At 36.0% G+C, this 121,896-nt stretch overlaps 10 protein-coding genes across 14 annotated transcripts; 4 read left to right on the top strand and 6 right to left on the bottom strand.

Moving 5' to 3' along the window:
• Window positions 1–1,152: 1,152 nt before the first annotated feature.
• Window positions 1,153–14,919, bottom strand: LOC128213517 (histone-arginine methyltransferase CARMER-like). Of its 2 annotated transcripts, XM_052919287.1 has the most exons (13): window positions 14,762–14,919; window positions 12,557–12,682; window positions 11,840–11,940; window positions 11,421–11,525; window positions 10,351–10,461; window positions 8,210–8,390; window positions 7,539–7,711; window positions 6,254–6,429; window positions 5,170–5,307; window positions 4,477–4,649; window positions 3,380–3,496; window positions 2,323–2,447; window positions 1,153–1,921 (listed from the first exon to the last, which is right to left on the bottom strand). In XM_052919287.1, exons 1-13 carry the CDS (start codon window positions 14,892–14,894, stop codon window positions 1,811–1,813), a joined length of 1,770 nt encoding a protein of 589 aa, XP_052775247.1. In that variant the 5' UTR covers window positions 14,895–14,919; the 3' UTR covers window positions 1,153–1,810. The 2 variants fall into 2 exon arrangements, with proteins under 2 accessions (XP_052775247.1, XP_052775248.1); XM_052919288.1 differs by lacking the exon at window positions 2,323–2,447.
• A 246-nt stretch (window positions 14,920–15,165) lies between these two features.
• LOC128213189 (exosome complex component RRP40-like) lies at window positions 15,166–23,908 on the top strand. The gene is made up of 4 exons (XM_052918740.1): window positions 15,166–15,357; window positions 18,770–18,919; window positions 21,162–21,316; window positions 22,590–23,908. The coding sequence occupies exons 1-4, from the start codon at window positions 15,166–15,168 to the stop codon at window positions 22,804–22,806; spliced, it is 714 nt and encodes a 237-aa protein (XP_052774700.1). The 3' UTR covers window positions 22,807–23,908.
• Window positions 23,909–29,946: 6,038 nt separating this feature from the next.
• LOC128212790 (replication protein A 32 kDa subunit-B-like) lies at window positions 29,947–41,949 on the bottom strand. The gene is made up of 8 exons (XM_052918099.1): window positions 41,827–41,949; window positions 36,187–36,254; window positions 35,783–35,887; window positions 34,346–34,459; window positions 32,348–32,548; window positions 31,966–32,070; window positions 31,129–31,223; window positions 29,947–30,411 (listed from the first exon to the last, which is right to left on the bottom strand). Exons 1-8 carry the CDS (start codon window positions 41,843–41,845, stop codon window positions 30,330–30,332), a joined length of 789 nt encoding a protein of 262 aa, XP_052774059.1. The 5' UTR covers window positions 41,846–41,949; the 3' UTR covers window positions 29,947–30,329.
• Window positions 41,950–46,548: 4,599 nt separating this feature from the next.
• On the bottom strand, window positions 46,549–53,892 carry LOC128214236 (exosome complex component RRP4-like). Its single transcript, XM_052920598.1, has 8 exons — window positions 53,768–53,892; window positions 51,408–51,509; window positions 50,963–51,098; window positions 50,430–50,495; window positions 50,163–50,231; window positions 49,770–49,946; window positions 49,262–49,390; window positions 46,549–47,561 (listed from the first exon to the last, which is right to left on the bottom strand). The coding sequence occupies exons 1-8, from the start codon at window positions 53,884–53,886 to the stop codon at window positions 47,478–47,480; spliced, it is 882 nt and encodes a 293-aa protein (XP_052776558.1). The 5' UTR covers window positions 53,887–53,892; the 3' UTR covers window positions 46,549–47,477.
• A 2,353-nt stretch (window positions 53,893–56,245) lies between these two features.
• LOC128214274 (importin-13-like) lies at window positions 56,246–82,368 on the top strand. The gene is made up of 28 exons (XM_052920660.1): window positions 56,246–56,331; window positions 56,514–56,602; window positions 58,710–58,829; window positions 59,531–59,589; window positions 60,164–60,272; window positions 60,750–60,845; window positions 61,165–61,218; window positions 61,909–61,981; window positions 62,288–62,504; window positions 64,576–64,660; window positions 65,059–65,190; window positions 65,593–65,673; window positions 65,983–66,121; window positions 66,683–66,732; window positions 67,058–67,159; window positions 67,355–67,502; window positions 67,808–68,016; window positions 68,489–68,623; window positions 73,295–73,417; window positions 73,901–73,981; window positions 74,413–74,550; window positions 75,318–75,414; window positions 75,731–75,792; window positions 76,042–76,108; window positions 76,375–76,433; window positions 76,765–76,851; window positions 77,301–77,482; window positions 78,351–82,368. Exons 2-28 carry the CDS (start codon window positions 56,561–56,563, stop codon window positions 78,460–78,462), a joined length of 2,859 nt encoding a protein of 952 aa, XP_052776620.1. The 5' UTR covers window positions 56,246–56,331; window positions 56,514–56,560; the 3' UTR covers window positions 78,463–82,368.
• A 1,672-nt stretch (window positions 82,369–84,040) lies between these two features.
• On the bottom strand, window positions 84,041–90,521 carry LOC128213212 (F-box/LRR-repeat protein 12-like). Its single transcript, XM_052918771.1, has 3 exons — window positions 90,344–90,521; window positions 88,282–88,445; window positions 84,041–85,265 (listed from the first exon to the last, which is right to left on the bottom strand). Exons 1-3 carry the CDS (start codon window positions 90,424–90,426, stop codon window positions 84,517–84,519), a joined length of 996 nt encoding a protein of 331 aa, XP_052774731.1. The 5' UTR covers window positions 90,427–90,521; the 3' UTR covers window positions 84,041–84,516.
• A 226-nt stretch (window positions 90,522–90,747) lies between these two features.
• LOC128214453 (cilia- and flagella-associated protein 95-like) lies at window positions 90,748–96,874 on the top strand. Its single transcript, XM_052920930.1, has 5 exons — window positions 90,748–90,873; window positions 91,542–91,647; window positions 94,342–94,466; window positions 95,330–95,462; window positions 95,744–96,874. Exons 1-5 carry the CDS (start codon window positions 90,764–90,766, stop codon window positions 95,930–95,932), a joined length of 663 nt encoding a protein of 220 aa, XP_052776890.1. The 5' UTR covers window positions 90,748–90,763; the 3' UTR covers window positions 95,933–96,874.
• A 4,460-nt stretch (window positions 96,875–101,334) lies between these two features.
• LOC128212875 (uncharacterized) lies at window positions 101,335–107,474 on the bottom strand. 2 transcript variants are annotated; one of them, XM_052918261.1, is made up of 3 exons: window positions 107,296–107,474; window positions 106,605–107,162; window positions 101,335–102,625 (listed from the first exon to the last, which is right to left on the bottom strand). In XM_052918261.1, the coding sequence occupies exons 2-3, from the start codon at window positions 106,915–106,917 to the stop codon at window positions 101,787–101,789; spliced, it is 1,152 nt and encodes a 383-aa protein (XP_052774221.1). In that variant the 5' UTR covers window positions 106,918–107,162; window positions 107,296–107,474; the 3' UTR covers window positions 101,335–101,786. The 2 variants fall into 2 exon arrangements, with proteins under 2 accessions (XP_052774221.1, XP_052774220.1); XM_052918260.1 differs by having other exon boundaries at window positions 106,605–106,926; window positions 107,296–107,473.
• A 1,430-nt stretch (window positions 107,475–108,904) lies between these two features.
• On the top strand, window positions 108,905–110,844 carry LOC128215100 (proteoglycan 4-like). The gene is made up of 4 exons (XM_052921823.1): window positions 108,905–108,910; window positions 109,070–109,519; window positions 109,844–110,417; window positions 110,543–110,844. Exons 1-4 carry the CDS (start codon window positions 108,905–108,907, stop codon window positions 110,842–110,844), a joined length of 1,332 nt encoding a protein of 443 aa, XP_052777783.1.
• A 943-nt stretch (window positions 110,845–111,787) lies between these two features.
• LOC128212948 (uncharacterized) lies at window positions 111,788–120,676 on the bottom strand. Of its 3 annotated transcripts, none has more exons than XM_052918359.1 (4): window positions 119,831–120,676; window positions 116,489–116,659; window positions 115,465–115,609; window positions 111,788–114,495 (listed from the first exon to the last, which is right to left on the bottom strand). In XM_052918359.1, exons 2-4 carry the CDS (start codon window positions 116,651–116,653, stop codon window positions 111,989–111,991), a joined length of 2,817 nt encoding a protein of 938 aa, XP_052774319.1. In that variant the 5' UTR covers window positions 116,654–116,659; window positions 119,831–120,676; the 3' UTR covers window positions 111,788–111,988. The 3 variants fall into 3 exon arrangements, with proteins under 3 accessions (XP_052774319.1, XP_052774320.1, XP_052774318.1); XM_052918360.1 differs by lacking the exon at window positions 119,831–120,676 and adding an exon at window positions 117,556–117,574; XM_052918358.1 differs by lacking the exon at window positions 119,831–120,676 and adding an exon at window positions 117,434–117,544.
• Between the last annotated feature and the right edge of the window lie 1,220 nt (window positions 120,677–121,896).

Below are 121,896 nucleotides of genomic sequence, written 5' to 3'. Positions count from 1 at the left end.
CCTTAACCAGAATTTCTAAGTCAAATAATAAAGGCCTATTATTTGCATTATATTGAAAAAATTGTTATCTAACTTCATTAATTTAGTATGCAAGATAGTTGGGAATACATATCCAAAGTTTCAATGCAATAACTGATGTATTTACTGAGATAATGACTTAAAGGTGCTTATATGCAAAACCTTTACCAAGGTGTGATGCCAACGCCGCTGCCGACGCCAGGGTGAGTAGTATAGCTCTCCTTATTCTTCGAATAGTCGAGCTAATAATCAAATGTTCTAGCTAAGATCTCCACACAGTTTTAAGACATCTGGTTAGGTAGGTTTGAAGACATCTTAACTTTTCATTTTAACTAAACAAATAGCTGGTGCCTTTCCTTTGAAAATAGACTGTCACATAAATTTCAAAATGTTTGCCAGAATCAAAACTATAAAATGTTTTTTATCATGCAACAGGCTAAACACAATAATGCTGTTTTCAGTGTAATCCAGAATCTTTCAATCTATTTTGTTTCCCTTTCCAGTATCAAACAGACAAAGACTAAAGAGCCAAAGAACATGCTATTACAATATAGCAGCTGACGATTGTCCACCCTCAAATATAGCCGTGGCCTGAAAGACTTGTGGGATTCATGCCCAAAGCAGGGTAAAAGGGCTAAGAAGGCTACACAATTCTTTTCAAAGTCATTTATATTAATTCAAGGTTCTTCCATTTTTATGTCCAAACAAAAAACAATCTTGACAACTGTGCAATAGTCTAAAGTTGAATGGTCTCAATCCTGATTCAGGGTTTATTCTGAACTTGAGAAGCCCTGAATATAGATCTTCACATCACCGATATTAAATGATAAGTTATTGAAATTAGACGTTTTAATAAACAAGCTTGAATTTCAACAACTGTGTCTTTTTATCAGTTTTCAACAAGCCGTGCTCTATAAAACTAGAATTTGAGCAAGCTCTGAAAGCAGCAAGTGCAGGGCTTGCGGGCACGTGCTAATTTCGACTACTGCAATATAAGCGCCCAAGACAGGCATATGAGAAAAATGATGGTTTGAACCCACTATTACCAAGTTATTTTAGCTGATAATATTTCATGATTTGGTCAGTAAGAGAAGAAAACTTTAATTATTAAATAAAAACAGTGAAAACTAAGAATAAATTCATACATGTATATTGTATTGAAATAATCCAAGCCTTTTCCTTAAAATAGGGTCAAAACAATAACCCCAAAACAAGTATGTTACAGTTCATTATGAATATATTGACAATTACAGCTCGAAAGTACATAACAAAATGAGCAATCTACAACAAAGCATTACTTTTTTATGTCGTCTACATTTCTACTAGCAACTGTACCATCATCAATGCACATAGTGCACATAAGATTTATATGAGGTTTGGCTGCCAACACATCCAAGCACCTTGAAACAGCACTTCAGGGCGTAAGATGTTTTTTTGTGACTGTCAAATATCAGTCCATCAACGCAATGCAGGCATACGGCACATTGGTTCTGTGTATTCATGTCATCAGCTTTGCCTTGCCATTCCCAACAAGTCTTGATATGCCGCATTCACATGTTACAGCATTAGGCCAAGGAACAACTTAATTATCAAGTCTATAACTAATGATGATCAACTTGGAACAAGGACTATAATCAGGTTTAAATCAGCACCTGGCCTGAGGAGACCGTTTCAAGTTCTTCACATTTGGATTACACGAGAATTACACAGATGTTCTGCAGAGGATTGGCAGTCTAGAAAGCACAACACTTAACAATATGATATAATGGTTTGGAGAAGTCATGTTTAGTTTTCAGCTCTTGTCTGATTGGGTTATCGGTACCAGGTTGCCAGGGGTAACGTAGTCGCCAATCATAAACTGGCTGCTGATTGGATACTGTGTAGCGCTTCCAGTAATGACGTTCTGAAAGTATAAGCAACGTTTTCTCAAAAATAGGCTCAAGTCCATGGCTTTTTTGTAGAAAATCATGTTTCAGAAATTATTTGTCATTAAAAACAACCATCAGATTCTTTATTATAACTCCTAAAAATTATGAAATTGGCATTATGTAACTCTAATAGTAACTCAAATCGGTGGATTACAAGAAAGCAAGTCAACCACTGATACAGTCATCGAAATTAGAGTTGTGAAAGATCAAGCCCTAATTCTCACACAACTGCTTGATATAAAAGAAATCAACAAGCCACCTACATAAAAATTAGAATTTGAGCAAGCCCTGAAAGCATTTTACCAGAATAGGGCTTGCGGGGTTGTGCTAATTTCGACCACTGTTGATAGATACAACACATGATATCTGTACACACCTGTGGCTGTGAGTTTACAAAGTTAATAGGACTGATGCCGCCACCAACTGATGTTCGGTTTGCCGAGCTGATCATGGACAGGTTAAGAACACTTGGAATGCTCCCGGGGTTAATTGGGGCACCGGCTAGAAGTAAAATTACCATGGTTACTAGTTAACCTTAATATTGTATTTTAATGATTGTCAAGTCATTAATTACACAACATGACTGACATCACAGACAGAAATACTAAATTTTGAATATATCCTTTTTTCCAGTGAACTAGATTACACACCGAATTGCCAATAAAGCCAAATAGGTTTGAGAAAGTAAAACATCCACAGGTGTCAACCATGTTGTATTTATCATCATGTACAATAGGCACAAGTCAACAAGAATTCGAGCATAATATGCATAACAACAGCCACACTGCCTAGCAACACTTAAAGCAAAATACACATTGTCAACACTTTTCACAACCAGGATTCTTATCTTTTACCGTACAAGGGTATATAAACAAAAAAAGTACTCTTATAATATACAAAAAATGGATACATGGATAGATTTTTATACAACTATATATCGCTTTATTGAACAGTTTGTATTTTAACGTTGTAAAGTCAATCAATTTGGTATTATAAATATTCACATCATCTTAAAGATTTTAATAAATTTATATAATTTTACTTTGTTTTTTCCTGTTTCAGGAATATTTATAGATCTTCAAAGTGCTGTGTGAAATGCTGAATGGGTTGCCATAGTTACAATGATCTCACTAACTAGGCATCTAATAGATTTAGATATCAGCAAAACAAGTCATGATTTATGTTTCAAAATCACAGTAAACAGAAAATTGTCAGGCCTAAATTTCATGAAACTTAAAGTCCATTATAAAAGAAGCTCACTTTTTTGGTTCATAATTAGTGTTGAATAAATTTTCTTTATGATAATTAAGCTTAACTTATTTTAAATTAGTAACATCCGGATAATGTGTGACATGTGGACTAGTATTTTATCAGCAGACTTTCATTACTGTGAAGCAGAAACTTGTACGGACAGGGGTTGCTAATGTACATACAAATCTGAATGTAGTTTCCAGGAAGCTGCGTCTGTCCAGCGAGCTGGTGCAGGGTGTTGGAATCGCCAAGACCTCCGTTGATCAGGGCGCCGTTCATGCCAGTTGTGTAATTCTGACCTACAGTGACATGAGAAATATGTTCATCCATATAATCAGTGATAAATTTTTTAAAGTATTGAGATTGATATAGAGCAAGGCTTGTTTGTTACATTGGTATTTCATGTAAAAAGATAGAAATGAAGGCTAGAGTTTATCTGAATAATTTCTTACACAGGAATATTACTGACATCAACAGAAGGTTTGTATATTGACTTTTGGTAGTTAACAGTTTGAATGCATTCATATGCAAAGACATGACAATAGCAGGGTTTTCATTTTCATGTGAAAGTAGCTGGACAATTGATAGATGTAGGCAGGGATTTGGGCGATATCTGACTTGAGGTTTCAAAAGGGCAGCAATAAAGTAAACCAGGTGGGCTGACAATAGTTGTTGTATTTTTTTACCCAGCAACTGGGTCATTTTAAGACCTCTGCAATAGACCTTCAATAGGTACTGATTGGTTGTATAAAAACAATAATAGATTATGGCAGAATTATGGGAGTTATGAAGAGTAATAGGAAGTGGTAGAAATCTTTAGAGGCGGAATAAACTTGAGGTGAGTTCAACTAACTAGGAATTTGAAGGTTTCGTTTTTTGCATTACATGTACATTGAGATAGATGATGATTGTAGAACTATAATCCTTTCAAATACCACCTGTCTTCAGAGTACAACTTTCACAAACATATATAAATTATACCCAATTCAACTGAAGATCATGTGCATATATTCAGGGAAGATAACAGCCCAAAAGTCCCATTCCTAATTACGTTGTTTAAGTATAAGGGATTGAGATCATAATCATGGTTATGGGTTAAGACCCCTGATGAAATTGTTTTCAAAGCCATATAATATAATTATATCCATTTCAAGGTATTTTTTAACATTTTTAATGCTAATGTCCAGCCAAAACTAACTTAACAACTCGCCGCTAGTCTGAAATTAAAAAATATTGCAAATGAATTTAATTATCCATGATAGTTCACTATAGTGCTTACCTGTCATGAGTGTGTTCCAGTATGCATCACTGGGCGACTGTGTCTGTGTTCCCGGTTGGATTGCGGGCGTCTGGCCTGAGTAGCGGAAAAATGGGTTCTTGAGATCAAGCGTGTTCTTTGATACAGTACTGGTCCCGGGAATGTTCAGCTCTATATCAACATCGTAACTCTGTCTGCAAGAGTGAAAGAATTTCATTATACATTGTGTGTAATGATTACGCCCACACAAATTTTGATAAAGATGTTTCATTTTATAAAAAAACATTTTAATTACATTCTATAATTTCAAATACATTTTTTTCCAGTAAAATGATAAACTGGTAATCAGATAAACTGGAGTTATCAAATGAAATATCAATTAGCAAAAAGACACAAACATCGTGAGAAATTGAACATTGTCTTACAGAGGGCCTGGGAAAGGTACCCAAGGGCCAGATTTATTTTGGCTGCTACCAGGGTACAATTTCAGTACCTGGTTCTGAATCAATACAGAGGTCATTCATTCTTTCATTTGATGAAAAACAGCAAAATCTTCCAAGCTGTGTTGTGCTTAATCTGCAGCATGCAATGTATATGTTAACAGTACCCTAGTGTAACAGACAATCGGGTTTACGAGTAAAACATTTCTACCCTTCCATGCCCTAGTATTTGATGGCAAGTATTTTTAAACTGACAATGGTTGGATTGGCCTACCTTTTGTTACACCTGAGAAGACACTTGCCGGTGAGGTTTTGTCCCTGTTTTACAAGGACTGGGGTCTGAAGGAGACATCTGACCTGATACCAGTGGGTCAAAGTCTCTGTAGGGCTTGTAGACAGCCACACTGGCGTCCTGAAATAGTCAAGTTGCATTAACAACAAGAGCACTGCTGAATAAATGCCAATGTCTGGTCTTTTCTTCTACTTTTTTCATTCAAATTAGGGCGTAACTCAATTGCAATTATACAAGTCAGTTATTGGCCTTGCTTCACATGTTTATAGACCCTGGCAACAAGAGTTTCATTGGAATATTTTGAACATTTTTGTCAGTTATGGCCAAGATTTAAGATTTTTTGCATGATGACGCTGCTGAGAATTTCAAGGCTATGACCATACCTTACTTTTTAGGCAGTAATTATGTTAAAGAATAGAAAAAAAATTGAGGTTTTATAGCAGGCAATGGACCTGGTATGATTAGTTAGGAACATTGACAATCTGAACCACAATTGAATGGCCAAGTTAGATCATTTGCTTATTGTTTAAAGATACACTCTTACTCCCAAATAAGATTTACCACAATTAAAACAATTCTTTAAATATGCCGAAAGGGATAAATAAATGTCAATAACTATGGTTCTTAAGAAGGATACCGAGTTTAGTTTGAAAGAAAGGTGCAGAAAACACAGGAATTTCTACCCTAAGCGATGATAGTAAATCACTGTAAATCTTTTAGCATTTACCAATCATTTAATATTTTTTGCGTTTTTAGCTATGAAATACATAGTTTCAAAATTAATATTTTCCATAAATGCATTATTGAGTAAGTACCGGTAGTTTAAGGTTTATTACTAAAAATTTAATGTTTGTTATACATGTATACATTGTGTACCGGGTATGTATTAATTTTGAATAAGAGTGTCACTTTAAGTTGAGTAAAATGATCTTGCTCTGACTATCATAGTATATGACTTTACATGTATAGGACATGCGTGTACACGGTAAAACTAATTATATTATTATGGTTTTGGATGTATGTTTCAAGTGTCAGAACTAAGTACTACTTCGCCAACTGTACTCACACTGTGCCCAGAAATGCTACATCAAACCAGAAGGCTAGGCCGTGGACAAGGCCAGTCTGGTGTATATTGAAGGACAGAGGTATAGCTATCTCATGGAGGTCCGTCTCATCAGCCGTGAGGAAATCCACCTGGTGCTTCACAGACTTTGATAAACACATCCGGATATCAAATGTGTCCTGAAAGATTAAGTGTACACATAATTATTATTCACAGAGGCAAAACAATGTGTTTTGTTGGCTTTTAATCTGATCCAAAATGCACACCCTCGTCCTAAGTCTTGCATGAGTCATGCATGACACACTGGCACACGTGATAGAAAAAGTTAGGACCTATCTCCCAGTCAACTTTTCAAAGTAGTTGTAAACAGATATCAAAAGCCTAAGTAAATACCTAAAAGGGACTGTCTTATGTTTTTTTGTAAAACACACTTTTTTATTGCATGACAAACTTAAGTTTTACAAATCATAAGGAGTGTTAAAGTTAGAATACTGAAGTCTGGAACCCTTCAACATAAGCTCAAATAAAGAGAGGATTTGATGTCAAGTTTTTCAAAATTTTCCTTGACTATTTCTAAATTTTCCTTGACTGTACTGGTGTGGGTTCGTATCCCACAAAAAAAATAAAAAAATATTTTTTATTATACTGTTAATAAAGAGTTGTTTTTTTTGCAATTTTGGTACCAAATAGTAAAATAGTTACTAAGTGTTTTCAGATGCATAGCCAGGGAGAAAAAAATTGGTGCCAATACATGAGCAATTTCTTATGATCATGAAAAACAGAACAAATATTAAAAATAGTTTGAGAACTTGTTATTTTTTTAACTGCACTGGAAACTATTAAGTAATCAATTTGGGCGCGCCACTAGTGTTGGTCCATTATCAATAGACTATAATCAATAATCAATCAAAAAGGTATAAACACCTATTAATAGTGATATTGTAGCACTGATATTGCCATAACCGCTAATTGAAACTTTATATTCTACTTAAATGCTGTTGCTGCACCATCCTGGTCCCATTCTCCTCTTTTAAAACAGATACTCCTAATAAATCCAAATTCTCACCAAACTTAACTCCCTTTAAGAAACTTCAATTTGTCAAGTTTGAAAATGCATAACATATTAATTAACAAAGCTTATATGGTAAGTGTACAGTATCTACTGTACATGTATGAATTTATTTTTTTATTACTAATCGTTCATTGCTTGATTTTCAATGCCTGATAATCAACAGAAAAAGTTTGTCCTCACTCCCATTACTATGCCACTATTATAATTGAAACATACCACAATGGGTTGTTTGAAGTACTCCTTGACAGCTTCCTCCCGTAGACATGTAAGGTTTACACCATGGAACGATTCCTGGTACCAGAAGTTTGCTTTTGTGAACTGTTCCATGTACAAGGCCTCGTCTGTGAATGGGGCCACATGGAGGTCTCCCTGAGATGGGTACATTTTACCTGAAATCAGAAAGTATTTCTTACCTATTTTTTCTTACAGACAACTGAAGGCCTTTATAATTCGTGCTCAAGCCCTTACCTGGGACAGTAACTGGTACTAGTATCCTTTTTGAGAGCCTCTGATGGGGCTGGAACCCTTGTGGGTGACAGACATTTATACCATTTTCACCCCTCCATGCGTTTAACTAGCTCTTCAAAACCAATAAACATTTCAGAAGGCACTTGGCACCTTTTCAGCAGTTAAATTCACTTAAGGCCACAATTTAGTCTGTTTGATGTTGTTTTATGCTACTACGCAGTTTGCAGACATGCAGGAGCAAAATATGGTGATACCTTGATTGCATGTTAATACTTCCTTTATTTGCAATAACCCAAGTTCATTTACTGTACCACCATCATTTAAAAACTCATTATTAAATACTCTGCAACAGTAAAACAATGCATATATAAGTGCTAAATATCTACTTGTAAGTGCTAAATATCTAATAAGGCCCAGACCTGTTTTTGGTTTCAGCCATTTTTTTGCGTGTAGGAAGCTCTCCAACATTCTCTCATTGAAGAGCATGTATCCCATAGGCTCAGATATGATTGTGTCAACTTTTTCTGGTATGCTCACTTCCTCCACCTTCCCTGGAATTACGATGATCTTGTCCTGAAGTCGATTATGCCGAACCAGTTGCTGAAATATTCAGAGATGCAAGATAAAGTGTTTGTTATTGATAGACATCACTCAAAAGTAAGGCCAAAAAAAAAAATAGGTCTGTTTCCGGTCGCCCGACCGACCCTCTTATTTCCGCGCCGACCCTATACTTTTTATTGGTGTAAAAGTTAACTGCGCGCATATTTAGTACTTTTCGGTACTTTCTTTCCGTTAATTTTCTTATCTTTGGTCTCATTTCGAATTCGGTAATTTGATAAGCAGTCTATTAAAATGGCGGCACCCATGTCGAGTTCGTCAGTGTTGGGACTGAAATTGAAACGTTGCTCCCACAATAAAACCGATAAAAATATTTTAGTAAGCCTGCCAAACAATAAAAATATTGAAGATGTTTGGCATATCTACCATGATACGAACGTTGGTAAATCGAGCGTGACGATAAAATGCTCTACGGAAATGTCTGGTGCAACAAACTTTGATGTTGAAGGTATAGTGTTTGTATTTTGGCAAACCATATATTTTTCGTTCAAATTTCAAAATAATGGCCATGTTTTTAAGATATCACCTGCAATGAATTACTGTGTCTTATCAACTAAACTTGTATTTGTCTTTTTGTCACTGTCATATTCTGCTATTAATGTTAATTCTGCAAAGCTTGTGAAAATAAGTTTGTTCTGGTACTTCGTTGGAATGAGCTTCGGTAGGAAATTATTCGGCCTGAAAACACTTGTAGAAGGACTTTTATTCAATATATGTCTCTGGTCTCTTTTTTACTTAAATTTGCAAAATGTTGTTAAATATATTAAATTCCATTGATTTGTTATGAATTTCATGTTTTGAATTATAAATATAAAAACACCATTTTCACTTTGTAGTCTTCTGTGAGAACTTGAAGTGATATAGTATTACTATATTCTGTCATATCACAGCAGGTCATACCATTCCATGAACATTTTTTGAGAAAAATGTTGATTTTTCTCAGCATAAAGTGAAGTAGCCAGCTTGTGGATGTGTAATTAGAACTGGCATGTGTTCACAAAACATTTATGGATCTCAATTGAGTTTGAGTATGAAATTTTGATATCAGTGTTACCAAACCTCAGGTTTAAACTCCAAATAAGTCAGATAACCAGTACCTAATTATCACTTTCAAATAGTTAGTGTCTTAAATTTAGTACTAAACATATTTTTGAGATTTAAATAAGAAATTAAGTTTCATACTCTTAATTCAGTTGAGAATGGAAACGCTTTGTGAACACGGGTCAGGTGTACTTCGGAGATCATTGAAGTGACAAAAATAGTTTCTGACAATGTTTGGAATTTTAATATTCTATCAAATATAAGAATAGCATTATAGCACAAATGTGAAATTGGTAAATATGAAAAATTGACAAATCTGAGGCACTCTTTTTCGACATCTGTCATACAGACAAACATGTTCAACAATACATGCATTTATATTCTAGAAAATGTATATCTATACATTATAATTAATACACATTATACAGTTCTTAATAAATGAATGGACTTGTATTTACATTTTATGCTTTAGTACCTTTTAAAATTGTCTCATACGCAGTTAATATGGTTGTTTTTGAATAAAAGTCAGCCGCCTTCTATTCTAGATCACTCCCCCCCCCCCCCAAAAAATATAAAAAAAAATGCCTACCTACCTACCCTCTTTTTTTTGGGAAGGAGACCGGAAACGAACCTATTTTTTTTTTTGGCCTAAGAATAAAGATATGCACTAAAACTGAAGTAACAGTAAATATTTAACATCAGATGTAGGATGATACAGGATGTAATGAATACAGGCAAATATTGTTTACAGTTTCATTTTAAGACAAAGCTACATACATTACAATCATAACAAGGTTAGGCCACTTTAATAATTAATACAGGTTATCGAGTGCCTTAAGTCAACTTTATATACAAGTTTGAATATAATGCATAAAGGCATAACGATATGTCTGCTGCTCACCTCACAGTACTCTGCCATATTACTGGCTTCTATGGCGTAAACTTTCCGCGCTCCGGCCTGTACAGCAAAAAACGACAAGATCCCGGAGCCTGCTCCAACATCTAATACAACCTGCAAAGTAATCACATTATTTAAATTCACTAAATCACAATTTACTGACCAGTATATTATCATTAAAAGGTGGCAAATCAGTAAGAGATAGAAAAAAATCTGAACTTCTACTGAAAAACTATAATAAATGATATAAAATGTTGAACTGTAGAAAAACATTTATAAATATATTTATGATCTAAGATCTTGAAGGAAAATATATCTTTGTTAAAACTTGGCTCAGGTTTATTGGGCAATGAGTGAAACTGGTCTAGGATACCTTATTATTTTGGTATATATAAAAATGATATCAATGTTTTCCTCCATCTTTGACTGATATGGTCATGTATAGTTTCATGCTTTCCAAAGCATAAAATCATCTTGCCAATCAAACAAAAAGATTTGATGATTTCTACTTTTGAGGTAATTCAGTCTTCAGTAAACCCAGTCTGTATACTTTCCTGCAAATGTGGCTTTAAATAAGCAAAGGAAAAGATGGTATAATATTTTGAAAGACAACTACATTTTATGGTATGTGAAAACTGATATGAATAATGAAATCAGTACAGGGATTCATTTCCACTGGTCACCAAGGAGTCTCTTGTCAGTATTATACCTAACACAAACCAGAAGGTAGACACCCAGGCAACTTAACCACCTCACTCTCCAATCCATGTTAATCCGGTATATTTACACTATCATCTATATCTTACACTATTATCACAAGAGCACTGCAAGTGGAATGAAACCCTTGTCTGTTGTTGTTTTTTAGTTTATAACTAAAAGTAATAATGCAGGTAGGGTATTATATAGGCCTTGCAAAACATGTGCTGATTGTCCATGGCAACATGTGTGGTTTCATTTGAATTTTTGAGTAACTGACAATGTTGAAGTGTTAGCACAACATTGCAAACAATAAAGCTATCACAAAACATTTACTTTTTTTCTTTGAACCTGCAAGCTAGAATAGTTGTGTATACCTTGTCGAGGAAATCGTTGACATTTGAGAGCATGGCACGTTGGTATGTTGAGGTGCGGATGTAATCTTGCATCATATTCTGTTGCTGTGACAGGTAACCATAAAACTGAAATAACAACAATTGGAATTGAACCCATGATATTATTTAGAGTATGTCATGTCATGTATTTATCAGTACCTAAAAAGGAGTTAATGGACTCTATGCACGGTCTTTATAATGACTCCTAGTCATTTGAGAAATGCTTATTTCAAACATGTTGTTTTCGAATGAAAAGGAACAACGATTGAATCAGTGAGTTTTTAAATCAATAAATTACAACATCTGCTGACAATTTCAGTATGAACAAAGAATACCATCATAACATAAAGTTAGTCATTATACTTGTTAGGTTAAAATATTAGCAATTGTCCTGGACAAACCTGGAAATATTGTACAGCTGATGCCTCGTCTGTCCTCTCAGTGAAAATGGAGGACAGGCCTTCCTGTAACTCTTTCAGCTTAAACTGGAATGACTTCACATCTGTAATTTAATATTTTGGACATACATTACAAACAAATACCTGCATTTGAAGTGATACACAGAATGTTTTATACTAAAACTGTTGTATATCTGTATATCATTTTGCTGCACATACCGAGACCAAACCCATTGTTTATCATGACAGTGTATATTCCTGATGAAATTTGGGCCAAAATTCAGCTCCCTTCCCAATTCTAAAATGTATCCTTTTTTCCCCAAATGTCAAAATAAAATTCCAAATTATTTCCACATATTTTAATAAAATAATTGGACATCCAAACTGTTCTGAATAGAAAAACTTGAGTTCACAATTCTAAACGACAAATTCTTCCAATTCTGAAAGGTCCTGGCACCTTTCCCAAAATGGTGGAAATAACACTGTGCCCCACTGAGAGGACCCATTACTCTTACACATGTATGTGCCTCAGCTGGATGCAAATTTCTAAAGTAATGATTGCACTTAAAAATGCATTCCCTCAGGACACATGGTTTTAAAATATGCAAATCCAAAAGATACCTTTAAAAAGATTTTAAAATGAATCATTTTAATACATAAGTATCATCAATAATTCATTTCATAACACTATGGAGTCATCAAACAACATATTTTACTCACTGTGAATACTATCAAATTTTAGTATTGTGCTTTCTTGAGAGTCTGTTGTCACAACCAGGTTCTGTTTCCCAAGTCTGCAGTACTCCCCTTCTTTGGTGAGTATCACTGATTTGATTTTTTTCCCATCTTTTGAAAGAATAATATTATTCACTTTATAGTATAACAATGACAGTTTCATAAGTAATGGTAATGGTAAGAATGGTAACAGTACCTCTTTAAAATAGGGAAAATTATACAAAAAAACAAGTTCTGTCTGATTTCTGTAAGGAAGTTATCATTGTATCAATCTCTGTGCTAGTTTACTATGCTTTTTAATATCGGGAATGGCCATAAAAAATCATGACTTATTCCATAAACATACACAATTATTTACAGAAAGTCATGCAAATACTGGATGTGTAGAGAGCTCCAGATAAGAAGTGTATTTGCTTGACTACAGAATTAATCACAAAAAAAATATTTTTTTAATTTACTTTCAAGTGTACAAAAACAAACACAAAATGATAGTTTATACAAGAAAATGCAATTCCTTTTTTCAGGAAGACAATAACACATATAAAATAATGGTTTACACAATTAATTTGATTGCAGAGCGTAGAAATATTATACATTTTTTCATCTTCAGATTTGTTTTGATTCATTAAGGCGCTTGATTATAATTCTATACAGTATTTATCATTGCATAATCAAGCGTCTGTTAATGGTGCGTGATGACCATCAATATCACTTATTTAGAACAGAATCGAGCATCCATGTATTGATCCATTCATATGGCTTTCAAGCAGCAGACACAAAGTATCAACAACTCTGCAAGCTAACCTCATTATTTTCCAGTTTATCAAGTTTATTATAAACTGTTGTGTATACTTATCAAAAGGAGTATATAATTATATGTACTATATAAACTAAGTACGACACTCTTCTGAAAAGACATTAACTGGGATTGTTTTTTTAACAATTTATATGTCCATGTTAATCCATCAAAATTTGACAATGTTTAGTCCCAGAGTTTAAACACTTTAGACTTACATTTAATAAGACTTTCCACCTTGTCTCCAGTTCATGTACATGTAACCCATACTATAATTGGTCGTTCAGGAAAATTCATCATTTTTTCAGAATGCAGACATAAATTCGAACATTTTCATGTTTCAACTCTTGCAGCATAATATTAATTTCTAGCGCTATAGTCCCGGACCTTTCGGGCCGTGTTACAATTGACTGGTGCATAATATATTCCCAAGTGGGAGGCGGGTGGGGGTAGTCCAAATAATTGTACGTTGACGGATTTTTTTTAGATTTTTGATATGGCAAATCCTTCACGTACAAATTGTTTAGTATCAAAAGTGGGTAGTTGTTCCGATCAGGATTCCGGGTTAAAGCATATAGCGTCTATAAAATATCATAAAAACAAAAAATATTACCAGATAATGTTATTTTATATTAGTTCAGTACACAAAAAAATAAATATCCAACTTATAATTATGAGTTTGACGGCTTTTCTTCATTTCATTCTGTCAAAACATAACGATATATACATGAAGGGCACCTCCAAGGCTTTAGGGCACAGTTTTAAATCGCTCGGAACATTTCGGCCATGGCCGAGTTGTTACGATTGTATAAACGAGGTCTATCTCGAAGCTTTGTCGGAGGAGGCCGAGCTATTACGATTGTATCGAGTTGTTCCCCTTCGCATAATTGTTGTCTGTGTCAGTCAACTTTCGTTTTATTGGAAAGGTAAACAACTTGTTTTAATGCATTAAATGCGTGTTTAGTGCAAAATAACATTTCACTTACATGGTAAAATATGAATATAACTCTTTATGATCAATTTCAACCATAAAATACTTCACTTAAAACAATTTCAATATTTTTAAAACACCCCCGTTTTTCGCACATTCCCGTTTAGACGTTAGGGATTGGAAGAATCCCGTATAACACGTTTATTATTTTAGATTAGAGGTGGGGGGTGCACAAGCGCAAACACACCCAAAAACTAAAGGGGCAACCTGACAATGAGAACAAAAATAAATAAATTAAAAAAATTTAATGGATTATGTTATATAAATCTGTGATCCGACGTCAATAATATATGATTTCGTGTATCGCGCGCTTTGGACTTTGCCTTTGTTTTCATTCATTTTAGAATTTTAATAATCACAAAATACCGGTTATCAAAAAAATGACAACATGGAGAAAAATTACCTTTATAAATACACAGAACAACACTTTCTCCTTGTCGTGACATCTCAATCTTGGCCTCAACGCCTGATTCCGCGTTGTAATGTCCATTTTCATCTATATCGGCCACGATCACGTTGTTAAAAGTCGTCGCCATTTTCCCGAATTTATAATTTTTGAAACGAGGCTGTAAATTGTTACGTGTTAAAGGTGAAGGGTTAGACAACTCGTGAAAAAAACATTTTTTAAAAAAGAACTCGTTATTTCATCGAAATGCCGAAAGTGATTATTTCAAACATTACCAACCTTAATTAGTTTAGATATATTCAAACAATTTCTTTATTTTATTGAATAACACAATCGGCTCATCAACTTCAAAACGAAAGAAGATTTCTAAACCGAAAGTAAATTCGGAATACTTCGGAAAGATGACTGACCATGTGGGAAAGGTTTTTCTGCCAGGTGATAAATTAGAAAATTTAAATGTTTCAGAGAAAACTTCGAAAGCCATTCTAGGTCCCGGTTTGAGACAAGAAGCAGAAGAAATAGTTGTGTCGAAACCCGGCGTGCTTCGACACAAAGAACCGAATATATACTGGATTGACAGCCATCAAAAAAGGGTAAACATAAATAAAGTGGCATAAATGCTAAATGGTATTATAGAACAACGTGAAATTGAATAACATCTGTCATCAAATATGAAACATGTGACTGCTCAGCAGGTCCGGGGAATAGCGGATGTTGCAGATTCTAGAAACAGACTATACTGTACTTTATATCTTATCTCTTTGCATGCTGAGTATTCATGGTCAGTCTGTAGTCTAAAATATTAGATGTGTTATACGGGATTCTTCCAATCCCTAACGTCTAAACGGGAATGTGCAAAAAACGGGGTGTTTTAAAAATATTGAAATTGTTTTAAGTGAAGTATTTTATGGTTGAAATTGATCATAAAGAGTTATATTCATATTTTACCATGTAAGCGAAATGCTATTTTGCACTAAACAAGCATTTAATGCATTAAAACAAGTTGTTTACCTTTCCAATAAAACGAAAGTTGACTGACACAGAAAACAATTATGCGAAAGGGAACAACTGGATACAATCGTAATAACTCGGCCTCCTCCGACAAAGCTTCGAGATAGACCTCGTTATACAATTGTAACAGCTCGGCCATGGCCGAAATGTTCCGAGCGATTTAAAACTGTGCCCTGAAGCCTTGCAGGTGCCCTTCATGTACATATCGTTATGTTTTGACAGAATGAAATGAAGAAAAGCCGTCAAACTCATAATTATAAGTTGGATATTTATTTTTTGTGTACGGAACTAATATAAAATAACATTATCTGGTAATATTTCTTGTTTTTATGATATTTTATAGACGCTATATGCTTTAACCCTGAATCCTGATCGGAACAACAACCCACTTTTGATACTAAACAATTTGTACGTGAAGGATTTGCCATATCAAAAATCTAAAAAAAATCCGTCAACCTACAATTATTTGGACTAGGTCAGTCTGTTGGTGTACATTGCGTAATTCATAATAAAAAGTTAAGCACACTTGTGTTTCTTATTTATTAAATCACATTAGTGAACATAGAACATACGCACACACAACGAAGAAAAACAAAACAGCAGGGACTTTGACTTTCTGTTCAGCCAAGCCCGGGTAAAATTCCTGCCCTGTGGGGAAGAACTGATGAAAAAATCCCCACCAAATGCCCCTAACCCCAGGGACCCTAGGTAAGGCCCATTCCCCGCTATATTTGGCGCGAAGACAAAACCACCACATTAATCCAGCACTGCAAAGCCACCAGGAAGGTGGCGGCGGGAATATTTAACATATTCTATTGTCAATTCACAAGCCAGTGTGATTGTTCTCACTACAGATGAAAAACATGGCTTTGACATGTACATTCATTTATTGTACAGTACACTTCTTGTGCTACCGGTGGTATATCTAAAGAAACAGAAACCTAAATAACGTTAATTTTCTTTTGAATATGCTGTTTATATTTGTTAATGTGAAATCATTTTAAAGTGTCATACCATAAATATTCAAGTTTGAATGTACTTTTGTAAATATATTAATTGCCTTTATTCTGTTTTAATGTATATACTCAGCAAAACTTCAAACTTAAGTTTACAAAATCTCGTCTAACTTGGTTTTCTTTATTCCCACAACAATTTCCAACTATGAATGGACACATTTAACTTGTGTGGTATATCAAGACGTGCACATAGACTATGATGTTGAGACAACATGAGATGCCGATGTTGAAGGTTTTCTTGGAAATAGTGGAAGTTTTTGTACTTCCAGGTACTCAACTGTAGAAGTTTTGGCACATTTTTGGGAGTAATATACTTCCAAATTTCCTTCAACGGAAGCCTTGCATAGTTTAAAGGGATTGTGTCACAGATTGGCACCAAAAAAAGTTTTTTTCTGTAACGAATCTCAGAACAATTACCTTATAGAATGTGTTACCCATTGATATCATAATTGTTAAAAAAAATACCAAAATGTAAAAAAAAATTGTGTCGGAGACCGGGTTCGAATCCGCGTTGCCAAAATTGAAGTCCAGCGTCATACTCACTGAGCTACAAGGGCATATTCTAATTGGGTGACATAATATAACTATACACCTACCTCGGTAATATCACGTTATAACACCAACTAGCCAATCACGCATAAGGAATTTATTCTACCTGGTAGACATACCCAGTAATCTTTTTTAATGGAAAAATACTGCTAAACTTAAATAAATTGTAAACTATGTCGTACTTCAGTTAGTAAGTTTCAATGCATTGTACACATCGATGCCAAGTTTATGTCAGTTTTCGACAATTTTCTCTTTTTTTCGCTATTTTATCATTCGTTAGACAGCCCCTTTAATGCCATCATTTGAAAGTTATTAGTTTCCCGATTTTTACAATTTGACAAATGGCATTTTATTGTTTTATCATGATTGGTTTTTTTATTGTTCAATCATCCATATTTTGTCTTTGTACACCTGAATATTAAGCTATTAATCTATTTAATTCAAAACAACTACATGTATACTAAAAAAGTATATATATACCAAATATTTTTCATAACAAACTAGTTCTAGTTATGTTAGAATACATTAACCACAATGTGAAATAAATAGAACAGAATAGTGTATAAAAAAAAACTTCTACAGGAAGTCCTGAAGTAAAAATTTACGGTATAAAATCACAATTAAAATTACATCTGATGAAACTGTCCAAACGGTTGTCTGATACTGAATGTTAAGTAAGACAACAATGAGGTGTACTATTCAAGTCCACCACGGTAGCATTGCACATCTTCGCAAACCTGTACGTAGTAGTTCTTCCGTTCATTTTAAACTTCTTTTTATTTATTTCTTAGTTTTTTTGTTTAACTTGCTGTTAGTGTCATTACAGTCATGTATTCTTTTGTCTTTTTTATTTATCTTGGTATAAACAAACTTAAACAATTGTCCATAAATCCTAAAGAAAATTAAACTTTTATGTATTTTTGATATTCAAACCATTCCAGTTTTTTGTCTTTTTGAGGAAGCATATTTTTTTATGGATATTGTAGGTTTCCTGAAAAAAAGAGAAAATGATAAATAATAAAAAAAAAATGATGTAACTATAAAATTTTAGTGTCACATACTTGAATAACATAATTACTGTTCAGTCTCATACCCCACCAACACTTCCATGCATAAATGGTTTGTGGGTCAAATTTTTTGTGAAATAAATTTATTAAATTAAATTTTATTTATATCAAATTGATTCATTAACTTAGTTAGGTATATATATATGTTATAGCATTAAGAATTGGGCCAAATTTCAGCCCAAAATTGGTAAAAACAACAACAACACACCTTCTTATATGGCCTACAAAGAACATTTGTTGAGTGTAGGGTATAGGTGCAGATGGATCACACAATTACATTCCCATATAAACCCTGAATGGAAAATTAAATTTGTCTCTTTTTTTTGTAAAATTCCATTTATTGGTTGAATTCTTATTTTCAGTATGTGCCAGTCAGAAGTGACTCTGTGATCGGGGTAGTGAGCGCCAAGGCAGGTGATGTGTTCAGGGTGGACATTGGGGGCAGTGAGATGGCTTCACTCTCCTATCTCTCATTTGAGGGGGCCACTAAAAGAAACAGACCTGACGTTAAGGTATCATTGTTTAACTTGAATCACTTGGAGTTTATCTGGACCTGTATACATGGATATCATTGTAAAAAGTGGTTTGCTTTCTTAAAGATACACTCATATTCCCAAAAAAGATTTACCACAATCAATAATATTGTTTTGATATTCCAAAAAGGATGAATAAATGTCCAAAACAGTGGTTCTTATGAAGGATACTGAGTTTAATTTGAAGAAACGAGCATAAAACACAGAATTTCTAATAGACCACAGAAAATCTTTAAGCATTCACCAATCATTTAATATTTTTGCGTTCTGCTATAAAATACACGGTTACAATTTTGTTATCAGTAATTAAGCCCCCCTTCGAAGAAGAAGGGTATATTGCTTTGCACATGTTGGTCAGTCGGTCCGTGGGAAGACCAGTTTGTCCGACTGATAACTCAACAATTCCTGAATGTATGGTGATCAATCTTGACATGAAGGTTGGGCCTGACCAGTAGTTGACCCTTATTGATTTTAGGGCTCATTGGGTCAAAGGTCAAGGTCACAGTGACCTTTAATGGTAAAATAATTTTAAAGCTTGTCTGAGTGATAACTCAACAATGCCTACATCTATGGTCATCAAACTTGACATGGAAGTTGGGCCTGACCAGTAGATGACCTATGTTGTTTTTGGGGGTCATTGGGCCAAAGGTCAAGGTCACCGTGATATTGAATGGTAAAAGGTTGTCCGAGTCAAAACTCGACAATGCCTGCACCCATGGCCCTCATACTGGGTTGGGCCTGACCAGTAGATGACCCCTATTGATTCTAGGAGGTCAAAGGTCAAGGTCACAGTGACCTTGAAAGCAAACTTGATAATTCCTGGACCTATGGTCATCAAACTTGACATGAAGGTTGGTCCTGACCAGTAGATGACCCCTCTTGACTTTGGGGGTCATCGGGCCAAGGTCAAGGTCACAGTAACCTTTAACGCAAAAAGTTAACAAATCTTCTCCCAGTGATATCTCAACAATGCCTGAACCTATGATCATCAAACTTAACATTGAAGATGACCCATATTGAATTTAGGAGTCATTGGGTCAAAGGTCATGTTCACAGTGACGTTGAATGCGAAGATGTTTAGAGTGATAACTCGAAAATGCCTGCACCCATGGCCCTCAAACTTGACTTGGAGTTGTGTCTGACCTCTAGATGACCCCTTATGATTTTAGGGTCAAAGGTCAAGGTCACAGTGACCTTCAGCGAAAAAAGCTTTGTCTGTGTGATAACTTGTCAATGCCTGCACCCATGGCCCTCAAACTTGACATTTAGATTTTTGGTGATTAGCTGATGACTCCTATGAATTTTGAGGTCATAGAGTCAAAGGTCATGGTCATAACACACACTATTCTCACACTTTGAATGGTCATATTCTTAAAACTGCCTCAACAGCATCCAATGTCAGTGACAAATCAGCATCATTTGAGTCCATGCATATTTCATTCAATTGTCCATATAATCCTGACAACATGGCGCTCGGGGGGGGGGGGGGGGGGGGGGGGGGCATAATGTTTGACAAACATCTCTTGTTAATATTTTCTATGAATGCATTATTTAGTAAGTAGTTAAAGGTTTATTAGTCAAAATTGATGTTTGTTATACATGTGTATGTATTGATTTTGAATAAGGGTGTCACTTAAACACTCAATGCATGTGAGGGCTAAAACACATTTAGTAGTTATGTTTCCGGGTACTGTCCGACACTCATCTGTAGTCTTACAGTTGTGTCAGTTTACTTTGAAGTATAAAAATTGAGCTCATATCTCTCCAATAATGGTCAAATGCCTAAACAACAGTGTTGATAAGCCCCACAAATAAGATACTTTTTCATGATGGATTAATTGTCAGTTAATAAATATTAAAATGCTTTCAAATCTTAGGTGTGAGTAAAATGTGGAATAAAAAAACTATGATGTAAAGGTTTTGTCAAATATGATATAATTATTCTATTTGGTCTCTTAAATTTATTATAGTTAACAAAGCAATACTTGTACGATACATTCTAAACAAAATCACACACAGAAAAATCGGAGGAAAATGATTAAATAAGGATCAAATCCATTTTCTCATGCTGTCATTCAGTATGAATGCTCAGGTGGAATCTTGCTGATATGCAAGATCATGCCTAGCAATATTACTGTATGAACACACAATATTAATGACGCATTTCTTCAATGTGTTAACATGAAGAATAATTAAGCATCCTATTAATGTTTAACTTAAGGTAGGTGACCTCGTGTACGCAAAACTGTTGGTGGCCAACAAGGACATGGAGCCAGAGCTTGTGTGTATCGACAGTGCCGGGCGAAGTTCAGGCCTCGGGGTGATTGGAAGAGATGGGGGATTTCTCCACTCCTGTTCACTCAACCTGACAAGGAAGTAGGTTTTTTATGTCTATTGGAATTTCCAATGCATAATCCATATTTGTGATGAATGATTTTCTGTAAGGCTTTTTAGCACCAAAAAAATGTGATGAAAATCGTAAAGGCATTTTGTAAAAATGTTGTTTTTTATGCCCCCAAAGCTGGGCATATAAAAATCACACTGTCTGTCCGGACACTCTGTCCGTCCATGTGTCCGGCTCAATAACTTGTGTCTGGGCTGTAACTTTCCCTTGTATGGACAGATTTTAAAATAACTTGCCACATGTGTTCTACATACCAAGACGACGTGTTGCGTGCAAGACCCGTTTTCCTACCTCTAAGGATAAGGTCACACTTAGGTGTTTATTCACAATGAAATGCTGCATATAAGGACATAGAGTATAGGTTGTCGTGTCAGTGCTGTAACTTTTTCTTGTATGGACAGATTTTAAAATAACTTGCCACATGTGTTTGACATACCAAGACCACGCGGCGCATGCATGACCCGTGTCCTTACCTCTAAGGTCAAGGTCACACTTAGGTGTTTATTCACGATGGAATGCTGCATATAAGGACATAGAGTATAGGTTGTCATGTCCGTGCTGTAACTTTTTCTTGTATGGACAGATTTTAAAATAACTTGCCACATGTGTTTGACATACCAAGACCACGCGGCGCATGCATGACCCGTGTCCTTACCTCTAAGGTCAAGGTCACACTTAGGTGTTTATTCACAATGGAATGCTGCATATAAGGACATAGAGTATAGGTTGTCGTGTCCGTGCTGTAACTTTTTCTTGTATGGACAGATTTTAAAATAACTTGCCACATGTGTTTGACATACCAAGACGACGTGTCACGTTCAAGACCCATGTCCCAACCTCTAAGGTGTAAGATACACTTAGGTGTTTATTCACAATGGAATGCTGAATAAAAGCCTTAAAGGTCATAAGAGTGTAGGTTGTCAAATATGGGTGGTATTTTTTATGTTCAGAGGCAATTTAAAATAACTTGCCATATGTATTTGACACGTAAAGGCAAGATCAATTTTTCATGTACTGACCTTGTTCATAGGTCAATGTCACATTCGGGGGCATTCGTCACATACTGTGACAGCTTTTGTTTAGACCAGAAATGGTTTTAACATTGATAATCATGTAAAATTTAAGTTTGTTTAATATTTAGACATCAAAGCAATAAACCTTTTAATACCATGGTATTTACATTTGATGTGAAATCTATTGCTTGAAGTCAAAATTCCTTTACAACTCTAAATCCTTTATTTTCAGAATCCTGTCTTCCGACTGTCCACTCCTAAAACAGCTGGGGAAGAGCACACACTATGAGATTACAACTGGGATGAATGGGCGCCTATGGGTGCGGGCACGAACTGTGCTACTGACCATCACCATCATTAATGCCATAGAAGCCTCCGAGTTCATGTCCAACCAACAGATTATGGCCATGTGCAAGAGACTGGCTGATGCATTCACTGAGAAAGACTGAATAGTTTTGTTTAAGGATATTATCTAAAAGTCAGTGCTGGTGATATGCTGAACATGGCAGCTATGTGACTAATCTTGAAAAGGCAGCATCCTGTGTCATGACCATATCATCATGATCATAAATTGTGGCAGGGGTGTAGGAAAATAGAACTATTTATATTATCCTTATACAGACAACACCATCCATAAATGCTATATCCACCAGAATAAGGTCATCTCTGGGCACAGATGATGGTTGTATGCATTCAGTGTCGCATCAAACTTACCTGATTTTATAAAACAGTTTATAATAATTTGTGCAAAATAATGAGGTATAAAAAATGCCATTACTGGGACACCAAAAAGCAGACATTTGAAAAAAACTTTGGAGAGCTTTCTTAACGAAGCACTCCCAACACTCTCGTAATTTCTTACCTCATGATGTGGAAAGGAGTAAATTTGTGCTTGCTTTTATTGACACACTTTCATTTTGAACTGTGTTTAAAAACTGAAAAGCACATTTACGTTTTCTGATTATGGTCTCATACCACAGAGAAAGTATGAAATATCATAACAACTTTCTTAATTGGCCAGGTTTTATTTTTCAAATTTAGGAGTAAAATCAAGGCTTTCAATTTCTTGCACAGCCAGAATGGGTCTGTTTCAAGTTAAGCGCATTAATAGCGTAAAGCATTGTAGAAAGATCACAAACTGCATCCATATACAGTTCGTTGCCTGCCAATTTTTATGTTTACAATAAGTCATAAATGTCAAGTTTTGTTATGTGATCTAAAACATATTGAGCCCAGACTATCACCTGCCCAAAAACATTCTAGGTCACAGTTTTGTTCGTTCACAAAATGAGTTTACAAAATGCACAATGGGATTATTTTATTACTGCTGTAACCTCGACATATCTGCTATTGAATGGATTTCACTATCGGTGGGTTTTCCTGTCATTAAGACAAGAACCGTTGTAAACGCAGTTTAAGCTCTGAAGCAAGTCAGATAGGGGTTACTGATTTTATTTTAATACCAAACCAACAAAATACTTATCAGATAAAAGAAGATTGTATGCAAAATAGTGGTGTAACTTATAAATAAATATATAAAACAAAATGTGTTGTAAATTAATGCTGTACTGAATCGGCATAAACACCGTGTTCAAGGGCAGCAGTTCAATAATGTCTTGAAGGCAAACAATATAAACACCGTGTTCAAGGGCAGCAGTTCAATAATGTCTTGAAGGCGAACAATATAAACACCGTGTTCAAGGGCAGCGGTTCAATAATGTCTTGAAGGCGAACCATATAAACACCGTGTTCAAGGGCAGCAGTTCAATAATGTCTTGAAGGCAAACAATATAAACACTGTAGTCAAGGGCAGCGGTTCAATAATGTCTTGAAGGCAAACAATATAAACACCGTGTTCAAGGGCAGCAGTTCAATAATGTCTTGAAGGCGAACAATATAAACACCGTGTTCAAGGGCAGCGGTTCAATAATGTCTTGAAGGCAAACAATATAAACACCATAGTCAAGGGCAGCAGTTCAATAATGTCTTGAAGGCGAACAATATAAACACCGTGGTCAAGGGCAGCAGTTCAATAATGTCTTGAAGGCAAACAATATAGGTTAATGCAAAAAAACAAACTGTTTGACAACATTAACGTGTCTAACCCATTTACAACATTAACGTGTCTAACCCATTTACAACATTAACGTGTCTAATCTATTTACAACATTAATGTGTCTAACCCATTTACAACATTAACGTGTCTAACCCATTTACAACATTTACGTGTCTAACCCATTTACAACATTAACGTGTCTAACCCGTTTACAACATTAATGTGTCTAACCCGTTTACAACATTAACATGTCTAACCCGTTTACAACATTAACGTGTCTAACCCGTTTACAACATTAACGTGTCTAACCCGTTTACAACATTAACGTGTCTAACCCATTTGACTACTGATCAAAACTACAAATTGACTAAGGTAAAGATTAACAGATGTATGCGGTGTTCGGGCGCTTTTTTGACTGGGGAATTTGTGGCTTCGTAGCTGTTGTAAAAGTAAAAACAAATATTCATAAAGGCTGATATGGTTTTATCAGTACCTAAAATAAATCACATGGATATGTATATTCAATAACAATTTTCACTGATAAAACCTGCCAACTACCTCAATCAAGGTTATGGTGCCCGCCTTTCACTCTAGAGGTCAGTTTGATCCCCGACAGTGGCCTCTTAAAATTAACATCAGTACTGGTATGGATTCGAGTCTGATCAATTTACTTGTGTTTAAGTGTAAGTAGACAGTTTTGTATTAACAGAATTTAAATATTTGTTTTTCTATCTTGAAGCATATAACTATAATATTAAACAAAAGAAACCTTGAATTGGAAAAACAAAACAAAAAAGAAAACTAAAACTCCAAAATCAGACTGTAAACAAGCATTTCTTTCACAAAGCCATGTTAAATAAACATAAAAAACATTTTAACCTTGGTGATTGTCTTGTTCCATTTTGTTAAATACATTACTGACAACCTATTTCCTGTGTATTTTAGCGCAAAAAGACAGATTTAAAATAAAATTTCAATTGCTAATATCCATGCCAACAAATAGTGCCATTCATACGGAATGTTTTGATGTAATTTTGTAGGAGAAGACCTTTGTAGTTGAAACAGATTGGTTTGTTCTTTACACATATTCAATGTCACTTGAGCATATCATTAAATGGTTTAATGAACATTATTAAAAGGAGCTGTCTCGCGTATGATAAAATAGCGAAAAAAATAGAAAATTGTCGAAAACTGACAAACTTGGCATTGATGTGTACAATGCATTGAAACTTACTAACTGAAGTACCACATAGTTTACAATTTATTTAAGTTTAGCAGTTATTTTGTATTTTTCCTTTAAAAAAGATTACTGGGTATGTCTTCCAGGTAGAATTCATTCCTTATGCGTGATTGGCTAGTCGGTGTTATCACGTGATATTACCGAGGTAGGTGTATAGCTTAATTATGTCATCCAATTAGAATAAGCCTATGTAGCTCAGTGAGTTAGACGCTGGAATGCAATTTTGGTGACGCGGGTTCGAACCCGGTCTCCGACACAATTTTTTTTTTACATTTTGGTTCTTTTTTAGCCCACCTGAGCATGAAGTGCTCAAGGAGAGCTATTGTGATCGCCCTATGTCCGTCATCAACAATTTGACTATTAACACTCTAGAGGTCACAATTTTGGCACAATCTTAATGAAACTTGGTCAGAATGTTACCCTCAATAAAATCTAGGACGAGTTCGATATTGGGTCATCTGGGGTTAAAAACAAGGTCATCAGGTCAAATTAAAGGAAAATGTTGTTAACACACTAGAGGTCTCATTTAGGAAACTTGGTCAGAATGTTTATATTAAAAATCTTTATGTCAAGTTTGAATCCAGGTCATGTGCGATCAAAAACTAGGTCACCAGGTCAAATCATAGGAAAAGCTTGTTAGCACTCTAGAGGTCACATTTATGACTCTATCTTCATGAAAGTTGGTCAGATTGTTTATATTAATAATCTCTATGTCAAGTTCGAATCTGAGTCATGTGCGGTCAAAAACTAGGTCACCAGGTCAAATTGAAGGAAAAGCTTGTTAACACTCTAAGAGGTCACATTTATGACTGTTTCTTCATGAAAAGTATTCAGAATGTTAATATTAATGGTCACAAGGCCATGTTCGAATCTGGGTCATGTGCGGTCAAAAACTAGGTCACCAGGTCAGATTGAAGGAAAAGCTTGTTAACACTCTAGAGGTCACATTTTTGTCTGTATCTTCATAATAGTTGGTCAGAATGTTTACATTAATAATCTTTAAGTCAAGTTTAAATCTGGGTCATGTGCGGTCAAAAACTAGGACCTAAGGTCACCAGGTCAAATCATAGGAAAAGCTTGTTAGCCCTCTAGAGGTCACATTTATGACTGTATGTTTATGAAACTTAAGTCAGAATGTATATATTGATTAGATCTAGGCCAAGTTTGAATCTTAGGTCATGTGCGGTCAAAAACTAGGTAATCAGGTCAAGTTTAAGGAAAAGCTTGTTACCAATCTAGAGGTCACATTTATAAATGTTTCTTCATAAAAGTTGGTCAGAATGTTGATATTAATAATCTTTAAGTTACGTTTAAATCTGGGTCATGTGCGGTCAAACACTAGTTCATTAGGTCAAATCATAGGAAAAGCTTGTTAGCACTCTAGAGGTCACATTTATGACTGTATGTTCATTCATCATCTTACTTTAACTTATATGATCTAAAGTAGCTGAAATGAAGATGATCCTTTAAAATTGTGGTCTAAGGCTGATAGGGAAGAGTTTTGTCACAATTGCCCTCGCCATGATAACACTTATTTCACACTTGAATTGTGAGCGATACAGGGCCTTCAGGGCCCTCTTGTTACAATTATGATATCAAAGCATAACACATTCTATTAGATAATTGTCCTGAGATTCGTTACAGAAAAAAACTTTTTTTGGTGCCAATCTGTGACACAGTCCCTTTAATACAAAGTCAAGTTTGGCCCAATGTTGAAATGACTACAAAGTAAGTGGCATAACTCAACACAATGAGAATTTTGGACAGAAATGTCACTGTCACCTGTATTTACCATTGAGTTTCATGTCAATACACACACATTTTTAAATATATTTTGAAATACTACATATTAAAAGCCAACATCAAAGATTGCACCGTTGAAGAGACCAATCTAATCTGACCCGATTCATATATGAATTGGGAAAGGGCTGTAACTGATGTTGAAAAAACTGGTGGCCCAATCCCTTTGCATGTACTTTTTACATGAACGCAAGCTTTGTTACATTGCACTGTTTCTGTTTCTTTGTTGTTATCATCATCATAAAATGTGCAAATGTATCATCATGCAATAATATATGTTTAAATTAAATATTTGAATCGGAGTACAATATTGCGTCGTTCTTGGACAAAAGTATGTGTTTTTTGATTCAAGACATTTTCTGGACTTACCATCTATTTACGCTGATAATCCAATTTTAGACTCATGTCAATTGCTCTGATGATTTTTTCCTTAAGCACATTTTATTTCAGGCAATGTAACGAGCAATATGTAAAGAGCAAATAAAGTTCAGTCTAATATAAACTATGAAATGATACTAATCATATTGCATTATTAAGGCAATCCTTGGTATTTCTGGGTTGATCTAAGGGTTTGGTGGGGGCGTACATTTATATCAAAAGCTATTGTTTTAGCAGCCACATTTAGCCATATGACTTGGGCTAGCATTATAAAGTCTTCATAGCACTGGCCCCACTTTATCGAAACATCTCAGTTCCTAATAATGGGATTCAGCTAAGCTCACCATTTTTGCTTCGATTATATTTTGTGTAATATTTACATTCTGAAGAGATCTGGACTTACAGTATTTTGTTTGCACATGAAACTAGTTGATCAACTCGTTGACCTTTACTTGCAACTTTGTTCTCTCAATGTGGTAAACATTAGTTATTTCATAGCCCCTACAGACATCATTGAGCATATTGAATGAGGTATTACGGTCATTTTTCTTTAAACATGATCATTTCAGCATAAAACAAGCAAATATTCGTTGAATTGATATCCCCCGCCTGATTGGGCTAAGTCAAGGAATGGAAATCAATTGTTGATGAAATATATATTAGTTTGAGTTTGATTGCAATTGTTTGAAATAAAAGAAAATATTGTATATAATGTAACATTTAGAATTGACTAAGAAACCTAGTTAATGAATTCCGTGTTACCCAGTTCCAAACCAATCTAAGATTTCATCAAAGCAAACATTCTGATCAAGTTTCATGAAGATTGGTCCAGATATATGCAAAAAAAATATAGCTAGTGTCCACAAGTTTTTTTTTTAAGATTTGACTCAGTGACCTCATTTTTGACCCCACATGACCTGCTAGTTTCATCGAGAGATTCTGATTAAGTTTCATGGAAATTAGAGCAGATGTATTACTTCTAGAGTGTTCCCAAAATTTCTGTAAGATATGACCTAGTTTTTTACCCATATAAACCACAGTCGAAATTTAACCTAAGAGAACATTCTGACCATGTTTGAACTTAATCAGACCAATCACCATCATAAAATAGTTTCGGACAAGTTTTTTGAAAGATTTGACCTAGTGACCTAATATCTTATCACACGTGACCCAGTTTAAAACATGTCCAAGAGTTCATCAAGAAAAACATTCTGATCAAGTTTCATGAATATACGACCATACATATTGCCTCTAATGTGTTTCGAAGACTTTGACCCCATATGCCCAACTTTTACAAGCGGTCCATATTTCATCAAGGGGTACATCATGACCAATGTTGAACATAATCTGACCAATCATTTCCATTCCGGATAAAAAAAATCTAAGATTTGACCTTGTGACCTATTTTTGATCATATGTGACCCAGGTTTAAATAAGTCCAAGATTTCATCAAGGAAAACATTCTGATAAAGTTTTATGAATATTTGACCATGTGTAATGCCTCTAGTATGTTCCAAAGATTTTTCTAAGATTTGACCTAGTTTTTTACCCCATGTGACCTACCTTTTAAAGTGGTCCATATTTCTTCTAAGGGTACATCATGACTAATTTTGAACATAACTTGACCAATCATTACCATGATATGGTTCTGGACAAGATTTGACCTAGTGACCTAATTTTCGATCATATGTGACCCAGTTTTATTTACGACCAAGAGTTTATCAAGGAAAACATTCTGATAAAGTTTTTATGAATATTTAACCATGTATAATGCCTCTAGTATGTTCCAAAGATTTGTCTAAGATTTGACCTAGTGACCTAGTTTTTGACCCCATGTGACCCACTTCTAAAAGTGGTGGAGATATGATCAAGGGGAACATTCTGACCAAGTTTGAACATTTTCTGATCAATGCCTACCAAGATATGGTACCGGACAGACGGACGGATGCCAAAACAATATCACCTTCCTGATATCTTCGATTCGGCGGGGGATAATTAAAATGTTTAAATTCAGACATCAAAGTGTTACGGTTGTTGCATTTAATTTCACATGAAAAAATCTGAACACAAGTATTTTTTCCTGCCTTTTTTAAACAAAGAAATGAGTCTTGCAAAACCGATATCTCTCAAATTTATTCATCACATATTTACAAAGAATTCTTATGAAAGCACTTTAAATGTATTCTTGAACAAATGCTATATCATAATAATTTATGAAGCAAAGTATTGGACCAAATGACATGAATGTAAAAAACAATGATACAATGTTTGCATTAAGTCACTCATCGATAAAGACATTATTTTGTTATCCAATTAAGCCCTGTCAATTAAAATACATGTACTGGCACAAAGGCAAACTGTACATGTGAGTGCGAGACTATACTACAATGTATGTATTTCACCATGTCCTACTGATGCACAATTCAGGCATCCATATTAAACCTTAACAATAGGATTCTAAGTGTTGGAGCAACTATGGAATGAGGTGGCCATGTTTTTCAACTGTCTGTAGCCTTGTAGTGATCGTCATCTATAGTGGAGTAGATGTGACCTTCACTGCTCAAGAACTCGATGGCATCCCTGTAGAGGAATTGGAATTTATTATGACTGGTAATTATCATTGATATTTTATTCCAAAGTTAAATGTCAGATTTAAGTATCAAAGCGTGGTATTAGAAATATACTTCTATCAAATTTATTGCTTACATTCATTTCATTTAATTTGATACTTTTAATATATGCAATGCACTGCCCCATTTACTACTTTCGCCATGAATTGTTTGGTTTTTTTACAAATGAACTTGTACATATGTATGTTCTACTTATTCCAAAAAAAAAATAATGTATTCTGTCATGTACATACCAACATTTTGAAAGAAATTAAGGGACACAACGCAAAGTTTACAAACTGCTACATCTAAAACCTCTGATCTAATTCATCAGCTAAAGTAAGTAACTGAATTATTTTCTTATAAACCAATCATGGGGAACGAGAGCACTGTGTTCTCTTTAATGTTGATTAAGGATTATAATATTACAGTAATTTACTGTACTATCGTCAGGATTATGGGCCTTGATACATCTGTACATATTGTCACTGGTAACATGCGTACAAGTTTTATGTAAAAAGGATTTATTTTTTTTAGTTATGACCAAGTAAAAAACAATTGCACAACAATGACACAAAGGCTATAAACAGTACTTCGACTTTACGCTTCAATTTCCCACCACCAAAACAACAAACAAGCTGAAAATCACAAATTCTAAACCTGGTTAACCCTCAACTAGGGAAATTACCTAATGGCTTTCTCAGGCAACCCTTTCATCTGTCTAGAAACCATATCCACACTAGCACCCTCTGCTGACCCATCACTCTTGATGGCCATTCGAACCTGACAAAAAACAACAACATACCTTATCGAACCTGACCAAGTTACACATCCTTGACATGTATGCATGCCCATTGTACAAAAATACAGTTACCTTGAAAAGTTACATTAAAAAGTGTATTAAGCTTAATGGTAACTGTCAATGTAAGCAATACCGACCCATGAGCTTGCATTTTGACACTTGATAGGAGAGAGTAGTAAGTTCCAAAAAGGACCATTTACATTTGTTTACATTTTGGAGACCTGGATTTTCACCTGTCAAGCCTGCAACCTTTGAGCGGGTCTGGTTAACAATATGCCAAATTGACTATAAACAATGAATTACAATTATGGACTATCAGTTTAACGTATAATAAAGGTTGAAAGTCTTTCATTATGTATAGATTTGATTAATTACCATTCACAAGTATTTGACAATAAAGACCCATGTTTATGAACTATCTCCAGTCTGAGTCCAGATTCAGAAAAACAAAAGGCTTCAAATAAATAAATTAAAACGTATAAATCTTTTTTCTTGCAAACCACTTGCATTTTGAAACACCCTAGTGTTAAAACTTTCACCATCACTACTCTAAAAAAATATTTTTTATACAAAAATTAAGATATCAATTTTGAATTTTGAGTCTAAACTCAAACTTGTGACTGTTTGTAATCACGGCTCCATGTTTCAAGTGTCAGAGAGTCCTGATATGGCAATGTAGTATATAATTATGATTGAAAACTGGAGTGATGCTGGATCACTTACCTGGTTTTGAATGGACGTGAGCCCACTAACCATATCATCACTGAAACCGGCACCACCTTGGTCCATAGAGGTCATCCCTTGAACAGCCCCACCCATGTCTCCTCCCTGTATACACAGCATAACAAACATATGCGTTAGTCAATTAAATAGGGGGTGAACAATTAAAATAACACATTTTCTTTTCACCTTAATAAACAAACCAAGAGTCTGTTAATAGAGGTAAATGCATGGAATTAGTTTTCTTTGTCATTCCATAGGGTAAAAGAACCCTTTTTTTTTTTACAAAACATTCTTGGCAAATTGATTGCACAATTAATGAATAGGATTCTTATCAATTATGGCTAAGAAGTGAGTTAGAACAGAAATCTAAAATCTATGTTACCCCAGTTTGTCCAGCATTTGCTGTGATATGACTGTGTACGACCTCCAGAATGTGGTATGTGAGTTCGTTCATGTCCGTGACAGGGGTGATTTTGGATGCTGTTATGCTCTTTTTACCCCCGAATGACCTGACAGTACCTCGCACACGTACGTAAGTATTCTCGCGCATGGATTGAATCCTCTCCTCATCAGGCACTGACTCCTGTAAGAATAACAAGAGCCGTCGTAAGACAGCGCGCTCGACTATGCCGCTTTAACTTAATATACAATAACATTGTAATAATACCAAGTTTGGTCTCTTTATGTCAAACCCAACTAAAATTATTCGATACATAAGGTGACGTTGATGCTGCCCTCCCACCAGCCCGCCCAAACAATGACGCAAGTCATTCAAATAACTTGATTTCCCATTATGAAATGTGGTTAAGAATATACAAATATGCCATTCAAAGGAAATAAAAAAAAATAAAAAATAAAAAAAATTCAAGGGCCATAATTTGTATTTAGGCTTAAAACGGATTTATGTTTCTTGTTGTAAGATGGTTGTAAATAATTTTGAATTTTATTAAGTGCATTTAATGAAAGGTATAAAAGTTTTTTTTTATTAAAATCCCAACTTGCTCTTAACTTTTACTTGCCTAAACCTTTTACCTAAGTCAATCAGGGGCCATAACTTGTATTAAGGATATGGAGTTATGTAACCTCATTGGGTGATGGTCCTGAACAATTGTGTGAAGTATTAAGTCAATAGAATGAAGGGTATAGAAGTTATTAAACAATATCCCAACCTGCCCTAAAACTTAAACCTAAGTTCCATAGTCAATCAGGGGCCATAATTTGTAAAAAAAATAATATGGAGTTATCTAACCTCATTATGTGATGGCTCTGAACATCTGTGTGAAGTATTAAGTCAATTGAATGAATGGTATTGGAGTTTTAAGTGAAAATCCCAACTTGCCCTAAAACTTTAACCTGCCCTAAAACTTTAACCTAAGTCAATCAGGGGCCATAACTTGTATTTAGGATAATATGGAGTTATGTAACCTCATTGTGTGATGGTCCTGAACAACTGTGTGAAGTATTTAGTCAATTGAAGAAAGGATATAGAAGTTATTAAACAATATTCCAACTTGCACTAAAACTTTAACCTAAGTTCCATAGTCAATCAGGGGCCATAATCTGTGTAAAGAATAATATGGAGTTATCTAACCTCATAATGTGATGGCCCTGAACAACTGGGTGAAGTATTAAGTCAATTGAATGTAGGGTATTGGACTTATAAGTGAAAATCCCAACTTGCCCTAAAACTTTAACCAGACGCTGACGCCTAGGCGAGTAGTATAGCCCACCTATTCTTCGAATAGTCGAGCTAAAAATGATGGTATTTATTTTGTATACTTACATGTATGTGCAACGTCATTCAAATGTACATATTGTTCTGAATTTTAAAATGAACTCTGGGTAATGGGTATCTAACACCATATTTAAAGAAATCCAGGACTTTCCAAGGTGGCAGATCTGTGGTCTAGTGGTAACACACTTGACTGTCAATCCAGGCGTTACTGGTTCGATTCTGCGCCGCACCACTTATCGGCCTCTTAGAGGGAGGTTAAATGGGGGTCCCGTGTGACAGTGCTATACAATGGTGCACATTAAAGAACCAAGGTAGCTCAAACTAGCGTTATATTCTGTCTGTGCACTATGCTCTTAAAACTTTAAATGACTAAAATCTTCTAAGAGCACATGCCGAATGGTCCTTGCCAGAGTCAAAGTATAAAAAAGATTCCATCCACTTCATGGTTTAGTTATAGATTCAAGTGACAACCTTGAATTTCATGGCAAGTACAATATATATATATAAAGAAGAAAAAAATGTTTAAGATGTTAAAATAATTTTCAATCCATTCCAAAATGTATGTTACTAAATAATTTGTCCCAGTTTAATTACCAGTCGTATACATGTATATGATATCTAAAGTAAAGCGATATGGATACTAACATCATTATCAACAAACTGTTTGACTTCTAGGGGTGGTCCGGTCAGGTCGTCTATCTCATAGTCAATTCTAGTTGCTGACTCCTTCACTGCCCGCACCAACCCAATCATAGATACCTGAAAATTTATGAATTATTGGACCTGCTGATCATAAATGTCTCAAATTATCAATTGTGTTAACTTGACACAACATAAAGAAACATTTCAAGATGGCATCTTCAGTTCGATATTTTATCAGCAGGAAAAGGCGTATTTTGGTAATTAACAATTTAAATCACAGTAAATGTGATTAAATTAATATCAAGGCATATAAAGAACGCACACCAAATGAGGGTCTAAACTTTACCTGAATATGTATCACATTTTATATGTCTGGCATTGTTTTTAGCTCACCTGAGCACAAAGTGCTCAAGATGAGCTATTGTGATCGCCCTGTGTCCGTCGTCAACAATTTGACTGTTAACACTCGAGAGGTCACAATTTGGGCACTATCTTTATGAAACTTGGTCAGAATGTTACTCTCAATAAAATATTGGATGATTTCGATATTGGGTCATCTGGGGTTAAAAACTAGGTCACCAGGTCAAATTAAAGAAAAAGCTTGTTAACACTATAGAGGTCACATTTATGACTGTATCTTCAGGAAACTTGGTCAGAATGTTAATATTAATACTCTCTAGGTCAAGTTCAATTCTGGGTCATGTCCGGTCAAAAACTAGGTCACCAGGTCAAATTGAAGGCAAATCGTGTTAACACTCTAGAGGTATCATTTATGACTATCTTCATGAAAGTTGGTCAGAATGTTTATATTAATAATCTTTAAGTCAAGTTAAAATCTGGGTCATGTGCGGTCAAAAACTAGGTCACCAGGTCAAATTTAAGAAAAAGCTTGTTAACACTCTAGAGGTCACATTTATAACTGTATCTTAACGACAGTTGGTCAGAGTGTTTATATTGATAATCTCTAAGTCAAGTTTAAATCTAGGTCAATTGTGGTCAAAATCTAGGTCATTAGGTCAAATCATAGGAAAAGCTTGTGAGCACTCTAGAGGTCACATTGATGACTGTATGTCTATGAAACTTAGTCAGAATGTTTATATTGATTAGCTCTAGGCAAAGTTTGAATCTGGGTCATGAGCGGTCAAAAACTAGGTCACCAGGTCAAATAATAGGAAGTCTTTTAACACTCTAGAGGCCACATTTATGACCATATGTTCATGGAACTTGATCAGAATGTTATTGTTGATGATCTTTATTGGATCAGGTGAGCGATTCAGGGCCTTCAGGGCCCTCTTGTTTAAAACTAGTTCTACAGATCATTATGTCATGAGCAAACTTCATGCAGTGACTTTCAGCAATTTATATATTAATGAATAAAGTACCAAAGTAAATGAATTTCAAGTCAAGATCTTTTGCCACATTTTATTGTCAAGAACTTACTTGATAAATTTCTATTTCTCCTGAGTAGAACTTGTCATCCTGCTGTGTGGAGTTTATGATCTCTGCTGCTGTGACTGGAACTATAGTCTGTGCTCTTTGACGAGACTAAAAGACAATTTAAATATTACTTTATTATGAACAAGTTACAAAGTTTTTGTAACATATTAAACTAAACAAAACCTCAAAAGTTATTCATTTGCATGTGCAACCCAAATACCATACCCTTTGTTTTTTCTAAGGACCCATTATTCTTTGACATATGCATATTCTGGGGATGCAGTTTTTAAACAAAAAATAAATGCACAATTTAATGCTTTTGACTCTCAGAGTTTTGCTCAGGACCCAAGGAATGCACTGAAGAAGATATGAAAATGAATCTCTGTCCTATTGAAGAGAGAACTTACTCGTTTTTCATCTGCCTGTGGTGTTCCAAATCCGCCTGGCGAGGAAAATCCACCCTGTGCCTGGAAACCTAGAATATGATAAATCTGAATGAATAAATGAATGTCTTTCTACAATTGGGGAATGGGGCTGGGCCTAGGAAGGGGGAATTTTGTGACATTTTTGCTAAAAACAGGGATTTTGCAAGTTGACAAAATCAAAACAAAAACACATTTTAATGCATATTTAAGTAATATATCAAAATACATTTCATAATGTACTGAATTAATCTTAAATCAAGACCACTCTAATTCTTTTGTCTTTGAAGTGTTGAATAGTTTATTTTCATAGTCTTTAGATATTTACTGGTACTGACACCCCTTCTTTATTTTTAATTAGACTTTCAATTGTTTTTTTTTCAGGTTCAAATAAAAAATTTGATACCTGTTGAAATTTTACTTACTTTTAAAATTGCATACATCATGCCATTAACACTGGACTATGTAATACATCATTGAATAGATAAGTTAATAAATGAATTTTGACAATAAGTAGTTTTGTCAAATTAATTTATTTCTAAATCTATGACTGAATCTAAATCTACAGATTACGTAGCAACAACAGCCTCGGATTTTTGACAGATGAATATGGCAGATATTCCTGGTCCTCAACTGTAAACAATTAACTAAAAAGAATATCTATTCTCTGCAATTTGAACTAATGCTTGCATTTCTTTTAAATAATTGCAATCATTGCATGATTTCTTCAATGATCATGGATTCAAATCTCAGTTTAAAAAAAAAAAATTCAGTCGGTATGACAAAACAGAGAAAAAAACCATTAGCTATGACTAGCTATTGACCGACTAAGTTTAGGACACTCTTAATTTTCTTCCTTTAGTGTAAAACATGGCACCTGGTGTCTAATTTACCAAGCAGAAAAAGTTTGAAGGGAAGATCAATCAAGGAGACATGAATACATATTTCAACAGAATAAAATAAATTAATGGGATGAAAAGTATATTCCTCAGCTTGGGAAATGTGGCGCAATATCTGCCCAAAAAATCTTTGAAAGGCAGCCCTGTGAAACGTTATAATAAACGAGCATTAACCCAACTTATGTAAAGATTTTCACCAGCTTATCAATAAACAACTGTTCTGAGTGAACACTTGAGTCCTTGCCACAATTTTGGGCATTCAAGGAATTATTTCGCGACATTTTAATGTGTCCTAGGACATTGGTTAGCTACAATAATGTGCGATCAGGGATATTTTTTTTATTATTTTGACATTTTTTATGTATCCCTGTAACGCTACAACTCTCTACCATTTAACAACGGGCGAAATGATATACTGTAATAATATGCATTGATGTTGAATAATAATGACAAAGTTGTTCAATTTTTATCCGACAGTGATTTGAACTGGATTTAATTTGTCATTAGAGTTGTTATTTTCACATTAATATATTATGGGTCATAAATACTGTTATACATGTACACAACCAGTCATATTTGTCCCAGATTTACCGATATCGGGATACTTGATAAATAATCGACACTTGTGTTTTATGATAACTTAAAATGTTCGTTGGGCATATCGACATAACTTAATATGTGTTTAATAGTAGGCAATAATATTTTCGTAGAAATTTGAATTTATAACGGAGATAATTTCAAAATTGTGGCCGCGAGGATTCTCTGCGCAAGGACCGCTTGCTACTTTTTGCTGGGATGGTGGACGTCACGAGTCTGCCATATTAAAAATAAACGTCAAAAGACTCGACGGCCATTTAGGTGGACTTAGCTAAAGAACTTCAACGAACACGTTATATATTACCTTTTTGGACGTGTTCGCTGAAGAGAACGCCGTATCCAAACCCTACCAGAATTCGTGACATTTTTATGTCACGCTGTTATTTCACTTGTATGCATTGTACAGACAAAATAGCTGTATCCTTAGGTAAATGAAGTAAAATGTAGTTCACAAACTTATTTTCAAAACCAAAAAACGCTTTAAAGATAGTTGATTTAGCATTTTAATAAATCCTATTACAAGCATTTCTTATCTAGGTCATAGTTGTGTTCAAATTTAATCACGTGACACCAAGATTTTCAGAAAATACCCATGTGACCTAGTGTTTATTTTGCTGTTATTTTTTTCTATTTCGAATAATTAATAAATAACTAATAACAAATTTGGAATAAATAAATAGTTTTTACTTATCAAAAGGTATTTACAGCCTTACTGCAATTGGATTCAACTAAATGAACAGTGAGAATCCGATGCTATAAATAGAATCCATCGACGTCATCATGGTCATGTGATTGCATTGCATCATCACACTCAGTTGATTCTGGTTGACTTTACTATGGGGGTTACGCCATAACTTTAATGTGTTGTAAACATCAAAAAAATAAATATCAACATTAAAGTTATGGAAGCCAGAACTAAGGTGGACTATGACATTGGTATGTGGTAGGTGGTGGTAGGTGGTGGAAGGCATGCACATCTCGAAGCCGCCCTGAACTACATCAAACCTGATATAGTATGCGGAACAGAGTCATGGCTCAAGGGAGTCAAACCAGGTAAACCTCCTTCCCCTGACGCAACCAAATCCAGCGAAGTTTTTCCAACCCACTACCGTGCTTACCGTAATGACAGAGGTTCCCTTGGCGGAGGCGTGTTTGTATTGATACACGAAGACCTTGTAGCTGAGGAGAAACCAGAGCTAGTGACTGAATGCGAGCTTGAATGGGTCAAAGTGAAACTTAAAGGTCGGAAGGACCTTCTCGTAGCCTCATTCTACATGCCACACAGGAGAATGGAGGATGTGAATGAACTGAGGAAGTCGCTTGAGCTGCTAGACAAACAGAAGGATAAAGTTACCTTCCTGGCCGGAGACTTCAACTGCCCTGACATCAACTGGCAGAACCTCACAGTGGAGGACGGTGCCTCCGACAAGGCAGTTCAACAGGCGGTACTAGACCTCTCCGTCGACTTCAACCTCACTCAGACCCATGATGAGCCCACCCGAGAAAACAGAATGTTGGACCTGACCTTTACTAACAACCCGTCTCTGATAAAATCAAGTACCACTGCTCCAGGGATAAGCGACCATGATATTGTCGTCGTGGATTCCAATACAAGACCCTACTACAGCAAACAGAAGCCAAGGCGATGCTTTATCTTCTCTAAAGCTAACTGGGATGACCTGAAGACGAACGTTGCCGCCATCTCAAGTAAAGTTGTACAACTTTATAAAGACGAAACATCAGTTCATCAACTATGGAACACATTTAAAGAAGACCTCCCATCAGCAATTTCCAAACATATCCCGTCAAAGATGAAAACACGAAAGAACTCAACACCCTGGATAACCAGATCCGTCAAACGCCATCTACGACGCAAAGCCAAACTTTACAAGAAGGCCAAGAAAACCAACAACTGGACCAAATATAGACAGTGCCAAAAGGACTGCAAGCGCCACCTACGGCAAGCCGAATGGACCCACATCAACAAAGCTATTGATGAAGGCCTGAAAGAAAACAACACCAAACCCTTTTGGCAGTACGTCAAATCCAAGAATGAAGACAACATAGGCATCGCACCTCTACGCAGTCAAGGTCATCTTGTCACTGACCCAAAAGGTAGGGCCGAGATCCTCGTCGAACAATTCCAATCCGTCTTCACCAAGGATGACGCAAACCAGAAGACTCCACCCTTGCCAAAACGAGTTGACAGCGAAACTCCACCACTCACAATTGGGGCTGAAGGAGTACTAAAACTCCTAAGAAACATCAAGGTCAACAAGGCGGCAGGACCAGATGAGCTACCAAACCGCGTTCTCCAGTCTTGTGCTGCGGAAGCCACACCTGCCATCACTGCCATATTCCAGCGCTCAGTTGACACCGGTGAGCTGCCATATGACTGGAGGAATGCCAACGTAGCGCCTGTCTACAAAAAGGGGGATCGTCACACTGCTGAGAACTACCGTCCTGTGTCTCTCACCTGCGTTGTCTCCAAACTACTGGAACACATCATTTGCCACCACATCCTCAACCACCTAGACAACAACAACGTTCTTACATCTCTGAACCACGGTTTCAGGTCGGGTTACTCGTGCGAATCCCAGCTCGTCGTCACTGCACATGATCTCCTTGGGCATTTCGATCGCAACAAGCAGGTGGACACCATCATACTGGACTTCAGCAAGGCGTTCGACACAGTGCCTCATCAACGACTGCTCCTCAAGCTAGAGAATTATGGAATTCGAGGACCACTACTGAAATGGATCTCCCACTTCCTGACTCTGCGAGAAATGTGTGTCGTCGTTGAAGGTGAGAAGTCCCGGCAAGTCCCCGTTGGATCCGGCGTCCCCCAAGGCACTGTGCTCGGACCCTTGCTGTTCCTCTGCCATATCAACGACTTGCCCGAGAGAGTGAAGTCCACCATCCGACTTTTTGCTGACGACTGCCTGCTATACCGGGCGATTAACTCGTTCCGAGACCACAAACAGCTGCAACAAGACCTAGACGCTCTACAACAATGGGCCAATGACTGGGGGATGAAGTTTAACGCGAAGAAGTGCTACCTTCTGAGCTCAAAGCACAAATCCAGCTTCTTCTACCAGATCAACAACTCCATACTACAACGTGTAGAAACCAACCCCTACCTCGGCATAACATTCTCCGAAGATATGAAGTGGAATAACCACATAACCAACATAGCAAAGAAGGCCAATTCAACCCTTGGATTTCTACGTCGCAACCTCCGGTACTGTCCAAAAGAATGCAGGAGGAACGCATACCTGGCTCTAGTTCGGTCCAAGCTCGAGTATGGCTGCGTCATTTGGGACCCCTACTCAACCAGTGACATCAACCGACTAGAGAAAATCCAGCGATCGGCAGCACGCTTCATCACTAGGGATTACCGCTCTCGACATGATGGTGCGGTCACAGAGATGCTGTCCCAACTAGACCTCCTCCCACTTCAAGAGAGACGTCGCCACCAGCGGTTGACCTTTCTGTACAAGATGGTGAAAGGGCACGTACCGGCCATCAATATTGAACACTATCTCACACCTTTGAGACCGAAACGAACAATTAGGGCTAAACGTTTTGAAAACTTTATCACCAAAAACATTGTGGAAAACTCAGTGAATAATAACAAACAGTGCTTTTCAAATATAGATAGTAGATCAGCCAATTTCAAGAACTCATTCTTCGTGAGAACTGTTCCAGAGTGGAATCAATTAAGTGACAGTGTGGTAGATTCATCAATCATAGATTGCTTCAAATCAGCTCTACTTACAGACAAATAAAAACTAATTTTATGCGCACACCCCCGTCAAGTGAAAGCCAGTATTGGTAGCTTTGACGTACCCATACAGATACAGACAGAGACAGAGGTATGCAAATAGCAAAACCCATAAAAAGATTCATGGACATCTGCTTATATGAACAAGTCAATATAATTTAATAAAATAAGGTTTTTTTTCGGTGAAATTTACTTATAGAAAAAACATATAATCTCACAAGATTCACAAACTGTTGAGCTACGTTTTAACTACGTTTGAGAAACTCTTGGTTTTTTTTGGCTATTAAATAGTGTTTGCCATGTTCGGTTAACAAAATATAAAGTCATAACAGTAAAACAAAATACCCTCTTGATTGTTCCACATTGTTTTCCTTTATTAATTACGTTTAATTGAGCAGGAAAAGTAAAATGTTTTGTTGATGTAGGTCTGGCGGGAGATCTTGATTTGATTGATTAACTCGAACCATCACGGAAAACCGGTTTGACACACGATCCGTGAATCGATTATTATGTGAAAAAGTGCAGGACGTGTTATGCAGATACGTTTGTGATCACTCACTTTTTAAAATAGCTATGTTTGTATTTGAATGTTACCAGTTATGAACTTGGATTTTAATCACTGCCACACTGTCCTGTTGTTTTTGATACAATAGTACTTCACAATGTGACAAATATCAGTTTACTGAAGAAGATGCAAGGGTATCTATTTAGCCTTCGGGGCTATAAAATTGCCCTTACAGACCAAGTAAGTAAGTAAGTAAGTAAGACAATCAGTACTGCTCAGCCTCTGTGATCACATATTACATATTAAGTAGTCAATATACACCGCCGCTTTAGAGTCTTTTTTAAACTTTTTTTGTTTTGGCGACTCTACATTAAGGGGAACATAATGAATGTCCAAACGTTTAAAAGTTCACTGTAAGGCCTAGTTTAAAACAACAACAACAACAACAACAACAACAACAACAACAAAAAAACAAAAACAAAAAACAACAACGTGTATTGTACACAACCTCTGTGTATTGATCTTAATCTATTTGTGCATAATTGTCTTATCAGATTTTTGATCTGAATATCTTGCTGTGCAGTTTTGGAGGTTTTATTATAGAAATGGAGTCTAAATGGCCCCCAGCCAATAAACAAATAAATAAGAAATTGGTCCCTACTGTGACATCAGTGCAATTAGCAGGGGATGCACAGCAGGGGATTGTCATGCAAAACTTTCCTTAAACTAGGCCTTTAACGCGCATTAATGTAGTGTGGCAAGGAATCATAGGTGTTCCTCACGTAGCTTTGTCACTGAAGTATGGCCCTTCAGTTATAGGACCCAAAGCAGTCCTTTGGTAACTGTGCCTATAACAATTGACCCGGATTAATATAGTGGTATTGTTAAAAGTATTATTTTTATATTTATTGACCAGAATTTCAAGTCAAATGATAAAGGTCCATTATTTGAATTATGAATTAGAGTTATCCAGCTGCATTAATTACGCAGGTTGGAACTGTTGGATACGGTTAATTGGGAACACGTGCCTAAAGTTTCAATGCAATACATGATGTGTTTTTTTCTGAGGGTTTGGCTTAAATGAGGTTACATGCAAAACCAGAAAGTGATACATCGAGAATGTTGGAAGGTTGAGTATCGTTGTTAAAAGCCTCAATGCATTTACATCTAGGATATACTATATACCAGTTGCTGAAATATAAACTTATGTGTGCTTACATGCAAAATCTAAGTTCAATGATAAAGGTAAATAAAGGGTTTTGCCACTTAATTAATTAAGTAGGTTTGATGATTGGGAACATTTGTATTAAGTTCCAATGCAATACATTAAGTGTTTGCCAAGATATTGACTTAATTGTGCTTACATGCAAGGTGTCTTGGAAATGTCTAACAAAATCACTTTATTTTATGAGACATATAAAGATATTATAATATGTTATTTAAACGTCAAAATATACATATTGTCATCTTTAACACAACTAGAAATATATATTTTTTTAAAAGTACTTGTCTCCCCCATTTTGTGGTCGTATATGAGAAATGATCAATGATGGACATGGAATTTGTACTTGTGGACGGGAGCCGAACAAACATAGGGATAATATACTGGTCATAACCAGCCTGTATACTAAGTATATTTACACCTCAACTCCCATTCCTTAAATGAACTGCTTTTCGGCAATTGCGGTTATGATCCAATGAAAGCAACATTTTCGGATATCATTCGGATCGCAATTTATCGCATAACAATATACATGTAAATTGTTCATCTTGTTATCTTTTGTAGTCTCAGCAAGTCCCGTAAAATATATATCAACATTTTAGAAAGTGTTAATTTATGATATTTTATTTATTTATTATTTATAAAAAGTTTAAATTTGACGTTTAAAAGTGATTTAAAGTGGTTGATCTTTTCCCGCGTTATTGTGACGTCATTTGATAAAATGTTTCCGTTCCATTTACATGTAAGAAAGGATTACTGAAAGGTTTTCTTAAATGAAATGAAGTATTTTTAACAATTTCTAAATGAAATAATGCACTATTGGTGTAAATATAAGTAATGAATCGAGGGATTGATGTCATTATCGGGGATATGAACGCCTTCGGATTCCACACACTTTGACCAGCCCAATTGCGTTCATACCCCGATAATAACATCAACCTCGCAATTCATTCCTTAAATGAAGTTCCTGGATCCAAGTATGAAGTTCCCGGGTCCAAGCGTTCTTTAGTTATTGAGAGGAAAGAATTGTGACAGACGGACAGGTGACCAACAAATTGTCATTCACCTGAAGGCCCCTGAGAACTTGACCTACTGACCTCAAAATCAATAGGGAACATCTACTAATGAATACCAAGTGACCAAGTAGTCATGACCAACTTGAATACTAAGTATGAAGTTTCTGTGTGCAAGTGTTCTTTAATTATTGAGCACAAACCTTTTTTTTACATCACGGTCAATGCAAACTATACCGCGACCTTAACCTTTGGCATACTGAGCCCAGAGTCAATAAGGTTCATTGACAATCGACATATATTCAGTAGGAAGCTCCTTGAAGCAAGCATTATTTAGTTATGCAGCGGAAATGGGGTTTCACGTCAAGGGCACCGCGACCTTGACCTTTGACCTTCTGATCCCAAAATCAATAGGAGTAATCTGCTAGTCATGAACAACTGGCATACCAATATGAAGTTCCTGGGTGCAAGTTTTCATAAGTTATTATTAGAAAATGTGTTTCCCCTCAAGGTCACTGCGACTTTGACCTACCAATCCACAAATCAAAAGGTGTCATCTGCTAGTCATGATCAATTTGCATATCAAGTATGAAGTTCCTTGATGCAAGTGCTCCTGAGTAAGTGAGTGGAAACCGTTTTTTTACCTCAAGGTCACTGCCACCTTGACCTTTGGCCTTCTAATCCAAAAATCATTAGGGTTTCATGACCAACTGGGTTCCCTAGGATAAAGTCCCTTGTTGCAAGCATTCTTTAGTTATTTAACAGGAAACCCATTTTTCACCTCACCTTTTGATCTACTGGTCCCAATATCAAAGGGGTCATCAACTAGTCATGACCAACTGGCACACCAAGTATAAAGATCCTGAGTGCAAGTGTTCTGAAGTTATTTGAGCGGAAAGCGTTTTTCTCCTCAAGGTCATGGCGACCTTGACCTTTGATCTACTGTATTCACAATCAACAGGGGTCATCTACTAGTCATGACCAACTGGCATACAAAGTATGAAGTTCCAGGGTGCTAGCGTTTTTTAGAAATTTGACAGAAACCATTTTTCAGCTTGAGGTCACCGCCAACATATTATTTTTTTCACCTTAAAGTCACAGTGACCTTGACCTTTAACCTACTGATCTCAAAAACAATAGTGGTCTTGTACTGGTCACGACCAGTTTGCATACCAAGTATGAAATTTCTGGACCCAAAGGATCTTCAGGTATTGAGTGGAAACCGTTTTTTCACCTCAATATTACCGAGACCTTGACCTTTAACCTTCTGATCTCGAAATTTAATAGGGGCCAAATACTTGTCATGGTCAACCTGCGTTCCAAATATATAGTTCCAGGGCCTTCTCAAGTAATTGAGCAGAAAAGAAGTGTGACGTACGGACTGACGGACCTACTTTTTGATGGACGGCAAAAAATATTGGGAGAAATAAATACAAAGCAGTGCACGAACTATGGATGAAAGTTTATACGTAGATTTATTCTTTATTATTTAGTTATTCAGCGGAACTGGTTTTTCCAAGTCTCAGATCTCCAATCTGAGTATCCTGCTGTGCAGTTTTGTAGGTTTTATGATAATATTGGACCCTTAATGGTCCTAAGCCAATAAACCAATATACAGGAAATTGGCCCCTACTTGTGACACCAGTGCAATCAGCAGTAGATACACAGCAGGGGATTATCATGCAAAACATTCTTTAAACTAGGCTTTTATATTATTCAACAGGAAACCATTTTCTCACATCAAGGTCACCTTGACCTTTTGACCTACTAACCCAAAAATCAATACGGGTCATCAGCTAATCATAACTAACTGGCCTACCAAGTATAAACATTTTGGGTGCAAGTGTTTAAAAGTGATTGCAGGGAAAGTGTTTTTCATCTCAAGGCCATGACGACCTTGACCTTTGACCTACTGCTCTCAAAATCAATAGGGATCATCTATTAGTCATGACCAACTGGCACACCAAGTACAGAGGTATGAAATTCCAGGGTGAAACCATTCTTTAATTGGGTGGAAATAATTTTTTCAGCTTTTAGTCATCGCCAGCGTATTTTTTTTCACCTTAAGGTCACCTCGAACTTGACCATTGACCTACTGATCTTAAAATCAAAAGGGGTCATGTACTGGTCATGACAAACTTGCATATCAAGTATGAAATTCCTGGACCCAAAGGAAGTTCCTTGGTCTTAGCGGTCTCAAGTTATTGAGCAGAAACGAAGTGTGACATACAGACTGATATGATGGACTGACTGACTGATGAAAAGGGCAAAACAATATGGGGAGAAAAAAATTCAAAGCAGAGCAATAACAAAGAAATATGTTTACTTAGTAGATTTATCATGATGCATCTTGATACATGTATATTGCAAATTTGACATCCTTTTTACACATACAGTATTTACCATGAAATAATACAAACGTGTATGGAAAGCAAAACTACCTGTAACCTTAAAAGAAGAAATAAAACTTATTATAACAAGAGCTGTCACAGATACAAGACAACGCCCTAGATTTGGTCAGGTTAGAGTGATAGCCATTTGAACAATATGAAAGAAATTGAATAGATGGTTACAGCTGAGACACAAATAATTACCGGTAGTATGAAATATTGTATAACATTATCTTCCAGGTGTGACGTAGGCCTAGGAGATAAGAGCATAAGTATCATGCGAGACACATCTTCCCATGGTGCTCTTTTACTGTGAGGAAATTGAATTTTGATACGTGTAATTAGTTAAAATATTATGGGACCGAGACCTTAACCTCCAAGTCTGACCTTGGCCTTTGAGATAACAGCACAAAATTTATGTGCAACACACCTGCCCATGTTATCCCATGAATAATCAAGTTATTGCTTAGACAAGGTTGTAACAGAACAAAAGGAACAGTGCGATGAATACAGGCCCACCTTTTGTAACATAAAATTTATATCTAGGTAAAAATTTAAACCTGATTATACATGTATAAGAACCAATCTTGTTCATAAGAATTCAACCGATTTTACTTTTAAGCACATGTCAAATGCATTTCATATTTCAAATACGCAATAAACAGCTGAAATAACTATGATTCTGCAGCTGATAGCATGTTTATAATTATTTTGTATAATATCAAGCATACACTTGATTTCAGAGCACACAACGAGTCCATCTATGGCTGAGGCCCTTGCTAAAGACCATATGGTCATTATTGCCAAATGTTTCTCTCATAGCCTCGAAATGTACACAGGACCAGTGAACCAGCATGTAGACGTTCTCAGGTAGCTCCCTCCCTCTCAAGCCTCTGTCGAGCCAGATCTATGATGTCTGTCATCAGCTCTGGCTTCATGATGTCCTTCACCTTGAAAACACAAGGTCAAGATCAGACAAGGAACCATCAGACTGCATGAATTACAGGCAAATAACAAACAGGAATACATTACAAAATGAGGCTTCAGAAAGTATGACCAACACTAACTTATCACAGTAATTACTGCCATTTGTCTGGATATATCATAGAAATATGCTGTCATCTTAAGTCACCCAACAATGCACATGTACCATTTATTGTGAGCACATGGGACAAAACAAACTATTTCTTATGTTTTCCTATACTAAATCATACAATATATTAAATAAGAAGTGGCGCGTTGTTGCGCGTGACTCATCTTACATGGGGTATGTAAGACGGGTTTTTCCAGCACCGGTCACATGACCGGAAACACACGTCCGGTATGCAAGAAACTCATATCTGGTATAAGGGAAACATCAGCTATCTACAGCACATTTAATTTTCAAAAAAGATTCCTGTCTTGTATATAGTATTTATAGGCTAGGAAAACATAGAAAACAGTTTGCTTCTGTCACCTGTGATACTGAGTAATGAAGTTAGCACTAAACAAGAGCTGTCACAGTATGTGACGATTGCCTCCGAATGTGACATTGACCTATGAACAAGGTCAGTACATGAAAAGTTGATCTTGCCTTTACGTGTCAAATACATAAAAAGTTTTTTAAATTGCCTCTTAACATAAAAAATACCACCCATACTTGTTACACAGTTATGTCCTTATAAGCAGCATTCCATTGTGAATAAACACTAAGTGTGACCTTGACCTTAGAGGTAGGGACACGGGTCTTGCACACGGCACGTCGTCTTGGTATGTGGAATGCATGTGGCAAGTTATTTTAAAATCTGTCCATACAAGGGAAAGTTACAGCCCAGACCCGACAACCTATACTCTATGTCCTATATGCAGCACACCATTGTGAATAAACACTAAGTGTGACCTTGACCTTAGAGGTAGGGACACGGGTCTTGCACACGACACGTCGTCTTGGTATGTGGAATGCATGTGGCAAGTTATTTTAAAATCTGTCCATACAAGGGAAAGTTACAGTCCGGACACGACAACCTATACTCTATGTCCTTATATGCAGCACTTCATTGTGAATAAACACTAAGTGTGACCTTGACCTTAGAGGTAGGGACACGGGTCTTGCACACGACACGTCGTCTTGGTATGTGGAATGCATGTGGCAAGTTATTTTAAAATCTGTCCATACAAGGGAAAGTTACAGCCCGGACACGACAACCTATACTCTATGTCCTCATATGCAGCACTCCATTGTGAATAAACACTAAGTGTGACCTTGACCTTAGAGGTAGGGACATGGGTCTTGCACGCGACACGTCGTCTTGGTATGTGGAACACATGTGGCAAGTTATTTTAAAATCTGTTCATACAAGGGAAAGTTACAGCCCGGACACGACAACCTATACTCTATGTCCTATATGCAGCACACCATTGTGAATAAACACTAAGTGTGACCTTGACCTTAGAGGTAGGGACACGGGTCTTGCACACGACACGTCGTCTTGGTATTTGGAACACATGTGGCAAGTTATTTTAAAATCTGTCCATACAAGGGAAAGTTACAGCCCGGACACGAGTTATTGAGCCGAACACACGGACAGACGGTGCGATTTTAATATGCCCACCTTCGGGGGGCATAAAAACAAAAACAACATAGTTCATTATTTATCCATGGTGAACATACTGGATACTTGAGTGAAGCCTCGTAAGTGTAGAGAATGCTTGTGTCAAACAACATCATCTTGTGTTCAGCAAGAGCTAGCACACAGTTTCCGAGCCGAGCTATTACTTCACGGTCCGCACGGGAAACAGGCTGTAATGCAAAAGCATGAGAGAGGAGAATCTAATCATATGATTGTGATACATGTGAGATTCTGTTGATTTTTTTAATGGTTCCTAAATGACATTGTATGAGTTAGTTTCCTACAAATATAACTATCCAAAATTTCCAATTAACCTCAGCCTGTGTCTTTTGCTATTTCTTAGATTGAAAATGACATGAAAGAACAACGAAACAATGAAATTAATTTATAGACAATTTCATAAACGAGTTTTGATGTATTTTCAAATACTCAGTGCTCTGATATAGTTGTTCTTCGACTTGAGAACACGATTATTTTCTTGTTAAAAGAAAGGCAAATGTTACATGCAAGTTCATAAGTATTCAATGCAGCATAATGACGCCCACCAACCTCCATATGTTGTTCATATCCACCGGTCTGTTCGCTGACCTCGCCCTCTGTAGGGGAGAGCCAAACATATCCGTTGTTACCCAGGATTACTGTGGCCCCACATGGCAGGTTGTGGAAATGGGTCTTACGTCGCTTGATCAGAGATGGCGACACCTGGTACAGGCATCCCTGGCCCAGCTGTGAGTAGAGGGAGATATAATATAAATGATGGGCAAAATTGTAAAGACATTGAGATTAAGATTACAATATAAATGATCATTCATGAGAGCTCAAAACACTTCTTTACGTAAAAATAAAATGTTGCCACTAGAATTGTCATGGCAAAAAAAAACAAAGTCCTAAAGACTAAAATGATAATAATGATTCAACATAACATAACACTGTCACATTTACCTTTCCATACTTGAGAGATCGCGTGTGGAGGGACAAGGAGCCATCGGAGAACACAGACTGTACCTCAGCCTTAACACCAGTCAAGGTCAATATGAACATCTAAAACTGCATCTTACATTATATATAATGTCTTATGTGACATCATGAAATAAGTTTAAATTTGTACTATAAAGAATATTTTTATTTAAGTAATGAATGTAATGTTAGACTTAATCAATACATTAATTGATAGACTAAATTTCAGTGTTGCCAATTCAAGTAGGATACACTGATGAGGTCACCCTCCTTTAGGTAATGTCTCATGAGTTTCTCGTCCTCCTCAGATCTCCGCCGCTGTTGAGAGAGATAGATAGTATGTACCCAAGAATCAACAGATAATTAAAACCTGTACTGGAACCTATAAAGTGCAACATACAGAAGTGTTACTTACGGTATGTATGTCACTTAGTTATACTGTTTCAGATCGTTTAGTACAGCGCCTTTTCATTCAAATTTCTGAATGTAAACTCATCAAGAATGGCAAAATAAAACACCTCCCTCTTGAGCCTTTGTAAAAATTGTAATACAAAACAATATCGACACAGACAGATGCAACAGCATGTTCATATTTCTCATTTAACCAAGAGCCAGAAGCAAGAGTTATTGACCTTGCACTAAATATGTATTTTACCCTGATACTATAATATCTTAAATATAATTATATAAATATTTATCACTCAATTTAAAAACATTGATCTTAAATCAATGCAGACAATTATTCAGAATGCTCTTGAACAATAAACTTCAACAAAAATCTGTACCAGTTCTCCGCCAGGCAGATTGACAGAGGACAGCATGAGGAGGGAGTCTAGCTTTGAGTGAGTGTCCACCTTCCATCGCTTCATCCCGACCTCCAGGATCCGGCCCACAATGATGTCACCTACCTCACCATTGTATCTGGAGAATAGTCATGTGACCAAGTTTATACTGAACTATTTCTTTGACAAGTACATGTACACTTTGATTGGTTATTGTAATTTCATGTAGAAAATCAAAGAGTCACATTGACAGATTACAGTCTTACGGTAAGCTAGAATATGCACACTGATTTTTGCTTTCTTCTTTTTAATTACAACATCTTTTTCTGAAGCATATAAGCATGTATGACCAAATTAAATCTGTGATGATCAAGCTTACTCACTTGCATTACATAAAGCAATTTCAAATTTTAACTGTATGAAGTGCATATTGCAATATTATATCTACCTGGTCTTTATAGGGGTGACACAGATGAGTTTGTTGACTCGCTGCACAATTCCAGCAACCGAGGCATGGTGTTTGCCTTCCTCCATAAATGTGCCATGTCCTCTAAAAAAAATATTATTGTATGTCTCTGTACGTTGAAAAGTGTTCACATGGACTGTAAACACTAAAATATTTGTATAAAATCAGATGCAAAAGTGAGGGGTAACTATAACATAAGATGTTAATAAACATACAATATCATTAATAGGAAAACATCCCATCACTGTTACATCCCAGACATTACTCAGATTGAACAATAATACAGCCAAGAATTAGGTTCCATAAGGCAAAGATCAAAGCATCTTATATGTCGCTATTCCCCGGACCTTGGGGGGGGGGGGGGGGGGGGTCCATTGACTGGTGCATTAGCAACGCAGGTGTTGTGATATGACAGGGCATATGTTAATATGCATGACATCAGAAGCTTATGTAGGTGCACTATGAACAAATGTGCCAATGCAATGCTTTTCAGGGGAAAAACTGCCTTTTTCACAAGTAGAGTCATTGTTGATGCGCAGAATCAGAAAAAAAGACTAACAAAAAGCTCCCCCGCACGTGTATTCCTGCACGTGTATTACTATGAGGGCATGCACATATACTAGGCTATTTTTTATAGACCTGTGGCACTGTAAAGGTATGAGCTGTGCAAGAACTTAAACTCTTGGACATATTGTTGCAAAGTAATCACCACCTTAGTAGTTAATCAACGTTTCTCCAATGCATTTCTTGCAAAATATGTGAAGGCATTTTATAAAACTTTGACATTGATAGATAATATTGCGAAACTGCGCACAGCCTACAACTGATAACTTGTATGCGCATCATTGTAAAGTTATCTCTCTTGGTCCTCCGATTTTATTCAAATGATTGTCTGAAGCATAACTTTAGAATTGAATAAACTTGGAATCGTGATAAAAGGCAATGTTAAGTTGTGCTTTATGTGAGCAAACAATATCTTTTGAACCAGTACCCTTGCCACAAAAATGCGCGTTAAGGGAACGCTTCCTAGTCAAATAGCCCCCCCAAGTCAAAACGCCCCCATTTTGGTCAAATAGCCCCCACTCACATTTCAGAGTTGGTCAAAAAGCCCCCCAAAAACGCCCCCACTTTAAAAAAAAAAAAATTATGTATGTATGCATACTTATGTTATTCCAAAACACTTTTAAACCTTTATTTTTACAAAATGAAGTGCAATTAACATTATTTGTATATTAATAAATCTGAAAAATTTACCAAGTAAGAATAACAACCGTTTTAAAATATATCTTATAAATAATATATTATTACATCAAATCTGCATTTTAAATGTTAAACTTTCTAAGTCATAAGTTTTTTGGTTTATGGTGTTTTGGTGTATTGATTCAAACTGCATCAATCTCACAGATTTACCGTTTTGAAAACTTTTTTATTTTTTGTCTTGGAAAGAGTAAATTTTTGCGTAAAATATCTGCAAACCAGTGCTAAAAGATTGCTGACAAAAGATCAGATTGCCGATTTTCATATTTCCGTTCAAAAATTAACATTTTATGGCTAAAACCGAAATGCTTAAAACATCAATTTTTCAACTTGAATATAAAAATCTGCTATTTATTTTTGGTCAGCATTCTTATATAACTGGTGTCCATGCATTTTCGCAAAAATCGGCTCGTTCCAAAAAGGAACAACAAGAATATATAATTAAACTTTTTTTTAAATTTTGAAATAATTTTCACATTATTCACATCTTTTAAATGCACATTCGCAATGTATGGTAAAATGTATTATGCATTCTCATTGTACAATACACATTAATATAGATGGAGAATGTATATCATATGTTAATACGTAGTAATAAGGTCCTTATGCAGCTGTCACTACTCTTCTGTTTCATTTGTTTTTGGGGACGGTGTGCACATATGTAGAGGAAATCTTTTTAGCAGGCCGGTGTCGGTCAGATCGCCAGATCTGTACATGTCCCATGCAGCGAACACACGTCCCTGCATGGACCTGTACGCTGCCTTCTGGTTACACTGCAAGCGTTGTTCTGAGACCAGGTAGATATATATATACACATATCTTAAAAATATTAAAAAAAAAAGTGTGGGGGCTATTTAACTTGAGGGCTATTTGACTTGGGGGCTATTTGACCAGGTTACAAGGGAACTTAACATTTAATTACTGTATGCGTAGAGTCGCCAAAACAAAAATCTTTATTGACTCTGAAGCGGCTGTTAATATAGACTACAAACAACATATCCGAAAAAAAACTGTCACTGTTGTCACGAAAATATGTTGCAAAGTAAGATTAACCAAAACGGTTTTTACTACAGCAACTAAATTACCTCATAAACCCTTGATCTGACGTTATAACATCACCAGGCGTAACAAGATTAGCAATACTTTCGGAATGGTCTGGTTTTGCATAATTTCTAGCGGTAGAAATTCGGATATCAACAGCCATGATTACGGTTAGATTCTATCAATTACCTTTTAGTCTCCTACGCAATGATCTCCGCTTTAAAGTACTCGAGATCTCTCCCATCACAAACTTTTCGATAGATTTTATTATTGCTTTCTTCATTTTAAAAAATATAAAGTAAACAATAACTAGATTCAATTAAATTCATCCCGTACTACAGCAAAGTCAATGCTATTCTACATTAACGTTTTTCTATATTGGCTAACTATTGCTATTTCGTATGCCATAACACCGCATTACTATTTCACAAATTCGCCAAGCTATGCGCATTTCCCCCTCGAAAACACGAACAATCAGCCACAACATCTTTTCCTAAGACTTGTGTGTGCGCGCGCGCGTGTGTGTGTTGCCTACATACTTTATTAACGCAAATCTAAATAAGGTTTGGCCAAATATTCTTTTTGACCTGACATGTTAAAATAATTAATGCCCCGGGGCTACAAAATGGGACGTTTGGTGTTATGCGATTTAAATGGCCACCTTATTTAATTACGTTCGCAAGATTGCAACGTAAATGTCATATTTTAAAGCAAGGCGAAAAATCTGAAATAATTCGTGGTGAGGATCCTATGGGAATAGTTTATTAAAGTTAATTACGCAGAAAATGGAAATGTGTTGACTATAGACTTTGTCTTATTTTATCAACTTCAAATAGTCAAAACGTTCGCAGCCAGTATCGAGTTTCATTTTATTACTGTAACTTTGCACTAGCAATGAACTTGCGAGATGAAAGCAAGGTTAATTTATCCTATTCAAAAGGTGTAATTGTGACTGTTATGGAACTAGCTAATTGTATTACCAGATTCCGGTTAAGATTGACCATGTTGACGAGAGGAAATACTTCAAACATTTATACAATTAAATGATATCAGATATACAAAACACGGTATTGGTCACTTCAATTGGGCATACTAAGTTAAACTTATGCTACACTCAATGGAGGTCAACAACGTTTCGCTAAATCAAGGCGTTGAAAAGATTTAATATTTTGAATATATTTTTTACGCAAATATGAAATGAAGAGTTGAGAGATTCTTCCAGAGCTTCCTGTGTATTATTTAAAAAAATCCAGTTGTACAATATCCAGAGTAAACATTACATGAACGCTCTATCTAGGCTAAGGGTGTTTTCCCATAGACTAGAAATAAAACTGGTACAATGGGATAAACCACAAACGAACATTTGTATAATTAAAAAAAAATGACAGAACATACAAACTTTCGACCAAATTGGAGGACTAATTTCATTTTCTCTAAGAATGTCCTTTATATAAAAAATTACGGAAATCATACATAAACCGGTATTATCATCCGAGGAGGAGTATTATAGGCGTAGCCCAAATATTATGAAATTCATTGAACTTCTTTCAACTAATAACATAGATACCATTCGCAAATTATCGTGTTATATTTCTAAATTTTAAATATATACGGCAAAATACATACTAAACTTAACATTTTTTCTCCAAATCTGTTATGTTAAGTTATTGTATAGATGTTGTGATATGCAATCCCTTATTTTAATTATTATTCAATCGAATAAACATGTTCACTTGTCATTTAATTGTTGAAAATGGTATGATCCATTGATACTTGTATTAGATTACATCGCCTCTCATTAAAATGTTAATCGTTTAAAAATATATATTTGTCTGGTATATGAAAGATGTATAAGATAAGTATTATATTATTATTCAATGTACATTGCATGTATTACTCATTGGTTAAAAGATTTCCTTATTTTGAAAGAAATACTTTGAAACCCTTCACCCATTTAATTGTTTGTCCATATTTATTAGTTATACCATATTGTGCCTGCTTTCATATGAACTCAACCTGCACATCAATATGCATTATATATCACTTTATACATTCGATTATTTAGAGGGGCATTTTTCATTCGGAGCTCCTCGGCCATGGCCGAGGAGTTCCGAATGGGGCATTTTTCGGCATTCGGAACTCCTCGGCCATTTTTTCAAAAACAACCTCGGATGTATATGGACGGTTTACATACTTAAAAAGTGGTACGTTTAAGTCCGCTGCAAATAGATCGCGTAGTAATCTTATTTAGTAGTTAAAACTTATGACTTAACTCTTGGGAATCGTAATTATGTTTGCAATAATACACTTCACTGGCAATCAATTTAAACTGAGAGCAATGAATACAACTCTTAAACACTACATTTAATTAATGCTTTTATTAAACAAAATACGGACTACTTCAACAGATGTACCGGCATACATCCGAGGTTGTTTTTGAAAAAATGGCCGAGGAGTTCCGAATGATTTTTCGGTTTTGTAATTTAATAGAGGCTTTCCCTAAGCTGGGCTATTTTTCCTGGGTAATTTTCAACTAACCACCGTAAGAACCGGGATCAGCTGGGTCAAATATTTTCCATCTTTTTAACGTCTACCATCAACAGATCAGGTAAACTAAGCTGAAGTTCGTTAAAATTATTGTTTATCTTCAACAAAAACCAACATTTCAATCGATCATTGCTTGCATGCATTTAAAACTTGGAAGACATTTTTTTGCACAATAATTCATTGTTTCGGACATTTTGTGTCGGATATTATCATTGAATTGACAGATATATGTCCTACTTTCAGTTGAGTTCTAGTGACCCCGGAGGAATGAAATAGCTGATTGGACAAATATGGCGGAGTTGACTGAATTCACTGCAGAGAATGTTGAAAAAGTAAATGTTATTCATTCCTTGACACCTGTAATATACTGTTCTGGGCAGTTGCCTAATTCCGGATTTGCCTAAATATTCAGAAATCGTTTAAAAAGCGTTTCGGCGACCGTGATCAATATAGAATGATCACAGTCTACACAACTGACCTCCATAGCAACAGAAACAACACAAAAGTGCAGCTATTCGAGTTTAACCCCAAAATAAATACCTCTAAACTTTTGCTTTCCTAAATGTCAATATTGAGTCATTGGGGGATGCATAACAGTGCAAGCTTTTATATTGAGGTTCGACAGGGTTATCTTTAAACACTAGACCTACTATACAATGTTTATGACTTATCGTCAATCACGAAATACAATGCCAATTACATATAAAGTAAATAAATTGACGATATCATTGTTTTGTGTTGTGCAGCATTTGATATGAAAATGAAGCAATAATGAAGCAGATTCGTACTTTCAAAATTATGCAAATTCGGACAAATTAGTAGTTCGGATACGCCGAAAATACACATACAAATACTTCAGAGAAGTATAAAATTTATATACAGGTCAAACATTTAATACATGATGTTCATTTAAGTAGCATTTAATTATTTGTATTGACTTGATAATGTTTACTTTGTTCTTTGAAAAAATCCGAATATTTAGGCACTGAATGCAGGTTTTTGGACGTCGTTTATGCCCTTATTTCGTACTGAATATTATATTATAATTAATTGTTTTTTTTCTTTTATTCTTTTTCCATTTTGGTTGATATAGTACCCAACATTTTTCTATTAAAATTTCATGCACTTATGTTCAGTAATTATGACAATATTTTAAGAAAACTTCAAAATTGATCCGGAATTAGGCAACTGCCCAGTATAACCTTTTGAGACTTAGATGTTTGGCAGTAGGGAGTTGGATTGGGGTAACACTATGTTAGAGTACCGTTTATTATTATGTGTTAGCCCTTCCTCACCTAAGTTATGATCTGCATCAAAATAGATGCAAAGACCTGTGTGACACTCACCATTGCATGTGAATTGGTTATTTATCCTTCAGTGATCGATAGTCAACAGTTAATGAAATACACTCCAGACGAAATACACTCCAGGCTAGAGTCATGCATTATTTTCCATTGCAAATCTACTTGGAAATAATATACCTGTTTAAAACTATTTATAATAACATTGCTGTTAAGAAAATAAACATAATTTGAGGATGGTATTGTAAAATACCTTACAGACACATAATTTGACAATGGTATTATAAAATACCTAGCAGACAACAGTTTCAGAAGAACAGCATGCTTAACAACACTGGCGATACAAAACATGCTGACAATACAAAAAAGAAATTCATATATAAAGGATCATGTACAACATATCCTTTGTAAAACTATTATATAAAAAGAGAGAGATATCAACATTATGGCAACATTTTTACCATTTTTTTTCTTTCTGTAAAACAGTTTTTTTAACAGATTTAATTTTACTGTTGCATTATTTCATAAATAAAATACAACATTAGTAACACGGTAAATGGAAATCTATGACAGAGTCCCTTTGAGGTATTGATGATGATCAGACACAAAATAAAATTCAGACATTTCAGGCTGTTGAGTTAACAATGGAAAAGTCAACTCCATTAGATCATTATAAGTGAAGGACAGTCTAAGAAGCTTGAATGAGATAAAACTATGACTTTAGGTTTTCCAGCTATGGTCTATAAAGACACAAAATCATTAGTTGCCGCTGCAAGATGCTGTTTTTAGACAATGATAAATAGGTTATATACATACAAAAGAATGACACATCTACATCATGAATATTGGTAAAACAAAATTATGATCAGTAATAAATGTGATTTTCATGTTTTTATTGTATTATTATTATTTTTTTATGATCATGAATAAAATGTTTTCGTTGATGGTAATAATTAGCTTTGGTAGTCACAATTTCAAGTTCAAAAGCTATCACATACATTAAGACTGTGTAAAGTATCAGTCTTTATACTTTTATTACTCAATACAAGCCACAAAAATAATGAAAAGCAATTTTCAGGCATAGTTTAATGTTTTGCTACAAATCTTGTGGAATGTATTACCAATATTTGTCTTCCAGGCAGTGAACAACTTTTACTGCAATGCCTCGATGCAGCAGGAGGTCCATCGTTGGCTGACGGCGGCCCAGGTCTCGCCCCAGGCATGGTCGTTCTGCTGGAATCTCCTCTCTCCGGAAAAAGTGAGCAGCAATGATTTTGTCAGATTAAGAAAATCAAAGAATATGCTATTTTATTACATTTTTTTGCGTCAGATGAGTGACTCATAGTAGCCTACTGAAATAGATTAAGCATGGATAGGTGTGTAGCGCATAGCATTGATCTCACCAAGGTCATTCTAGGTCGCACTTAGTGGTCAATAGAGCCAGATGAGTATTATATAAGTATGATTATTGTCTCAGCTGTAACTTTGTCAGTTTAAAACATTTTCGATCAACTTGTGTTAATGTAAGAGCAGGATGAGAAGGTTTCACATTTTCTAATTATCACAAAAAGGCATCGTCACACATAGTACTCAACAGGGCATGACAGGATTTCATTGGAATAATTTGTGTCTCAGCTGTAATTATAAATCAGATTTTTTGTCAAACTACATAGAAGATTGTAATAAAGGTTGTTTTCTTGATCTATTGTACAACCATCTATTTCAATTACCTATATCTTATACAAATGGATAACACTCGGACAAGGCCAATTTAGGCACATTTGTCATGTTCCTGTGACAGCTCTTGTTATTAAAGTCGAACCATTTTTCTTGAGTTAGACTAATGTACTCGTGATACTTTACATGTAAATAATTAAACGTCAATAAGGATAACATGTAGAATAATGCTTGTCCTCTGTTTTAGTTGAAATTTAATGTGAATATTGTGATTCTTTTCAGGGACTCCAAGTGCAGTATTTTGGTGCAAGCTGTCTGCACACAAAGATCAGCAGATACTGGTATACTGAAATGATATAACACTTATTACAATTACAATTTCGAGAGCACTCTTTCAAGAGCACTCTTAATTTTAATGAATATCTTTAATGAAAGCCAATAGACAAATTAACTTCCTGACAAATCCAGTGATTGAAAGTAACATTTGATGGCAATTCTGAAACTAATGAAGTGTTTGTTCCACGTGTTCTAATGAAATCTTGTAACAAATCTTAGTACATACATGATTTAACATCTTTCAATGACTGCAAACCTGATTCATTGCTCTATCCCCACTGTATAAAAAATGCTTGCAAGGGTTTATATAAAGTGGTCATCTTAGCAAAAAGCATACAACAAAATATCGTATAACGTCAAGAATTTAAGTTCAATTTGTGTTAGTGTCACAAACTAAATTGAATTTTTCATGTGTAAAATCATATAAACTTTGCCTAACTGACCACTTGAGCTATTATTTCGAAATAAATGATATCACTGGTCTTTGGAAAGCCTGATGTATGATAAGTGCATTGAAAAGATGGCCCCATAGTCTTTGTTTTTTGTAATTACTGTCCATGACTATTGCTCCATTTGCAGGCAAGAAGTTCCGGCTGACCAGATCGGAACTCTGAGGTCTCAACTCCTTGAACAGGTAGCTGTCAGCGCTACCGGACCTAAACTGATCCTTACACGCCTCTGTGTGGCTGTGAGTATTATGCATTTGAAATGTGCCATTTTAGGGACCAGATAAATTGCTAGTTTGTCTATCTTTTGTGTGTCTAATTTTTTTTAATAAGTCTGTACAAATTATAATACTGTAGAGTGTAGATACTGTATTGTTATGCAAGGAGCTACTTGATACTGAGAGTCTCATACAGTTGAAATGCGCTATGTCAAACTGTTATCCCAATGTTCCAGTTATGTCAATCTTTTTTTAATATTTTGGGTTTAGTTGGACATGTTTTGTAGTTCAGTTATATCGAATGTACGTTATCTCAAAGTGTTTCCCCAGGTCCCTACGACCTCGACATGACAAGTTTTGACTGTATGTTTTTAATAATACTGTGTTACTAAAATGGGTTATAACCTTGATGAGAGGCCAAATATCACTAAAATAACAGTGTTAAGTTCTTATCTTTAAAATTGATAAAACTACATGGATGTTTATTATTTCTGTCTATAGCTGTCTTCACTGGCCATTCAACTGATGCCGGATGCCTGGCCCAACTGTATTGATGAACTGATTGTTATCCTCCAGAATGACTCTTCCCCACTCAGTGTAAGTACTGGGGTAGGGTTAAAGTAAACCTTTAATTGAAGTTCCTTGAGCAGTTTCACTCTTTTTATTGTACTCAAGTAACATAGAGATATTTGTTGTAAACATTTAACAATTACTGCTCAAGCATTACAACAAAACTGCCTTGAGAAAGGAAAGTCCTTTTGAATGTTGGATGTCTGTTTTAAAATGTTAGTTTATCATTACATGTATGTATCAAAATATTTCTTTCTGTATTGTGGCCATAAAATGTCTGTATTTTATTCATAAAATATGATTTATTCTCACATTGTACACAGTTTGTTGTTGCATACCATTGCAGTCTACCCAGCGATGTACCGTGCTGCTGGAAATATTCACTGTTCTCCCTGAGGAGGTAAGAACCATAACACTACAAGCATATAAAAGCACCAGGCTGCATTGATATTGTCAAGCTGTGTTGCTAAGAAACATATAAATTTAGGGTTTTAGCTAAAGAGGTTTTAGAGGTGTATTGCACCCTGCCCAATTTATGGTAGCACACTTCTGCCTTCAAGGAGACCAGCTTGTGCTCCCTAATGCCTTCCTAGAATGATTGCTAAAGATAATCGACCTTATTAATCGATTCCTAAAGTTTTGTGTAAAAGCTTATTACTTGATGATAAATATACACAAACTAAAACAATGTATCTTTAGAGGCAGATATAATGTGCTCTTTTCATCCTAGCACCCTGTCCCTTTTCTGCAGCACACTGTCTTTGTTAAAACCTAGCTAAAACTCTACATTAATGTACATGTGTATGTTGCAGAACAACATAGCCTAGGTTACCTATACATGCATCAATTTAAAATAGTTGTAGACTTTGTGTTTTCAGAAATCTTCACTTCATGTATCACTATAACAAGCTCTACAGAGCTTATGTTACATGTTCATCACTGCAACATAGAATATATCTTACTTTTTCCTGTATTTGCGGGTAAATCATGTACAAGTTATTTTAATGAGCTGAAACAAAGACAATCTGTTCTGTATGCCTCATCATACTGATTGTTGTTTTAATAATGTTAAAAAATATTTAAATATCAGTTCTTCAGCATGAGCTTAACAAATGCCAAGAGGTCTTCTGTACGCTATGAGCTGAGTCAGAACATGGTGAAAAGTAAGTAGAAAACAATTTTAGTTGTTAAACTGTACGTTTCAGTTGTTCCTTGAATGGTGTTTTAATACATGTATGTAAAGAAATTATGCGAAGAAATGTGACTTGTGATTTTATGCTACGAGAGAAAAGTTTTTCACATTTCTAATTAGATTAATCTTTGGCTTGCTCAGTACCTAGAATGTATTGATAAAAGTATTTTTGCTGTACAGTCAACTATTCGTAGATCAATACAAAGAAACACCACAGTTAGATGTAGCTAGTATTCTACTCAACATCTTAATCTCACATAAACTTAAATTCTTTCAGTACTGGCCCTATTAACAAACCTTATGAGCCCGAACTCACCCAAGGAAGTATACGAGCATGCCCTTAAGTGTTTCGCTAGCTGGGTGGAATTTGGGGTCCCGATGAATGAGGCTGAGGGCATTATTGTCCAAGTCTTTCAGTCTTTGAATAGCGAACACCTGTTTGACACGGCAGTGGATACCATCGTCAAAGTTTTCTCACATGGTGACTCTCACAAGTAAGTCGTGACATTTTTAGCTGAACTATTTGAATAATAAGGAGAGCTATACCACACTTGCTTCGGCGTCACACCTTGGTTAAGGTTTTGCATATAAGCACATTGAGTCAATATCTCAGCAACAACTTGATGTATTGCATTTAAACTTTGTACAAGGGTTCTCAACCTTACAATTTAATGAACTTATCAAGTCAAATAATTGTCTTGCATGAAATGCAATTGATGTCCATTTATTTTTAGCTCAACTATTCGAAGAATAAGGAGGGCTATACTATTCGCCCCAGTGTTGGCGTCGGCGTCTGGTTAAAGTTTTAGGGCAAGTTGGGATTTTCACTTACCCTTCATTCAATTGACTTAATACTGCACACAGTTGTTCAGGGCCATCACATGATGAGGTTAGATAACTCCATATTATCCTTTATACAAGTTATGGCCCCTGATTGACTATGGAACTTAGGTTAAAGTTTTAGGGCAGGTTGGGATATTTATTAATAACTTCTATAACCTTCGCTCAATTAACTTAATACTTCACACAGTTGTTCAGAACCATCACCCAATGAGGTTACATAATTCCATATCCTTAATACAAGTTATGGCCCCTGATTGACTTAGGTTAAAGTTTAGGTTAAAGTTTTAGGCAAGTTAAAGTTAAGGGCAAGTTGGGATTTTAATAAAAAAACTTCTATACTTTTCATTCAATGCACTTAATAAAATGCTCAATTATTGACGACCATCTTACAACAAGAAACAAAACTCTAATTTAAACCTAAACACAAATTATGGCCCATTATTTTTTTTATTTTTTTTGAAAGGCACATTTTTATATTTTCTTAACCACATTTTCATAAAGGGAAAACAAGTGATTTGAATGCTTTGCTCATTGTTCGGGCAGGCTGGTGGGAGGGCAGCATCAAAGTCACCTTATGTATAGAATAATTTTAGCTAGGTTTGACAAGAAGAGACCAAACTTGGTATAAACGAAGAGTTTATGGAGAAATTTTATGGGAATGCTTTTGAGGCCCAAGGTCAAGGTCACTATTAATAGAAAAAGGGTTGGTATTGAATAACTTAAGTAAGGGTCTACATATTGTGACCAAACTTGGTATAAAGGAAAAGTTTATAGAGACCTTTCCTGAGATTGTGTTTTGGGCCCCGAGAGCTATGGTCTAGGTCAAGGTCACTGTTACTAAAAAAAGAAATATGGTTAGTACTGAATAACTCAAGTAAGTGTTGACATAGTGTGACCAAACTTGGTATATAGGACAAGTTTATGCAGAGCTTTCTTCGATTGCCTTTTGGCCCCCTAGGGTCAAGGTCACTGTTACTAAAAATATATTACTGTTTCAGTTATGGTTGACATACTGTGACCAAACTTGATATGTAGGAAGAGTTTATGGAGATCTTCCATGGGATTGTGTTTGGGGCCCTTAGGATCAAGGTCAATGTTACAAAAAATAGGAGAAAGCAGTTGACACTGAATCTCTTCTGCCAATCATTAAAAACCTGGTTTTGTCACATAGCGATTCTTGTTCACTTTTTACTTTGATTGTTTTATTGCTTTTGACAGGCACATATTACATCGTTATTGTATTTACTTTTAAGTCAAAGCGGCGTAGTCGAGCGTGCGACAGCTCTTGTTTACTTATGAACTCTGTCAAATATAAAGCAAGGAACTAGTTGAGCATCTTGTCACTCTGACAGCTATTGTTTAGGTTTTCTTTTATACCGTACATTTTTCTAGCATTTAAACTTCTATTTCTCGTAAGCACCAAAAAAAATCAATGACAGAGAAGTTTGAATACTTTTCTTAAGATATTTCACTGACAGTATTCTTTTGAAGTCATTTTCATGAATTATTATTAAAAAAAATATACAACAACACATTATTAAGGTTCACTGGTAATAAATTGTATCTAAATCTTCTACTGTGTTATTTTAACAATTGAATAAATGTCTGCACTTGTATATTTGATTACTTGAGTATTTGATTATCTAGGACATTTAATGCAGTGATGCCACTGACTTTCATAGAAACTACTGGTATATGTACCAGCATTTGTTATACTTTCAGGTTCTCTCTGACAATCCAGAAGCTGATGCCCTTGGTTCTACAGCTGAAGGAAATGCTCAACAATGCTATTATGAAACATGACATAGTAAGCTAACGGTGTTTTCTGTGTGAATAGTTGGTATTAAAAACATACTGAATCATTTTTGTTTCTCTTGTTCATGTTATACAAGAATTACTTCTAATGGGAACACAACAGCGAGTGCTGTATTGAAGCTTTAAACAAACTTCTTAATAGAGTGATTCAGACAGAGGAATCTGGCTTAAAGGTAGGAAAAAAGCTTTGAGACTATTGGATGGATTAAAAAAAGTGACAACATTTTTTTTTTAATGTATCATGTATGTTTGCAAATATCAATTGGTCGTCAGATTGTTGGTCAGTAGAACATGTCCTGTCCACACAATAACATGAGAACAGTTTGACCAAGTATCATGAACTTCAGTATAAGGTTGCCAGAGAACAGTAAAATAAGTCCTCTCTTTCAGGATGTGTGTCAAGGTGTCGCCCAGATTGTTGTGGCTCTGGCTGAAAACCACACGAAAATACTCCTGGAGAGCGCCTGCGGTGATGACGATAACAAGAAGTCAGATGCCCTCAAACTTGTCAGCCTTGTATTGGTGAGTAGGCTTCGAGGTTGGCTTATGTTTAGATGCATTCTGAAATTATACTTGTAGTATGCACATGTCTGCCTGTCTGCTTTATTTTTAACATTAATGTCTATTCACAACTTAAAAGGCACACGTACAGAATTTTCACAGAAAATTGGTGCGAGTGCACTTGTTAATTTGGATTTGAAATGCAAAATAAGGTCAAAGAAAGATATGATCGTATTGAATATGGAAACACAAAATAAGGTCAAAGTAAGATATTGTCATATTGAATTGTTGAGATTAACAAGAAAATATTCTTTCATAACTATAATGTTTATGTAACAAATATTTTCCTGCTATGTGAGCAAACAGTTCATGTGATTTGTTGAAATGAGCCTGGTTATACCTTTATTAATTAATACATTCCAGGAGTGTTCGAGTGTGCCAGGCCATTACCCGATTGACGAGCAATGCAGCAGTTTGACCTTCACCTTCTGGTACATACTCCAGGTAACTGGAACACTTTAAGTCATCAGTCTTTGTTTTGGTCTCTTTTGTCCAAAACATCAGCCAATTTATAAAATTGTTCAATTCTTTAGAATGGTTTGGTCAAAGTTAGCCAAAATGTTTATAAATCGGTTAATTTTTATTCAATAATTACTATTAATTAATCAAATCATTTAAGATACAAACTAGCCTTAAGATTTGAAATCAGAGGTATCTTAAACTATTTGCTGATCCTAACAAAGATAAGTATGAGATACTTTTTAACAATTTGACATTCAGTTCTTTAATGATATCATCCATGTACAAACACAGGACAACCTGCAGGACTTGCCAGTAGAGAAATACCACCAGCTGTTGCCCATGTTCCAGCCTGTCTACCTGAGCCTGATAGAGAACCTGCTCATCAAAGTCCAGTACCCTCCAGACGACCTGTACAGCTCATGGTCTGCAGGTAGGGATTCTGCTTCAGTAGATTGTGGATATTGGCAACATATCAGCAACATGTCAAATAATCAAATTTTTAATTAATGAACAAGTCAACTTTGAAAAATAAAATAATAATTTTGGTACCAAAATCAAATAAACTTAGTCTAAACTGACCTATCAGTCTAGTATTTCCGAAACAGTTATTATTGCTACTGAGAAATATTGTTTTAAGAAAGGGATCATACAATTGCTTTATTGATAAGATGTTGCAAATGTGTTTTGTTTCCCAGCCTTCATACTACATGATGTGCATGTATGTGGCATGTAGTTGCTATGGACAGTTTGACTTTGAATTATTGTCATAGCAAGTTTATTGTGCATGGCTTTAGCATTTATCTAGGGTTACCCCCTAGTTGCTTTATTGTAAATGAGTTTGAAAAATGAGTCCCACCTACCAGTCCAATCTGGTAGAATTTGAATGGGATTTTTAAAAGGTTCTGCAATTTTGTAATTATGTTATATGTATTTTAATGATGTTAAAACAGAATGTTCCTAGACTATGACATTCATTATTCTTTGCTTTCAGAGGAAAAAGAGCAGTTTCGCTGTTATAGACAGGACATTGGAGACACAATGGTATGTTTCATGGGAATGAATAGAGGGGAGGGGGTAACACAGCACTCACACAATAATAAACCTTTGCTTTGTTATCTTTAACTTACTAAGCATCATTTTGAGTGTGTCTGTTTTTCAAATGAAACAGTTTGAGGTATTGTGTTATCAGTAGCAGTGTACAAAAAACCCCTAACTTTTGGCCATTACTCAAATTCATTGGAAGATATTCACATAAAACTTTGTAGAAATGGTACTAAACTCTGGCTTGATGCTTGTTTGGCCAACTGAGAAAGTGTTGGCAACCACTTATGGTGTTCTTCTTAAATGTTACTGTCCTTCCCTTCAGATGTATGCCTACTGTATCTTGAGGGAGCCGCTGCTTGGATACCTGTGTAACGCCCTGGCATCCCTGGTTAGGATGGAAAAGGAACTGGACATTCGCTGGGAGGTAGGCTTTAGAAATGACATATTAATGGAATAATGAAATGGAGTTGCTCCAAGCTAAGAATGTAAAGCAAGATTTTAAGTATGGCAGCTTGAAAATGGAGAAAATTAAAAAAAAAAAAAATAAACAAAATCATCAATTATAATGCATAGAATTATAACACATAGAATTGTAAATATGTCTTGTTTCTCCCCACAGTTGATGGAGGCCATATTCTTCCTGTTTGGCTCGGTGGCAGAGAGTGTGGACTTAGAAGAGGCTCTGTATTTACCTGCTGTACTTGATCTGCTGCCAAAGATCCCTTTCAACAACATTAAATTTATCTCTACAGCTCTCTCCATGCTTGGTAAGGTTTAAACCTATTTCTTACATGAAATAGATTATTGATTTTCCTTATTGTTGATATTTTTTGTGTGCAAAACTGTTGACATACTTTTCTGTGCAATATTGTGTTTAAAGAGTTATTTCCGCAAATACGAACGTTAATCTCTTATATTCACACACAATTAAAACTATGATATGTATTTTCTAATTTTATTGTTAAGTTGGAAATAAAATATATGTAGGTTTTTTGAAAATATTTTTTTATTTATTGGAATATTAATATAACAGAACATGAGTTATCAAGAGATTTTTTTTCCCCTCCTCCAGGCTCATTCGGTGAGTGGATGAGTTATCACCCACAATCCCTGACCACGGCCATCCCACTGCTGCTACAGGGACTCGAGAGCCCAGAGGCAGCCCAGGCTGCGTCAATGGCCCTCAAGGACATCACCCGGGAAAACCTGGACCACATACGACCCTACGTTCATCAGATACTGCAGGCGTGTCAGGCTGCCCTTGCCAGGGGACACTTGAAGGTAAACAACCAGTTGAATGTTCATATTCATGCTCATGTACATGTGTCTTACCTTATCATATACTTAATATTTCAGACATTATTACGGTTTTGCGCAACAATTTCTTGGTTCATCTACGATCAAATTTGAATAGGTAACAGTTAAAAATTCAAGAGCTTTAATCACATAGATCAACTCATCATAGGATTGGATCAGTTGCTTACATGACCATTGGTGTACAGTGCTTCTTTTCTTGAGTTAGTTTTAGTATAAACATTTTATGCATATATTTGCAAATGGATGATGTTATTCTGAAATGACATTGTCATGAAGGGTGTTCTTGTGGTTGAATCTTTATATGTGAAAGTGAAATGTATTTAACTAGTGTAATATCATATTGGGTTAGCTCAGTGTGTGAGTATAACTCCAGGTTAGATTGTTTACTCTCATAACCCAATGCATGACACTTGACAGGTATTCTGTTAATTTTCAGTCCCGTGAGAATGTGCGGCTCATGTCGTGTATCGGTCAGGTTCTGTCAGTTTTACCGTACAGTGACATCATAGAACAGCTGAACCCCATCCTTATCCCACACATTGCTGAGCTGGAACAACTTGCCAAACAACAGGTAACAACTTGCCAAACAACAGGTAGCAACTTGCCAATCAGCAGATACCATGCTGCAAAACAGTGGTAATTGCTTGCCAAATTACAGGTGTCAACTTGTCAATCAGCAGATATCAACCTCCAGTTCTATAGTTTATTGCATAAAACAATACAATGTTTATAGCATGAAAAAAATGATACAATCAAATGGGTAGAATAGAACAGTATCAAGACATTTTCAAGAGCATACAATGTTAACGATGTTATACAAAAGTGTTTCTAGGTTTAGTTATTGAAAAGAAGTTTTTATGATATTCTAATTTTATTTGCAAAGAATAGGAATTTTGAAATATTATAAATAGTTTTCTTTGATTTTGAGCTCATTAGAATGTTAAATTTGTTTATAGTTGGCCAATGGCAAAAATATTTTTTAAACAATTTATTCCTTAGTTCTTTGTATTTTGGGCACACTAGAAGAAAGTGATATTTCGATTCGATTAAGTTCATGTTGCAGGATTTACAAAATCTTTCATTTTGAGGGGTGTTTGTATATCTTCCAGTTTCAATTGCCAATTGGTGTGATGATGTTCGAAATTTCGCTAAAGTATACTTTAAATGTTTTTCAGTTATTAAGTCAAGATAAATTTCTTTTTCGAATGTATGTTTGTATAGAGCATAACTGGTTAATTTTGAGGTGTTGTTAACTTCGGAGTACCATTTTTGGTAATAATTATCAAAAATTCTTTTTGGGATCAACTCAATACGATGGTTGTCAATTTCTTCCTCTAGCCATACGTAACTAAAGCCATGTTCATTTAGGATGAATTTTACTTGAGAGACCCAATTTTTATTATTATAAGTTTTATTGTTGATGTCATCGTTTTTAAGTGTATTGTACATCTTTTTTACTATCGAAGATTCTTTTAAAGATAAAACTTTTTTCCAGTATTTTTATCATGTTAAATTTTTGATATACATATAATGGGGCTCTGCCCAATTCTCCGTAAAGGGCAATTAAATTAGTAGACTTCTAACACGCTTCGTAGAAATCTAGTGTGTATTAATTCGCAATCCGTGGCTGGATGTAATCCCCATATCTCAGAGCAAAAATTTAATATCGATCCCACTAATATATCAAATAATTTAATTTTTTGGGATATAGGTAATTCAGTTGTGTCAAAAATTTGGAACAGTTTATGTAACGAGAAAGAGGCATGTTGTGCGATTAGTTTTTGAGATCTTAGGAAATTTCCATTTTTGAATAGATGTATACCAAGATATTTAAATGATTGAACAACTTCAATTGGTGCATTATAAATTGATAAATCTACGTGCGTTGATCTTCCGTTTTCAAATTATATCAGTGCTTAGTTTTGCCTACGTTTAGCTTCAATCCCCATGTGTTACAGTATGTTTCAACATTTTCCAACATTACTTCTAAACTTTCATACAATTTTGCGAATAGTACCATGTTGTCAGTATAAAATAAAAGAAAAAGTTTGATATCTTCCAAGGAAATAATACCAGGCAGGTCAGAGTTTATATTTTCTATAAGATCGTTTATAAAAAACATTGCTAATAATGGAGAACTAGGATCGCCCTGTTTGACGCCAGATGAATAATTGAAAAGGGGAGAAAACTCGGACTTGAACTTTACGCACGATTTCACAGAGTTATACATTGCTTTCAATGCTAAAACAAAATGAGTACTGATGTTTTCATTTAGCAGTTTTTGCCAAAGAAGAGAGTGATCAATGCGGTCAAAAAATTGCTGATAATCTATAAAAACACAATAAAGTTTTTCTTTTTCACTGAGCGTTTTCGATATAACAGAGTGTAAGATAAATATACAATCTGATATTGATTTCCCTCTATGGAATCCAAACTGGTTTTCTGTTAATTTGTCGTGCTCCTTTGACCATAACATTAATCTATTTAAAAGTATTTGAGAGTATATTTTTGCTAGGATGTTTGTCAGTGTGATTCCCCTATAATTTTTAGCATCATTTACATCACCTTTTTTAAATACGGGGGTAATGATTCCCTTTCCCCATGACTGGGGTATTCATGAGTATGAAATATATGATTGTACATGGCTTTTAAGAAAGGAAGTATTATATCAACCGAACATTTAAAAATTTCAGCTGGAAGTTTATTGATACCCGGGGCTTTATTATTTTTTTGAGACAATATGGCTTTTTTTATTTCAATTTTAGAGATTTCGGCATCTAAGATATGATCACAAGTATTATTAGAATTATTATTTAGGTCGAAATTTTCTTCGGCATCAATTTCATCTAAATCAAACATGTCTTTAAAATGATTAAATAAGTCCTGTATAATCAATGAGTCTGATTTAATTCCCTTTTTATCATCCTTGTCTTTATTAATGATTTTCCAAAATTTACGGGGGTTTGATGAAGCTAATTTATCCAGTCGTTGACCTTCTTTAATCTTATAAGCAAACATAGCTTTCTTTTTACTTCGGTTATATTTTGTCCGTGCTTTTACGAATGCGTTTCTATTTATTTCGTTTTTATTGTGGTTATAAGTATTTCTCTTTAATTTAAAATCTCTTTTGTCAGTGAAACATTTTTCATTAAACCATGGCTTATTTATGCTTGTGTATATTTTTGTCGGGGCCTTTTTTCTTGCGTTTGCCAAAAACATCAACTGCTACCGATGATAACATTTGTGTGAAATCTTCGACACTTTTTTCTTTATTCTCATTATCTATTTCTAAAGTCAACTGTCGTAATAAATCATTTTATTTGATAATTGACCTTGAAAAAAATCCACTTTATCTAAATCGAACACAATGCATGGTTCATTATTTTTAGAGCTTGTTATATTTTCGAAATAATTATCCGTTATATTATTGCTTATCTTAAGTGAGAATGACAATGCCGGCATGCGTGGTCAGAAAATTCATTAAAGTTGTTAACCATAAAGTTTTCTATTTTATCAAGTTTCATATTTTAAAAGAAGATAATCCACTACACTTTCTCCCCTACTGCAACAAAAAGTGAACTCTCCTATTACATAATTTTCAAGCTGACCATTGGCTATTAGCAGACCAGTCACGTGACACAACTGTAGTAAAAGCCTCCCGCACGCATCAGTGACTTTATCTTTACTACATCTACGTAAAATACTATCTTGTTTGTAAATTAAAGGTTGGTTCTCATCCAAGTATTTGTCAAACTGAATAAAATCATAATCGTTTGCAGTGCGGCTATTAAAATCGCCGGTGATAAAAACATTTCCTAGATTATCGTATTTTACAATATCTGATTCTAAAAGTTCGAAAAAATCAAATTCATCGTTATCGATTTTAAAGCATCTGGTGTTATTTGGTGGTCTATATGCATGACAAATATAAGCATCTGTATCAAATGAAAAGATACACTTGTCAATCTTAATCCGGAAAATTCCATGTTCATTTTTATCAACAAGTTGTACGGTCCTTTAAACAAGTTTTATAATAAAACGAAATACCTCCGCTATATCGCCCAGATTTTTGATGTTTCGATTTTTGTCCAAATATATGTACATCCTCAAAACCATATAATCCTAAATTTAAACTATTTATACTAGGTATCCAGGTATCACTAAGAAATACTATGTCAAATGTTTTTAAGTGTGAAATGAAGTCTTCTTCCCCTAACTTCCGTCTGAGTCCGTTTACATTCCACGACCCGACTTTAAGGGACTGCCCATCGTGACACCCCTACTGGGCTTACATGCGCACTTGGTTGCCGGTTTTGTAGAGTCTACCATTTATGAATAAGTCCTTTCCGACAAATTTCACGTCCTTGTCTGCGTTTTTGGCCTGTCTCATAACGTCATACAGTGGCTTCCAGGCCTCACGAATATCCTTGGGGAGTTGGACACCAATGCCGAAGTGCTGTTGTTTAAGGGCCTGTTGCTTATCATGGTCAAAGGATGTTCTACGCACCTGCTCCCGCTGATGGCTGTCCAGCAGGATATCGTCGCTGATCTGTAATGTATCGCGAATAACTTTGTTCACTGATGCTTTGCAGTCCTCCTGTTCCCCAGTACACCATAGATCACAAGATTGTCTTTCATTGATTTCATTTCGAGATCCAGCAGTTTATTTTCAGTTTTTTCCTTGTCATCGCTCATGGTTTTCAGTTTTGATTCAAGAGATGAGCAGGAATCTTTTAAGGTTTTAACGTGCGCTTTTGTTTGTATTAACGCTGCGTTGTTTTCCTCGAATTTGGCATCTATGAAAACAGCCGCATTTTCAGTTTGTGTGACCCTCTTATCAACACAACAATAGGTTACAACTTGCCAAACAACAGCTAACAACTTGCCAATCAGCAGATACTAACCTGCAAAACAACAGCTTAAAACTTGGTAACAACCTGTCAAACAGCATATACCAATCTGCCAAACAACAGCTAATTAATTGCCAAACAACAGGTTATAACTTACCAAACAACAGGTTTAAACCTTGACAATGAAATATGGTTTCACAAGCTTCAGGTACTAGGTTAGAAAAGATGTGATGTTAACCATTGTTTATAATAGAAAAGGTAAATATCAAATCATTTCTAGCCTAGTACATGAAGAACATAAAATTTTAAGATTCTGGATGTCAACATGGATAATCGGGTTGATTTCTTTAGCAGTAAGAAAAACAACAATATTATTGTATCCATCTTTCCAGCCATCAGGAGCGGTCAAGAATAGCATCCTCCTGAAGTTGAACATGCTGAGCTGGCTGTTTTCCTCCCTGGACACGGACAGAGAGATGAGTGCTGATAAGCCCAAGAAGGAGGGACCCAAACCGGTAAGTAGTCCCCTAATATACATGTAGCACAGTGTTAAATACACCTACCATGCTGACAGAAGTTGAATAGCCCGTTTCAAAAAAACTTGGGGCCTGTTGATTCAGAATACGTCACAAGAAAGAGATCGTGATGCACATGCGTGCGATTCATGCATGACTTGAAACAACCGAAACGCACCAAACTACTTAACAATCGCGGCGTCCCTAGCTGCCCGCGACTACCTGCTATTTCGGCCAAAATAATTATAATTATTTAAATTCAGATATAATTATTTATTATTAACTTGCTGTTTTCTTCCTTAGGCTCAGACAGAGATGAGTGCTGTAAGGCCCGAGAATTTGGGAGAACTAAAATCTTTAAACATATATTATCATTATTTGTCCATTAACCCTGTACGGGCTATTATGTCCCAATTCGCATGTACCATTTTCCAATTTGTTAATTTGTATTACCTTGTGACTGTTCCTTCTTTCCATGTCTAGGTGTTTATGATTCTACAACAGATAGCCCCGATACTTCAAACCATAGTCAGCAACTGGATCAACGACACAGGGGTGATAGAGGTAAGGATGTTTTTCTGTTGTTTGTTTAAGCTTTAAGTACACAATTACTCAATGTGTAGTGGAATAAATGAGTTTGCAGTTAGTTACTATTATATGTAATGGCTAGTTTATCAATATACCATTTGTTGTTCTTTTGTACCTACCATACTAAACGAAGGATAATGATTAAAATTTGATATGAAAAGTTAAAAAAACACTTCCTGTTTATATTGTTTGTTTATATCTACTGATGAAGGCGTTATGCCGAAACGTTTAAGATAATAAACTTTACGTGTTTGTGTGGTTTATTGTATTGATATTCAAAAGTTTGAAACTTTATATGATAAGTTCTGTCTAACTACATTTGCAGCCCCTTCATTTATGATTAAATCTTTCATTGTCGTGAGACGATAATACAAAATGAACAAGTGCAAAGTGTATCTCTCTTTTAGAGCGTTTGTGAGATGTTTAAGCGGTCACTGCAGACATTGATGGATGATTTTGCCCCGCTCGCTAAGGATACGGCAGAACTCCTCACACAGATATACCAGGCTGTGCCACATATAGCCATTCTTGAACTGACCAAACAGGTCGGCATCAGTCAACAAAAATACACTTATGGCAAAACGAGCTTGAATTCTTACAATGCTTTCTAGGTTTCCAAAAAAATTGCAACATGCTAGACTACATTTTGTATGTTTTGGATGTGATTTGTCCGTATTGGCACCAGGGACCCCCCCCCCCCCCCCCCCCCCCCCAAAAAAATAAATAATAATAATATTTTTTTTATTTTTTTTAGCTGATTAAAAAAGATGCTACTGTACGTTTGGTTTTAGAGTTGATATCCCAGTTTTCTATAAATTTAAAGTCAGAAGAACCCCCAAAAGAGCTTCTAAAAAGTCAGTTTTTCTTCTACGGCAGTGTGCTTTTGACCCCAAAAGTACCCCAAGAACCCATGGCCGAAATGGTTTCAGCCCTCCAGCTGTCAAGTCAATTACATCCCTGTGTTAAGGACATTTTTAAGCAACATGGCAATGTTTATCTTGTGCAGGGCTTGCAGGCTCAAGCTTATTTCTATCAGCTTTGAAAATTACAATTAAATGATCAATAACAAAACCAAATTAAACTCTTTACTTTATTAAACTCTAATCAATTTGTACAATTATATCCCCTGAGGAATTTTTCCAGAGATCAATAACAGTTCTTGTAACAGGTATTGAATTCTGTGATTTAAAAAAAGTTGTCATACTGGTTAAGAAGATTCTATTTAGTAGTTCTCACCAGGAGGTAATGTTATTACATGATAATCAGTAACAAATTTACTTGGCTTTTCAATTAATTGTCTATGTCCTTCCAGCTGCTCCTGGTATTTAACACAGAGCCAGACTTTGAGCCAGCAGCCCAGGCCCTGGTACGGGCCATAGTCACAAAAACACAGTCACTCTTCCTAGGGGGTATGTATACCTAGCTATAGTTTTCGATAAGAGGAAAATCCCAAGTATCTGTTTTCTTCTGGCCTTTATAAAGGGGCCCTTGTTTTATAATACTGGAAAAAAATAAGGGCTGGAATTCCAGATGGCCTTTTTTAAAAAAGATCGTAGTTGATCTTAGTGATTAATTAAAACTGTCTTAGTTTCATGTATTTGATATTTTGCTACATATTTGTGAGAATTGAACTTTGGCCAGAATCAAAAATAAAGATAAGGAAACAGAAAACATCCCCAGCAGCTGAGCTAAAATAAATATGAACTTGAGTGCACTCTATTTCAGATCTGTCTAACATACAGCAGAATACAGACGTGGTGGAGGCTTTTATGATCATGTTAGCTCAGGTACTTTGTCTTGTCATGTAGCATAAATGTACATTATGTGAAGTAACACTCAAAACAAGGACAAACTCCCAACCTCACAAAAAAATTCGAACTTTTAAAGAAAAATAATTTCTTAGTGGAAACAATTATTTCATATATTTAAAATTTATTCTTCCATCTTAAACAAAACAATTATTTGCAAATCTTGCAACATTATCTGATTGCAAAAAGAATGTTTCTTTGCAAGCTACAATGTTTCTTAATTTTCAGACAATCAAGAAGACCAAACAGATTGTGTTTGATTCTGGTATAGATATTTCCAGTCTGTTCCAAGCAGGTAGGTCCTACTTTGAGTAATTAAGTAGCCAACATGATTCTGGTATGGAAAAGACAATTCAAATGAAACTTGGTAAACATGTTACAAGAGACAATATGTACATTACATGCAAGGCACATTACTCTGACTATAATGATTGCCTAGTTATGCCCCCTTTTTACTGAAAAAACAACAACAAACAGGCATTGGTGTTTAATCTGGGGCACTCTTGTTCCCTTCATATGTTGTTGATGTTCAAGGGTAAATACGTGTTTGTGTACTTTCAGGCTTGGTTGGGATGTCCTTGCCAGAGAACCATACTGTGAAGGCTTCCTGTATTTTCCTGGTGAGTTGAACAAATAAAATCAAAGTCAAAGATGAAAGTAAAACATTTTGCGTATCCATCACTCATTTACAATTTGCTTTTATTCTATATTTTTATATATTTTTATTATATTAGAGTCTTGATGTAAGCTCTTGTTTTTTTGAACATTATAAGTTCAATGTTAACATTTTATGTTGTTTGACACATAAGATGTTTTTGTACTTGGTTGTCAATCATTTAAACAAAACACATTCATGGTAACTCCTGCATGGAGAACAAGGGTCGTGTTGTGCAAAGACCTTTGAACTGTCAACCATATCTTTGACTATTGCATGATTTCCTGTGTTTTCAGTGTGAGCTGCTGTCTCAGGCGAGTGTGCCCGTGGTGAAGGAGGCGGTGCTGGTACATGGGCCTGTTCTCCTCGATAGGATCATGAGGGTGGGTACTACTAGGCTGCTCTCCAGGGCATCAATCTGGTCTTTTTTATGTGCTCAGTTTTTGCTCCATGCACTCGTCAAATAAGAACCTTTTGTTCTCCTAGCAGAGACAAAATTTCCACATTTAGGAAAAACACTTTCATGAGGGTAGTGATTGTTAGGCTGTACTCCTCTGAAGACTACTCTGTACTACTTCAAATTCACGAGATCAGTGTTTCACCACATTGGTTTTAAGACTGTATCAGCGATGGAAAGTATAGTATCCAAGAAGATTTTAATTTGTTTCTGTATGCGTGATAGATTTGCATACTTCCATTTAGCAAAGTTTTGAATTTGAAAATAAAAACCCTCGCAAAATTGAAGTTACCTTAGGTATCTTTTAAAACTTCTGATACTAAAAGACTGAAACTATAGTGTCATATACAGCACATTTTTGTCTTTAACTTACAGGCAATCGGTGGTGAGTCACCACGGCTAGTAATGGAACACATTGCAGACGTTTTATTCTCCCTGTGTAAAAATTATCTTTCTGAGGTGCGGGGCTGGTGTCAAGATTTTGTCTCTCGGGAAGACTACCCCTCCCCTCGGTGCACTACCGAGGATAAAGACAGGTTCATGAAGTCAGTAATGAGGTAAGCTTTTGTTTTTGTTTCACCTTAAAAGAGGTTATAGATAGGTATAACTTTTGGTGCAGACAGCATTTGTGGCGTTGGCAAAACATTGTGCAGACAAAGACTTAAATATTTATTATCTAATCTTAAAGAAACTTGGTAACAGTGTTTGCTGCCACAATATATCAGCAAAGATCAATAAAGGATAAATTGCATCAGTAATTGCACTGTTATGCCAATTTTATCATGAATAAATAATAGGTTTATGTCTTGTGCAGACAATAACTTTAGAATGTTTTATCCCATCATGATGGAACTTTTTGAAAGTGTTTTCAGGCATAATTTCGGGCATAGGTTATGCCTATTGGAAACCCACTTTTTGTTTGGTGAGCACAATGTTGCAACAAACTTACATTCACCTTAATGCCTAAGCTTTGAATTGAACTTCACGCATATGTATCAAAGCTAAATCACAATTCCATATCCCGAGAAATGAACCTAAGGTTTCTCTGAAGTGTGCTATCAATATGCTTATTTTATACTTATGAGGTAAGAATTGTCTTCAAAATCTTTAAGATGGAAATAATCAATAACCATCTGGTTTGAGAGTTTATATGAAGTACTGTTGTCCACTCAGCAGGCTGAACAAGTGTTGAAAACTGTGATCATTTATCTGTCAAATTTTCATTGCTGAAATTGAAAACTGTTGTGCTCATTATTTTGACGGAAATAATTGATTACAATCATGTTTGAGAGTTTATATGAAGAACTGTTGTCCACTCTGCAAACTAAACATCTGTTTGGAACTGCGATCAGTATCTGTCAAATGTTCATGGCAGAAATTTAAAACTCTTGTTTTTATAATCTTGACAATTGATGTATTTTCCAGAGAGCGTGTGAGTAAGACCAAGGTTCGGACCCTTGTAAAAGAGTTTACTCTCCTTTGCCGTGGACTGCTTGGCACAGAGTATGCCTCACAGATTGCTGAACAAGTGCTCTGACCCTAGGTCACCATAGAGCTTTCAGAATAGAGTTAATATAATAATGTTTATGGACTGTACTGGTAACCCTAGAATTTATCATTTTCTGGATAGAAAACAAGGATTTATAGAAATATTTTTTAATGGCATTTTGTTACAGAAAAAAAAGAATTCTAGTGCAATGTGTTAATAACCACTGTAAAACTACACTTGCTGTTTAACAGAAATATTACATGAATACAAAAATGTGTTTATATTTTTCTTAACTTCTGTCTGTATATTTTTTGTAACTTTTCAACAGTTAAACATGATCTGACATGGGTAGTTTGAAAACAGTTAACAGGGGAAGGGGGTATTTGGTAAGGTTTTTGATAGGGGTTAGTTTCGAACACAGATGAATATCACATTCATGTTCAATAAAACCTTTTAAGTATTAAGACTGGTATAGGGCATTGTTACTCGTCCCATTAAGGTATTACAGCATTTGGTAAAAATGTTATAAAGTGTGTACCTGTGTGGGACTTTGTTAGATTATACAAAGTTCACAATTATTTCTCTTTTCCATATGAATATTTTTTGTTTAACAAAAGTTACAAGATTTTTTATGTTTTCCAACTTTTTATCCTATCGAGGGTAGTTTTTGAAGGGGCCATCTACTTTTTCCTTCTTTTTGTCAAAACCTATTATTCCAAACTGTCATTTGAAATAATGCCAATCTGACTGGCCTGTCCTGTACTACATTTTCAACAACTTTAAACTTTCATTCAGATCTTAGGTTCATTATAATTTTGATAAAAAATGTTCTTAAAATGATGTAAAAATGTCCTTATTTTCCTACTTTTTGTCATAAAAACTACTTATTTCTCCTACCTGTCCAGAAAGCTCATACAATCTGTTTTTCTATGGGACATTGCCGGAAAGAGGCACAGTATAAGAATTCCCTTATCTGACTTTAAAAAACTTCTGTGTTTCGGGGAAATACCATATCTGTTCCAATAGATGCTGCCAATTATAAGCCCCTGTATTGACCCCAAAATGTGTTGTTTATAATATGATTTTTGAATAAACTCCTGAGATACAGCACTACAAAAATAAGTTACAACGCTGTCAGTTGGTTGCAGGAAAATGGCAGCGGTAACAATGGTGACACAGAATAAGCTGCATTAGTTTTCAGCCTGGTCAAGCATTCAAGCATTGCTCAAAACCCAGAATCAAACAAGATTATCCCCCCCCCCCTGCCTCCCGCTTGCATGTCTATAAGGACAAATATGGTACAAAGTAATAGGGTTTTGCAAATCAAATATGGATGTGCTTTATTATCTGTTTTGAACAATTTGTTTTTATGAATGTTGTAACTCTGGCAAATTTATGAAATTGTCATTTGTAAATCACCATGGTTACATTATCTGTTGTGTTGTGAGTGTTTATCAACCCCAGCTTGGATGTTTACTAGCTTTTTAAGTGCTATTTATTGTACATTTGTTTTAAAACTGAGATTAACATCAACTTCTAAAGGTTTTCAGAAATATATTATTACCATATAATATGAAATAATTTGGATGTTTGTTATTTCAAGTAGGAACTTCCTTTTGAAGGATATTCTGTGTTGTTTATTTATATTACAGATGAATGAAATTAAAATAGAAACTTTAATAAAAATTTGTACATATGTTATTTAAATAACACGTAGTTCTACTTTTTCGCTGCGGCGTATCTTTCTATATATTTGTATGAAATTTTATGCATAAAACCTTTTATACATTAATGAGTAATTACAAAAAACTATTGAAAATAATTGTTTTATCTCCTCTAGTTATATAAAGAATTGGCCCCACAATTAATGCTGAAAGTTTGGTGCCTGGTGACCCTGTAAAAGTGTTTTACTGTATGACTGAAATTGCACATTAAAAAGTTATTGCAGGATGTATTTTACCTATTTTCAATCTTTCTAGGCCAAAAAAAGTTTGTTGTATATAATTTGTCTGTAATTTCACTCATTCCTATTTGCTCGTCAAACTCTTACCAATGTCGCCAATATACAATGTTATACAGGGTCACAATTAAGGCTTCCAAATTCACATATTTGTGAACCAGATCCCTGATCACTGTGTTGATATTTCCTTTGTGTTTACCAATAATGTTTATATAAATTTACTTCATATTTGCTGTAGCAAAATCATCTTAAATGTTTAAGGATTGATCTGTTTTTTGATCTCAGAATTTTTGTTTTAGTGGACCTCAGAAACAAGCATTTTAACATTTATTTCAAATCATCACTCCTCTTGTAATCATGCTGTATATGTCAGTACTGCTGTTTCCATGCTTGACCATCACAAAAATTTAAAGGTAAAACTTTGTTACTGCTGGAACAAAAAACACAAACCAAGTTAGCATTTCATTTTTACCATAACAAAATCATTTTTATATACTTTCGCTGTATGCCTTGTTCTGTTATTTTACCCCAGCAAACAGTGTTTGAAGGGGTGTCTATTGGAGTCACCATATGATTGGTTGGTTGGTCTGTCAAATGCTCAATCTGTTACAAAAAGTTTGTGGAGTGAACTACTTAAATAGATAAAGATGGATTGTTCTGTTCTTTGGTAAAAAGACATGATAACATGAAGTGGAAGTGTACTAGGCTCTACACATTGCCCTTAAAGTGAAGTTGAAATTTACTTTTAAGGCTACAATGGGAATTTGAGAACAGTTTTAGAGGGGTTGTTCTAAAGGTTTATTCACATAATTACCTTGAAGGGTACAAGTGCATTACATAGGTCAATAAGGTTGTATGGAAATCATTTTTTCCAGTGTGATTATCAAGTCAAACTGTTTGCGATCTATATAAATAGACAGGTCAATATGAAGATTTACTCTGTTTTCTAAAATTGCGAAATTGATCATGTAATAATGATTGTTATAATTCCTATGTTCTACCTGAAACTACAACTAACATCCTGTCAATACGGCGTTTGTGGGTAGTCATCACCCCAGTGAGAGCTCTTGTTTGTAACTGTCTGAAAGGACTATATGTTGCATTTGGATAAAATATGCCACAATAATGATACCGATTCAACGTCTCTTGCCAATTCATTTTCATATTAAACGTTGCTTAATGAATGCATGTGTTTTTATTATGTTTATGTTTCAAATACAAATAACGCAATACATTGTTCTTAGTACTGCAGCAGTTCGGATTTCACAATGTATAGTATTATTTTTCTTTGGAATATAAATGTATCTAGTATACTAGGAAAGAAAGTAAATCTCTTGAATGTGGGCGAGATTGGTGCAGCGGTATAGGTGTACACCTAAACACCTCTCACATAAGAGGTCATTATTCATATCGGACCAGGGCAACATTCTCATGGCTTTCAAACAAGGACACTACTGCGTTCTGCCCAGGAAGCATACTCCAGGGCACAGTTTCTGTAATGATTGTTAGGCTTAAGATTGTTAATTTGGAGGCGTTACCCCAATTTTGGCATTGTGTTTCTATAAAAAAATTGTAACAACATTACTTCTTCTTATTAGAGATAGTTTACTGAATGTTTTTACTATGTTATTCCCTTGGGTAACTAGTAATTTTCAGCAAACATTTATTCCCAAGTTAGTATTTAAACGTAAATGGGTATGATGTCTACGATTCTCCTCGCATCACAGATTTATGACAAAAATGCTTTATGTTATTGTGAACTATGAGTTGTTACTGCTAAGCATGAATATTTTGGTTGTATTTTATGACAATGAGAAATCACTTTAAACTGTCATAATAATTATAAGAAGTGCTTTATCATTATATCTATGAATGTTTTCTCAAAAGCTCTGATTTGTTTTGTATGTTTCTCCTGTCTTGAGCAAGCATGTATGGATTACATTGTGTTATGTCATTCAATGCAATATATATATATATTAAAATATTAAATCATTTGCCCGGACATTTTTTTGTATTATCTTTCCCAATACAGGTTAAGCGTAATATGTGTACGCTCACCTTGCTTAACCAATAGCTTCCATCTTGAACTTTTTATTAGACCTACATGTTTTAATGGTAATGCGATTTTGAAGGAATCATCAAGAAAATTATTTGAAAAAAAACAAACCCCCCACATTATTTAAACAAACCCCCCACATTATTTTGAACTAGAACTGTAAGCCAAAGGCTAATGAATACCCCCCAACCCTTCCCTGTCTAGGTTGTTTGCCCTGGCCTTAGTTATGGTATCATTAGAATTGGAGACATGATCATGTGATTCCAACCACAATCACAGGGGCAAATGTTCTCACCATGGCTAAAAGTTTGAAAAAGATTCATTCAAAAATGACGAAGGAGTAGGACGAACAAAACTAATTTTACCCAATTTAACTCATTAAGGGGCCACAACTCCACTCAGGATCATGTGACTCCCACCAAATTCATGGAGGCAAAGGTTTACATCATGGCCATTAATATTTGAAAGTTTGAAAAAGATTTGCTCAATAGCTTCAAAGAAGAATCCTGGACAAAGCTAATTTTGCCCAATTTAACTCATTAAGGGGCCACAACTCCACTCAGGATCATGCGACTCTGACCAAATCCACGGAGGCACAGGTTTACATCATGGTCATTAATATTTGAAAGTTTGAAAAAGATTTGTTCAATAACGACAAAGATGAATCCCGGACAAAAAAAAACGGACGGACAGACGGACAGACAGACAGACAGACAGACGGACAACCCGATTCCAGTATACCCCCCCCAAACTTTGTTTTGGGGGGTATAATTAATATAAACTACTAAAATGGAAACCATTTAAAAAGGGGTTTATGGCCCTTTACCCTGCTTTGAGCATGAATTGCTCATACTGGAACGCCCAGTCACTAGTACTTTTTTCATGATTGATAATTATCAGCTGTTAGAACATCTGATTAAAAATCCATTGTATGTACAAGTGTATGAGTCTCAATCCACTTGGTCAATTATCTGAGGATGTTTGTAAGAGATTTTTCAAAGTAACCCATTGGCTGATACAACAAAGTGCTATACTTACTGATAATAATATATACAAAATAACATGCAACATTTTTTAAAACTTATACATCAATTTTATTTTATTTTTTAATTATTATTCATTGACGAAATACAATTCTTTTTTTGGTCAACTGAGTGGTTGATTGACAACTGCATTATGTAAATTACCGTATTGATAACTTGATGCCGGTGTACTTGGGCATGATAAGGTCATGTCCAATAGAAAGAGTGTAGATGCTCTACCATTCAGGCAGGTTAGGTCTTTTCCTTATGCAAAAGATAATATTATAATTCAATGATCATGACACAGTACGCATAATGTCCATTTCCTTAATCTGATGAATCACCATTTTAACCAGGTGTTGCATCCCTTTAATTTAATATAAATGCAGTCGATTTCTTAGAAAGACACCATAATAGCAATATTTAATTTCCAAATTATAATCGCCCAAGTGTTGATGATTGTTTCATACCCCTATACTGGTGGAATACCTAAAATACTATGTCATAAAGTGCAGGCCTGAATTTGACAACTTCTGAGATTAAAATTCATTTTGTTAAGGCCTTAAGGTAATAAAGACAAAGCAGGTCTCAATTTAAGTTCTGCATTTTATTTTATGTAAGTATCATTGCATTTGTAATAAAATAATAGTCTAAATGTAAATAATATTTTGTAAAAAGGTATATATGTACAATATGTATGTATAATATGTACAATATAACAAAGTAGTCCAAAACCAGAACATCACAAATAAGCTTAAAATTAATATCATGAAGTTCATGGCACAAATGTATTAAATGTTGTACATACATGTACATTGTTCAACTGTATAATGGTTATCAATTCTTATCTAGCCCAAATACCTAAAAAACAATTATGTTCTTGTTTTCCGACAACAGTTTTTTCATAGGGTATTGTGTTACATTGTCTCATGTGTACAATGTGTATGAGTGAACAGCTAGGTGTACAATCTAGATAGTGTACGGCGCACACTGCTCATTGAATGCTTAATTCTCCTCAGAATAAATGCATATAGATGTATGTGTGAAATATTGACTAGTATGAACTATCGAGCATCACCTATACATGTAGTATCACCACCACAGGAAATAACATCTCCCTCAGGTTTATACACATTCAGACATTCTCTTCTAGGGAACTGAATTGAAATTTTATCCAATGCATCAGAGTTAATTGTATTGGGATCAAGTGAAAACTTCAAGGTGACGAGAGATTTCGACTTTAAAGACATTGTCAAAATCTGTTGATCCAGTTTCTTGTTACTGCTAATATCCAAGTGCTTTAACTTTGGCAAGGAGACAAACACATTGTCAACAGCTGCATTTGTAATGTTACATTTAGACAGTAAAAGAGCGTCCAAATTCTGCATATTTCGGCAGATGTGGTGAACGGCTAGATCGTCAATGTTCAATGATTCCAGCTCAAACTGCTCCAGTTGTGTTAGATTCTCTGTAATGACCTTCACTCCATTATTCTTTATTCTATACAAATTGCCTAAATGCAGTGTCTTTAAAGTGGTGAGCTTGACAACATCTTTAAGCTCCTGATCGTCAACCCTACTACATGATTTAATTTGCAGACATTTGAGGTTTGGTAGATATGAGCCTTTCAGCCAGCCCATGGGCCACTGGCAGCTTTCGACAGTGAAGTATTGCAATGAGGAGGGCAGTTTGCTGCTTGAGATGTTGCTCAGGTAGAAGGTTTGCAGCATCATGTCCTCAAGGTTTGGGCAGTTGGTGCGAATGTCTTCCAGCAGCGCGTCTGACATCACAGGCTTCTTCTGATTGATAGCCCCTGGAAATAGAAATAATCATTAATTAATTGCTTATCAAAATAACTAACGGTATAAAAACCAGAGCTATCACTCGATGGGAATTTAACCCCAACTACATCACCTTGTAATAAGAAGTATCACTGAGAGTGATGTATGCTCCTGGAATGCCTTCTGTTGGTGAGGAGGCATCAATAAAGTTAGTGATCCTACTATATGGAATAAAGTATGAAATTTTCTTTTCAGTCTTTAAAAACGTAGCACACTGTTTAACTGAGTTGACCAAACACAATATAATGTTCTTTTGTACAGCTGAGGTCAATATTTCAATGGAGGAAAGTAAAAAAACATAGCAAAACAAGAGCAGTCACAGACTAAAATATCACCCACCGAATTTAGAACAGTATCAACTTCACGTTACACCAAAGGCTTACAGTTAAACAATGTATAATAAAACAAAAATACTGCACCAAGAGTAATAGTTCATGTCCACTGCACTTCTCCTATACTGGGGGTAAAATAATTATCAATAGATTATTAAATTAATAAATAAACTTTTGAAAAATACAGGCATTGGACTGCATTAACATTGTTACAGTACTAAAGCATCATAATGAATACTGTTCATGTTCTGACTATTTAATAATTTGTATGAATGCCAAACAACAGCCATGATGAGTGGAAGATAAATCATACCATACATGTCCTTTTAATGAGCATGCAATAATAGACGTACCCCGCGTCTTTTTGTGGGTCTATTTTCTGATTTTGCAAAAAAGAATAATGCCTTTCCTTAACTCTACATTAATAACAAGAGCCGTCGTAAGACAGCGTGCTCGACTATGCCGCTTTGACTTAGAATACAATAACGATGTAATAATACCATGTTTGGTCTCTTTATGTCAAACCTAACTAAAATTATTCGATACATAAGGTGACTTTGATGCTGCCTTCCCACGAGCCCGCCCAAACAATGACGCAAGTCATTCAAATAACTTGATTTCCCATTAAGAAAATGTGGTTAAGAATATACAAATATGCCTTTCAAAGGAAATAAAAAAAAAATATATATAAAAAAACATTCAAGGGCCATTATTTGTATTTAGGCTTAAACGGTGTTATGTTTCTTGTTGTAAGATGGTCGTATATAATTTTGAATTTTATGAAGTGCATTTAATGAACGGTATAGATTTTTTTTTAATTAAAATCCCAACTTGCCTTTAACTTTTACTTGCCTAAACCTTTTACCTAAGCCAATCAGGGGTCATAACTCGTATTAAGGATATGGAGTTATGTAACCTCATTGGGTGATGGTCCTGAACAATTGTGTGAAGTATTAAGTCAATTGAATGAAGGGTATAGAAGCTTTTAAACAATATCCCAACCTGCCCTAAAACTTTAACCTAAGTTCCATAGTCAATCAGGGGCCATAATTTGTATAAAAGATAATATGGAGTTATCTAACCTCATTATGTGATGGCTCTGAACATCTGTGTGAAGTATTAAGTCAATTGAATGAATGGTATTGGAGTTTTAAGTGAAAATCCCAACTTGCCCTAAAACTTTAACCTGTCCTAAAACTTTAACCTAAGTCAATCAGGGGCCATAACATGTATTTAGGATAATATGGAGTTATGTAACCTCATTGTGTGAAGGTCCTAAACAACTGTGTGAAGTATTAAGTCAATTGAACAAAGGATATAGAAGTTATTAATAAATATTCCAACTTGCCCTAAAACTTTAACCTAAGGCCTAAAAAATAAAATTGTTTGGTTTAGGTTAAATCCTTTTCAAAAATAGGTAGGGTAGGTAGGCTTTTTATTTTTTATTTTTTATTTTTTTTATTAGGCTTTATATAAGAATGTCATTTTCATCATTGGAGAATGGTGTTAAAAATATCTTCTATATAAGCAATTAAGGTTTTAAACTACATATTGAAAAGCAAAAAAAAAAAAGAATTTTTTTTTTTTTTTTTTTAGTTTTTCATTTTTTTTTTTCAAACTGACTATAAAAACGTTAGGGTCGGCGCCTATTCCGTAGGTAGGGTCGGGTAACCCGAACCAAATGTATTTTTTTTTAGGCCTAAGTTCCATAGTCAATCAGGGGCCATAATCTGTGTCAAGAATAATATGGAGTTATCTAACCTCATCATGTGATGGCCCTAAACAACAGTGTGAAGTATTAAGTCAATTGAATGTAGGGTATTGGACTTATAAGTGAAAATCCCAACTTGCCCTAAAACTTTAACCGGATGTCGGCGCCGACGCTGGGGTAAGTAGTATAGCCCACCTATTCTTCGAATAGTTTAGCTAAAAAGGCAATCTGTTTTGATGGCCAATTTAACAGGACCTGCTCAGACTGGTGACATCATGGCATTGCATATATGATTAACTCTCTAATAATACCTACTGTATTTAATGAGAGGGACAAAGATAAAAGTCACGTAATAATTAATAGGTCATGTGATGCATTGTTAGACAGAAACATTAGGCGACAACTATTTAAATTTGTATTGGTGTTATGTTCCCATGAATACATTAGAAATAAATTTAAATCACTCTTAAATCTCAAAGAAATAAAAAGTTGAAACTCAAATATTTCAGACAATTTTCTGCCCAATTTAATATTCAATAAAATTCATCCTTTTCATCTTGAATCTGCCTGTTAAGAGAAACAAACATTCCTCTCTCTTTCAGAAAGTTGTGTATTGAAGCCATCCATGCGTTCAATAAACATGTTTGCGGGGAAAGTTTGCTGTTTGGTTCCCCGCTTGCAGTGTATGGGCTGCGTTGCAACATGGATACAAAACAAAACGTTTGTGAGCATTTTGTAAACACTGCGTGTATTCAGTTGACCATTTTATTGTTTATAATCCAGGGGGTGTATACAGCTATGACAAAGGAAACACTGATCGATGATTGGTAATTCGCTAGTTTTCAACTCTGCATAGGGTTTAAATGGTGGTTATTTTGACAAGTGTCATATTTTTTACATTTCTGGTAACTACTGCCATTTCAAATTATTCCAAAAATCTTGTACCTGATTGAGTATAAAAGCCTGCCATTCTTATTTTTTGTAAGCAGTCAGACAATCTGGACCTATAAAACTTCCAGGCTTTCTTCAAACTGATTCTTTTGTCAGTGATGTCAATGTCACGCCACAAGGACTTGTCACGGGCAATCTTGTTGCATCGCTGGCATGTCCTGAAAATCAAAGTTAACTCCTATTATAAGTATAGAAGTCTTCAAAATAAATTGTTTAATACATGACTTGTACCAGAAATGAATATAAATAATTTGATGATAGAAAATTTATCTAAAGAGTCAACAAAAAACCTTCAAAAACTAATTTATCTCCTTAAAAAGGAACTTTGTTAAAGAACAATTATATTGAAATAGGGGGTAAAATAGATTGAACATTCTTTTCAAAAATCTGAAAAGACATGTGCAAGAAGCACACCTTCACATCACTATCGAACTTTGTTCCAAGTTTCAATCAATTCCTTCAAATAATTTTTTAGATGTGTCTGGAACAAGTTTGCAAAAAAAGTTCTAAAACAAATAAACAATGCAATACAAGCTTTGAAGTTATATGCCCCAGAGTTATAAATCGTTCAATGTGCACAACGTCACATCACTATCTCTCTAAGGTCAAAGTTTCAATGAATTTGAATTCTTTGAAGTAGTTTTTGAATAAGATTGCAATGAAAATTAACAAGGTGAGATAACCCTGCAATGATATGAATTAAGTGCCCCAGAGTTATAATTTTTGCAATGTGCACAACTCTTATATCGGTGAATATTTTGGTATGTGAGTCTGTAAAAGATGTATATTTGAAGAGCAAGATTTTTATTTATGTTTATTCTTATACAGGGGGTCCAACGTGATTTGCGTTTGCCGAATTTTAAGTGAGAGAAATTGTGTGAAGCCGAATCAAATGGCGGCATTCTAAGGAATTTCGGTGTTTCAGGTAGGTATTTTCACCATGTAAGTAAGTTACCTCACCATTCTCGCAATATAAATACGCAAACCCGGAGACCACATGTGTAAGAGTCTCTCGTTTTTTAACTTTTGTTTCTAAAGGCCTTAACAAAGAAGTTATTGAATGTATAAGATGAGTGATTGATTGTTTACAAAGTGAAAATATAAAAGTGCGTGACTTGAAACTGTGTTTTCAGGCCAAATTTACCATTCTTGTACCTATCTTAGCTACATGTTATTGAATTTTTGCATTATTTATCTTTTCGACGGCAAATGCACTTACATAGGCACAATACGGCTGATCTTTATATGTTTAAACACCTTTTATGCTGTCTAAACAGATTTGTGCAAAAATGGGGGTTTTGATAAATATTGAAATTGTATTTAGAGAAGTATTTTATGTTTGAAATTGATAATAAGGTTTATATTCATATTTTACCACGTAAGTGCAAATATATTTTGCACAAAACAAGCAATAAATGCATTAAAACATTTTTTTACCTTTCCAATGAAACGAAACTTTAAAGACACAGACAACAATTATGCCAATTGTAACAACTCAGCCATCTTCAGGAAGATTTGAGATACACCTCATAAATACAATCAGAACAACTGGGCCATGGCCGAGATGTTCCGAATGTTGTAAAACTGTGAATTGCAGCCTTCCAGATGCCCTTTGTGGAAATCTTGATATGTTTTGACAGTATGAATTTATGAAAAAAAACACATCAAACTCAAACTGGATATTTATTTTTTGTGAACGGAACTGCTATAAAATAACATTATCTGGTATAATTTCTTGTTTTTATGTTATTATATAGACACAATATGCTTTAACCCAGAATCCTGATTGGAATAACTATCCAATTTTGATACAAAACAATTTGTATCTGAAGGATTTGCCAGATTAAAAATCGCACCAACTACTGTAAACATACAATTATTTGGACTAGGAGGGGTGTGGCCATAGGGTACCTTCATGTCAACGCAACTGCCGGCGGGGGAGTGGGGCGGGGGGTCAGAACAACGCACTGGACACATGGGAGTGACACCTATGGTTTTAAGTTCCCACCCCCACAATTTGCAAAACTATTTTTTTAGAAAATATAAGTTGTCACACCTGCTAAGGACACATAAATCTTTTATAGGCAGGTATGATAATATCTCAAGCACCAACGAGTCGGGGAGATCTAATAATTCCATGATTATTGAACGGTTATAACTTGTTTATTTTTGGACGTTTATTTTTTTGTCTTTAACGGTGGTAAAGTAAATTTCCGTCATCAAATTAGCAAATTCGTTACGGCCGAGTTGCTATTTTCCTGTTGCTATGGCGTATTAATTTTAGATAAAATTAGGTGCAATGCTGTTTGAAAATAAACAGTTTTCAAAAATAAAGATAATAAAGTGGAAAACAATACTTTTTTATCTTACATATGATCTGTTTTGCAGATTTGATAAGTATTATTTCTTAGAACTATTTTGTATTGTTGGCTACTAGTGGGTTGTTAGGTCGTTTCCGCTGTCAATGTAAGCAATCATGGCGGCAACGAGTGTCACAGGTGTTCCTGATTATTATGAACGGCAAGGGTCTTTGTTCCTTCGCTCTGACCATATGAACTATGGAAGAGCAACTCTAAATTCAAACTGGTATGTATATTTTTATAAAAAATATGTATTTGCCTGTAAACATATTTGCTAAATAATAAATAAACGTGTATCGGTTAAGCTGTCCCCACTGATATATACTTATTGGTATATCGATACATGTTTTGCGATTTGTGTTTTATGTAGTTTGTGTCAATAAGAATCCGTAGCCCACTTAATTAGCTTAGTCAGAGCGCTGTGCTAGTGATCCTGCCCTCATGGGTATAATACATAAATTTCGTATAAGTACACTTAAAATAAATATATCACATGAAAGAAGTTAGACTAACAATGCTAATACATGTTGTAAGTCTCATAATTCTGGTTGGATATATAAGTGGTATTGGAGTTATGACCCTTGCTAACTGAGAATTAAGATCACAAACATTGATGAGCATCAGCTTGCAGTACTCTTTCATATTGTTATGCAATTAAAAAAAGGCATCGTGAACAGAACAGCTTATCCCGCCAATGCTACTAAAACAATTTATTCAGATTGGCTGGAAATATGTGGGTCAGTACCGTAATGCCCCAGCGAGTACCCAACAGCTGCGTTATGTTGGTACTGATTTGTACAGGTGTATGAATTGTTGAGACCAGTATGGAGAGGGTTTTTTCATCCAAGCTTTCCAATCAAATAAGACATTAAAACTAAAAGTGTTATGTTTCAGGCATCAGGCAAGGGAAGCAGAACCAAAAGATTATGATCTCAGTCAGAATGACCACAGAGACCTTGGAAAAGCAACATATAAGAGAATTGGAAATGTTACAGATGGGGTAGGTATTTAGCTCGACTTTTCAAAGAATAAGGACGCTTTACTACTCGTCCCAGCGTCAGCAACCGGTTGAAGTTGTAGGGCAAGTTGGCATTTTCATTTATAACTCTAATACCTTCATTTAATTAACTTAATACTTCACACAGTTGTTCAGGACCATAACACAATGAGGTTACATAACTCCATATTATTCCCTATACAAATTATAACCCCTGATTAACTAAGGAACAAAGGTAAAAGTTTTAGGGCACATTTTTTAAGAGTTTAAAGGCAATTTGAGATCTGCACTAATTAATTCTATATCCTTCATTCAATTGGCATACTACTTCACACAACTGTTTACAGCCATCAAACAATTAGGTTGCATAACTCCATATTATCTCTAAATACTAATCATGGACCTTGATTTTTTTATTACTTTTGACAGGCATTTTTAGCCTGACTATTCGAAGAATAAGGAGAGCTATCCTAGTCACCTGAGTGTCGGCGTCGGTGTCGGCGTAACCACTTATGATAAAGTTTGGGTACCACCTCAAATATTTTCAAAGTCCATTGACATATGGCTTTGAAACTTTGCACGCCTGTTCACCATCATGCCCCCAACCTGTACACAGGAGGAGGTAACTCTATCAAGTATTTTGACAAAATTATGCCCCTTTTTCGACTTAGAATTTACATTAGAGTTTGCGTACCACCTCAAATATTTTCAAAGTCCATTGACATCTGGCTTTGAAACTTTGCACGCTTGTTCACCATCATGCCCCCAACCTGTACACAGGAGAAGGTGACTCTATCAAGCATTTTGACAAAATTATGCCCCTTTTTGGACTTAAAATTTACAGTTAAAGTTTGCGTACCACCTCAAATATTTTCAAAGTCCATTGACATCTTGCTTTGAAACTTGGCAGGCTTGTTCATCATCATTCCTCCAGCCTGAACGCAGGAGGAGGTAATTCTATCAAGCATTTTGGGAAAATTTTGCCTTTTTTTGCGACTTAGAATTTACGGTTAAAGTTTGCGTACCACCTCAAATATTTTCGAAGTCCATTGACATCTGGCTTTGAAACTTGACACGCTTGTTCACCATCATGCCCCTAGCCTGTACACAGGAGGAGGTCACTGTATCGAGCATTTTGACAGAATTATGCCCCTTTTTTTACTTAGAATTTACGTTAAAGTTTGCGTACCACCTCAAATATTTTCCAATTCAATTTATGTAAATATGTCAGCATATCATGTATTGCATTGAAAATCTAATCTAACAATGATCCATGCATTTTTCGCCCAAACTTTTCAATCCATACACTGAAAATGGCAAAATAGTCGAGCGCGCTGTCTCTGTGACAGCTCTTGTTTATATATTTCTAACCAAATTGTGACCTGGTTATTAGAATGATGAACGCGGTTGTTGAGGTGGGGTGGCATGAGGGAAGCATCAAATTCACCTATACATAATATTAGTAAGGTTTGACAAATGGTGACCAAACTTGATGTATAGGAAGAACATATGGAGACCTTTCATTAGCTTGTGTTTGGGTCAAGGTCACTTTTACTAAAAAATTGGTTGGTACTGAATAACTTTAGTTAGGCTTGACATATTGAGACCAAACATGGTATAAAGGAAGAGTTAAGTGAGACCTTTCATGGGATTGCATTATTTTCCCCTAGGGTCAAGGTCACTGTTACTAAAAATAAGAAAACGGTCGGTACTGAATATCATTAGTAAGGGTTGACATATTGCGATCAACATTGGTATATAGGAAGAGTTTATTGAGATCTTTTATGGGATTGCATTTTTAACCTTTAAAGTCAAGGTCACTGTTACTAAAATTAGAAAACAGTTGGGTATTGAGTAACTTAAAGTAGGGTTGACATATTATGACCAAACTTGGTATATAGGAAGTGTTTATGGAGGACTTCCATGGGATTGCATTTTTGCCCCTAGAATCAAGGTCAAGGTCACTGTTTATAAAAGTTGGAAAAACAGTTAAAACTGATTCTCACAACAAAGGCTGATGTTCATCTGTCAATCATTACAAACCTGGTTTAGTCGCACTGCGGTGTTTCTTGTTTACTTGTTAATATTTTTTTATTGCTTTTGACAGGCACACATTACATCAATATTGATTTTTTTCATAGAGAAAGTGGCATATAGTCGAGCATGCTGTCCTATGACAGCTCTTGTTGTATATACTCGATCAATATGACGCGAGTAACATCCCTTTCTACATAAATCTAAACAAACTATCGGCTTGAAATTGACCTCAGAAAAAAAGTTCAAAAAAATGTTACTGGGTATTATACGCAGGCATTTTTTTGCATCAAAATCTGAGGGAAAAAAGTGCGTCTAATACCCAGTCATTTACGGTAGATAGATACTGATTCTTTATCGTGAAATTGACTGCACTTTTTCAATTTGATAATCAAGCCATACATCCAAATGTAACCGAAGCACATAAATGTTTCACAAGTTCTTCTTTGTAATGACAAAATACATTCACGTAAGAAAAAAGTAGTATGAGTAAGCATTATTGTAATGAGCTTGTTTGCAATATGATGATTGATGCATAAAGTGCTGTGAGTTAACTTCGAATATATATTTTTTTTAATATTATTAGAGAAACCTTACAATAAAAATGTTCCAAGGCTCTGTAGAAGTGCTTGCTTATTGCAATCTCTTCATATTTAACTTCAGAATTTACCAAGTACCACATACCAGGAGTTTGCTAATCAGACAAACCTGAAAAAGGACTTTGCAGAGCAGGAAGTTCGGAAGCCAATGGTTAACTTGGATACACTGGACCATGTTGATATAGAGAGGTATGGAGTATAATACATTAATAAAAATGAACATCTTAAAGCAAGGATTGGTCAGATAATGTTCAAACTTGGTCAAAATTTTCCGCTTGATGAAATCTCGTCTTTTTGCAAATTGGTCACATGGGTTAAAAACGAGGTCAATAGGTCCAATCTTAGAAAAATCTTTGGAACAAACTAAAGGCATTATATTTGGCCAATATTCATCAAACTTAATCAGAATGTTACCTTATGAACTAATAGACATTTTTTAACTAGGTCTCATGTGATAAAACTAGGTCACTAGGTCAAATCTAAAGTTTGTTTTTGTCTGGAACAATATCATTGAAACCATATCTTGGTGAGGATTGGTCAGAATGTTCGCCTTGATGATTCTCAACTGCTTATGAAATTGGGTCTCATGGAATCAAAAACTAGGTCAAAAGTTCAGATCTTTGGAACACACTAGATGCATAATATATGGTGTACTAATTATCAATCTTTTAAAATCACTTGGCCAAATTTAAAAATGAGACACATGTGATAAAAAAAGGCCGCTTGGTCAAATCAAAGTTTTTTGCCTGGAAAATATCATGGAAATAATTAGTCCATAACTCTCAGCCATTTTGAATGTTTTGGTTGGAATATTTCATTTAAGCTGCATTTCCATTCAATCTACTTTGCCTTATCACACTGGTAATATCAATTCAACATGTTTGCTTGTTTGTGATTTCAAAACAACACAATTAATTGTTAACTTTAAAAGCTAAATGTAAAAGTATAGTCCTACAAGTAACCATGCTCTGTTTATTGGTAATAAGTAACCATGAGCGATAATGTCATATTTTGTTTTTCTTTGTGCTTTACATGACTGTCTTAATTTGCAGGGAGATAGGAGCTCCTAAGCATGGGTTTGGATCAGTACTGCCCCGTCACAACCCTGACTACAACAAGCACTACCTAGACACCACTCACAGATCTGACTTCAAACCCCCAAACCCCAACTATGTGCCAGTACCAGTAAGTTTGTTCAGCTGTATATAACATGTGTACATCATCAGGTTAAACTGTTTTATTTATGAGCCCAGAATTGATGCTTGGAAAACCTTGGTGAGAAGCAAGTGCGTTACCCATTACCTTAAACAAATAATAGTTTTGTTTTAAGCTTTCAAAAAAAGAACTTGTTAAATCTTGCCTGAAAGAAGTTTGTGCACTAAAAACCATAAGGTGAATATAAAATAATAAGTTACATATATCATGCTTACAGACTAGTAAATAACATTAGTAAACATTTACTTCAGGAATGCCCGCCCGATTTTGAGGACAAGTCAGCTGCTTACAGAAAATGCCTGTCCCAGTTTACAGACACAGCAAACCACAGGCGACCGGGACGTAACACCTGGCAGGACGAGTCAGGAATATATACCAACACCCACTACAAACAGGAAGTCTTCAAGCCCACCGAAACCATCCCACCACAACTTAGTTGAAACCATGGAAATGACAAATCACATCTATTAGAAAAAGTGTTAAAAAGGAATTTATTATATATAAAAAAATATATGGGTATATTTTTTTCTATTAACATTTTGATATTAATTTTAGAAATAAAACCGAATCAATAAAACCGAATCAATGCGAGATTGTTGTAGCATTTTAATGTTGGCTGAAAATTAATGTTATTTTAGTGATATTTGAATTGGATCTACAACATCATGCTTGATGTTTGCTTTACCTCCTGCTTCTATTATTGATCAACTATGCAAATAGGAAGCAATTTTCTTGTTAGAAGTTTTAGACAAACATATTAGGTATTTTAGAAAATAAGTCACACAAGTGCCTAATGGTTTGTGTTTTACATATATCATTGTTAATGGAGTGGTTTATATGGATATTGTACCCAGATCTTGTTTAAGATGGGAGAACCATGATTTTACATCGTAGTAGTATCATGAAAATCAGCATTAATCATGTTAGGTATTATATAAATATTCATATTGTTGTGATATTCAAGGTTTACTTGCGATTGTCTGTGATAAGGTTTTGAGGTTGTACACTTGTCAGATGATTCAAATGATTGTTGAATCTGTTTTTACCGTGTTTGGCACTTTTAAGCTTGTACTTTACTCTCATCTTTACTTGCAAAATGTTTGATATTTTAACTACAAAGTCTTAATATCTTCTGAAGCTATTATGAGTATCAATAATGGTCATATCTTTTTTAAAGATGTTTCAATCCAGAACAGTATTTATGTTTTATAACTTTGTTATTTATAATTAGTGGAATTCATTGAATTTGAAATTTATGCTTCAATTTTTATGATTTAATTCCTCGTTGATACACCTCCTATATCTTGTAATGTGTTGTCTTAATCTGATTTGTTGAACTATTACTGTTTTGAAAGATGTTTCAATATTAAAAAATAAAATAAACATTCCTAATCTTGATTTCTTACTCATATCCCCTCCAATTTATTTTCGATTTCATTAAACAATATTAGATTTCAACACAATAATGTATACTGGGATATACAATGAACAAACCTTCTGGTGTAAACTTGTTTCCTGATTACACAGCCATACAAGTACCTTGGATAGCTGTGGCACATACATCAACAACAATTTTTTCACTCAGACAAACCATGACTATAGCGCAATTACCAATCATACGGGTAATACATAATTATATATTCGATAGTATTAAACTGAGAAATAGTGTACCACATACGTGTCCTGTTTATACAGGAACATATTAATTAAGGTATTCATAATACTGGGGCATTCTTACAATTTCACTGCAAAATACCTGTACCTCAATTATATTGGGGCATACATACGATTATACCGGGAAATAGTTGTACCTTCATCATACTGGGGCATACATACGATTATATCTGGAAATAGTTGTACCTTCATTACACTGGGGCATACATACGATTATAACTGGAAATAGTTGTACCTTCATTACACTGGGGCATACATACGATTATACATGGAAATAGTTGTACCTTCATTATACTGGGGCATACATACGATTATATCTGGAAATAGTTGTACCTTCATTACACTAGGGCATACATACAATTATACCGGGAAATACTTGTACCTCAATTACTGGGGCATACATACAATTATACCGGGAAATACTTGTACCTCCATTACTGGGATATACATACGATTATACCGGGGAATAATTGTACCTTCATTACTGGGCCATACATACAATTATACCGGGAAATAATTGTACCTCCATTACAGGGACATATATACAATTATACCGGGAAATACTTGTACCTCCATTACTGGGACATACATACAATTATACCGGGAAATAATTGTACCTCCATTACAGGGACATACATACAATTATACCGGGAAATACTTGTTCCTCCATTACAGGGACATACATACGATTATACCGGGAAATACTGAGATATACATACAATTATACCGGGAAATACTTGTATCTCCATTACTGGGATATACTTACAATTATACCGGGAAATACTTGTACCTTCATTACAGGGATATACATACCATTATACCGGGAAATAGTTGTACCTCCATTACAGGGGCATGCATACAATTATACCGGGAAATACTTGCAACCTTCATTACAGGGACATACATACAATTATACCGGGAAATAGTTGTACCTCCATTACACTGGGTAATACTTGTATCATCATTACACGGGGGCATAGATACGATTATATCGGGAATTAGTTGTACTTCCATTACTGGGATATACATACAATTATACCGGGAAATTCTTGTTCCTCCATTACAGGGATATACATACAATTATTCCGGGAAATTCTTGTTCCTTCATTACAGGGATATACATACAATTATACCGGGAAATTCTTGTTCCTCCATTACAGGGATATACATACAATTATTCCGGGAAATACTTGTTCCTTCATTATGCTTGGGCATACATATATTATACCGGGAAATAATTGTACCTCCATTACAGGGACATACATATGATTATACCGGGAAATACTTGTTCCTTCATTATGCTTGGGCATGCATATATTATACCGGGAAATATTTGTACCTTCATTATACTGGGGCATACATACGATTATACCGGGAAATACTTGTACCTTCATTACACTGGTGCATACATACGATTACACCGGGAAAAACTTGTACCTTCATTATACTTGGGCATACATATATTATATCGGGAAAAACTTGTTTCTTCATTACTAGTACATACACACGATTATAACTTGCACCTTCATTACACTGGGACGTACATACGATTATACCGGGAAATACTTGCACCTTCATAAGACTGGGGCATAAATACGATAATACCGGGAAATACTTGTACCTCCATTACTGGGCCATACATACGATTATACCGGGAAAACGTGTACCTACATAAGACTGGGGCATAAATACGATTATACCGGGAAATACTTGTACCTTCATAAGACTGGGCCATACATACGATTATACTGGGAAATACTTGTACCTTCATAAGACTGGGGCAAAAATACGATTATACCGGAAAATAGTTGTAACTTCATTACACTGGGGCATACATACGATTATACCGGGAAATACTTGCACCTTCATAAGACTAGGGCATAAATACGATAATACCGGGGGAAAAATACTTCTACCTCCATTACTGGGACATACATACGATTATACAGGGAAATACTTGTACCTCCATTACTGGTGCATACATACGTTTATAACGGGAAATATTTGTACCTTTATTACTGGGCCACACATACGATTATACCGGGAAATACTTGTACCTTCATTACACTGGGGCATACATACTGTTATATCGGGAAATACTTGTTCCTTCACCATGCTATAGCATACACACGATTATACCGGGAAATACTTGTACCTTCATCATACAGGGGCATACATATGATTATACTGGGAAATACTTGCACCTTTATCATACTGGGACAAACATACGATTATACCGGGAAATACTTGTTCCTTGACCATACAGGGGCATACATACGATTGTACCGGGAAATACTTGTTCCTTCACCATACAGGGGCATACATACGATTATACCTGGAAATACTTGTACCTTTATCATACTGGGACAAACATACGATTATACCGGGAAGTACTTGTTCCTTCACCATACAGGGGCATACATACGATTTTATCGGGAAATACTTATTCCTTCACCATACAGGGGCATACATACGATTATACCGGGAAATACTTGTTCCTTCACCATACAGGGGCATACATACGATTATACTGGGAAATACTTGTTCATTTACCATACTATAGCATACACACGATTATACCGGAAAATACTTGTACTTTTTTACCGGGACATACATACGATTATAGCGGGAAATACTTGTACGTTTTTTTACTGGGACATACATACGATTATACCGGGAATACTTGTATCTCCATTGCACTGGGCCATACATACGATTATACCTGGAAATATTTGCACCTTTATTACACTGGGGCATACATACGATTATACCGGGAAATACTTGGTGGTGTAGGTTATATAGGAATCATCTTGGGTGGTATTCAATATGTAACTTAAGTCAATCTTATGGTCATACATGATTGACTTCATTCACTCTATTGGTCAGTTATAAATAACAAGCAATCTGATTAGCTATTTCGTTCTTAGATCCAGTTAAGACCAATATAGAATACTTGTCCGTCCGTCCGTCCTGTGACATCGGGACAAGTCTACTTTTCTCCATTTCTCAATGTCTTTTGGGATATTGACCTCAAACGTTATACACATTTTGACTTGCTTGTGGAGTAGTGCTGTTCAAAAGACACATTTATTGTATCGTCTATTTAGAGTAATTGCCCTTGTAAAACTTGATATTCCGTTAAATATCAAGAAGTATACAAGTTTGGTATTTGGTTTAAATGACAAAAACAATGCACTTATAAAGCTGAGCGAAGTCATAATTGCTAGTCACGATATATTCTTGATTATTATTTTGAAGACATCTTAAGAAACATGATTTACCAAACTCAAAAGTGATTTCCTGGATAGAAATATTACGAGCCGTCCTTTTCAAAGAAAGTGGCTCGTTGGATCTTGAACCCGAGACCCCTTGAATGAGTTTAATACGCACACATACCCTAGATAATACATCACGTCGCTCTCATGTCTGACTGTGAACGGTGCTCCTTAAGAACAGATCGTTTAGGCAACTGTTGTACGCAAAGGCTGCTGTCCAGCTACATTAAAATTACATTTAGCAGAGGCGGACCAGGATTGGACGTATGAGGGGGCGTGACTGACGGGCGTAAACTTTTGACATGCGCCACTTTCTCAGAATCAAAATAAATCTGGATGAAAATGTTGACGGGGAGGGGGGATAGACTTTATAACTGTTTCCTCCTATATTGAAAAAAGAAGTTAACTTGGACGATTTAGGGGCCATTTTAATCAATGTCAAGGTCACACATCGACGTTTTAGGGGTAAATGAGTAAACCAGATATGTACTCGACAATGACAATGACATCACGTTCTGTGCAACGTATACAGTTGACATCGCTGTGGTCAAGTTGCAAAATTCTGAACCAACGGCCTAGCATATACCCCGTTGTACGGTGTACCTTTAAAGGAGATGTATAACCATATTCTTGATGCCGTCGTGCATTTTTTGAACATTGACATTATATATTACTCAAAACCGACCAAAATATTCCCATTCAACTTAGTACACATGTTACCAGTGAAAATATGCTCATGTCTTTCATGGTACACATCTCTGGCATTAATAATAGTCGAGTTATGTCCCATTAGCGAATAGAAACAGATCAGCGCTGTCATCCGTTTCCGACGCTCTTGTTCGTTAAATCTGACCTTGTCCATATAAATAATAAAAGCTAGACAATGCGAGAAATCCGTCTATAAACATTTTATATACTGGTATACACTTTAGTCAATACATATATAATTATAGCATTTTAACACGGTATTAACTAAAGCATTCCGCCTAATGGATTACAAACATTTACAATCATACAGAGAAGCCTGGATGTTTTCAATGGGACTATCTATTTAATGGATTCTATACAATTCAAATATTAGTTCAGTACTTATGAATAAGCAATGAATAGAAATCTGACGAACCATGGAAAACTCAGTTTCATGAAATATTGTACTGGATGAAATCAAGTACCTTTACGAAAATATGATATTATACAAGAGAAAATAGATCCGGTATAAGGTGTGCCATCTAACGATGACTGTCTATATTGAATACTGTTCGAATCAGCAATGCGTAGAAAATTACACATTAAGCTCATGGTTTGTAACTTTGGTAATACCGTCATAGATTAATTATTCATAATATCAAACGTAGATATATGTCGTGGTAACACCGAAGCCCTTGGCGCTGTTCCGCGCGCTAGGCGACTCCCCGGGGTCGTCAGCGTCTAGCGGAAGTTGCTGGCGTCCCATGTTCAGGAATCGCTGCGCAAACTTGAATTTGAATTTCAAGTCTCTTGCAAAATTGTGTCCGTTTGTGTCACAGAGGCGCAGGCCGTTTTTCACCATTGGATGGCTCTGAAGCTCGGAAAAGTTTAGAGCTAGGTGAAAGGTCAAGGGCGAATCGACTGGAAGTTCCATGAACGTGTATCCGTTCTTGTCTAGAACACAGCCGACAATGGTGGTCTCTTCGTATGAATCAAGTAGAGTAAACAGTCCAGTAAAACTGGTTAATCGAGGCTTGAACCGACCTCGAATGTATCGTACAATAATAGGAAACTTTTGTTTATCGATCAAGTCCTCGCTTCGAACCGACATTCTTCCGGTTCCTGTCAAATCGTTAGGCATGATCTCCACAAACTCCCCCGTTGTGGGGAACGGGATCACAATGTGATTGTCCTTATCATCCCTACACTTCAAGTATTTCATCTCTTTTGATGCACTATTTTGGTGCAAAACGATCTTTCCTTCCTGTCGGACTTTCGCAGTTCCCATGAACACACTGTCAATAGCGAACACATTTCCCGGTAGGTAGTCGACACGCGGGAACTCGCCCATACCGCCACTGGTACCGGAAAGGACTCGAAAGGCGGTTATCTTGTTGAGATTCAGAAAGGCCTTGATGCCACTGGTCGCCAGGGACTCGATACTCTTGTGGGTCGTGTGATCCTTGGACGTCCGCGACCGCAGACGCAGGAAAGCTCCTGTAAAAAGACAAATAATATCATATATTAATGTTGGTTAGAAACCGTTCATGGAAGTGAATCCATATTTTATGTTAAAAACCTACTCCGTTCTCTTGCAAAATGAGTATTGCTTTTGAACTGTTATTTTATTATGCGTTAGCTAAATATTACATTTTTCCCATCTGATTTCAATTTTATTGACGAAAATCACAGTTGAATTGAATCATATTGCGATTCTCTATATCTTATAGTCATATAATAAATAAATGACATAAGATATTAAACACACGCTGCATTACAAGGCCATTGGTGCCATCATCAGTCAAGGATAAGGATTTGTTTATATATAAAATCATCATCCATGACTACTGCCACGCGCAAAACGGTTGCTATGGGCGTGTGCTCGTCGCTGCACATTCTGTGAAAAATCGAAACAAATCTGGATTGAGTCAAATAGTAGTGTTTTACTGTCATAATGTTGTCAACTTTTCTCTAAAATGTAAAAGACTTAAAGCTGCACTCTCACAGATTAAACGTTTTTACAACTTTTTTTTTTGTCTTGGAACGAGCCATTTTTTGCGAATTACCATGGAAACAAGTAATATAAGACTGCTGCCAAAAAATAAGATCGCAGATTTTTATATTTAAGTTCAAAAATTGATGTTTTATGCATTTTTCTTAAACCATTAGTAACGGTTAAAGCCATAAAACGTTAATTTTCGAACGGAAATATGAAAATCTTATATCAATGGTTTGCCGATATTTACGCAAAAAAATTGCTCTTTCCAAGACAAAAAATAAAAAAGTTGTAAAACTGGTAAATCTGTGAGAGTGCAGCTTTAAATAACATTCAACTTCTATTTATATGTTTTATCTTCATCTGTTCAACTGTACAAAAGTACCATTTTAGAAACTGTATAATGTATATTTATACATAGAGACAGCTGTATTACATTTTGGGTAGACAATTATTAATGATTTCACGAAATAAGGTCACTGTGCACTGATAATATTTTTTGAAAACTACATTTCATAATAATATAGGAAACTATTTGCCAAATTGGCAAAGTGTGAACAACAAGGTTAAGTCCATTGAATAAGTTTTAAATAAACCGAGACTTGAAATTCTATACCTCAGCGATGCTTTTATGCCAAACATTCATTCTAAATATTTTATGTATTCATACACATTGTGAATAAAATTTACAGTGGGCGTTTTTATATAAACCGAATGATGCATTTTTTCATATCAGAAGAAAAAATCTCGGCATTAGGTACATCCCCTTTGCTCTTAATGCGTGTAATTGTATATTGTAATTTATACAATTTTATACAACGACTTTGGAAGTATAATTCATTTGATTTATTAAGTTTTATATCTGCCTTTCGAATGATAAATCTTAACTAAGCCATTTTCCATCTCTACTATGCGAAAAGATCAAGCAAAACTAACACCGACTCGATCCCTACACATGATCTGCATAATGCACAGTAGCATTTTATAAAAGACCGACCATGCACGAATATCAAAACTGAAATGCCAGTAAATTGTAATGGATACTTCGTCATCTAAACGATTTAAATAAAAGCTAACAAGGAAAAGTGCATTCTAAAAGGAACCTTGTCACCGCCTGGTTTACACAATGGGAACTCTTTATTTATTATGCACTATTGTCCGACTTTCAACATATGTTCGTAAATTTCCCAAACAATTCAACTTTTGAGAAAAAACGACACAGAAATTCACTACACGTATATTCATGCGTATCATATGCAACAAACGATCCGGTTAACCGATGCTTTCAATAGATTTCAACCCTAAAATGCTTATTTTGTTGTTTACCCCATGTACCAAGAGGTGAGCACGGTGGTGAGCTTGCTCATCATAATGCACCATTTGGTGATTTTCATTGATGTACCGGTCTCAGGTTTGCGCCTGGTACCAGAGGTGAACACGGTGGTGAGCTTGCTCATCATAATGCACCATTTGGTGATTTTCATTGATGTACCGGTCTCAGGTTTGCGCCTGGTACCAGAGGTGAACACGGTGGTGAGCTTGCTCATCATAATGCACCATTTGGTGATTATCATTGATGTACCGGTCTCAGGTTTGCGCCTGGTACAAGAGGTGAACACGGTGGTGAGCTTGCTCATCATGATGCACCATTTCGTGTTTTTCATTGATGTACCGGTCTCAGGTTTGCGCTTGGTACCAAGGGATAAACGCTTACTCGTTTTTATACATGTACCAGTTTTGTTTGCCCAATCAAAGGAATATTCAAGGGGTGGGTTTGCTTATCAGAATGCACATTCTGGTCCGTGTAATATATATATATATATGGTTGTCGTACATTCCAATGTCTAAACATTGTATAACATATTGCATCTTCATAACAGCACCACCGACAGCCGACGATGTAGGGAAACAGATGTCTGTTCTGGTACAGTATAGCTTAAATAACTGTTCATTTGTCCTTTTGATAATAAGAAAAAGACATGCAAAACTCTCAATCAAGATATTCATTAAATTAAAACATTAATATGCATTTTACCAGTGACAGTACGTCCATGTGAAGCAAGGTCATTAACTATATGGCTTTTATTGTTGTCGAACCTAAATAGTATTGAAAGGTCAATACATGCACAGCCCATACACCTTTATCCATCATGAGATATTCACATACATGTAACTGTAACCTTGTGTTCATGTTACCATCGACGAAATTCACATAACTGTAACCTTGTGTTCATGTTACCATCGACAATATGCACATGTGAAACAAGACATGTCACTCTTGATCTAATTTCGTCAAGTTATATCCCTTGGTCGGCTAAAAACTAAAACAGAATAGCGTTGACATCTGCTTGCGATGTTCTTGTTCGAATTTATGGACAATGGGCAATACTGTTTTTAATTAAGTGGGCCATTGTTTACATTGACATACTTGGCAATTCATCTGAGGTGTAATTTCCCAATTACTTCAATCGTACTTCGGCGAGATCAGAGGATAAATGGCTTAAAGGTACATTTGTTAAGACGTTATTGAATTGTCACATTATAAAGTGCGAGGTAACATTGTCCCCAACAACAATGGCTAACTTTTTGGGGTTAAATGTTCCATGATAAAGTCCGTTCTTTCAAGTATCAACCTTAGATAATATCAATATTGACACGTCTACCAGAACTTCGGTTTGGGTTTCAGTTTAAGTGTTCCCTAAATCTATACTTAACAACTTCTCGCTTAACTTTCTCTGTCCAAACACTACAGAAATAGGTTGGTGCTAATATATTAGCCTATCAAATGTTTAAAATTGCGTTTGAAAGATGAAAGCGAAGTTTCTGATTCACACCATGTTGTGTATTTAAATTTCAAATTACATTCCCACAAATGATCAATAGTAAATTGGAGGTTATGTTTATTTTTGTCGAGCAAGGTTCTGAAAATACCATTACTGAAATTGAATCTATAGACATACCCTAGTAGCATAGGGTCAGGAAGTCGCTCAGGTTTGAGATATTCAATAGGTTGGTCCATCAAGTAGTTTGAAATCACTTTGAATTATACTAAACTTTTTTTTCTAAATAGCATTTCAAAATTTTAAACCTGAAACATCAACTGAATTAACTTAATGTTTTTCGAAACGCAAAAAAAATCAACACCCATGACTTATAGTGACGTCATAGTTGCTGAAAACCACCACCACCATCATCATCATCATCATCATCATCATCATCATCATCATCATCATTAATCATCATACAATAATCACCAGCAGCATCGTCGTTCTCCTTATTAATACCAACGGCAATGATTTGAACATAGCTTTGGTACAAGATTGATGTTGATGATGAATATGACGACTATGATCTTGTCAATGATAATGCCGATAAAGAGAAGCCTGGTTAGGAAAAGGCTTTCATATGCACGCCTAGTCTAAGGTGAGAGGAAGCTGAAAATGCAGATGTGAGGAAAGGTTTCTTGTAAGGGTTACATACCATCGTAATCCTTCGGTATGGTGACAGTGTCCTCATTTTCCGTAAACTTGCCGGTTGCAGGATCCACTACCACGTTACGCGCTAGCAGCTTCCGGACGGTCCGCGAGTCGAACAACAGGATAGGCTGACCAAGGTTAACCGGAAGTGGCGCGTCCTTGCGCACGAGGATGGCCTGGGGGTTACACTTGACGATCTGTGGGAGGCTGAATTGTCCCAGGAGTTCCTCCACTGTGTACGCCTGTGTGCTCCACGCGGCGCGCTTCTGTTGCGCGCTTCCGGACTCTGACGCGCGGGCGCTCCGCTTGGCTGACATTATCCTTGTCTGTGTGTTAAATTTTGAAGCTGTTGATATTTTATAATTTATGTCTTTTCACTAATATCGCATTAAGTACTATTCAGAATGCGTTCGGTTAAATGATACGAAAATTGATCCTCTGTATGAAATTCATTTGAGCGAAAAATCACGCAGTACACATGCGACTGACACAATTATAATTTAACAACTACGATTCATTCACTCTGATATTTCTGTGTATTTTCCCGATGTTGGCTGTATACCTGCCCAGTATAAAAGTACATGCACTATATATTACTTTAAGCATACAATTAACGAGGAATGTTAATTCTCAACGCATTTTCAATATCCAATTATATGACATCACACGCGAAGAACGGTTAATTACATTATTACCTCAAGTCCAGCGAAATTCCTCTACCCTGTATATCCTTTTTATGCAAGTATTTTGGACCACAAAATCGTCGCCAATCATTGATCGGAGATTTTAATCCAGCGATCTGTCATACTGCTTGTCACTGCGAACCTAGACGATTATACGGGTGAGTGGAACCGGTTCTGCAAGACCAAGTACGGATCATAAGCAAACAAATGATTGGATTGCTTCTAGCTTCTTCTCCACCCACGTACAATCCCAATATGCTCGCGGTTTGCATAAAAACCACATACTTTAAACCTTTTGAAAATGATAGAAAAAGAAACGATTTCCTTTTCTTTTTCCAGCGATTTACTTATAAATAATGTTGCCGATGATTTCGGTCTTTCATATATTATTCATAATTGAGTAAATATTATAAAAGATTGATTGTTCTATTTTGTTATCCATGGCATAGTCGATGACAGATACTGCATTGTTATTGCACATGGACAGAAATGGAAACAATTATCAGATTATTCATTATATTATCTTCTTTACCAAATGATTTAATTGTTATAACATTCTTGGCCCGTTTCGTCCTTCAATTGTGCAGTTAATATACGTATATCAACGTTCTAGAGATACGTATAATGTTAAATTTATAAATACTATCATGTTTAGTTGAATCAATTAGTTGTGGACCATGACAATCGAGTTTTATTTCTGGCAAATTATTTCTGTAGAATGTGACATGTTTAATTCATATTTGTAAATGTGTTTTGATATTACTTAACTATGGTACACGTCTAATAAAATTCTACTCTGTTCTGATATCTAAGAGGCATTTAAATCTATATATTTCTGGTCACTTTTAAAAATATAACGGAATAGAATATGTGGTAACGTCGGATATGGTCATTTTCGCGGCTGATTGCACGAGAAATAACCATTCCTGGAACGGCACTGGGATGGTAGTCACGGAGACTCTGAGCTTCCCTTGGGGGTCACACATTGCAGCCGAAACAAGACGAAGCGCAATTTACCGGCGCTGCCCCTATTTCATCTAGGACACTTTAGAAACCATTCATCGTTGTTACACTGTCAATTATGGAAGGGGGCGACATTATTCTCTTTGGCTTTATCAGTGTGTATACCACGTGATAAATTACGTCATATATGCTACGTCAGAAGGCAATATTTTGCTTATTTAAAATGAAGACTTAAATCAAAGATAACCTTTCTTTAAGTAAACCATTTTGAATGAAACAAAGGGCAGTCTATGCCGCGTAAAGAGCCACGCCTTCGTTTTATTACCGGAGTTTGATAAGGTGATTAGTGTTATCAAACACTTCGACAGACCTGTTTCCAAAATAATGTTTTGACAGTGCTCCGTCAGACGGCCGTCTTGCGAAAAGGTTTGTCGAAGTGTTTTAAGAAACTACACTCTTAATCAAACTCTGGTAAAGACCAAAGGCGTGGCTCTGTAAGCGGCGTAGACTGCACTATGTTTCCTTTTAAATGGCGAAGAAATAGGAAAGTTATCATTGTTTAAAGTCTTCATTCGAAGCAAAATATTGCCTTCCGACGTAGCATTTATGACGCAATTTATCAGGTGGTATACACACACTGTTTATATCGTTTTCATTAATGAGGGTAAATCTATTAAATTCCACTTTGAACTGCACGGGGTTGCGGTCGGTTCTATCTTATTCAAATCAACTTATAGCCGTGGGCAGAACTCTAACACATCCTTCTTAAATCGACATTCGACTGTCGTCTACAGGCAGAATATTTGTTCAATTTCTCATACAGAAATCCACCCGAAATAGCAATACGCACCCAGCCACCCATCAGACCCTGCATTCCTATCCTAGTCACCCTTCCGACCAAGTAATCCTCACCCAGACACCCATCCGACACAGCAATCCTATCCTAGACACCCTTCCGACCAAGCAATCTTCAACCAGACACCGACCCGACCCAACAATCCTCACCCAGACACCCATCCGACACAGCAATCCTCACCCAAACACCCACTCGACCAAGCAATCCTCACCCAAACACCCATCCGACACGGCAATCCTCACCCAGACACCCACTCGACCAAGCAATCCTCACCCAAACACCCATCCGACACAGCAATCCTCACCCAAACACCCATCCGACACAGCAATCCTCACCCAGACACCCACTCGACCAAGCAATCCTCACCCAAACACCCATCCGACACGGCAATCCTCACCCAGACATCCACCTGACCCAGCAATCCTCACCCAGACACCCATCTAACACGGCAATCCTCACCCAGACATCCACCCGACCCAGCAATCCTCACCCAGACACCCACCCGACCAAGCAATCCTCACCCAGACACCCATCCGACTAAGCAATCGTCACCCGGACACCCACCCGACCAAGCAATTTTCACCCGGACACCCATCCGACACAGCAATCCTCACCAGACACCCATACAACTCAGAAATCTTCACTCAGACACCCCTCCGATCGCGCAATCTTAACCCAGACACCCCCCCGACCGCGCAATCTTAACCCAGACACCGACCCGACCAAGCAATCTTCACCCAGACACCCACCCGACCAAGCAATCCTCACCCGGACACCCATCCGACACAGCAATCATCACCCGGACACCCATCCGACACAACAATCTTCACCCAGACTCCCACTCGACAAAGCAATCCTCACCCGGACACCCACCCGACTAAGCAATCCTCATCCGGACACCCACCCGACCAAGCAATCCTTACCCTAACACCCACCCGACCAAGCAAATCTCAGCCAGACACCCACCCGACCAAGCAATTCTCACCCGGACACCCATCCGACACAGCAATCATCACCCGGACACCCATCCGACCCAGCAATCTTCACCCAGACACCCACCCGACCAAGCAATCCTCACCCGGACACCCACCCGACCAAGCAATCCTCACCCGGACACCCACCCGACCAAGCAATCCTCACCCGGACACCCACCCGACCAAGCAATCCTCACCCTTACACCCACTCGACCAAGCAATACTCACCCGGACACCCACTCGACCAAGCAATCCTCACCCGGACACCAATCCGACACAGCAATCATCATCGCGACACCCATCCGACTCAGCAATCTTCACCCAGACACCCATCCGAACAGGCAATCCTCACCCGGACACCCACCCGACCAAGCAATTCTCACTCGGACACCCACCTGACCCAGCAATCCTTACCCAGACACCCATTTAACTTAGCAGTCCTCACCTAGACACCCACCCAACTCAGCAACCCTCAACCAGACACCCGACAGACCCAGCAACCCTCACCCCAAACCCACCCGACCGGGCAACCCTCACCCAGACACACACCTGACCCAGGAACCCTCACCCAGACACACACCCGACCCAGCAAACCTCACCCGGACACTCACCAAACGCTGCAGTCGTCACATAGACACACGCCCGACCCAGCGGTCTGAAACCAGATACCCACCCGACCAAGCTGTCCTTACCAAGATACCTACTGACCCAACAATCTTCACCCAGACCTTAACCGGCCCAGCAATCCTTTACCTGACACCCACATAACCCAGCAGTCCACACCGAAACACCCAACCCACCCAACAGTCCCAAACTAGACACACACCCGCCCAGCAGTCCACACCAAAACACCCATCCGACCCAGCAGTCCTAATCCAGACACACACCCGCCCAGCAGTTCTTACCAAGACACCCATCCGACCCAGAAACACTCACCATGACCCATACCCGACCTTTTTATTGCAAAAAAGTCATGCTTTAAGAAAAAAGTTTATGCATTGCATCGTTACGTGGATTCATGTTATTTAACATGCGTGAACAAAAAATCATTCTTTTCGATAGCGGAATACAAAATGTATGTGCAATAGCGCAATGGTGAGCGCTCCGGATTATTAGTCGCGAGGGCCCATTCGACATAGGTTAGAATCTAACCAAAACTTTGAACTTTGGAAATTTACATTTGTTAAAAATTAATCAAATCGAAGCTTTGTCAATCAGTTCGTCTTACAAAATATATATTCAGTGCCAAAGCGTTCTGTGGACTATAAGCAAGCGAACAATTGAATAATACTCAATACTAATTAGTCCGTAAATAAGTGCCGAGGACATATACACCATATATAGGTTATCGTAATTGCGTAAAATATCAAGTGTTAATTTATATCAATTTTATCTAAGCAAATTCGAAAGCATTGTAGCAAAATTCACGAGTACGTCTAATGGCGTTTTGGGCCAATAAAGCGCATATAGGTACACATTTATGTGCAAGTTCATTAAGTTTGCATTATATGACTTCTAGGAAGAAAACCGTATTAAATATATAGTTATGCTTATATATACGCTTATCGTTTCAGAGTTTTTGTTTTCGGCATTTCTGTTTTGGGCCCTTATTTTCAAATATGATTTATAAATAGTTCCCTGTGTTGTGACGAATAATAAGGAATCTGTATATTCAACCTACTAACAATGCATATACCAGAAAATAAAAACATAGAACGAAGAATTTCATTTTGATTAATTCCATAAATGAACAGTATACAATATCAAATTAAGTAACTCCAAAAACACAAAATGGAGACTTCCACTGAGTAATCTCCCATACAAGAAAGTATTCAAATAAAACGCTCTACAAGTCATATTATTTATTACAAAGTAACACAACAAAACCATACGGCCGCAAAACAGGTATGACTCAAATAATAACGGCATTGTCATTCCAGTTACCAAATTGTTTTCGTTTGATTTCACGCTGAATCTTTATCTTCTGCTTGATTGAAGCAGAGTCTTGCGCGTGCGCACTTCCCTGATTCGCACTATCGCCTGTTGACACCTGATCAAGATAGACGTTCATTTCCGCTATGGCGGCCAAGACAGACTCAGGACCTTCAGTGACAGACATGTCCGATGAATCCGATGATTCCGACAGTGTGAAAGAGTTGTCTCCAGAATATAACTGTTCGTTTGCTGAGTCAACACTGCGGTTGGAATACTGCGAACTGTCTTCTGAACACGTGTCAGATATCAGTTGGAGTTTGTCCTCATGAGCAAGGTTCAGTCTTAAATCCTTCGGTTTGGTGACATGTTTAGATTTGTCAGAATATCTAGGCGTACTCATCAGCGAGTTGGAGTTACTTTCTGATCTCCGTGGGCTTATTTGTTCCCAACTCTGAGACTGATTTTCGTCGATGTCACGAATTTGCGGTTTTGACGCCGAACGGACCGGAAGTGAGCTGGAGCGTTCAAGGCAGAATGCCTGCCACGAGCTCTCCACGTGGCTGTCACGTGCGTGTCGCGTTATTTCGTCTAAAGACAATCTTAAGTCATTACAACTAGACACCATCTCATCTGCAACCTTACATGTGACAATACTGCTAGTTGATGACGTTTTTGACGGGTCATCAAAGTGTATGAGGTCATCACAGAGGGACACACTCCTGCCCTGGCCAGAGTCAGACCGGCTGTCAATAGCCACGGGAAGTGGGTTTGTCCGACCGTTTCTTGGAATTTCTTGAATATTCTTCCTACGCACAACCCGGTACTTATTTTCTTCCCAGCTATTCCAGCTCTCGCAGATGCTTCCTCGACTGCTGATGTCACTTTCGGCGCGACTATGGAGGCTTTCTGTACTGCCATCACTGTCCGGACTGATAAACACATCTCCTGTGAACATATAGGAATTGCTATAGGTAGGTACTACTGGTTCTGGGGGCCCTTCTTCGTCAACGTCCATGTTAAAATTTTGATTTTCGTGTTTGACCTTAGAAAAGAACTCTGACAAACTAATATTGCTGCTTGCAACGGTAGAATTTGAAGAAGGCACATTAGACGACTTAGAGGAACGCGCTGTCATGGTACTAGGTAACGAGCTAAGACTGTCAGAAAAACACATGGGCGGAGCTATGACGACCGGGGAACCACATATCTCGGTGTTGACGTCTGCCTCCGTCGGGCGTACAGAGAAATCTGTTATCTCCTCTGTTATATGGTCATATGGTGAAACAGAATCCACCGTCTGATTTGAATTAAAAACAAAATATTCACTCTGTTCAGATTGTCCGAGATTTGTGTCTGAAAGACTTTTGGAAAGCCACTGAACTGGCGGTGAAATGTTAGTTGACACGATGTTTTCATATGGTCTTTGTTCAGTATTAAAGAAATGGCCACCAAGAACAGTGTTCAGTTTCTTGGCTTGTTCAGTATCAACACTACCATCGACACTTTCACACTCGTTTTCTTTATCGTTTTCCGCACATGTATTGTCCGGTGTGTTTCGTGCACTTGGATTAGGCGTCGGTTGCCACTGGATGTTAAACTCCGAGTTCGCTTCTTCTTCACCACATTCACTCTCCTTCCCCGCTGAATTCGTTGTTAATGTCGTTCTCATTGAGTTTGTTAATGAATCTAATTGTTCATTCGAGTCTGGTGAAAAAGCAGGGTTATCCTGCCCCTCGGCGACACCGGTGATTGTTTCTTCCTCTGGTTTAAGTTTAAATGTGACTGCCAGCTTCATATCTGTAACATAACTCGGAGAAAGATTGTTACATAGTTCAACAGCTTCAGTGTATTCACTACATAACTGAAGCATACGAGTATTCAATGCAATTTCAAACTTTATTGGTGAGTTGCTTTGTATCTCCAATGGAAGAGCTTCTTCGTCAGTTTCCAGGGTAGAACCCATTACCGTCTCTTCTTCCATTACTCGGACTAGTTTCAGGTTAGGGGAATAAAATTTTGATATGGGCGGAGGGTCACCAAGAATATGTCTGACGTACAAGGGTAGTTCTACCATTTCGTCCAAAAGGTCTGAAATTTGGACAACCGAGTTATCATTTTTGTCAAAATTACCATCTGATACTTCGTAAAATAGTCCCGTCTGTGACAGTGGCACAAATAATTCACAGTCTTTTTCATCTATACACAATAAATAGCGATTGTCAAGCGTAAATGATCTCTCTGGCTCCGGAAGCAAGAGCCGATTCAATTTCTGGATGCCAGTTTTCCGTAGAACCTCGCCTTCTACGACGGGCCGTACGAAACTTGCCGAACTGTTTTCGTCATCTTCGACTGATTCCGTAACAACAATGGCGTTGAATTCCGTGGTACAGAGGAAGAACCCGGAGCTGGTTTCAGCGATGGCTTCCACTGATTTATGAGGTACTGGTTTGGCAAATTCCAGGCCCTTGCTGAGTTTGAACCAGCCTGAAAACCAAAACAAAATATAAAAAAAAATGTCTGAATGATTTATACTCGGCCACTATAGAAAGTAAGAAGGTTTTGAATCGACAATATTATATAGCATTTATGACCTTGAGGATGGAAAAGGCTGTTTACAAAAGTATACAATTTTGGTACACAAACCCCTTAATTAAATGATAACAATATAGGTCACATATTTTCAGGTCACATAAGACCGAAGTTTTCTCCCTCTGTCACTTTTCATATACCTTATTTGGTTACGTTGTCGTTTTACTATAATCTTTCTTTTTGATTATGTTTAAAAAAAATCATAATCTCGATTAATTCTGGTTTTCTTTTGAGAGGTCACGAGAAAATGATTATACATGTATTGGGGGATCGAACTCGGGATAGTTTAAAAAAGATGTTTGATTATCTAATGTCGCGGTTCACGTAAATGCTGTGCTACTTGGACTTAAAAATATTCGAGAACACGAAACTGAAATCAAATTACTTTTCACACGATCGAGACTGAATATATTAAAGGTAAACAAAAATACAGCTAGTGAAATATAACACCGCATAACACTGGTACAATGGTTAAAGAAAGAGGATGGGTATACATAGTGACGGATATATGGACACATTTTTAAAGAATAAAGTATATTCCCTTTATTTACGTACATTGTATATTTCGAAATTGTTTTTTTTAAATAGTCGCTAGACCCCGATTTCACTCACGCGATATTCTATATCTACATATGTGTATTCTACAAGTCTAGTTAAGTGTAGATATGTTCAGGTTCATCCAAATGAAGCACTTGACATGCTCAGATTGTGAAGCACTATGTTCAATGGAAACATTGAATAAATATGAATGCGAGGGCAAAGCCAGATTTCCGAGCAATATTTGCAATTATAAATTTCTATTTCTTGGACGAAGGCCGGACACAATCAAAATACCACTAAAATCATGTTACTAAAGAGGTTAACCTGCATAGTCCTCCGGTATGACGACTTCCGGAAGAAGTTCCTTGACGGTGCCGCCCTCCCCGGTCCGCACGCACCTGGCGAACACCTTCCGACTGGTCCGGCGGCTGTGTAGGAGGATCGGCTGGCGTAGGTCGAAGAAAAAGTTCTGCAAACGGAGAATTGTTATGTAAACATAAAATCCACAAGACTGGGGCGTACCCGTCGCGCGTCCCCTCTAAAGTGATAAAATTTACCTTTTTGCGTCAATATCCGAGAAATAATGTAAAACTAATGCTCTTGAAAGCATTTATTCAGATTTAAAAGATTCATTGGAAACACCCTCAAGTCCTAATAAACCCATCAAAACCATGTATTGTTCGTAATTATCAGGAAGGGCTTCCACTGATTTATGAGGTACTGTAGTAATTACAGCTAGTAATTGATTGTTTGTGGATGACCAAGTTCAACAATGGTATTTACCTACGTTAATTATGTATATATATTTAAAAACTCTACACTCATTTGTGAACCATTTTTTGCACATTATCATGACTGCATAAAGGAGGGTGGAAACAGTTATTTCCGTGTTTGTGCTACGTGGGTTTTACATAAGAGGTCGTAGCCGTTTCGAACCCATGCAGGGGCGGGTTCTCCTAATCTCTCTAAAATGTCGACGGCATCCACACCTCCTGATAGCTGTCTTCACAAATGCTATGTGCCGCTTGCGGCGGATCCGTGGTCTAGTGATTACACACTTGACTGTCAATTCTAAGGTCGCAGGTTCGATTCCCTGCCGCACCACTTAAATTACTAATCGTCTTCCTTGAGGGAAGTTAAATGGGGTTCTGTGTGACAGTATTATACAGTCGTGCACGTGAACCAGGGCAGCTCTAACCAGGGTTACATTATGTCTGTGCATTATGCTCCAAAAACCTAAAAAGACTAGCAATCTTATCGGAGCACTCGCCGAATAGGCCTTGCCCGGGTGCGAGTAGAAATAAGCTTTTAACCCCATTCCCACCATGTGCCATTGTTGTCCACGTACCTGCAGGTTCTGTGCGTCCGTGTCCTCGCGGCACTGGACCACAACCGGAAGTTTGAAGCTGGCCAGGATGCCTTTGAGCGTGTAGCTCTGTGAGCTCCATTTGTAGTCGTTCGGCTCTTCTGTTGCTATCGCCGCTTGCTCCCGCCGCCTCCACTTCCGCCCCATCGCACCCTGAAACCGGAAGTAACATTAAATTCAAATAATACTAATAAAATCTCAAACGACCAGCACCTGTGTCAATCTCACACGTGTGTTCGTAGTTCCCTGTCATTGGCTTTTTGCTGTTTAAGTCACCAAACACGTCAATTGTTTCTAATCATTACTTTTGAGATTGTCAGTAATGGTTAGTACACGGTGCTAAGGTCAAGCTATGCCTTCAGGTGACTGTTTTACTTAAATTTAGTACCCCATTACTTCCAATTATGTTACACATGTGCAGGTCATTACAGTAATTACTGACTAGTCTAATATGACCTTAGGCGCTGCCTCTACGGGCTTGAAGTATTATAGCCGGGCAAGTTATTGTTAAAGTTTACTTAATGACTAAGTAAAATATGCTAGGAGTGAAAGGGAAACGTTTTTCATATAATTTTACGTTAGTGCAACTTGGAAGTCTTTCACCTCATTTTAGATAACAAGCAGAGCTAATGCTTTTGACAATTTACTTAACACAATAACATTGTATACATTATACTATATATATCAAAATGTTAGTTGTCCTACTCATTTCAACTTACATAGAACAACTATGCATTTTGAGAAAAGATACACAAACGCATTAGAATAATATGTAACAAACACGGAAAATGATAAAAAAATATCACCAGAATAATATTATAATCCTATTTATTTGTTACAAAAATAGCATAACCCCAAAAATGTTAAAAAACTGTTTCAAAATGTTAAATATGATAAAACGTGTTGAAGACAGAGAAAAAAACTTACGATTGTTTTACAATTTTCTGTCATTTATAACACATGTATCCCAAAACGTAAGATCCCATAGCTATGATAAAGCAAAATCAAGGAAATTAAATGGCTCTCGATGTATTCATGTTCATATTTACCTCTTATTTCATGTTTCACGCTTGCTTGGTTGTACCGCATTAATCATTTCGTAAGAACATAACATCATAATGATCAATATTGGGAACCATAAGTTTAATGAATGCTCCTTTAAGTTGGTGAGCCTCAATTAAAGTTTCAAAAATGTTTTCAGCCAATTTGCAAGCCTAGGTGAAGACTAATTTAATAACAGTCGTACATCAATAAAACTTATTGAAAAAAGTTAAATAATTCCAAATAAGTCAAAGGGTAAGACGTTTTTTCTCTCCATTGGCTCGTGTTTTATTTATATGGCAAGTTTGTATCTTAAGATATTATCAGCTAGTTCCAATGTCTCCTAATTGTTAATTTATTCCCCCAAGTAAAGTATAATATGGTGAATAATTTACCCTATTTGAAGGTTATCTGTTTAAATATATTAAATTAAAAGCCAAATATACCGTAATTGATTTTGTTTGCACGCCAGACTGTGAAGTGGATATTAACAGTGCCATCAGAAGTTAAAGGTTTACAACACACGTAATTTGACAATGGCATTATTAAATAAATTACGTAAACACATACTTAACAGTTTTAGAAGGAGGAGAGAATGCTGACAACACTGTTGATCTCCGATTCGTAGTAGACATCATTTTTAGTAAAAACATCGTAGATACGGATTAATGACAACCATGGCGTTGGCATGTTGACATGTACAGTATTGGTCATTTGAGTGTGAAAAGACACACTTAAAACAAAAGAATGTAGTCCTAATTTTAATGAAACCATACTTTTGCGTTATGCCATATGTTTCGGCATAAAACAACACAACATTGGTAACATGCAGTGGACATTTGCTTCCGTAGTCGCTATGTTTGAAACACAGTTGTAAATCAATGAAACCCCTTACAATGTTGTTCATAAATTCGAATAATGAATACAATAACAGACTGAACCTAGAAATACTTTCATGTGGAAGTTATAAGATGAACAAAACCTAGATTAAGAAGAGTAGTTTTAGTACATAAATGCAAGAACATAAAAATGTGAAATGGGTTTTGCTTGGTAAGTTCTGTCGTAAATACGACTATAATAAGGCAATAAACCAACATTACAACTTTAATTTGACGATATTATAAAAAATGAAGTTATATAAAATTTAGCTTACATAACGTATCATATACATTTGTACACATAGTTTAAGATGTACTTTACTGGTAGGTTTTAAAAAAGGTACATATTTTATCTGCCATTTTATAAGGGCGTTACAAGAAAATAAAAGAAAATCACTCAAATGTATCCGGTGGGCACAGTGGTTAGCTTGTCTAAAATAGAAGACGTTCAATACGGATTTTTTTCTTATTCCTAACAACGTGAAGGATTTGCCATACAAAAAACTTGTCAAAAAATCCGCCCACATACAATTATTTGGATTAAGTAGCTAGCCCACTCCATTCTCACAAAGCGTCCGAGGTTGTCCGGTTAGCGCAGTGGCTGGCTGGTGCACTCGTTTCTCACCAAAGCGGTTTGGGTACAATTCCCAACCTGGGCTCATGTGAGTTTGGTGTGTGTGTTTACCAAGCCGGACAAGGGGGTATCCTCCTGGTACTTCGGTTCTTGCCCACCACATAATATCCCTCTCTAGCATGTGTGCCAGCAAGAGTGACTTATTAATAGTTATTTACAGTAAAATAGTTTTATTTACTCAGAAATAAATACTAACATTTATATTATATGCAAATGTAATAATGTAATACTAATAAGTACACAACACATACAATAGTTGTCCAGTTGAACAAAATACATTCCATTTTGTTAAAACATATTAGTAAGTAGGAACAAAATACTACAAAAGTTTGACCAGATGATTTTACAGCATAGCTTTTTGGTTTTGAACAAAAATGAAAGAATATACTGAAATGTAACCAAAAATAAGCATGTCCGTTAAAAACTTCTTCAACAATTGCATGTTTAACCATGTCCATTTAATGTTGTTGCATCTAATCTTGATTATCAAATGGAACTGGGTATCCCAAAGGGGTCAATGAAAACACTTCATTTAAAGTAAATAACTTTAAGATAGGTTGGTCGAATACTAAGGGAAATGTGTCTCACTATATAGACAATGGAAAACAGGTTAGCGCCGAGTTTGGTTTCAATTAAAACATAAGGATTTTTTAAAAGAGAAGTTAACTATTGCTGTAATTGCAAACGTTTGTGATCACACTAAAGATTACTGTCTCGTTTACAAATGAAGACCACGTGATAGATAAGAGCATTTAAACGTTTATATCTTACCGATTTATATAGTTAACGTTTAACCTTCCAAGTTCGTTTTCTCAGGCTGCGAACCGAAACATTTGAGTCATCTCGTTTAAAGATCTTGTTAAAACTCTTCAGTAATCCTGTAAGATGTATAATGAACTTTCACCATCACTGCACGTGTATATGTTACGTTCTGTGCTCACAATAATCTATCCATTAATGGTATCACAATATACATAAATGTACCCTGGTTAATGTAACTCGCTTAAGAAACGGTCTTCATTTGTAGCACTTGTTATATGCTAATAAATACGATCATTTTATATCCACATGCCAGTTATTTACCATTAGCTTATATTACAATATCTAAATTCAATATTTATCCAACACGAACGGTCAATGATCAAATTCAAAACACTCTGCTAGCTTCCTTCCCCTCCAGTACATTGTATCGTCTTTGTATATTACATACGTGCATTGAACTATTATACTCGACAATACAGCCTTTCTTATGGCGCAGTTTGAATCAGTTTTGCTATCATTTATTTAACCATTTCACGTCTAGTTCACTGCCATCATCGCTTTGTTATCACATTATGGACATAAAGCCTCTGTATCTACCCTAAATAAATCGAAATATTTGAACCCAGTACATCACAAGTCGAGTGGAAACCACTGCATATCATTATAGTTTTCTAATTCCCTTTTAAACCATGTTTCAACAGTTGAGAAGGCTTAAATTAACCATGTATCGCGTTTTAATACCACCACTCCATTAAACTTTTTAAACACTTAATTTTTCATATTACCGATTTTACGACAAATCTGCACCAGAGCAAATATAAACAACAAAAACTATTAAATTACACTTCAGTAATTAAGTCCCAACATTAAATTGAGCAAAAACTGCAAGATATCTATCCACTTTATTTACATGGCGACTCGCATGGTGGGTTTTCTCAAATTATGGAGTGGTTAAGAATTAGGTGTCACTCTATACAATGGGGTCGATTGGACCAGGATTTGATTCGATATTAAACAAACGGCAGATGAAAAGATAGCCACTGAAACTATTGAGCGTTCTGTTAAGACAAATCAATCATCGATATTTGAACATTAAAATCGGATTTTTAAACGCCAATACCAAATTCCATGTTAAAGGTGATTCGTACATGATTTTATCAAATAGTTTCTTGCCATGCATGGTGGAGATCATTTTGAGAGTTCCTACCGAAACGACAGATAAAATACTTCAAATTGTTTTATGTATTTTTATGCATTCATGTTTTATATCATGCATTTTGTGCATCCACGTTTGGCTGAACACAAAACATCATATGCATTCGTAAACCGCAATAATTAATCCACAAGCATAATATACTTCAAATTATTCACAAATCTTGTAAGTTGTCCATGGGAAAAAACGAAAACTTTACATAAACACACTCTCTTTTTCAAAAACGATATTCAAAACATACTTTCGGAGAGCTACTCGGTGCTTAAAATTTCAGCAGTGCTACCTTAATTAGGATTTCATTTCAGCCGTTGTTTCATTAAATCTTATGGCACTTTTGTACCACGACATTGACTTTAGTACAGCATGTGTTGCTTTAAGTCACTGTTTCACGACTACATGTACTTTCTGCAGCATGTGTTTCATTAAGTCACTTCGTCAACACCATGTGGACTGCATTGCAGCATGTGTTTCATTAAGTCACTTTTCACCATCACATAGACTTCATTGCAGCATGTGTTTCATTAAGTCACTTCGTCAACACCATGTGGACTTCATTGCAGCATGTGTTTCATTAAGTCACTTTTCACTATCACTTAGACTTCATTGCAGCATGTGTTTCATTAAGTCATTTCTGCACCACCACGTGGACTTTATTGCAGCATGTGTTCCATTAAGGTACTTTTCACCATCACATAGATTTCATTGCAGCATGTGTTTCATTAAGTCATTTCTGCACCACCACGTGGACTTCAATGCAGCATGTGTTTCATTAAGTCACCTTTTCACCACCACGTGGACTTCACTGCAGCATGTGTTTCATTAGATCACTTCTTAAACCACCACGTGGACTTCATTGCAGCAT

Source organism: Mya arenaria, chromosome 13 (genome assembly GCF_026914265.1).
Source record: "Mya arenaria isolate MELC-2E11 chromosome 13, ASM2691426v1".
Taxonomy (NCBI): Eukaryota; Metazoa; Mollusca; class Bivalvia; order Myida; family Myidae; genus Mya; species Mya arenaria.
This window is presented reverse-complemented; position numbering and strand designations above follow the sequence as displayed.

Bases quoted from the DNA above. Each gene is read 5' to 3' on its own strand.
- LOC128214236 (XM_052920598.1), bottom strand. From the start codon at position 53,886: ATGGCTGTTGATATCCGAATTTCTACCGCTAGAAATTATGCAAAACCA. The intron at 51,510-53,767 runs GTAATTTAGTTG...TATTTTTTTTAG, and splicing joins TCAGATCAAGGGTTTATGAG to AGGACATGGCACATTTATGG. The intron at 49,947-50,162 runs GTAAATGTGACA...CTCTACTCACAG, and splicing joins GATCTCTCAAGTATGGAAAG to CTGGGCCAGGGATGCCTGTA.
- LOC128214453 (XM_052920930.1), top strand. From the start codon at position 90,764: ATGGCGGCAACGAGTGTCACAGGTGTTCCTGATTATTATGAACGGCAA. The intron at 94,467-95,329 runs GTATGGAGTATA...CTTAATTTGCAG, and splicing joins GACCATGTTGATATAGAGAG to GGAGATAGGAGCTCCTAAGC. The intron at 95,463-95,743 runs GTAAGTTTGTTC...CATTTACTTCAG, and splicing joins CCAACTATGTGCCAGTACCA to GAATGCCCGCCCGATTTTGA.
- LOC128212790 (XM_052918099.1), bottom strand. The intron at 32,071-32,347 runs GTAACATAGATT...CTGTGTATACAG, and splicing joins CAAATGCTGGACAAACTGGG to GGAGGAGACATGGGTGGGGC. The intron at 31,224-31,965 runs GTAAGTGATCCA...GTTTTTTGTCAG, and splicing joins TCACGTCCATTCAAAACCAG to GTTCGAATGGCCATCAAGAG.
- LOC128215100 (XM_052921823.1), top strand. The intron at 109,520-109,843 runs GCAATCCTCACC...ATCTTCACCCAG, and splicing joins CCAGACATCCACCTGACCCA to ACACCCACCCGACCAAGCAA. The intron at 110,418-110,542 runs GCAATCCTCACC...CACCCAACTCAG, and splicing joins CCAGACACCCATCCGAACAG to CAACCCTCAACCAGACACCC.
- LOC128213212 (XM_052918771.1), bottom strand. From the start codon at position 90,426: ATGGAATTATTAGATCTCCCCGACTCGTTGGTGCTTGAGATATTATCA. The intron at 88,446-90,343 runs GTGTGACAACTT...TTTGATTTTCAG, and splicing joins GATTTATGTGTCCTTAGCAG to GACATGCCAGCGATGCAACA. The intron at 85,266-88,281 runs GTACAAGATTTT...TTCTATTTCCAG, and splicing joins AGGCTTTTATACTCAATCAG to GGGCTATCAATCAGAAGAAG.
- LOC128214274 (XM_052920660.1), top strand. From the start codon at position 56,561: ATGGCGGAGTTGACTGAATTCACTGCAGAGAATGTTGAAAAA. The intron at 60,273-60,749 runs GTGAGTATTATG...TTCTGTCTATAG, and splicing joins TTACACGCCTCTGTGTGGCT to CTGTCTTCACTGGCCATTCA. The intron at 75,793-76,041 runs GTACTTTGTCTT...CTTAATTTTCAG, and splicing joins TTATGATCATGTTAGCTCAG to ACAATCAAGAAGACCAAACA.
- LOC128212948 (XM_052918358.1), bottom strand. From the start codon at position 117,457: ATGACAGAAAATTGTAAAACAATC. The intron at 116,660-117,433 runs GTAAGTTTTTTT...TTCCGGTTTCAG, and splicing joins CAGAAAATTGTAAAACAATC to GGTGCGATGGGGCGGAAGTG. The intron at 114,496-115,464 runs GTTAACCTCTTT...TTTGGTTTTCAG, and splicing joins CATACCGGAGGACTATGCAG to GCTGGTTCAAACTCAGCAAG.
- LOC128213189 (XM_052918740.1), top strand. From the start codon at position 15,166: ATGACTGACCATGTGGGAAAGGTTTTTCTGCCAGGTGATAAATTAGAA. The intron at 18,920-21,161 runs GTATCATTGTTT...GTTTAACTTAAG, and splicing joins GAAACAGACCTGACGTTAAG to GTAGGTGACCTCGTGTACGC. The intron at 21,317-22,589 runs GTAGGTTTTTTA...CTTTATTTTCAG, and splicing joins TCACTCAACCTGACAAGGAA to AATCCTGTCTTCCGACTGTC.
- LOC128213517 (XM_052919287.1), bottom strand. From the start codon at position 14,894: ATGGCGACGACTTTTAACAACGTGATCGTGGCCGATATAGATGAAAAT. The intron at 11,526-11,839 runs GTTTGTCCAGGA...TTGTTATTTCAG, and splicing joins CAGCTGTACAATATTTCCAG to TTTTATGGTTACCTGTCACA. The intron at 4,650-5,169 runs GTAGGCCAATCC...TCACTCTTGCAG, and splicing joins CTTCTCAGGTGTAACAAAAG to ACAGAGTTACGATGTTGATA.
- LOC128212875 (XM_052918261.1), bottom strand. From the start codon at position 106,917: ATGTCAGCCAAGCGGAGCGCCCGCGCGTCAGAGTCCGGAAGCGCGCAA. The intron at 102,626-106,604 runs GTATGTAACCCT...GTCTTTTTACAG, and splicing joins CATACCGAAGGATTACGATG to GAGCTTTCCTGCGTCTGCGG.